The following is a 142443-nucleotide window of genomic DNA, read 5'->3' as shown; positions in this document are numbered from 1 at the left end:
GAGCTGGGCAGAAAGGTGGCAGATGGAATTCAATGTAGCTAAGTGTGAAGTCATTCACTTTGGTAGGAGTAACAAGAAGATGGATTACTGGGCTAATGGTAGGCTACTTGGTAGTGTGGATGAGCAGAGGGATCTTGGTGTCCATGTACACAGATCTCTGAAAGTTGCCACCCAGGTAAATAGTGCTGTGAGGAAGGCATATGGTGTACTGGGCTTTATTGGTAGAGGAATTGAGTTCCGGAGTCCTGAGGTCATGTTGCAGTTGTACAAGACTCTGGTGCGGCCTCATCTGGAGTATTGTGTGCAGTTTTGGTCGCCATACTATAGGAAGGATGTGGAGGCATTGGAACGAGTGCAGAGGAGGTTTACCAGGATGTTGCCTGGCATGGTAGGAAGATCGTATGAGGAAAGGCTGAGGCACTTGGGCCTGTTCTCATTGGAGAAAAGAAGGTTTAGGGGAGATTTGATCGAGGTGTATAAGATGATTAGGGGTTTAGATAGGGTAGACACTGAGAACGTTTTACCGCTAATGGAGTCAGCTGTTACTAGGGAACACAGCTTTAAATTAAGGGGTGGTAGGTATAGGACAGATGTTAGGGGTAGATTCTTTACACAGCGGGTTGTGAGTTCATGGAATGCCCTGCCAGTAGCAGTGGTGAACTCTCCCTCTTTATGGTCATTTAAGCAGGCATTGGATAGGCATATGGAGGTTATTGGGCTAGTGTAGGTTAGGTAGGATTTGGTCTGCGCAACATCGAGGGCCGAAGGGCCTGTACTGCGCTGTATTTTTCTATGTTCTAAAGTGGACAGGTTACACCTCAGCAGGACCGAGGCCCATGCCTTCGGGGGAGTATTTGCTGGAGTGGTTGAGGACGGTTTAAACTAAATTAGCTGAGGAAGGGGAACCTATACAAGAAGTCAGAGGAAGGCAAATCACGGACAAGAATGTGAAAGGGAATAAGAGAAGTGAAAAGTAGAGGAATCAAAGCCAAATACAAAAACTGCAAATGTGTTGCTGGTCAAAGCACAGCAGGTTAGGCAGCATCTCAGGAATAGAGAATTCGACGTTTCGAGCATAAGCCCTTCACCAAATACAAAAAGGCTACAGTAACCATTAGTGGGAATTGGACAAGGAACATTTTAAAGAAAAGCCTTAAGGCATTGTCCCTGAACACATGGTGCATTTGAAATAAAGTGGACGCAAATAGATGTAAATGACTTTGATATAATTGGGATTATGAGGACATGGCTGCAAGATGCCCATCAATAAGAACAGAACTTCAGGAGCATTTAGTAGTTAGGAAGGAGAGACAAAAACTGAAAGGGCAGTGAAGCTGTGTTACTGGTTAAAGAGGATATAACTACAATATTGAGGAAAGATATTTGCTCAGACAGTGTGGAATCTGTGTGGGTAAAATTGAGAAATACCATGGGGTAAGAACCATTAGTAGGGATGGTAATGTAGACCACCCAAGCTGTATTGGTGATGGTGGGGATGACATTAAACAGAAATCTGAGATGCTGTAAAGGAACATCTGTAATTATGGGTGACTTTAATCTACATATAGATTAAGTGAGTCAATTAGTCACAATATCATGAAGGAGGATTTCCTGGAGCGTCTTCAGGATGGTTTTCTGGATCAATACATTGAGGATTCAGCTAGAGATCAAGCCAACTTAGTGGGTATTATGCGATATGAAAGGAGTACTTGGAAATGTAATTGTGAGAGACCCCTTGGGGATGAGTAACCATAATTTGATAGATAGAGAGTGAGACACTTGATTTTGAGACTCAGACCCAAAATCTAAATAAGGGAAACAACGATGGCGTGAGGCATGAGCTGGCTATGATGGATTGGAAAATGTAACGGAAAAGAATGACAGTGGCTATGCAATGGCAAACTTTCACAGAGCAAGTTGGTGAATTACAAAAACTGTTTATTCCTGACAGACACAAGTGTGGAAAGTGAACAGTAGCCAAATCATCGCTTATGAAGAAAGTTAGAGATAGTATTAAATGCAAAGATGAGGCATACAAATTGGTAAGAAAAATACAATAGGTCTGAGGATTAGAACAGCTTAGAAGTCAGCAAAGGATTAAGAAGGTGAAAGAGAGTTATGCAAGTAAGCTTGGGAGAACATAAGAACTAACTGTAAAAGTTTCAACAGATCTCTAAAGAGGAAAGGTTTGGTGAAAATAAAATAAATCCCTTACAGTCAGAAACAAAATGGGGAACAATGAAATGACTGACAAACTAACTTCATACTTCACTCTGTCTTCACAAAGGGGAAGACAAGTAACGTCACAAAAACATTGAGGATTACAAAGTTTAATGTGAGGACAGAAACAAAAATGAAATGGTGTTGGAGAGAGTTATGGGATTAAAGGCTGATAAATCCCCAAAGACTGACAACCTACATCCCAGAGTACTTCAGGAAGGCGCCCTAGAAATAATGGATGCATTGGTGGTCATCATCTAAAGGCACAGCAGATGCATTATGTGGATAAATGGGAGATTATCCACTTTGGTGGCAAAAATAAGAAGGCAGATAAGTATTTGAATGGTTATAGATTGAGACGGGGAATAAATGTTCAATGAGCTCTGGGTGTCCTCTTACACCACTTGGTGAAAGTAAGCGTGCAGGTGCAGCAGGCAGTATGGGAAACAAACTGGATGTTGGCCGTGTCGAATGGCAGAGCAGCCTTAATGGGCCAAAGGGCCTCATTCGGCTCTTCTATCACATGGTTGTATGATCATAGCAAGAGGATTTGAATACAGGATGTCTTGCTGTCGTTATATGGGGCAGTGGTGAGGCCACATCTGGGATACAGCTGTCTTGGTCTGCTGGTCTGAACAAGGGTGTTCTTGCTATAGAGGCAGTGCAGGAATGTTTACCAAAACTGATTTCTGGAATAGTTGGACTGATGTATGAGGAGAAATTAAGTCAGTCAGGATGGAATTCACTACAGTATAGAAAAATGAGGGGGGAATCTCACAGAAACCTATAAAATTCTAACAGGACTAGACAGGGTAACACAGAAAGAATGTTCCAGATGGTGGTGGAGTCCAGAACTAGGGGTCATAGTTTAAGGATAAGGGATAAATATTTTAGGACTGAGAATGGGAGAAAGGTCCCAGAGTGTGACCTATGCCTACTTCTAAGACCTATTTTCCTAGGTTCCAATTCTTCCTCTCCCATCTGTTGAAAGAGAGGCTCTGTCCTTGGACGCCACTTCATTCAAAAGATTGGCAGCAATAGCTCCAGCTCTACAGACAAGGCAGCAAGTGTCTGATAACAAACACGTGGCTACACAAGGGCATGGACTGAGCCCTCCATTTTGAAGAATACAGGACATTTAGGAAGGACAGGAAAGTAGGAATATGAGAAAGTGGCTCTGTTAATTAATAATCGTACCAGGACAATAGAGATGGATAAAACCTAAGTTCGGGAAGCAAAGATGTGGAAATGGTTGAGGTCATGATGAGAAATAATAAAGGCAAGATGTCACTTGTGGGAGTGGGGTATAGGCCCCTTACAGTAACCCCATGGTACAGTGGAGCATTAAAGAAGAAATAACAGAGCATTAAAGAAGAAATCCCAGGCTGCTGATATCCCACACTGCTGATATTTGACAATGCAGATATCCCATGCTGCTGATATTGCACACTGCTGATATCCCATGCCTCTGATATCCCACACTGCTCTTATTGCACACTGATGATATCTCATGCCTCTGATATCCCACACTGCAGATATCCCTGACTGCTGGTATCCCAGGCAGCTGATATTGCACACTGCTGATATCCCATGCTATTGATATCTCACACTGCTGATTACCCATGCTGCTGATATCCCACACTGCTGATATCCCATGCCTCTGATATCCCACACTGCTGTTACTGCACACTGCTGATATCTCACACAGCTGATATCCCAGGCTGCTGATATCCCAGGAAGCTGATATCCTAGACTGCTGATATCCCAGGCTGCTGATATCCCACACTGCTGTTATCCCACACTTCTGATATCCCACACTGCTGATATCCCACACAGCTGATATCCCACACTGCTTATATCCCAATGCTTCTGATATTGCACATTGCTGATATCCCACACTGCAGATATCCCACACTGCTGATATCCCACACTGCAGATATCCCAGGCTGCTGATATCCCAACATTGCTGATACCGCACACTGCAGATATGCTAATGCTGCTGATATCCCAACTGCTGATATCCCTGACTGCAGATATCCCAAACTGCAGATATCCCACACAGCTGATATCCCACACTGCAGATATCCCACACTGCTGATATCCCAGGCTGCTGATATCCCAGTGTGCTGATATCCCACACTGCTGATATCCCAGTCTGCTGATATCCCAGGAAGCTGATATCCTAGACTGCTGATATCCCAGGCTGCTGATATCCCACACTGCTGATATCCCACACTTCTGATATCCCACACTGCTGATATCCCACTCTGCAGGTATCCCAGGCTGCTGATATCCCAACATTGCTGATACCGCACACTGTGTCAGAAAGGCAAGGTAATATTCCTGGGAGATCTTCATAAACATATAGACTCCAAATTCCAGCATGATAAATGTAGTCTTGATGTTTATAGAATTAACGTTGCTATAGTTTCATAGAACATCATATCCTGGAGCCAACCAGCAAGTAAGTTATACTCGACCTAGGTGTATGCAATGAGATCAAGTTAATGAGAAGCTGCCCCAAAGTTTCAGTGACCATAGTATAATTGAATTTTACTTTCAGTTTGAGGAAGAGAGGAGTGAGTGATAGGTAGTTTAAATTTGAATAAGGGGCATTAGGTGGGCACGGAAGCAAAGTTGGCTTAAATGAATTGGCAAAAGTGGTTAAAGGATGGGGAAATGTAATGACAGACATTTAAGGGGATATTACACAATACACAGAATGGATGCAGTCCAATAAGTAAGGAAAATTCCAAGGATGGAGCCACTCTTTGTGATTAACTAGAAATGTTAAAGATAACATCAAACTCAAAGGAAAAGCATATCATAATCATTGTCAGCGATCACTCGCTCTCTAGTATCTTGGCCACCTGGGGAATTCTAACTAACTGGCCCTGGGTTCCATTGGACCTTAAGTGGCTGATAGGCCTGATCCTCAAGCCAAATCTCCAGCTACACATTTAGCAGGAGTTCCCAGGAGATGGGAGTGGTTGACTTTGTTTTACAGGCCGTAGGTAGATGAGCTCACTGGATGTAGTTTCCCAGCCAGGTTGGTGATGGAACAGACTATTTTTAGAGCACCTTTTCTAGTCTCTACCCCATGCAGGAGTCTGCAGCAGCGTGGATCTTGAAGAGAACTGCTCAGATGTGAAAAAAGCTGCTGAAACACTCTCCTGTTCCTGTTGCAAGAGCAAAACGACTGAGTCAAACTCCATCATCTACATGCCAGTCTAAAACTAGGGACTGCCAGATCCACAATCCTGTTCTGACCACGTTTCGCTGCAGGGCTGGTGGTGTGGGTTGGAGGATGAATCGCTCTAGGTACACTTCTTGTGTGGGACCTCTTTTAATGGGAGAATGCTGTTGCACATCAGTGGACACAAGCTCCAGTGGCAAGGAAACCTTGACAACTGGAAGTCTCCGTACTGCTGCAGTCTGAATCCTCTGTCACAACCATTGATATCATGCAAATACTTTCTGCTTGGATCTCCATTGAGGACTTGTTTTGGATTGAACTTTGATTAGTTCCTCCCCTTACTCTAACCTTACTCGTAGGCTGGCAGATTCTGGAAAAATGCAGGGTTGTTGCTATGGGTGATTTCAACATCCCAATATTGATTGGAATCTCCTTAGTGCAGATGGTTTGGATGGAGCCGTTTTTGTTAGATGTGTTCAGGAGAATTTCCTTACTCGGTATGTAGACAGGCTGACAAGGGGAGCGGCCATTTTGGATTTGGTGCTCAGCAATGAGCCAGGACAGGTGTCAGATCTCACGGTGGGTGAACACTTTGGTGACAATGATCACAACTGCCTCACATTTACCATAGCCTTGGAGAGGGAAAGGAGCAGATATTTAATTGGGAAAAAGGAAATTATTACACTAGCAGACAGGAATGACAGACTGGGAGCAACTGTTCCACAGAAAGGGCACAGCAGACATGTGGAGGCGGGTTTAAGGAGCAGTTGTTGCGAGTAATGCACAAATTTGTTCCTCAGAGACAGGTAAGATTAAGGAACCTTGGATAACAAGAACAGAGGAGCTTCTCATCAAAAGGAAGACGACAGCTTACGTTAGGTGAAGGAAGCAAGGATCTAGCACAGCTTTAGAGGATTACAGGTTTGCTAGAAAGGAGCTAAGAAATGGTCTGAGGAGAGCCAGGAGAGGACACGAAAAAGGCTTGGCAAGAAGGATTAGGGAGAACCTAAAGGCATTTTACTCATACGTGAGGAATAAGAGAATGATCAGAGAGAAGGTAGGGCTGATCAGGGATAGCATTGGGAAATTGTGCGTGGAGTCTGAGCAGATGGGGGAAGCCCTAAATTAGTTTTTTGCTTCGCTTTTCACTAAGGAAAGGGACCTTGTTGTAAATAAGAACTTTGAAGAGCAGGGATACAGGCTTGGCCAGATCAAGATTGATGAAGTTGATGTGCTGGAAATTATGGAAAACATTAAGATTGATAAGTCCCCAAGGCCAGACCACGTTTATCCTATGCTGCTCCGGGAAGCGAGAAAGGAGGTTGCTGAGCCGCTGGCGAGGATATTTGCCTCCTCACTCTCCACGGGAGTCGTACCAGAGGATTGGAAGGAGGTGAATGTTGTTCCTCTTTTCAAGAAGGATAATAGTGAAATCCCTGGCAATTACAGACCAGTCAGTCTTACGTCTGAGGCCAGCAAAGTTTTGGAAAGGATTCTGAAGGATAGGATAAATGAGTATTTGGAAAAGTATAGCGTGATTAAAAGCAGTCAACATGGCTTTGTGAGGGACAGGTCATGCCTCACAAACCTTATTGAGTTCTTTGAGGAGGTGACAAGACAGGGTGACGAAGGTCAAGCAGTGGATGTGGTGTATATGGACTTCAACAAAGCATTTGATAAGGTTCCCCATGGTAGGCTCATTCATAAAGTCAGGAGGTATGGGATACAAGGAGATTTGGCTATCTGGATTCAGAATTGGTTGCCTGACAGAAGGCAGAGATAGTTGTAAATGGAAAGTATTCTGCCTGGAGGACAGTGGTGAGTGGTGTGCTGCAGGGATCTGTTCTTAGGCTTCTAGTCTTTGTAGTTTTTAGAAATTACTTGGACGAGATGGTTGAGGGGTGGGTTAGTAAATTTGCAGATGACACAAAGGTTGGAGGTGTCGTCGATTGTATCAAGGGCTATTGCAGGCTGCAGCGTGACATAGGCAGGATGCAGAGCTGGGCTGAGAAATGGCAGATGGAGTTCAACCTGGATAAATGTGAAGTGATGTATTTTGGAAGGTCGAACTCGAATGCTGAATATAGGATTAAAGACAGGAATCTTGGCAATGTGGAGGAACAGAGGGATTTTGGTGTGCCTCAAAGTTGCCACCAAAGTGGATAGGGTTGTTAAGAAAGCATTTGGTGTTTTGGCTTTCATTAACGGGGGGATCGATTTTAAGAGCCGTGAGGTTTTGCTACAGCTCTACAAGTCCCTGGTGAGACCACACTTGGAATATTGTGCCCGGTTCTGGTCGCCCTACTGTAGGAAAGATACAGAAGCTTTGGAGAGGGTGTAAAGATGGTTTACCAGGATGCTGCCTGGACTGGAGGGCTTGCCTTATGAAGAGAGGTTGACTCAGCTTGGACTTGTTTCTCTGGAGAGAAGGAGGAAGAGAGGAGACCTGATCGAGGTGTACAAGGTAATGAGAGGCATGGATAGAGTCAATAGCCAAAGACCTTTCCCCAGGGTATGATTGACTGATTACGAGGGGTCATAGTTTTAAGATATTAGGAGGAAGGTATAGAGGAGACGTCAGAGATAGGTTCTTTACGCAGAGAGTTGTGAATGCATGGAATGTATTGCCAACGGTGGTGGTGGAAGCAGAGTCATTAGGGATAGTTAAGTGACTGCTGGACATGCACATGGAGAGCAGTGAGTTGAGGGTTGCGTAGGTTAAGTTATTCTATCTTACAATAGGTTTAACCCTCGGCACAATACCACGGGCCAAAGGGCCTGTTCTGTGCCGTACCTTTCTGTGTTCTATGGACTGTCATGGGTGGCCCTGTCAGCAGCTGGGAAATTCTGACAGCCTCAGTCTTGCAATCAACAGGACACTCAAACCTCTCCATCACAGCGAGATGGCAATCCATGGAGAGGATGGACGACTGGACCGAATCGTGGAAACAGCAAAGAATAGCTGAAAAAAAATTTTAAAAAAGGGAAATGTACAAGAGTACAAGAGAAAGCTAACCAGAAATATAAGATCAGGTAGGAGTGGTTTCTATAAATATTTAAAGATAAGTTAACAATGTTAGCGTTTTCACAGAAGCAGCGATGAATCAGGAAATGGGAGAGAAGGGGGATCTCAGGAAAATCACAACAACAAAGAAATTGTATGGAGTAAATTGTTGGAGATGGACAGGTCTAAAAAGAAGTGGCTGGTTTTCATTTTCCCAAACTGCCCTGGTGTGGGGAATGAATTCCAGCAGGTTCCTTGGAGCTGCCCATGTTGCAGACACACTGCCACTTGCTGGCGATGGACAGAATTACAGACTCCATTACTTTATATTCCCTGCATTTGCTGAAGATTTCAACAGACAGCAAAGTGCAACTGAAGGGGATCCGAGTAAAATAAACAGATCTCTGTCAGATACTGAACAAAAATACCATTCATTTTTTCATCTCCCTCCACACTTCTCTCTCCCCATACTCCCTCTTTTGCTCTCTCTCACCACCCCTCCCTCTTCTCGCCCTCCTTCCTCTCTACCCCATTCTCTCTCTCTTCCCCCACCCTCTTTCTTCCTTTCTCTCTTTCTTCCCTCTCCCTCTCTTCAGCACACACTGCCTCTCCCTGGCTCCCACACTCTCTCCTCACCATCCCATTCTCCCTCTCCTGCTTTCTTCTTCTCTGCCCTCACCTCGCTCTCTCTCAATCTCTCTCTCCTCTCCCACTCCCTCTCCTTCCCCTCCCTCAATCTCATCATGGCCTCTTTCTGTATCTCCATCCCGCTACATCTCTCCCCTTCTTTCTCTCTGTCCATTCCTCTTCCTACATCTCTCCCACTTTCTCTCCTCCTCCCCCTGGTTCTCTCTCCCCAACTCCCTATCCCACTCAGCAATCCCTCTCACCCCCCCCCCCCCCCCCAGCAAAGTGTCTTTATCCCCCTTCCTCTCTCTTCACTCTCTATATTTCTCTTCAACTCCTTCTCCCCCTCTCTATCTCTCTTCCCCTCTCTCTCTCTCCCCGCACTCTCTTTTCCTCATTCTCTCGCTCTCTATCCCTGTTTATCTCTTCATCTCTTTCCCCCTCTTTATCTCATTCCCCACTCTCTCACTCTCCACCTCTTTATCTCCCTTCCTCACTCTCTCTCTCCCCCCTTTATCTCCCTGACTCACTCTCTCTCTCCCCCCTTTATCTCCCTTCCTCACTCTCTCTCTCCCCTCCTCTTTATCTCCTTTCCTCACACTCTCTCTCCTCCTCATCCCCCTTCCAGACTCTCTCTCCCCCTCTTTATCTCACTTCCTCACTCTCTCTCTCTCTCCCCCTCTTTATCTCCCTTTCTCATTCTCTCTCTCTCATTATCTCCCTTCCTCACACTCTTTCCCTCTTTATCTCCTTTCCTCACTCTCTCTCTCTCCCTCTTTATCTCTCTTCCTCACTCTCTCTCTCTCTCCCCCTCTTTATCTCCCTTTCTCATTCTCTCTCTCTCATTATCTCCCTTCCTCACACTCTTTCCCTCTTTATCTCCCTTCCTCACACTCTCTCTCCCCCTCTTTATCTCCCTTCCTCACACTCTCTCTCTCCCCCCCTCTTTATCTCCTTTCCTCACACTCTCTCTCCTCCTCTTTATCTCCCTTCCTCACACTCTCTCTCTCTCCCCCTCTTTATCTCCCTTCCTCACACTCTCTCTCTCCCCCCCCTCTTTATCTCCCTTCCTCACTCTCTCTCTCTCCCCCCTTATCTCCTTTCCTCACACTCTCTCCCCCTCTTTATCTCCCTTCCTCACTCTCTCTCTCCCCCTCTTTATCTCCCTTCCTCACACTCTCTCTCTCCCCCCCTCTTTATCTCCTTTCCTCACACTCTCTCTCCTCCTCTTTATCTCCCTTCCTCACACTCTCTCTCTCTCCCCCTCTTTATCTCCCTTCCTCACACTCTCTCTCTCCCCCCCCTCTTTATCTCCCTTCCTCACTCTCTCTCTCCCCCCCCTTTATCTCCTTTCCTCACACTCTCTCCCCCTCTTTATCTCCCTTCCTCACACTCTCTCTCTCCCCCCCTTTATCTCCTTTCCTCACACTCTCTCCCCCTCTTTATCTCCCTTCCTCACTCTCTCTCTCCCCTTCTTTATCTCCCTTCCTCACACTCTCTCTCTCCCCCCCTCTTTATCTCCTTTCCTCACACTCTCTCTCCTCCTCTTTATCTCCCTTCCTCACACTCTCTCTCTCTCCTCCTCTTTATCTCCCTTTCTCACTCTCTCTCTCCCCCCCCTTATCTCCTTTCCTCACACTCTCTCCCCCTCTTTATCTCCCTTCCTCACTCTCTCTCTCCCCCCCCTTATCTCCTTTCCTCACACTCTCTCCCCCTCTTTATCTCCCTTCCTCACACTCTCTCTCCCCCTCTTTATCTCCCTTCCTCACACTCTCTCTCTCCCCCCGTCTTTATCTCCTTTCCTCACACTCTCTCTCCTCCTCTTTATCTCCCTTCCTCACACTCTCTCTCTCTCCCCCTCTTTATCTCCCTTCCTCACTCTCTCTCTCCCCCCCCCTTTATCTCCTTTCCTCACACTCTCTCCCCCTCTTTATCTCCCTTCCTCACTCTCTCTCCCCCTCTTTATCTCCCTTCCTCACACTCTCTCTCTCCCCCCCCCTTTATCTCCTTTCCTCACACTCTCTCCCCCTCTTTATCTCCCTTCCTCACTCTCTCTCTCCCCCTCTTTATCTCCCTTCCTCACACTCTCTCTCTCCCCCCCTCTTTATCTCCTTTCCTCACACTCTCTCTCCTCCTCTTTATCTCCCTTCCTCACACTCTCTCTCTCTCCTCCTCTTTATCTCCCTTCCTGACTCTCTCTCCCCCTCTTTATCTCACTTCCTCACTCTCTCTCTCTCTCCCCCTCTTTATCTCCCTTTCTCATTCTCACTCTCTTTATCCCCCTTCCTCACTCTCTCTCCCTCCTTATCTCCCTTCCTCACTCTCTCTCTCCCCCTCTTTATCTCCCTTCCTCACTCTCTCTCCCTGTCTTTATCCATTTTTACAGAGCGGTGAGGAGAGTGCAGAGAGAATGAGGGTTTCCAGGCAGGGTAAGTTTTCCACTTAAGAATGGACTTACTTCCGGAGTCCAGCCTCCATTTTTACAGAGCGGCAAGGAGAGAGGACCGAGAGAAGTGAGGGCTGCTGGGAAGGGCGAGCAGCAGAGGGAGAGGCCACAGCAAGGCGTAGAGGACTGCTGCTGGGTATATATTTGAATCCAGAGGCACTGCACGTCTCCCACCTGCCCTCCTCCTCTAACCAAAACCAAAAGGACCTTCGTGTGTTGCTAAGGTAAGGCGTTTCAATTGATATTTCTTGTGCATCATGTGATTGATTAGAAGTTTACTGTTAGTTGGGTAATTGAATAAGACCATAGCCAAGTACTAGAAATTATTTAATTTATAAATTTGTATAAATTAATTAAGCAGAGATGGCTGGACAGGTGATGTGCTGTAGCTGTATGATGTGGGAGCTGGCTGATCCCATTGTGAATGGCAGTGACCACATCTGCAGCAAGTGTTGGTTGCTGGAAGAACTCCGGATCAGAATGGACGATCTGGAATCTGAGCTTCAAACACTGCGGCACATTCGGGAGGGGGAGAGTTACCTGGACGCTTTGTTTCAGGAGGCAGTCACACCCGCAAGATTAAGTAACTCAAACTCAGTTCATGATCAGGGACAACAGGATGTGACTGAAAATGAGGCAGCTAGGGGGATTCTGAGTACAGGAGTGGAGGTGCCTCAGCCCCGACCTTGTCCAACAGGTATGAGATTCTTGCCCCCTGTGAGGATGAGGAAAAGGACTGTGGACAAGATGAGCCAGCTGACCACGGCACCATGGTGCAGAAGGCCATTCAAGAGGGGAGGGGGAGCAAAAAGGAGTTGTTATGGGGGATTCTATAATTAGGGGGACAGATAGTATCCTTTGCAAACTGGATCGGGAGTCCCGCAAGATGTGTTGCCTGGCCGGTGCCAGGGTGCAGGACATCTCTGACCGGCTTTAAAGGATATTGAGTGGAAGGGGGAGGATCCAGTTGTTGTGGCCCATGTTGGTACTAACAACACAGGCAAGGTTAGGATGAAGGACCTGTTTGGGGGGTTATCAAGCACTAGGAAGGAAATTGAAGAACAGGTCCTCAAAGGTCATAATCTCTGGATTACTGCTCAAGTCACGTGCTAATTGGCATAGGAGTAAGAAAATTAGGGAAGTAAACACGTGGCTAAGGGATTGGTGTGGGAAAGAGGGATTCCAATTTCATGGGGCATTGGCATCAGTTTTGGACCCAGGGGGATCTGTACCGTTGGGACGGTCTCCACCTGAACCGATCTGGAACCAGTGTTCTGGCGAAAAGGGTAAATAGGGTGGTCACTGGGACTTTACACTTGTGAATCGGGGGGAAGGGAAAGTGACAAGGAGTATGGAATAAAGTAGAAAGATAAACAGCAGGTTACCACGTGTGCAGGGTTTATATTCAAGGCAGACTAGGAAAAAAGCAAATAGGAAAGATAACTTAGGACATATTACAAGAGATGCTGGAAATCATGAGGATAAGAAAAATAGCATTAATTCGCTTTACCCGAACGCTCATAGTATTCATAACAAAGTAGATGAATTAACGGCACAAATGATTATGATGTGGTAGGCATCACAGAGGTGTTGTTGCAGGGGGTTCAGGACTGGCAGTTAAACATCCAAGGATTTACAACTCATCGTAAAGACTGGGAAGTAAGCAGAGACGGGTGGGGTTGCCTTGTTAATTAAGAATGAAATTAAATCTATGGTACTAAATGACATCGGGTCAGATGATGTGGAATCTGTGCGGGTAGAGTTGAGGAACTACAAAGGAAAGAAAACCATAATGGGAATTATGTACAGACCTCCTAACAGTGGTCAGGACCAGAGGCACAAGATGTACCAGGAAATAGATAGGGCACGTCAGAAAGGTAAGGACACAGTGATCATGGGGGGACTTAAATATGCAGGTAGACTGGGTGAATAATGTTGCCGGTGGATCCAAAGAAAGGGAATTCATGGAATGCTTACAGGATGGCTTTTTGGAACAGCTTGTGATGGATCCCTCAACGGAGCAGGCTATTCTGAACTAAGTGTGATGTTATCAGCCAGACTTTATAAAAGATCTTAAAGTAAGGGAATAGTTAGGAGGCAACAATCATATGTGTTCAGGTTAGAGTGGTGCTGGAAAAGCACAGTAGGTCAGCGGGTTGTGAGTTCATGGAATGCCCTGCCAGTAGCAGTGGTGGACTCTCCCTCTTTATGGTCATTTAAGCGGGCATTGGATAAGCATTTGGAGGTTATTGGGCTAGTGTAGGTTAGGTAGGCTTCGGTCGGCGCAACATCGAGGGCCGAAGGGCCCGTACTGCGCTGTATTTTTCTATGTTCTATGTTCTATGTCAGGCAGCATCCGAGGAGCAGGAAAATTGACATTTCGGGCAAAAGCTGCAAATGTGTTGCTGGTCAAAGCACAGCAGGCCAGGCAGCATCTCAGGAATAGAGAATTCGACGTTTCGAGCATAAGCCCTTCATCAGGAATAGAGACAGGAAGCTCCCAGGTTGGAGAGATAATTTGGGTGGGGGGGAGAGAATGGGGCTGGGGAGAAGGTAGCAAAGAGTACAAGAGGTGAATGGGGGTGGGGGTGGAGGTGATTGGTCAGAGGGGAGGGTGGAGTGGATAGATGGGAAGGGAGATTGGCAGGTAGGACAGATCATGAGGACACTGCTGAGCTGGAAGGTTGGAACTGGGGTAAGGTGGGGGAGGGAAATGAGGAAACTGGTGAAGTCCACATTGATGCCATGGGGTTGAAGCGTTCTGAGGCGTTCTTCCTCCAGGCATCGGGTGGTGAGGGAGGGTGGTGGAGGAGGTCCAGGACCTCCATGTACTCGGCAGAGTGGGTGGGGAGTTGAAATGTTGGGCCATGGGGAGGTGGGGTTGATTGGTGCAGCGTCCCAGAGATGTTTCCTACAGCGCTCTGCGAGGAGGCGTCCAGTTTCCCCAATGTAGAGGAGACCGCATCAGGAGCAATAGATACAATAAATGACATTGGTGGATGTGCAGGTAAAACTTTGATGGATGTGGAAGGCTCCTTTAGGGCTTTGGATAGAGGTGAGGGAGGAGGTGTGGGTGCAGGTTTTGCAATTCCTGTGGTGGCAGGAGAAGGTGCCGGGAGGGGAGGGTGGGTTGTTGGGGGGCGTGGACCTGACTTGGTGGTCACGGAGGAAATGTTTTTTGTGGAAAGCGGAAATAGGTGGGGAGGGAAATATATCCCTGGTGGTGGGGTCTGTTTGGAGGTGGCAGAAATGTCAGTGAATGATGCAGCTTATGTGAAGGTATGTAGGGTGGAAGGTGAGCACCGGGGGGGTTCTGTCCTTGTTACGGTTGGAGGGTGCAGTTTGAGGGCGGAGGTGCGGGATGTGGATGAGGTGCGTTGGAGGGCATCTTTAACCACTTGGGAAGGGAAATTACGCTCTCTAAAGAAGGAGGCCATCTGGTGTGTTCTATGGTGGAACTGGTTCTCCTTGGCTGCAAATGTGTTGCTGGTCAAAGCACAGCAGGCCAGGCAGCATCTCAGGAATAGAGAATTCGACGTTTCGAGCATAAGCCCTTCATCAGGAATAAGAGAGAGAGAGCCAAGCAGGCTGAGATAAAAGGTAGGGAGGAGGGACTAGGGGGAGGGGCGATGGAGGTGGGATAGGTGGAAGGAGGTCAAGGTGAGGGTGATAGGCCGGAGTGGGGTGGGGGCGGAGAGGTCAGGAAGAGGATTGCAGGTTAGGAGGGCGGTGCTGAGTTGAGGGAACCGACTGAGACAAGGTGGGGGGAGGGGAAATGAGGAAACTGGAGAAATCTGAATTCATACCTTGTGGTTGGAGGGTTCCCAGGCGGAAGATGAGGCGCTCCTCCTCCAGCCGTCGTGTAGTTGTGTTCTGCCGGTGGAGGAGTCCAAGGACCTGCATGTCCTCGGTGGAGTGGGAGGGGGAGTTAAAGTGTTGAGCCACGGGGTGATTGGGTTGGTTGGTTCGGGCGGCCCAGAGGTGTTCTCTGAAGCGTTCCGCAAGTAAGCGGCCTGTCTCACCAATATAGAGGAGGCCACATCGGGTGCAGCGGATGCAATAGATGATGTGTGTGGAGGTACAGGTGAACTTGTGGCGGATATGGAAGGATCCCTTGGGGCCTTGGAGGGAAGTGAGTGTGGAGGTGTGGGCGCAAGTTTTACATTTCCTGCGGTTGCAGGGGAAGGTGCCGGGGGTGGAGGTTGGGTTGGTGGGGGGTGTGGATCTGACAAGGGAGTCACGAAGGGAGTGGTCCTTGCGGAACGCTGATAGGGGAGGGGAGGGAAATATATCCTTGGTGGTGGGGTCCGTTTGGAGGTGGCGGAAATGGCGGCGGATAATACGTTGTATGCGCAGGTTGGTGGGGTGGTAGGTGAGAACCAGTGGGGTTCTGTCTTGGTGGCGGTTGGAGGAGCGGGGCTCAAGGGCGGAGGAGCGGGAAGTGGAGGAGATGCGGTGGAGGGCATCGCAGATACAGCGGAGGTGGAGGAATTGGGATTACGGGATAGCATTTTTGCAGGAGGTAGGGTGGGAAGAGGTGTAATCCAGGTAGCTGTGGGAGTCGATGGGTTTGTAAAAAATGTCAGTGTCAAGTTGGTTGTCATTAATGGAGATGGAGAGGTCCAGGGAGGGGAGGGAGGTGTCAGATGGTCCAGGTGAATTTAAGATCGGGGTGGAATGCGTTGGTGAAGTTGATGAATTGCTCGACCTCCTCATGGGAGCATGAGGTGGCACCGATGCAGTCATCAATGTAGCGGAGGAAGAGGCTTCTGCCTCACGATCATAATTTGGTAGAGTTCAGTCTGCAGTTAGAAAGAGAGAAGGCAAAATCAGATGTAATGGTGTTACAGTTAAATAAATTACAGGGGCATGAGAGAGGAACTGATGAAAATCAACTGGAAGCAGAGTCTGGTGGGGAAAGCAGTAGAGCAACAATGGCAGGGAAGTGATTTCTGGGCCTCTTGTTGAGATATTTGTATCATTGATAGTCACAGGTGAGGTGTTGGAAGACTGGAGGTTGGCTAACGTGGTGCCACTGTTTAAGAAGGGTAGTAAGGACAAGCCAGGGTACTATAGACCAGTGAGCCTGACATCAGTGATGGGCAAGTTGTTGGAGGGAATCCAGAAGGACAGGATGTATATGTGTTTGGAAAGGCAGTCAACATGGCTTTGTATATGGGAAATTGTGTCTCACAAACTTGATTGAGTTTTGTGAAGAACAAAGAGGATTGATGAAGGTAGAGCGGTAGATGTGATCTATATGGACTTCAGTAAGGCATTCCACAAGGTTATGGGAGACTGGTTAGCAAGTTTAGAGCTCACAGAATACAGGGATAACTACCCATTTGGATACAGAACTGGCTCAAAGGTAGAAGACAGAGTTGTTTTTCAGACTGGAGGCCTGCGACCAGTAGAGTGCCACAAGGATCGGCGCTGGGTCCACTACTTTTCGTCATTTATATAAATGATTTGGATGTGAACATAGGAGGTATAGTTAGTAAGTTTGCAGATGACACCAAAATTGGAGGTGTAGTGGACAACGAAGAAGGTTACCACAGATTAACAAAGAGAGAAATAAGGAAGGAGAGCCTCACAGGTGGCTGCTGAGTAAGGTGAGGACCCATGGTGTTCGAGGTGAGCTACTAAGATGGATTGAAGATTGGCTGTCTAACAGAAGGGAGAGAGTTGGGATAAAAGATTCTTTTTTGGAATGGCAGCCAGTGACAAGTGGTGTCCCGCAGGGTTCAGTGTTGGGGCTGCAGCTGTTTACCTGAGATAATAATGATCTGGATGAAGGGACTGAGGCATTCTGGCGAAGTTTGCCAATTATACGAAGTTAGATGGACAGGCAGATAGCACTGATGAGGTGGGGAGGCTGCAGAAAGATTTAGACAGTTTAGGAGAGTAGTCCAGGAAACGGCTGATGAAATTCAATGTGAACAAATGCAAGATCTTGCACTTTGGAAATAAGAATACAGGCAAACGGTGAGAAAATTCATAAAGTCAAAATACAAAAGGATCTGGGAGTGCTAGTCCAGGATTGTTAAAGATTAACTTGCAGGTTGAGTCTGTGATTAAGAAAGCTAATGTAATGTTGTCATTTATCTCAAGAGGGTTGGAATGTAAAACCAGTGATGTGTTTCTGAGTCTTTACAAAGCTCTGGTTAGGCTCCTTTAGAATACTGTGTCTAATTTTGGGCCCTACACCTCAAGAAGGACATACTGGCACAGGGGCATGTCCAGGGAGATTCACACAGATGATCCCTGGAATGGTAGGTCTAATATACAATGAATGGCTGAGGATCCTGGGATTGTATTCATTAGAGTTTAGAAGTTTGATGGGGAGGTCTAATAGAAACTTACAAGATAATGCGTGGCTTACAAAGGGTGGATGCTGGCAAGTTGTTTCCATTAGGCAGGGAGACTCGGAACCATGGGCACGGTCTTAGAATTAGAGGTGGTCAATTTAGAATGGAAATAAGGAGACATTTCCTCAGCCAGAGAGTGGTGGGCCTGTGGAATTCATTGCCACAGAGCGCAGTGGAGGCCAGGACATTAAATGTCTTCAAGGCAGAGATTGATAAATTCTTGATCTTGCAAGGAATTAAGGGCTACTGGGAGAGTGTGGGGAAATGGAGTTGAAATGCCCATCAGCCACGATTAAATTGCAGAGTGGACTCGATGGGCCGAATGGCCTTACTTCCACTCTTATGGTCATATGACCTCTCAGTATTCTGTAAGTTTCAATCAGATCCTCTTTCATCCTTCTTAACTGCTTCGAATGCAGACACAGGGTCCTCAACTGCTCTTGATACAACTAAACCCTTTGTTCCTGGGATCATTCTTGTAAACTTCCTCTGGACTCCATCCAGTGTCAGCATTTCCTTCCTGAGATACAGGGCCCAAAACTGCTCACTATATTCTAAATACAGTCTGAGTAGAGCCTTGTACAGTCTCAGCATGACATCGCAGCAGTTGTATTCTAGCCCTTTCGAAATGAATGCTAATATCACATTTGCCTTCCTAACTGCCAAGTGAAACTGCATTTTAATCCTAAGAGAATCCAGAACTATGACTCCCAAGTCTCTGTGCTTCAAATATTTGAAGTCTTTCCCCATTTAGAAAATAGTCTACATCTCTATTGTTCCTACCAAAGTACATAATTTGCCACATCGTATTCCATTTGTCTTTTCTTTGTCCACTCTCTTAGCGTGCCCAAGACCTTCTGTAGCTTCCTCAACACTACCTGTCCCTCCACCTTTATTTGTCTCTCCCCTGCTCCCTCTCTCCTTCTCTGCCTCTCTCTACTTTTTCTCCAGTCTTTCTCCACCTCCCCTCTTCTCCTGTCTCCACCTTCTTTTTGTCAACCCCCCTCCCCCATTCAACCACCCTCTCTCTTTCATCTCTCTCTTGTCTTGTTCCTTTGCTCCCCCGCTCCAATCTGTCTATCGATCTCCATCTCCATGTCTCCATTACTCTATCTCTCTCAGTCTCTCTCTTCCCCACACTCTCTTCCTCTCGCGGTCTCTCTCATGCAGTGTCATAAAGTATGGAAACAGACTCTTTGGCCCAACTTGGTTTCCTAAACTGACCTAGTCCCATTTGTCCGCATTTGGCCCATATCCCTCTAAACCTTTTCTATCCATGTACCTGTACAAATATCTTTTTATAAGTGTTTATTTATACCTACCTCTACCACTTCCTTTGGCAGCTTGTTCCATTTACACACCACCTTCTGTATGAAAAAGGTGCCTCTCAGATCCCTTTTACATTAAACCTACTCCCTCCAATTTTGCCTCCTGTACCCTGGGAAGAAGACCTTAGCTGTTCACCTATTTTACAAATCTCGAAGGTCACCCCTCACCCTCCTAAGCTCTAGGGAAGAAGGTCCCAGCCTATTGGTGAGGCCACGTTTAGAATATTGCGTGCAATTCTGGCTGCCCTTCCATAGAAAGTATGTTGTTAAACTAGAAAGGGTACAGAAAAGATTTACAAGGATGTTGCAGGGACAAGAGAATTGAGATATAGGGAAAGGCTTTCACACAGAGTGTGATGCAGCTCTGGAACGAGCTGCCAGAGGAACTGGTGGAGGAGGGTACAATCACATTTAAAAGGCATCTGGATGGGGACATAAGTAGGAAGAGCTTAGAGGGATATGGGCCAAATGCTGGCAAATGTGACCAGGTCAGATAAAGTCCATCAATGCATTTTAAGACCTCCAGCATCTCCTCTTCTGTAATATAGTCTCTTTTAAAGACATCACTATTTATTTCCTAGAGTACTCTACTTCCATGTCTTTCTCCACAGTAAATACTAACACAAAACATTAGTTTAGGGTCTCACCCATCTCCACATAGTTGATCTTAAACGGGCCCTATTCTCTCCCTAGTTACTCTTTTGCCCTCATGTACTTCTACAATCTCTTTAACCTTATCTGCCAAATCCATCCCATTTCCCATTTTTACCTTCTCGGTTTCTCTCAAGTTCACTCCCACACCCCCTCCACCCTTCAAGGGATTCCCTTGATCCGAGCTGTCCGTGCCTGACAATATGCCCCCTTCGTTTCCTTGGGGAGAAAATGAGGTCTGCAGATGCTGGAGATCAGAGCTGAAAATGTGTTGCTGGAAAAGCGCAGCAGGTCAGGCAGCATCCAAGGAGCAGGAAATTCGACGTTTCGGGCATAAGCCCTTCATCAGGAATGAAGATTCCTGAAGAACGGCTTATGCCCGAAATGTCGAATTTCCTGCTCCTTGGATGCTGCCTGACTTGCTGTGCTTTTCTAGCAACACATTTTCATGCCTGACAATATGCCCCCTTCGTTTCCTTGACCACAGCCTCAATATTTTACTTCAGATCCTCATTGAATTCAGTTTTCACCATCTGTCATTTTGGGATTTAAACCTTTGGCTGCCAAACATTAGTCTGGAGATCTGAATTACTAGATTATTAGCATTAGCATCAGCAATATGCCACTGCCTCCTAAAATCCACTCCTTTTAAATAGCTAGGAAAATGATAGAGCCAGAAAATAGACATAGAGGTATGATAGTGCTCTTTGGGGGCCATCTGTCCATCCCTGGTCCCATGTTACTGCGGCTCCATAGATCACACGCCACTTATTAAAGGTGATTGAAACATAAATGTTCTCCCTGTCACTGCCTCCCTGATCCCTGACCCCTGACCCATTCATGGCGGTTGGGAACGGCGGGAACTACAACTCCCAGCGGCCCCCTCGGCACCGCTCGACGCCTGCGCAGTGTCTGCGCCCTCTGATCCCGGATGTGTGAGGGGACACGTTGGAGACCAGAGGAGGGAGGTGAGTAAGTGGCAGTGGGATAGAGAGAGTGTGGTAGTGATAGAGAAAGAAGGAAGGAAGGAAAAGAAGAAAGAAAAAGATGTGTGATAGAGAGAGTGTGTGAAATAGATAGAGGTAGTGATAGAGAGTGTGAAATAGAGACAGACAGATATAGCCACAGACAGACAGACAGAACGTGGCAGAAATACAGAGGAGGGTGGGGATGGGGATGTCTGACTGAGGGAGTGCTGCACTATTTGAGAGGAATCTGTATCCCACCTGTCCGAGGAGGGAGGGGGTCTGTATCCCACCTGTCCGAGGAGGGAGGGGGTCTGTATCCCACCTGTCTGAGGGGGGGGAGGGGTCATCTGTATCCTACCTGTCCAACGGGGGGAGGAGGGGGTAGTCTGTATCCCACCTGTCTGGGGTGGGAGGGGTCGTCTGTATCCCACCTGTCTGGGGTGGGAGGGGTCGTCTGTATCCCACCTGTCTGGGGTGGGAGGGGTCGTCTGTATCCCACCTGTCTGGGGTGGGAGGGGTCGTCTGTATCCCACCTGTCTGGGGTGGGAGGGGTCGTCTGTATCCCACCTGTCTGGGGTGGGAGGGGTCGTCTGTATCCCACCTGTCTGGGGTGGGAGGGGTCGTCTGTATCCCACCTGTCTGGGGTGGGAGGGGTCGTCTGTATCCCACCTGTCTGGGGTGGGAGGGGTCGTCTGTATCCCACCTGTCTGGGGTGGGAGGGGTCGTCTGTATCCCACCTGTCTGGGGTGGGAGGGGTCGTCTGTATCCCACCTGTCTGGGGTGGGAGGGGTCGTCTGTATCCCACCTGTCTGGGGTGGGAGGGGTCGTCTGTATCCCACCTGTCTGGGGTGGGAGGGGTCGTCTGTATCCCACCTGTCTGGGGTGGGAGGGGTCGTCTGTATCCCACCTGTCTGGGGTGGGAGGGGTCGTCTGTATCCCACCTGTCTGGGGTGGGAGGGGTCGTCTGTATCCCACCTGTCTGGGGTGGGAGGGGTCGTCTGTATCCCACCTGTCTGGGGTGGGAGGGGTCGTCTGTATCCCACCTGTCTGGGGTGGGAGGGGTCGTCTGTATCCCACCTGTCTGGGGTGGGAGGGGTCGTCTGTATCCCACCTGTCTGGGGTGGGAGGGGTCGTCTGTATCCCACCTGTCTGGGGTGGGAGGGGTCGTCTGTATCCCACCTGTCTGGGGTGGGAGGGGTCGTCTGTATCCCACCTGTCTGGGGTGGGAGGGGTCGTCTGTATCCCACCTGTCTGGGGTGGGAGGGGTCGTCTGTATCCCACCTGTCTGGGGTGGGAGGGGTCGTCTGTATCCCACCTGTCTGGGGTGGGAGGGGTCGTCTGTATCCCACCTGTCTGGGGTGGGAGGGGTCGTCTGTATCCCACCTGTCTGGGGTGGGAGGGGTCGTCTGTATCCCACCTGTCTGGGGTGGGAGGGGTCGTCTGTATCCCACCTGTCCGGGGTGGGAGGGGTCGTCTGTATCCCACCTGTCCGGGGTGGGAGGGGTCGTCTGTATCCCACCTGTCCGGGGTGGGAGGGGTCGTCTGTATCCCACCTGTCCGGGGTGGGAATGGTCGTCTGTATCCCACCTGTCCGGGGTGGGAATGGGGGGGGTCGTCTGTATCCCACCTGTCCGGGGTGGGAATGGGGGGGGTCGTCTGTATCCCACCTGTCCGGGGTGGGAATGGGGGGGGTCGTCTGTATCCCACCTGTCCGAGGAGGGAATGGGGGGTGTCGTCTGTATCCCACCTGTCCGAGGAGGGAATGGGGGGTGTCGTCTGTATCCCACCTGTCCGAGGAGGGAAGGGGGGGGGGGGGTCGTCTGTATCCCACCTGTCCGAGGAGGGAAGGGGGGGGGGGGGTCGTCTGTATCCCACCTGTCCGAGGAGGGAGGGGTCGTCTGTATCCCACCTGTCTGGGGTGGGAGGGGTCGTCTGTATCCCACCTGTCTGGGGTGGGAGGGGTCGTCTGTATCCCACCTGTCTGGGGTGGGAGGGGTCGTCTGTATCCCACCTGTCTGGGGTGGGAGGGGTCGTCTGTATCCCACCTGTCTGGGGTGGGAGGGGTCGTCTGTATCCCACCTGTCTGGGGTGGGAGGGGTCGTCTGTATCCCACCTGTCTGGGGTGGGAGGGGTCGTCTGTATCCCACCTGTCTGGGGTGGGAGGGGTCGTCTGTATCCCACCTGTCTGGGGTGGGAGGGGTCGTCTGTATCCCACCTGTCTGGGGTGGGAGGGGTCGTCTGTATCCCACCTGTCTGGGGTGGGAGGGGTCGTCTGTATCCCACCTGTCTGGGGTGGGAGGGGTCGTCTGTATCCCACCTGTCTGGGGTGGGAGGGGTCGTCTGTATCCCACCTGTCTGGGGTGGGAGGGGTCGTCTGTATCCCACCTGTCTGGGGTGGGAGGGGTCGTCTGTATCCCACCTGTCTGGGGTGGGAGGGGTCGTCTGTATCCCACCTGTCTGGGGTGGGAGGGGTCGTCTGTATCCCACCTGTCTGGGGTGGGAGGGGTCGTCTGTATCCCACCTGTCTGGGGTGGGAGGGGTCGTCTGTATCCCACCTGTCTGGGGTGGGAGGGGTCGTCTGTATCCCACCTGTCTGGGGTGGGAGGGGTCGTCTGTATCCCACCTGTCTGGGGTGGGAGGGGTCGTCTGTATCCCACCTGTCTGGGGTGGGAGGGGTCGTCTGTATCCCACCTGTCTGGGGTGGGAGGGGTCGTCTGTATCCCACCTGTCTGGGGTGGGAGGGGTCGTCTGTATCCCACCTGTCCGGGGTGGGAGGGGTCGTCTGTATCCCACCTGTCCGGGGTGGGAGGGGTCGTCTGTATCCCACCTGTCCGGGGTGGGAGGGGTCGTCTGTATCCCACCTGTCCGGGGTGGGAATGGTCGTCTGTATCCCACCTGTCCGGGGTGGGAATGGGGGGGGTCGTCTGTATCCCACCTGTCCGGGGTGGGAATGGGGGGGGTCGTCTGTATCCCACCTGTCCGGGGTGGGAATGGGGGGGGTCGTCTGTATCCCACCTGTCCGAGGAGGGAATGGGGGGTGTCGTCTGTATCCCACCTGTCCGAGGAGGGAATGGGGGGTGTCGTCTGTATCCCACCTGTCCGAGGAGGGAAGGGGGGGGGGGGGTCGTCTGTATCCCACCTGTCCGAGGAGGGAAGGGGGGGGGGGGGTCGTCTGTATCCCACCTGTCCGAGGAGGGAGGGGGGGGTCGTCTGTATCCCACCTGTCTGAGGGGGGGATCGTCTGTATCCCACCTGTCTGAGGGGGGGAGGGGTCGTCTGTATCCCACCTGTCTGAGGGGGGGAGGGGTCGTCTGTATCCCACCTGTCCAACGGGGGAGGAGGGGGTCGTCTGTATCCCACCTCTCCGAGGAGGGAGGGGTCTGTATCCCACCTGTCCGAGGAGGTGGTGGTGGTGGTGGTGATGGTGGTGGAGGTGGTGGGCGGGTTGGTCTGTATCCCACCTCTCCAAGGAACGTGTATTTTGACTGAGGTAGGGGTCTGTGTTTCACCTGTTGATGGGATTATATTTTTTGTGAGGCCTTTATTAAAATCTTAGACATGCTGCACAGAAACAGACCCTTGGGTCCAACTTGTCCATGCCAACCAGATAGCCTAAATGAATCTAGTCCCATTTGCCAACATTTAGCCGATATCCCTCTAATCCCTTCTTATTCATATACCGATACAGATGCCTTTTAAATGTTGTAATCATACCAGCCTCCACCATGTCTCCTGGCAGCTCATTCATACACTCACCACCCAATTCTTGAAAAAGATGCCCCTTGGATCCCTTTTAAATCTTTCCCCTCTCACCTTAAACCTATGCCCTCTAGGTTTGGATTTTCCTATGGAATAGACCTTGCCTATTCACCCTATCAATGCCCCTCAAGATTTAATAACTACTGTATGATCACTCCTCAATCTCCTACACTCCAGGGAAAATAACCCAGTCTACTCAGCCTCTTCCTATAGCTCAAACCCTCCAACCCTGGCAACATCTTTTCTGAACCCTGTCAAGTTTGGCAACTTTCTGCCCTTTGGTATGAATATGACTATTTTTCCCTGTTGGGGAGTAGAAAATGGGTGTGACTTGCTGTCCTGATTAACATTTATCCTCCAGCGAACAGCATGAAAATAAATTCTGATTGTCACATTGCTGCGTAGAGGTTGCCTGCTGCTTGTGTTACAATCTCAGGTGTTATTAACACCAGACAAATCCTGGCCTAATAGACTGTAGCTGTGTCTCTGCTGATTCTGGAAATTAGTTACTAAACACATGAATAAAGTAAAAGCATGAACAGTGTCACACTAGCCATAAGGTTGAAAATATTTCATCACAAACACCAGAAAGTTATCCAGAGTCTCATTATCTCTGTCACCCAACAAAATCTTGACAACACGAAAACCTGTGGAGTTCCCGCCTCAAGCAACTATCTGTGTGGAGTTTGCAGATTCTCCCCGTGTCTGCGTGGGTTTCCTCCGGGTGCTCCGGTTTCCTCCCACAATCCAAAGATGTGCAGGTTAGATGAATTGGCCATGCTAAATTGCCCGTAGTGTTAGGTGAAGGGGTAAATGTAGGGGAATAGGTCTGGGTGGGTTGTGCTTCGGTGGGTCGGTGTGGACTTGTTGGGCCAAAGGGCCTGTTTCCACACTGTAAGTAATCTAATCTAATCAATACCATGATCTCCAGACTGAGACTTCTTCTTCAGGCCAGCACAGCTGCAACCAGTGAACTTCTGCACATTCTCAAAATGCTTTTACTTCAGCTGGTATCTCGTTCCTGTAATGACCTAAAAGTAAACTCACTGTTACTTTAACTTCAGAGGAAACACAAGTTCCCTCAGCTGAGTTCCCTGCAGTTTTGTGGGATTTCTCACTGGAGTGCTTAACAGTCCTGCCTCCACCAACTGACACAGACATATACACCAACTGTATGTATGCATATACACTGACTGACTCCGGTCTGGGTATCTCTGTGTCTCTCTGAAGAGACATAGCAGAGTTTTCTACCTTTTCTGAACATACTAACTTGTTAAACCCCGTCCCTTCTCAGGTTGTTAAAAATTTTTAAAGATGTAAAAATTATTAAGAAGTCAAAAATGCATGTAAGGTATCCTGACACCAAGCCCACAAGAAGAACCCTTTTTTTTTTAACAAAAAAAAATTAAAACCAGGTCACTCCCTTCTTAACACTAACTAATAAATAAAGTTATGCATTGTTCCTGACACTAATTCAAACTATGACTAAACTTTGCCAGTAAAGATACTTAGGGTGTGCTGAGGTGCTGAGGTGTTATAGCAATGCACTGTCCTGGGTGGTGAATGTGTTCTAAGTGCAACTGAGATCAGGCCGTCTGTTTCTGAAATTCCAGAAATGGCAGATGGGGAAAGGATGGGAATGAAAAGCAAGAGGATCCTGGTGACCGGAGGCTCAGGGTTGGTTGGTAAAGCCATTGAGCAGCTGGTGACAGAGGGCGAAGGACAAGCAGACGAGGAGTGGATCTTCCTGTCTTCAAAGGATGCGGATTTAACGTGAGTGCATGTCACAGGGCGTGCTGATGATATCGGTCTGCACTCATCCATTTCCTTATCCCTACAGTGTGGAAGCAGGCCATTTGGTCCATCGGGTCCACACTAACCCTCTGAAGAGCATCCCACACAGACCCACCCTTCTGTTCCTGCGACCCAGCATTTCCCATGGCTAATCCACCTAGCCTGCACATCTTTAGCCTCTGCTTTGTTCCCCTCCCACCAGCTCTCTATATTACCTCTCACCATTTCATTTCTCCCTACTGGAGGACAGTTCATGCTTAGGCAGCCTTTTAAATTAATTTAAGGGATGTGAGCATTAGGGATATCGCTATCATCTGGAAGGACAAGGGCAGCAGATATATGGGAATACCAGCTCCTTCAAGATCCCCTTTAAGCCACTCACTGTCCTGACTTGGAAATATATCGCTGTTCCTTCAGTGTCAATGGAACAAAATCCCTCCTTAACTACACTAAATGCAGTGGTTCAAGAAGGCAGCTCTTGAGAGCAACTAGCGACTGGCAATAAATGCTGGGCGCAGCCAGTGATGCCCATGTCCTATGAAGAAAATCCAGGAATGGTGGGATTCATTCTAGAAATGTAAAGTCTTTTGTCTTTCCCTCAGAAATGCTGCAGAAACCAGTGCATTGTTCGCTAAATACCAGCCCACACATGTCATTCACCTGGCAGCCATGGTGGGTGGACTCTTCCGGAACATGAAATACAACCTGGATTTCTGGGTGAGTGGCAGTTTGTTCCAGCACTGTGTCTGACCAATGTAGTCGGGAGTGTGAGAGGAACATCCAATCCCCTGGGCATGAGTTATTTTTTGGCTCCAGCTGTTAAGAAGGATGTGAAAGCTTCAGCGAAGGTGGAGAGTGTATTGATTAGAATTCCAACTCCCAGGAGTAAAGCGCTATCATTACCTGGGAAAACTGGAGAGGCAAAGAGAAGGCTAAGGAGAGATGTAATAGAGGTGTTTAAAATTAGAAGGGGTTTGATAGAAACCATTTCACTTTATTGACACTAACTAGGCAGATAGGTTTTAGTATCATTGGCTAAAAAAGTAGACACAATATGGTTTCTTTGGGACTGTTTTTCGGCATCCATGGGCAGTTTTGTCCAGTGACAGACCTTTGACTAGTTTTTCAACCAGGACCAATAGTGTGTTTATTCAAGAGTATTCAGCACAGCAACAACTCCTTGGTTGGGTGAGTGGCTGCAATACTGTAGAAACATCCTTCCTATGAACAAGAAAACACCTCTCGCGCTGTCCCTCCATCCAAGGTCCCTTCTTGAAAGGGAAAAGCACCTTCAGTGACACTGAAAATGCAGGGAGTTCAGAGACAGTTGGGTCAGGATACCGTCGGAGGGAGACGTGGGTGTTCAGACAGTCAGATCAGGATACTGTCAGAGGAAGAGGCAGGATTCAGATACAGGGTAAAAACAATGACTGCAGATGCTGGAAACCAGATTTTGGATGAGTGGTGCTGGAAGAGCACAGCAGTTCAGGCAGCTGACGTTTCGGGCAAAAGCCCTTCATCAGGAATAAAGGCAGAGAGCCTGAACCGTGGAGAGATAACCTAGAGGAGGGTGGGGGTGGGAGAAAGTAGCATAGAGTACAATAGGTGAGTGGGGGAGGGGATGAAGGTGATAGGTCAGGGAGGAGGATGGAGTGGATAGGTGGAAAAGAAGATAGGCAGGTAGGACAAGTCACGGGGACAGTGCTGAGCTGGAAGTTTGGAACTAGGGTGAGGTGGGGGAAGGGGAAATGAGGAAACTGTTGAAGTCCACATTGATGCCCTGGGGTTGAAGTGTTCCGAGGCGGAAGATGAGGTGTTCTTCCTCCAGGCGTCTGGTGGTGAGGGAGCAGCGGTGAAGGAGGCCCAGGACCTCCATGTCCTCGGCAGAGTAGGAGGGGGAGTTGAAATGTTGGGCCAAGGGGTGGTGTGGTTGATTGGTACGGGTGTCCTGGAGATGTTCCCTAAAGCGCTCTGCTAGGAGGCAGCCAGTCTCCCCAATGTAGAGGAGACTGCATCGGGAGCAATGGATGCAATAAATGATATTAGTGGATGTGCAGGTAAAACTTTGGATGTGGAAGGCTCCTTTAGGGCCTTGGACAGAGGTGAGGGAGGAGGCGTGGGCACAGGTTTTACAGTTCCTGCGGTGGAAGGGGAAAGTGCCAGGATGGGAGGGTGGGTTGTAGGGGGACATGGACCTGACCAGGTAGTCACAGAGGGAACGGTCTTTGCGGAAGGCGGAAAGGGGTGGGGTGGGAAATATATCCCTGGTGGTGGGGTCTTTTTGGAGGTGGCGGAAATGTCGGTGGATGATTTGGTTTATGTGAAGGTTTGTAGGGTGGAAGGTGAGCACCAGGGGCGTTCTGTCCTTATTACGGTTGGAGGTGTGGATTCTGAGGGCGGAGGTGTGGGATGTGGACGAGATGCGTTGGAGGGCATCTTTAACCACGTGGGAAGGGAAATTGCTGTCTCTAAAGAAGGAGGCCATCTGGTGTGTTCTGTGGTGGAACCGGTCCTCCTGATACAGCAGAGGCGGTGGAATTGGGAATACGGGATGGCATTTTTGCAAGAGTTGGGTGGGAAGAGGTGTAATCCAGGTAGCTGTGGGAGTCGGTGGGTTTGTAAAAAATGTCAGTGTCAAGTCGGTCGTCATTAATAGGGTTCAGATACAGTTGGCCGGAGTGGCGGGTGTTCACAGGCGGTTCAGGGGTATGGTTGGATGGAGAGGGAGGGAGCTCAGAGACAGTCGCATAAGGATACAGTCGGACGGAGAGGCAGAGTTCGGATACAGTTGGTGGGAGAGCTGGGTGTACAGACAGTCGTTTCAAGATACAGTCAGAGAGAGAGAGACGGGGAGATCATCTGGTTGTTGACTGTTACCTGCCACTGATTTTTCCATTTTGCTTTTTTCCCAGAGGAACAATATTCACATGAACGACAATGTGCTGCATTCTGCTCACCTGCACGGAGTTACAAAGGTCGTCTCCTGCCTCTCGACCTGCATCTTCCCAGACAAGACCAGCTATCCTATTGATGAAACAATGGTGAGACCCCTTCTTCCCCCCACCCACCCCACACCCCACACTCCTCCAGCCTCCTCCATCCTCCACCCACCCACCCCTTCGAATGTCATGCCTGGGATAAAAGGCTCACCAATAAATATCAGTGGAAAGTGTGAAAAATAAAGGCTTGTGGTATAACATAGAAACATGGAATACAGGAGCAGGAGTAGGCCATTTGGCCCTTTGAGCCTGTTCTACCATACAGTCTGATCATGGCTGATCAACCAATTCAACAGCCTGTTCCTACTTTTCCCCTGTTTCCTTCGATCTCTTTAGCCTCAAGTACTATATCCAACTCCTTCCTGAAATTATACAATGTTTTTACCTTACCCACTTACTGTGGCAGAGGAGTCTGCAGGCTCACCATTCTCTGGGTGAAGAAATTTATCTTCTTTTCAGATCTAAATGTCCTTAGGCAGTAGCCCCTGGATCAGGACGGCTCCATTCAATGGGAGCACCCTTCCTGCCTCTCTACTGTCTAGTTCTGTGTTGAGGGTAGCGTTGGCATGGATTGGAGATTGGCTAACAAACAAGGCATCATTTGCCAGCCATTTTCATGTTAGTAACAAATGGTGTGCTACCAGTGCTGGAGCCTGAACTTTTTACAATTTGTGGAGATGACTTAGATGAAGGGACTGAATTTGCCAAATTTGCTGATGATCGAACGTTGGAAAGCAGGTGCAAAGAGAATGTAAGGAGACTGCATGTGATATCGATAGGTTCAGTGACCGGGCAGAGCTCTGAGGTGCAGAGGGATCTGGGTGTCCCAGGGAATGAATCACAAAAGGTTAGTCTGCAGAGGCTGCAAGTAATCAGGAAATTTATTGAAACATAGTTTATCATGAGGGGAATTGAATACAAGAGTAGGGAGGGAGGTTATGTGTCAGTTATACAGGACATTGTTGAGCCCAGTGTGGAATACTGTGTACAGGACAGTTCACCACTTGTGGAAGCACCTTAATGCATTGGAAGCATTCTAGACAAGGTTTACCAGGCTTATGCCTCGAACGAGCAAGTTGTCTGATGAGGAAAGGCTGGACAGGTTAGTCCTGTCTCCTCTGGAGTTTAGAGGAATGAGAAGCAACTTGGTTAAAATACAAGGTTTTGATGTGGCGGAGATGTTTTGAAGGAGAATCTAGAACTGGGGATCACTGTTTAAAGCATTGCCCACTGAAGGCAGCTGAGGTGATTCAGAAGGTCACATGAGCTGATGGGAATGTGGGGTAATCAGATCAGCGGTGATCCTGTTGAGTTCTGGAGCAGGCTCAGGGTCTGAGAGGCTGCTACCCCTCATTCATACACCGGTACCTGCCGTGATCCAGCTGAAAGGTGTTCTGCATGATTCCAAAACGCCCGTCTAACACTTGTCTAATTGTGGATTCATCTCAAATTGAACATAACCTCTTGCTACCTCCAATTAGAGATTGAATCCAATATTTATTTCCCTGGCACAGATTCCCCCCTGGGCTTTAAGTACAAGACTGCAGTTACATAGACCCAGGTAGAGATTAGATTAGATTACTTAGTTATAGTGTAGAAACAGGCCCTTCGGCCCAACAAGTCCACACCAACCCGCCGAAACGCAACCCACCCAGACCCGTTCCCCAAATTTACCCCTTCACCTAACACTACGGGCAATTTACCATGGCTAATTCACCTAACCTGCACATTTTTGGACTGTGGGAGGAAACCAGAGCACCCGGAGGAAACCCACACAGACACGGGGAGAATGTGCAAACTCCACACAGTCAGTTGCCCGAGGCAGGAATTGAACCTGGGTCTCTGACGCTGTGAGGCAGCAGTGCCACCCACTGAAGGCAGCTGAGGAAGCAGATTCTGTTGGGATATTGTGGGATCAGAGGTGTTTTTACAGCATTCCGACCGAAATGATTCGTGCATCTGCTAAAGGTCTGAGGAAGGTCCCCTGGATGGTCCCAGCTGGAGATGACCCCACTGCGTGAGGTCACAGTGATCTGCTGACAGCAATCAATCCAGACAAGAGCAGATAGAGACTCCAGGAAAGTAGACTAAAGGATAGGCAGTTCTGTCATTGTACAAACAAAATTGGAGCAGGTGGCTGTTTGGCCCATCGAACCTGCTCTGCTATTAAACACGATTATGGCTGATCTCCTCAACTCCAACCTCCTGCACGATTCTTGCATCTCTAAAATTCCTTTAGTAACAGGAAACCTTTCCTTTTCATTCTTAAATTTACTTAGCGATCAAACATCCACATCTGTCAGAGTTGGGAATTCCAGAGGTTCTTTGAGTGAAGAAATTTCTCCGGTAAACTGGGCAATGAAGAAGGCTTTTGGCACCCTGGCCTCCTTCATTCAGAAGTTGGGAAGTTATGTTGAAGTCGTACAGGATGTTGGTGAGGCTGCACTTGGAATATTGTGTTCAGTTTTGATCACTTCGTTATAGGGAGGATGATATTAAACTGGAAAGAGTGCAGAAGAAATTTACAATGATGTTGCCAGAACTCAATGGTCTGAGCTTTTGGGAGGGGTTGTACAAGTTGGGACTTTTTCTTTAGAAAATAGGAAACTGAGGTGGGGTGCATTGTAGAGGTTTTAGATTAGATCAGGTTGAGGTTCCCTACAGTATGGAAACAGGCCCTTCGGCCCAACTAATCCACACCGACCCTCCAAAGAATAACCCCCCCCCGACTCCCATTCCCCATATTTACCCCTGACTAATGCACCTAACTCTAGGGGCAATTTAGCATGACCAATTCACATAACCTGCACATCTTTGGACTGTGGGAGTATGTGTACTCCGGGGGAGAATGTACAAACTCCACACAGACAGTCGCCCGAGGCTGGAATCGAACCCAGGTCCCTGGTGCTGTGAGGCAGCAGTGCTAACCACTGAGCCACCATGCCGCCCATTTATAAGATCATGAGAGGCATGGATAGGGTGAATGCAGTCAAGTCTTTTTCCCAGAATTGGGGAATCAAGGATGAGAGAGCTTCGGTTTAAGGTTAGAGGGGAGAGAATAAAAGGGAACCTGAGGGGCAACGTTTTTTACACAGGGTGGTACACCTATGGAATGAGCTGCCAGCAGAAGTGGTTGAAGCGGGTACATTAACAACATTTTAAAGGGCATTTGGATAAAAAGGATGGATATGAAAGCATTAGAAAGATATGGACCAAGTGCAGGGAAATGGGGTTAGTGTGGACGGACATTTTAGTCGGCATGGACCAGTTTGGGTCAAAGAGCCTGTATCTGTGCTGTAGGACTCGATGACTCCTCATCTCAATCTGAAATAACTGACTCCCTTATCCTAAGGCCGTGATAGCTGGGTTCCAGCTGTACAAATCCTCTGGTTGTCTGTCCTGTCAGGAACTTGAATGATAATCTCAGGTAAAGAGCCATAGAAATGTACAGCACAGAAACAGACCCTTCGGTCCAACTCATCCATGCTGACCGGATATCCTAAATTAATTTAGTCCCATTTGCCAGCATTAGGCCCATATCCCTCTCACCTCTTCCTACTCATATACCCATCCAGATGCCTTTTTTTTTTAAAAGATATTTTTATTAGAAATTTAATATTTTGACAGATTTACAAAAATAAACAGAACTTTCAAGCACAAACATTAATATAAAAATAGATCTTAAATATATAATCATCAAAATTCAAAGGAATGATACTAAAGAAGAAAGAAAAACAATGAAACTCAGTTAACTACTAATCTAATCCACAATTATCCAGAGTGTATAGTTGAGTCACTTACATCCTTCAAACAAGAGAAAATGTTCTCTAATACACTCATAACAGTATAATAAAAAGGAAACTATTTCCAAACAATAAGAACAAAAAAAATAAAACATGTTTGAATGGAGATCCTCCCCCTTGTTCTCAGGGGGCCTTACTTCCTTTCTAAAGGTCCACCATATCCTCTCCCAAACAGTGTCCCACCCTTGACCCGGGCGCTCCTTAATAGGATTTAGATATAATACCGAGCTAGAGTTAACAGTGAGCGCCGCACCCCCACCCCTCCCCACCCATACCTGAGTATATCTGATAGCATCAATGCCACGTACAAACACACATAACTATAAAATTACAACTCCAACAAATTACAGTTAAGTATAATAACATAAAATAGCAAGGGAAGACAACCCTGCTCCCAGAAGCAAAAGTAAAGTAGAGTAAAGTATCCACTTCTCCCCACGGAGTGTGGAAGAGGCAAGCCAACATAAATTGTCTCTTACGATTTATTTAAACGAGTCTAAAAGTTCCTTAGCCTCTTCTGGTGATCTAAAATTATACTCGGATCCTTCGTGGGTAAAGCATAACGTCGCTGGGTAGCGTAAGGTGTATTGAATATTTAAGTTCCTTAGACATTTCTTCACCTCATCAAACGCCTTCCTCCTTCGTGCCAAAGCCGGGGACAAGTCCTAAAATAACATAATCTTGGATCCTTCATGGATTATGGCTTTAGGATCCTTTCCAAGATTTCTGGAGGCATCCAGGAGTATCTGCCTCTCCCTATAACTCTGCAGCTGGAACAGGACCGGGCGTGGGCGCTGGTTTGGGCCAGATCCGCGTGCTGCGACCCGGTAGGCCCACTCCACCCTTACCCGGTCAGTTACAGCCCCCAGGTTTAAAAGCTGGGGCAGCCATCGCTCCAGAAATACTGCTAACTGTCCCTTCTCTTCTTGTTCAGGGAGGCCCAGAAGACGGATATTCTTTCTCCGATTTCTATTATCCAGGTCATCCATGTAGATTTCAAAGGCCCGGACTCTCTGCTCCAGAGCTCGCACCTGTTCTGCAGCTGTTTGTGCTGCAGCCTCGGAGGTCGTGGCCTTTAGCTCCGCCCCCTTCACTCGGCCCTGGAATTCCTCGAGAGCCTGGCTGTGCTTTTGTAACTTTTCTTCGAATGCATTCCATCTCTGTCTGGATTCTGCGATGAAATTGACGAGTGTCGTTTCCAGCCTGGCAATCATCTCTTCAAGGCCTGTTTTTACATCAGCTGCAGCCGGAGGAGGAGAGGAGGGTGGGGGAGGGGTCTTTGTTTTCTGAGAGCTGCGGGATCCCTTTGGTTTACTCATTATCCACTTAATATTAAACTGCTTAAATATAATAGTAAACAGCTAATTAAGGTTAGAAACTTTTTTTGGGTGGTTTGGTAAGTGTGGTGGGGATGAGTAACTCACTTTACCCAGGTTTTGGGAAGAGCACTGTAAACTCAGACTTGCTGAGTCACCGCCATCTTGGATCTCCTCCCAGATGCCTTTTAAATGTTGTACTGGTCTCCTCCACTTCCTCTGGCAGCTCATTCCATACACACACCATCCTCTGCATAAAAAAACTTGCTCCTTAGGTCCCTTTTATATCTTTTCCCCTCTCACCTTTTTAAACCTATTCCAGTGGGGGGGTGGGTGGAGGATAACGTCTATTTACCCTATTCATGCCCCTCATGATTTTACAAATCTCTGTAAGGTCACCCCTCAGCCTCTGACGCTCCAGAGAGAATAGCCCTAGTCTTTTGTTTGGAGGGCCGAAGGGCCTGTTGCTGTGCTGTAATATTCTTTTGTTCTTATTCAGCCTCTCCCTATGTCTCAAACCTTGGCAACATCCTTGTAAATGTTTTGTGAAGTCTTTCAAGTTTCACAACATCCTTCCAAGATCAGGGAGACCCAGGATTGTCCGCAGTATTCCAACAGTGGCATAACCAATGTTAGTCAATCTCTCCTCCTAGGGCAGTCCTCACACTGAGGGAACAGTTGGCTTTCCGGAGTTGGAGGTTTATGGACTCGGACTGTGTCCCATGTTCTGGGTATCCCTGATGTGGGCTACTGGAGTTTCGATGAAGGACTGAGGTGATAGCTAGGAATAAGAGCTCCCTGGAGAGGAGCAGCGGTTTGCCCAAACAGGACATGCCATCACTCCAAAAAAAAAAGGCCATTCAGTCCATCCAACCAGCTGCAGTGATATCCCAGCAATTGGCCAATTGAATCAAACAGCACGTTCCTTTGTCGTTTGTAAGTTAACTGAGTGTTAACTGTGAAGGGCTAACGAAGGGCTTATACCAGAAACGTCAACTCTCCTGCTCCTCGGATGCGGCCTGAGCAGTTGTGCTTTACCAGCACCACACCCTCGACTCTGATCTCCAGCATCTGCAGTCCTCGCTTTCTCCTGAGTGGGAATTACACTGAACCAGCCAAAACAAAGCGTCCATAGTTAGATTCTTGATTGGGCAACAGTTGGTCCACATTCCCAAGAACACTCCGGGTATGGTAACAGCCAATTGAAGATCAGTCAAACTCTGACCTTGGCACATGGAGTGTTTGCTTGAAGTGAATACGTTCATACGGAGGGACCAGTTGTCTCTGAACAAAAGGAATACATTCAAGTCCTTTTCTTTCAGATTATCAAGGAGCTCAAAAAGTCTCATATCCCCATTACTTTCTCCATGGCAATGCCTTAGCCAATAGGAGTCAACTGAACAACCCTTTTTTCCAGTGGTGTAAACTGTTAAGATTATGTAAAAGGTGGTATTCTTGCAGTTATCCTGATAGTCAGAAGGTTTTTACTGCACTGAAACAGGCCGTTTGGGCCGTCACATCCATCATCAAACGTCCAGTTATACTAGTCCATTTCCCAGCACTTGGCACACAGCCTTGTATACTGTGGTGTTTCACGTGCTGATCGAAATGGTTCTTAAATGTCTTCAGGGCTCCTGGCTCTGCCAGCCTATTAGACATTTCTTTTTGAGTGCAAGATGTTAAGATTAGATAAATGGGGGTCCTGGCCAACAAAGGTCAAGTCCTGTTAAACCAAGTGACTGTTTAATAGACGTGTTGAAAATCACAAAGGATTTTGATAGACTCGCGAAGGAGAGGCTGTTTCAGTGCCCAGAGGGGATATAATTACAGACATTGGCACGAGAGACAGTGAGGAGCTGGGAAAATGTTCTGCGCCGTGATGTTTTGGAATGCTCTGCCTCAGAAAGAGATGGAAGTGGGTATGAATAATAAATTTCCAAAAGGATTTGGATAAATCTTTGCGGTGATGGTGTTACCTGGATAGTCCTTTCAAAAGCCAGGCTCAGATTCGATGGGCTGAAGGGCCTGCATCTGGGTCACCACGTGAGATTCTGTCATTCTAATCTGGCTCTTGGCTGTGTTCAAAGCCCCATTTGGATATGAGCTGGTGGCCGGTCACTGTTCTAGCTACCAGTAATGCAGTCTAAAACTCGCTGACGTCCAGTTACAGAGAATCCTGCTGAAACTACCATCTGGGATTTGGAATTGACTGGACAGTATAAATTAGCAATTTAATAAAACATTCTCTCTCCCTCGTAGATCCACAATGGGCCCCCACACCGTTCAAACTTTGGATATTCATATGCAAAGCGAATGATTGATGTGCAGAACCGGTAAGTCTCTGAAATGAAGTCTGTCCTCCAATTCGTACATTTTCTTCCGTTTCTCTGCCTTGTGGCACAGACGCTGTTTCCCCAGCAGGACTGGGGTTGCCTTATCTCGGGTGTGGTTAGCCGCTGACCCTGCTCTTTCTCTGTCGCAGTGCCTACTCTGAGCAACATAAGCGTATGTTCACATCCGTGATCCCCACCAACGTATTCGGAAAATATGACAATTTTAATATCGAGGACGGTCACGTTCTGCCTGGACTGATTCACAAGACATACCTGGCACAGAGTTGAGTCTCTGATTTCTTTGTTAGATTTTAACACATTCCTCCTAAGGTCTGTTTCTTGTGATCTCCTGAAACCATTTTTAATCAGACTTGGAATGCCATAAGTGACAACAAGCCACCTGGATATTATACAGTCACACAGCACTGAAACAGACCTTTCAGTCCAACCAGTCCATAACAACCATAATCCCAAAATAAACTAGTCCCACCTGTCTGCTCCTGGCCCATATCTCTCCAAACCTTTTCTATTCATTTACTTTATCCAAATGTCTGTTAAATGTTGTACCTGTACCCACATCCATCACTTCCTCTGGAAGTTCATGGCACACACTCTGTGTAAAATGTTGCCCCTCAGGTCTTTTTCAAATCTTTCTATAATTAGGATTTTGGGTAGTTTTGGTGAAAGAGATGGGTTTTAAGAGCATTTGAGGAAGAAGGTACATATATACCCAGAGACCTAACCTCTGGAGACAGAAGGAGCCTGTCCAGGCATTGCCCTTTTGAAATGACCAATGCCCCCATGAGGAACAACAGTTACCTCATACACTCTCCATGGCAATGCCTCGGCCACTCAGAGTTGACTTGCCAACTAATCAACAGCCTCTGATATTTGGCATTCTTGCATCTGTCCTGACAAGTGAAGAGTAAAAGGTCTGGACACCATGTCATTTTGTTGTGGGTTACCCCATTAGGAGCAAGGGGGAAACTCTCCTTTGAACATCTACTGTCAAGGTCCCTGCGCATCTCATTTCAATTTCATCACCTATTCCCTTAAACTCCAGTGAGTTTTTAAAAAATCATTAATGGGATGAAAGCATCGCTGGTTAAGCCACCATTTATTACCCAAATTTAATTACCCAGAGGGCAGTTAAGTGGTGAACCACATTGCTGTGCCTGGAGTCACACGTAGGTCAGAATGGCAGTTTCTTTCCCTGAAGGGTATTAGTGAACCAGATGGATTTTTGTTCCTTTAACAATTGATTCACGGTCATCATGAAACTGTTAATTCAAATTCCACCATCTACCGTGGCGGGATTTGAACCCTGGTCCCCAGAACATTACCTGGGTCTCTGGAATAACAGCACAATGGTAATACCACTACGCTGTTGCCTCCCCCCGGCAACCTACTCAACCTCCGACCATAAGACACCCACTGTCCCCACCATCAACATCCCAGAAATTAGCTGATTGGCTCTTCTCTGAGTGGCTTCCAATAAAAGTGAGTCCCTCTGAGTATTGTGGGGCTAGGGCTGGGCCAGGTTACAGAAAGTGTGGGGATGAGTGTGAAAGGTGAGTCTGCTCCCTGTCTGTTTGACCAGGAGGCACGCAACCCTAAGAATTGATGTGCCAACTAATTAACAGCCTCTGATATTTGACATTCTTGCGTCTGTCCTCATTAGATTACTTACTTACAGTGTGGAACAGGCCCTTCGGCCCAATACGTCTACGCCAACCCATCGAAGTGCAACCCATCCAGACCCATTCCCCTACATTTACCCTTTCACCTAACATTATGGGCAATTTAGCTTGGCCAATCCACCTAACCTGCACATTTTTGGACTGTGGGAGGAAACCAGAGCACCCGGAGGAAACCCACGCAGACACTGGGAGAATGTGCAAACTCCACACAGAGTCACCTGAGGCGGGAATTGAACCCAGGTCTCTGGCGCTGTGAGGCAGCAGTGCTAACCACTGAACCACCATGCCATCTTGACAAGTGAAGGGCAAAAGCTTATGACACCATGTCACTTTTGGCCACTATCTTAGAGACGTATAGGGAGGGGCCAAGGCAGCTGAAGGTGTGGAGGTTAGAGTGAAGTTACTGACCTCTTGTTGGTTCCTTCCTGCAGGAAATGGCACAGCGCTGGAGGTGTGGGGATCAGGCAAACCCAAGAGGCAGTTTATATACTCTTTGGTAGGTTGTCGTGCACAGCTGATCCTCTGAACAGATCCAGCAGGGGGATCCATGGAGAGAGCTGGAACCCAGCTACTGGTTAGCGAGGCCTCTCATGTCCATCTCCAGCCCAGACTGCTGACTGGGTACCTTCAGGTAACAGCTGGGCTGGACCTTTCATCTTCCTCCTTGCCCCTCCCTGACCATCAGAGCTAGGAGCAGGAGTAGGCCATTCATACCCTCAAGCCCGCTCTGCCATTTAATACGATCATGGCTGACCTCAACTCAGCCTCAACTCCACTTTCCCTCCTGCTGTCCTTAAGCCTTCAACACATTACTAATTAAAATTCTATCACCACCTTCAGTTTACTCAGAGTCCCAGCATCTGGCACCGTCCGGGCTAGTGAGTTCCACAGAGAAATGGATGAAAATGCTTGCGGAAAGTTCCTCACCAAGCCCAGAAACTGGATCCATAGATCACAGGAATCTTCTGTTTCTCTGTCCCCATCCACAACAGGTGCAGTAGGAGGAGATTACCACCAAAGAAAAGCTCCGCAACTTGATGCTGAGTTGTGTGGAGGTGCCCCTCTCTGAGGGGAGGAGATCAGTTACAGAGTGGGGTGGGATTGAATCAGGCTTTGTCTGCTCACTGGGATTGATGGGTCCCTCTAAGGGTCTAAATTGACACCGCATCTGCCTGGTCTTCTCTCCTGACCGGGAAGCAGTGGGGCCACGGATGTCCCCATCCCATCACCTGGGTGTCCTGAGTACATGGCACGTACATAAACAGAGAACTGCATTCAAACAAGACAGGGTAATTGAGCTTCATGAATCAATTTGATAACCAATGACTGCATATTCCAGGACTTGGCCCGTCTCTTCCTCTGGGTTTTGAGAGAGTATGAAGAGATTGAGCCCATCATTCTGTCAGGTATGAATGATTTGTTTGTACGTTTGAGCTTCTGTCAACTATTAGTCAGGGGTGCCATTCAAATGCAGATTTCTGTCTGGGGAAGATCAGACAGGTTGAGCCTGTATCCATTGCAGTTTAGAAAGGTGAGCGCTTTACTCTGTAACCCCATGCTGTTCCTGTCCTGGGAGCATTTGATGGGACAGTGTGTATGGAGCTTTACTCTGTAACCCCATGCTGTTCCTGTCCTGCGAGCATTTGATGGGACAGTGTAGAGGGAGCTTTACTCTGTAACCCTGTGCAGTCCCTGTTCTGGGAGTGTTTAATGGGACAGTGTAGAGGGACCCTTACTCTACCTAACCCCATGCTGTTTCTGTGCTGGGAGCATTTGATGGGACATTATAGAGAGAGTTTTATGCTGTATCTAGCCCTGCATTGTCCCTGTCCTCAGTATGTTTGATGGGGACAGTGTAGAGGAAGCTTTATTTTAAATCTACCCCCATGCTGTCCTGGAAGTATTTAATGGGGTACTGTTGAGTGAGCTTTACTTTCAGTTTGAAAGAGTAGAGAAAGATTTACTTTCCATTTACTTTTAGCTTAAAAGAGTTGAGGAAGTTTTACTTTGCGTCTAACCCCATGCTGTACCTGTCCTGAGAGTATTTGATGGGGACCGCTTGGAGGGAATTTTACTCTGTTTCTGACTCTGCCGGACTTGTCGTGGGAGTACTTAATGGGGCAATTTTCTAAAAACTGGAAACTGTTTCCTTCTGATTCTGTTGGGGACCATCTCTAAGTTCTCGTCCTGCTGCAGGGGGAGTTTGTGAAGAGGTTGCCTTCGGCTGAGAAGCAGGGTTTTGGATAGTGTTTCTGAGCCCCGTTTTGCTGTGTTTCTGTCTGCAGTGGGCGAGGAAGATGAAGTGTCCATAAAAGAGGCAGCGGAGAGCATCGTGACAGCGATGGGCTTCAAGGGGGAAGTCACTGTATCCTTCACATATACACCAACCTGTAATGTATTACATCCACTGGGAGCATCCCAGGTCCAGGAACCTCCTCACTGAATTAGTGTGGCCAGTGATACAACCCAACCAGCCATGAACTCTGGGTGGGTGGTGGTATGTGTGTTAGTGACTGTGCACGTGGGTGTGTCTATGGTGTGCATTATTGGGTGTGGGTGTGGGTGTGTGTCAGAGATTGTCCAGCGCTCCGTCCCCTCTTCTCTTTCCCCGCCCCCCCCCCCCCCCTCACTATTAACCAATGATACATTGACCCTTGTTGTACCACAGCTACAATCCATCAACTGGGAAATAAAGGGGGCGGCACGGTGGCTCAGTGGTCAGCACTGCTGCCTCACAGCGCCAGGGACCTGGGTTCGATTCCCAACTCAGCGACCATTTGTGTGGAGTTTCCACGTTCTCCCCGTGTCTGCTTGGGTTTCCTCCCACAATCCAAACAATCAGATGAATTGGCGATCCTAAATTGCCCATAGTGTTAGGTACATTAGTCGGAGGTAAATATAGGGTAGGGGAATGGGTCTGGGTGGGTGACTGTTCGGAGGGTCAGTGTGGACTTGTTGGGCGAAAGGACCTGTTTCGATACTGTAGTGAATCTAATCTAATCTAATCTGTCAGTCAAATAACCTGATCTGCCCCAGCCCTAATTCCAAAGTTTTTGTGTTTGGACAGAAAGCAACTTTTGTTTCGAGCCTTTGGTTGTTTCTACAAACGTTATTATTGGCAATTACTCGTTTTCATGTATGTTTAAAGATTCACACAGCACGGAACCAAATCCTTCAGTACGACTTGTCCAAGCTGACCAGGATTCCCAAACAGCTGCAAATGTGTTGCTGGTCAAAGCACAGCAGGTTAGGCAGCATCTCAGGAATAGAGAATTCGACGTTTCGAGCATAAGCCCTCCTGATGAAGGGCTTATGCTCGAAACGTCGAATTCTCTATTCCTGAGATGCTGCCTAACCTGCTGTGCTTTGACCAGCAACACATTTGCAGCTGTGATCTCCAGCATCTGCAGACCTCATTTTTTACTCCAGGATTCCCAAACATTAGAACATAGAAATGTACAGCACAGTACAGGCCCTTTGGTTCATAATATTGTGTCAAGGATTAATCCTAATCTAAAATAAAATAACCTAACCTACACTGTCCATGTGCATGTCCAGCAGTCGTTTAAGTGTCCCAAATGACTCTGCTTCCATCCCCACCGCAGGCAACATATTCCATGAGTTCACAATTGTCTGCATAAAGAACCTACCTCTGATGTCCCCTCTATACCTTCCTCCTAACTCCTTAAAACTACGACCCCTCATGGCAGTCAATCCTGCTCTGGGGAAATATCGCTGGCCATCGACTCTCTCCATGCCTCTCATTACCTTGATCAGGTCACGTCTCTTCCTCCTCTCCAGCAAGAAAGGTCTGAGTTCAGTCAACCTCTCCTCGTAAAACAAGCCCTCCAGTCCAGGCAGGATCCTGGTAAACCACCTTTGCACCCACTCCAAAGCCTCCACATCTTTCCTATAATAGGGTGACCAGAACTGGACACAATATTCCAAGTGTGGTCTCACCAGGGTTTTGTAGAGCTGCAGCAAAACCTCGCAGCTCTTAAACTTGATCCCCCCTGTTAATGAAAGCCAAAACACCAAATTCTTGCCACCCAAGTGGATAGGGTTGTTAACTTTGAGGGATCTACGCACTTGAACACCAAGCTCCTGCTGTTCCTCCACACTGCCAAGAATCCTGTCTTTAATCCTGTATTCAGCATTCAAGTTTGACCTTCCAAAATGCATCACTTCGCATTTATCCAGGTTGAACTCCGTCTGCCATTTCTCATCCCAGCTCTGCATCCTGTCTCTGTTGCGCTACAGCTGCAATAGCCCTCGATACTATCGACGACACCTCCAACCTTTGTGCCATCGGCAAACCTACTAACGCACCCCTCAACCTCCTCGTCCAAGTCATTTATAAAAATTACACAGCAGCGGCCCAAGAACAGAGCCCTACGGAACGCCACTCACTATTGCCCTCCAGGCAGAATACTTCCCATCTACAACCACTCTTTGCCTTCTGTCAGCCAACCAATTCTGAATCCAGATAACCAAATCTCCCTGTATCCCATTCCTCCTAAATTTATGAATAAGCCCACCGTGGGGAACCTTATCAAATGCCTTGCTGAAATCCACGTAACACTACATCCACTGCTCGATCTTTGTCAACCTGTGTCGTCACCTCCTCAAAGAACTCAAGAAGATTTGTGAGGCATGACCTATCCCTCACAAAGCCATGCTGACTGCCTTTAATCACATGTTTTTCCAAATAATCATAAAACCTATCCCTCAGAATTCTTTCCAAAACCTTGCTGCCCACAGACGTAAGACTGACAGTCTGTAATTGCCAGGGATTTCCCTATTCCCCTTCTTGAAAAGAGGAACAATTCACCTCCTCCCAATTCTCCTCCGGTGTGACTCCTGTGGAGGGTGAGTTAGCAAAGATCTTCACCAGTGGCTGAGCAACCTCCTTTCTCACTTCCCAGAGCAACCTAGAATAAATCTGGTCTGGCCCTGGGGATTTATCAATCTTAATGTTTGCCAAAATTTCCCGCACACCAACTTCAACAATCTCAGTCTGCTTAAGCCTGGTTCCCAGCTCCTCAAAGTTCTCCTTCACAACAAGGCCCCTTTCCTTAGTGAAAACCAAAACAAAGATCTCATTTAGGGCTTCCCCTACCTGCTCAGACCACAAGTTCCCTACGCTACACCTGACCGGCCCTACTTTCTCCCTGATCATGCTCTTATTCCTCACGTTTAAGTAAAATGCCTTTGGGTTTTTCCTAATGTTCCTGCCAAACCTTTTTTGTGCCCCTTCCTGGCTCTCCTCAGTCCATTTTTGAGCTCCTTCCTAGCAAGCCTGTAAAGCCTGTAATCCTCTAAAGCTGTGCTAGATTCTTGCTTCCTCCAGATTACGTAAGTTGCCTTCTTCCTTTTCACGAGAAGCTCCTCTGTTCTCATCATCCAAGGTTTCTTAATCTTACCCCTTCTTACCTGTCTCAGAGGAATGAATTTGTGCATCACTCACAACAACTGCTCCTTAAACATTCTCCACATGTCTGTTGTGCTCTTTCTGTAGAACAGTTGCTCCCAAACTGTATTTCCCAACTCCTGTCTGATAGCATAATAATTTCCTTTTCCCCAATTAAACATTTCCCATGATAACTACTCCTTTCCCCCTCCATGGCTATGGTAAATGTCAGGCAGTTGTGGTCACTGTCACCAGTGTTTTCCCATCGTGAGATCTGACACCTGTCCTGTCTCGTTGTTGAGCACCAAATCCAAAATGGCCTCTCCCCTTGTCGGTCTGTCTACATACTGAGTAAGGAAACTCTCCTGAACACACCTGGCAAAAACGGCTCCCGGATGATCCGCAGTTCATCCAGCTCCAGCTCCAGTTCTAGTTCCCTAACTCTGTTTTCGGGGAGCTGGTGTTGGGTGCACTTCCCGCAGATGTGGCCAGTATCTCTTTCCCTGCCGCATTCCGCAGGAGGAATATGCAACTGCCCTGACATCATACCCCACTGCTCTGAAAACCCACACAGTACTAAATGAGGAAGGGAAAAAAAGAGAAAACTTAGAGTCTACAGACTCTTATTAAGGTTAGAGGTGGTGGGTGGGAGGTCCTATGGTGTAGGGTCTCTGGTTTAGATCACACCCACTTCAGTGTGATCAGTTACCTTCCCAGCAGGCTCTGCTCTCTGCTCCTGCCACCCAAACCGGAAAAGGCCGCAGGCATAAGGAAGGTAGGTCCTTTTATAGAAACCCTTACTTTCCCAACAGACTCTTATTCTGCTCTCTGCTCCTGCCACCCGAACCTGAAAAGGAACTCAAAAATGTGTGCACTAGCCTCATTTGCCAGCATTTGGCCAATATCCCTCTAAACCTTTTCTATTCCTATACCCATCCAGATGCCTTTTAAATGTTGTAATTATACACACCTTCACCACCACCTCTGGCAGCTCATTCCACACACGCACCACCCTCTGCGTGAAAAAATTGCCCCTCATTTACAAACTTACTGATTTCCTATATTCACACCCGAGTCTTTTATATATATCTGAAAAAAAGCATGGACCCTGCACCGATCCTATGGCATACCGCTAGTCACAAGCCTCCAGTTCAAAAAACAACACTCCACTGCCGCTTCTGTCTCCTATCTTCAAACCAATTTTGTTTCCAAATGGCTAGCTCTCCCTGGATTCCATGTGATCGAACGTTGCTAACCAGTTTACTCTGCAGATCTGTTGAACACCTTGCTGAAGTCCACATAGACGATGTCAGTCAAAAAGTTCCAGACCAAAAACGTTTGGTTAAAACTGCAAAAGGTTTAGTTGAAGCTGAGAGATCTTAAGCTCTGCTGCATAAGGCTTCAGGAAGAGACTGTCAGATTCTTGAGATCAGACATTTAAACACAGCAAACTGAAGCCGTAAAAATGTGAATGGGAAGGGATTTCTTTCTGGTGTGAGTAAAGGTGCGTTTTGGGGGTTATTGGGTTGTATTTTGTTGGGCATTTCAAATTCTTTAAACTATGTAAATAGTTGGTCTATTCTATCTTATCTTCACTTCTTTTGTGCTATTAATTGCTAAACATGGAGCTGCAGCTTTGTGTCTTTACATTTCAGTGAAAGGCCACCTGTTTCAAGCCAAAAAAAAACACCGAATTTGTCCACCTCAGGGACTCCACGTCTCTGGTTCTGGGTTCTGGGGGTCCTTGTGTGGATGATGAGCCCAATCCTGGAGCCACATTTCCAGCCACACATTTGGCAGGTGTTTCCAGGAGGTGGAATGAGATTTTGTTTTTGATTGCTGGCATTCCTTTCTCCAGTTTCTTTTTCTATGCTTCCTCCTGCCAATGGGTGTTCTCAAAGTATTCTACCCCTCTAAAGGAGCTTTCTCCAAGTCGGTTTCTTCTGAACAAGGGTCTCCCGTGTGTTTACCTCAGTTGTATTTCTCAAGGGAGGCCTTCAGGGAATCTTTCAAACGCTCTCTTTGTCCTCCTCTCGCGAGTGCTTTCCTTGAGCTGGGTGGACACCTGTGCTCACCATACCCAAAGCAGATGCCTGCTGTCATATGTGATTCTGGAGTTGGGCAGCAGTTGAACAGTCCTGACTGCACAATAGATCCATGAACAACCCATTTCAGAAAGTCCGTTGAGCTGGTAATGTGCCTCATAACAGGAACCTGTTCTCTACAAATAAACAGAATACCTTGAAGTCTTGCAACGTTTTTGAATTGTTGTGGAAAGCTTATAGTTCCCTATTGTTTTCTCCAGGGCAATACCTCAGTCAATTCGAGTCAACTTGTGAATCAAGCACTGTCCTTTTTGTCCTGTAGTATCATTATGCTCATTTGATATTCCAGCTTTTATCCTATTGAGTCCAAGACTGAAATGCTTCAGTAACATGTTCTCTTCAACTACAGTGAAGTTCTCTACTACTTGAGACAATTTATGTTCCATTTAATGGTCTCTGTGGCTTTTTTCCTGGCTGTCCTAAGTATATTCAAGGCTGAGATAGATATTTTTAATAAGGAAATCAAGAATTGTTGAGGAAGAGGTAGGAAAGTGGAATTGAAAATTATCAGATCAGTCATGATCCCAATGAATGACGGAGCAATCAAAGAATCAAATGGCCAACTTCTATTCCTTTGAAGTGTAGAACAGTACAGCACAGGTACAGACTCTTCAGCCCACCCTGTCTGTGCTGACCATGATGCCTTTCTAAATTAACTTTAACTGCCTGTACATTGTCAATTTCCCTTTATTCTCTGCCTGTTCATGTGTCTGTCTAAATGCCTCTTAAACGTTGCTGCTTCCACCACCTCCCCTGCTAGTGTTCCACTCACCTACCACCCTCTGGGTAAAAATGCTTGCCTTGCATATCTCCTTTTAAACTCTTCCCCTCTCATCTTAAATCTATGTCCCCTAGTATTTGACATTCCACTGGGAAAAAGATTCTGATGATCCATCCTGTCCATGTCTCTCAATTTTATACACTTCTATCAGGTTGCCCCTCAGCCTCTGACATTCTAGCGAAAACAATCCAAGTTTGTCCAACCTCTCCTTTCGCTAATACACTCCAATCGGGTAACGTCCTGGTAAACCTCTTTTGCAACATCCCCAGACCCTCCACATCCTTCCTATAATGTGGCAACCAGAACTGCACACAATACTCTAAATGTGACGTACCTGAAGTTTTATACAGCTGCAACAGGACTGGCCAACTTTTTTCTACAAAAATCCCTGACCGATGAATGCAGACATCTGCTCTGCGCCTTTTGTTTGGGTATTGTTCACCACAGTTGTCCAGGAGTTTAACACTGAATTCTTATGGGGTTGGTCATCCAAGTGCAAGCCTACATGGGACTGAGCCTCACCTGTGACGTGCTTTCTACAGTGTAACAATTTACTTCATTCACGTGTGCCGGATTACAGGCAATGTATTCATGGGTGTATTGTGCTGAGTGATCTGTACTCCAGAAGAGTCTGTTAATCCGTGCTTGGGGAATATCCATCAGGTTGTGGCATGGCAGCCTTCAGGCAACCAAGGACATCCCAAATGCTTCTCTCTCTCTTCTTTAATTTTGAGTATCAAGTTTGACACCAGCAAGTCTGATGGGCAGTACAAGAAGACAGCGAGTAACAGCAAGTTGAGGAAATACCTGCCAGACTTCAAGTTTACCCCCTTCAGCCAAGGTGAGTCTCGATGTTTTCAGCACATTTATCTTGCATTGACATCTCTTCCACAAACTCGGATGTTACAGTAAAGCGCGGTGTTTACTGCCAGCACTCTTTTCTACATTTTGGTTTTTCAATTTGTAGAATGTGAGCTTTGCTAGCTATTTATTAGCCATCCCTAATTGCCCCTGAGAAGGTAGTGATAAGTTCCACCTTGAACTGCTGCAGTCTCTGGGATGTCAGTCGACTCCAGTTTGAGGACTTTGATCCAGCAACATTAGAGGAAAGGTGATATATTCCCAGAACAAGATGATAAGTAGCTTCGAGGTTGTGTTCCAATATTTCTACTGCCCTTGTCCTTCTGCATAGTACAGGTCATGGGTTTAAAATGTACTTTCAAAGGAGCTTGGGTGAGTTGCTGCAGTGCATTTTGTAGATAGTACACACTGTTACCATTGTACATTAATGGTGGTGAATCAGGTGTTGATCAAGTGATTCATTACTGACATATGCCTTGTAGGTAGAGGACAGGCATTGAGTTACATTCTTGTAGCCCCTGTATTTATATGGCTGGCCTATTTAGTTTCTGGCCCGTGGTGACCCCAATAATGGATATTGATGCTGTGGGAATCAGCAATAGTCATACTGTGGAATAGAGTTAGCTAGTATCTGGCTGGTGGCGTTGTTTGCATGTAATGTTTTTAATTGGCTTCACCTCCACTACAGGAAAGAAAAAACTGAGTTGATTTGCTAGCATCCTTCCATGTGATTTCAGACTCAGCTATGTGATTGATTGTTGTCACCCATTCTTCATTCCCCTTTAGCAGGCCATGATTAACCATCACTTTAAACAATGAGAAGCTTGAGTTCATTTGAGGGAATTTGCAGAGTGAAGCATATGGAATCTGACTCTGGAATCAGATGTAGGGAAGAAAACATCCTATCCTCACCCAAAGAATATTAGTGAACCAGATGGGTTTTACTGGTAACCTGATAGTTTCATGGTCAGCATTAGAGGCTGGCTTTCAATTCCAGAAGCTGTTCAGGAGCAGTATGTAGGATTCAAGCCTTGGTTTCCCCATTACTGCTGGATCAGTTCATTAATCCAGTCATGTCAGCCACAATTTCCCTCTTTTGTTGCGCATGTTTTGTTTTAAAAATGTTGTTTTACCAGTTGATAGATTACTGTAAAAAGTGCAAAAAACACACATTATAAAATGCTTTTTAAAACTAAGGGTGAGTTTTCATTTGTTTCAGCTATCAAGGAGACCTGTGATTGGTTTGTGGCCAATTATGAGTTGGCAAGGAAGTGAGGAGGTGAAGAGTGATCAAACGTCAGACCATGGAGCTGCTGCCACAGTCAACCATGCACACAATGATTATGGGGTTGGGTTGAAAGTAGATATCCTATCTTGGCTGAGGGTTGGCTGTTATCAGTCTCACTAATCAAAAACAAATCTTTCCCATTTCCAATTCAATGTTTTCCTCCCTCTAAGCTGCTGCTTACCCTGTGAAAGCCAGGGAATGATGGTGGATGTGCAAGTGGTATTGTAATTCAGCTCAATGTGGGAGCAAATTTTTTTTTGTGAAATGGGTCACTTTGTTACCATTTCTAATTGTCCTTGACTTAAGTAAATTATAGATATAGAGTTGTGTAGGTGCTAAGCACTGAGCCATTATGTTGCCTATGTAAAGATGGCAGATTTCCTTCCTGAGAAAACATTAGTGAAACAACCTTATAACAATTAGTTCCACTAGCTGCTGTGTTGGAATTCTAACCAGTTTCTCCAAAACAGTAGCTCAGACTTAGGAGCTACCAGGCCAGGGATGTTTCCACCCTCTCTCCCACTGGTGACACTGTTCTTTTTGTTTTATCATAAAATTGGTCTTTGAAAATAATTTGTGTATTCCCTCTTTAGGATATATTTATAGATTACGGAGATTGCTGCAAATTATTTTGGTCATGGTGACCAACTTTGTTAGCTATAATAAACATGAATTACACTAATAGTTACATAGTCTTAAAATAGCATTTTTACACTTGCAACTGGTACATGGACAACAGGCATGTTATGGACAGACCAAGTTTAAACAGGCTGTGTGCAGTTGCAGTCTCAGCAGGGGATCAAGTTTATGTGCTGTGGAGGGGTGACAAGGGGTTCTGAGAAACAGCTGCCAGTGAGTTTCTCCTGTGCTGTGCGTGAACTCCCATGGGTTAGGTCCACAATTCTTTTTAAAAGGTGACCTCAGGTACAAAGCAAGATTCTTCCATTCAGCCATTCCCCAGGGCACATGATAAAACCTGCTCTCTTATCCCAACACTTTGGAGCAGAAGGTGGGAAATGAGTTGTGTTGATCTAGGTACAGCCACACTTCAGTTTCAGATGAGTAATAGGGGAATGTGTAAATTAGGAATGAATAGGCCACTTGATGAGTCAAGTATGTTCCATAATAACATAATTGATCTGATTACTCAGCACTGACATTCCAAAGAGCATTCCTGATCCCAACCTGATAGCTTCATATTTACAAGGGCTAATCCACCCGACCTGCACATCTTTGGACTGTGGAAGGAAAGTAGAACATGCAGGAAAACCTATGTCCATGCAGACAGGGAAAACAGGCATCAGAGACTGGAATTGAACCTAAGTCTCTGGTGCTGTGCTCAGCACTGAGCTGCTGTGCTGCCCAACTTTAATGTTCAGACTGTCTGCTTCCATCTCCTTTGGAATTCTTCCTCAAAGATTCCACTTCTTATTGAGTTCTTTGTGAAGGTGACCAAGGAAGTGGATGAGGGTAAAGCAGTAGATGTGGTGTATATGGATTTTAGCAAGGCATTCGATCAGGTACCCCATGGTAGGCTACTGCAAAAATTATGGAGGTATGGCATTGATGCATTAGAGGTTTGGATTAGGAATTGGCTGGCTGGAAGGAGACAAAAGGTAGTAGTTGATGGTATAAATGACCTGGAGGAGGGGCTTGAAGGTTGGGTGAGCAAGTTTGCGGATGATACGAAAGTCGGTGGAGTTGTGGACAGCGTAGAAGGATGTGGCAGGTTACAGCGGGATATAGATAAGTTGCAGAGCTGGGCAGAAAGGTGGAAACGGAGTTCAATGTAGCTAAGTGTGAAGTCATTCACTTTGGTAGGAGTAACAAGAAGATGGATTACTGGGGTAATGGTAGGCTACTTGGTAGTGTGGATGAGCAGAGGGATCTTGGTGTCCATGTACACAGATCTCAAAGTTGCCACCCAGGTAAATAGTGCTGTAAAGAAGGCATATGGTGTACTGGCTTTTATTGGTAGAGGAATTGAGTTCCAGAGTACCGAGGTAATGTTGCAGTTGTATAAGACTCTGGTGTGGCCTCATCTTGAGTATTGTGTGCAGTTTTGGTCGCCATACTATAGGAAGGATGTGGAGGCACTGGAATGGGTGCAGAGGAGGTTTACCAGGATGTTGCCTGGCATGGTAGGAAGATCGTATGAGGAAAGGCTGAGGCACTTGGGGCTGTTCTCATTGGAGAAAAGGAGGTTTCGGGGAGATTTGATAGAGGTGTACAAGATGATTAGGGGTTTAGATAGGGTTGACAGTGAGAACCTTTTTCCGCTAATGAGGTCAGCTGTTACTAGGGGACACAGCTTTAAATTAAGGGGAGGTTGGTACAGGACAGATGTTAGGGGTAGATTCTTTACTCAGCAGGTTGTGAGTTCATGGAATGTCCTGCCAGTAGCAGTGGTGGACTCTCCTGCATGGTCATTTAAGCGGGCATTGGGCTAGTGTAGGTTAGGTAGGCTTCGGTCGGCGCAACAGAGGGCCGAAGGGCCTGTACTGCGCTGTATTTTTCTATGTTTTAAGACTTATTTTTTCTGAGAAAGGAGTGCTGCACACTCAACTTGGAGCAGCAGTGCAAGTTAGAAAGGGCAAGGTTAGAATTCAGTTGTGAAAGCAAAATTGGGGTTTTAAAAAGTGCAAAAATTACAAGCTGTGTTAGTTTCAGGTTTTTAAAAGACTTCTGGTTGAGAAATGGGAAAATGCATTTACAAATAATTTTAAACTCTACAATCAACCAGCCCCACAGAGAGGGACCGAACAAAAAGACTGAAAACAAAGTTGCTGGAGAAACTCAGCAGGTCTGATAGCAAAGTGGATAGAAAACAAAAAGTTATGTTTTAGGTCCAGTGATCCTTGATCAGAACCTCTAAGTTTTGAATAAGTTGGCACAAGTCTGACAGGATAAATGATCTCCACTGTTGGATCATTTTAATGATTGGACCTTTCCTCCTTTGCAAAATTGGTTTGCAAATTAACTGGAATAAAAGTTGGGCACCACCATCTGCTGATATTTGATTTAGCATCCTGTCTTAAACAATAGTAGCTCTATCAGTTTTACAATCCGTCATTAGTATAGTGAAATTAAAGGAGATGGAGTAAAGCAAATGCTTCAAATCCTTCAGTTAGAGGGGAGGCAATTGTAAAAATTAAACTTCAGTTTTAAAATATCAATTTATTTAATGTTGTTAAAAATACAATTAAAATGATAAATACATTATGACATATGACACCAGTGTGTGATTAATAGAAATATGACAGAAATGCTTAGTGTTCTAATCATAGGAAGTATTGATTTTTTGACTGAAGTAAGAAAATCTGTTGAGCGTAACTGAATGGAGATTGATCAGCGGATCCAAAAATATAATTTTGAACTCCAACTTAATTTTAAATCGTGGAAAAAAAAAATCAGTTAAGCTAAACAGTTCCATTATTTTGAACAGAAAAAAGGGATCTTACATGAAGCTTCAAAGATTTTGATATTTACCCTGATGGATTCCTTTAAATAGGAAGGTAAGCAAAACCTCAAGCCCAACCCGTCCAAATACTCGCTTTACTGTTAATCAAACAAGTTCAAAAACCTAGTCTAGGAACAGAGTATTTAACTGGTTCATTACCACCTGATCACAATCTTTTTATTTCTCCCGCAATCACTTCAGATAGTTATGCCTTAGAAAAGCAACCAGGGAAACCACACACAACAAAAGCCAATCGGAATTCTGATATCAAAATGATTTCTTCATGCAAATTCAAGTTCAGATTTAATACACAGAGGAAGATACTGCAATCCTAGCGTAATGGGGAGGCCCAAAAACCAAGTTACACTAAAGAGTACTTCCAGGCCAACCATACAGTCAATTGGTCAAAACTATCCATCCACCTCAATTCTTTGTATGAATATCTGCAACAGTGACACCACACTACAAATAGTAAAACATACAAAGGATACTTGCTGTCCTGAGCAATGCTGCAGACAGAACACATGACTGAGCAGCAAGCAAGAGACAGCAGAGTCAGGGCTACTGTTTTGTGCACCAACACTGCACAGAGTAAGAGGTCAGACTCAATCCATCTTAAGTAAAATATTGTACAAAAGTATCTGGTCAGCAGGAGGACCACTATTCTGCCAACCAGTTTAAATTTCAGTAACAAACATGAATGTGCAAATTAATACAAGGCTCCAGAGACTACATTGTAGTTTACCCTAATCCCGGACCTCTTTCAAAAGGTACGAGACAAAAAGGAGTACGTAATTCTGAAACTATTCTTTCTACACCCCCTCACTTGGACAATTTTCCTAGTTGCAACTGCTTTGCCATAACTCAAATTTTTGGGAGTTGTAAGCAGATATTGTGACAGCATTGCAGCACTATTCTCATTTTACTGAAAGCCAGAATCTAACTATTCTTGGCTTTCAGACATTCCAAAGAATAAAGGCATTGCACATTGGCAGTGGCTCACTTGCTGTTCGTAACCAGGGATAAGAAGTCAGTCAAGAACATTCAAATAACACCATTTTAAAAAAAGGGAAAAGTAACCACTTATTCACTTTCCAAGTAAAAAAGTGAATAAATCAACATTTGAGATCAAAAAGGGGGAAAAAAAAAGTGCTGAAAATCCATAGCAGGTCTTCTGACAGAGTGAAAAGATAGTCTAATGTCAAACTCAGAACTAGATAGGCAGAGTACAAGGTTTTTAAAATTAAATGACACAGTCAATCATGTTTCAGATGCCTAGTTCCAAATAGTCTTGCTGATTCTGCAGAGTTTTGACAGGAAAAGAGAGATTGTTGAACAATGAGACATTATTAATGAGTGTTTCTTATATATTCAGGAAGTCACTATTTAAAATGACACAGTAAATTAATCAAATTCAAAACTACTGTAAAATTCTAGAACTAAACAACAGTAATTTAATTGTATGAAGATTGCCCTGAACAGTGGACTCGACAAAATTCTTGCCCGGTAACTGCTTTATTTCGACACGGTTGACCAGTCTTCGTGATTGCACAACATGGTTGCCTCTGTGCTAGAGATCTGGCATTAGAGAGACAAGCAAGGGAAAAAAAAAAGTTAGCTGCATTGTGAACCATTTCTCAATAGCTCATTGTGGCTAGATTTGAACAGAGTAAAGTGCAGTGACCAGGATCCCTCAAGACTTAAAAATCATGTTTAAAGTTTAAGAAAGGTGGTAAGGACAAGCCAGGGAACTATAGACCAGTGAGCCTGATGTCAGTGGCAGGCAAGTTTTTGGAGAGAATCCTGAGGGACAGTGTACATGTATTTGGAAAGGCAAGGACTGATGAGGGATAACCAACATGGCTGTGCATGGGAAATCATGTTTCACAAACTTGATTGAGTTTTTTGAAGTAGTAACAAAGGATTGATGAGGGCAGAGCAGTAGATGTGATCTATATGGGCTTCAGTAAGGCATTCAACAAGGTTCCCCATGGAAGACTGATTAGCAAGTTTAGATCTCATGGAATACAGGGAGAACTAGCCATTTGGATACAGAACTGGCTTGAAGGTAGAAGACAGAGCGTGGTGGTAGAGGGTTGTTTTTCAGACTGGAGGCCTGTGACCAGTGGAGTGCCACAAGGATCGGTGCTGGGTCCACTACTTTTCCTCATTTATATAAATGATTTGGATGCAAGCAGGAGGTATTGTTAGTAAGTTTGGAGGTGTAGTGGACAGCAAAGAGGGTTACCTCAGATTACAACAGGATCTGGACCAGATGGGCCAATGGGCTGAGAAGTGGCAGATGGAGTTTAATTCAGATAAATGCGAGGTGCTGCATTTTGGGAAAGCAAATCTTAGCAGGACTTATACACTTAATGGTAAGGTCCAAGGGAGAGTTGCTGAACAAAGACCTTGGAGTGCAGGTTCACAGCTCCTTGAAAGTGGAGTCGCAGGTAGATAGGATAGTGAAGGCAGTGTTTAATATGCTTTCCTTTATTGGTCAGAATATGGAGTACAGGAGTTGGGATGTCATGTGTGGCTGTACAGGACATTGGTTAGGCCACTGTTGGAATATTGCGTACAATTCTGGTCTCCTTCCTATCTGAAAGATGTTGTGAAACTTGAAAGGGTTCAGAAAGGATTTACAAGGATGTTGCCAGGGTTGGAGGATTTGAGCTATAGGGAGAGGCTAAACAGGCTGGGGTTGTTTTCCCTGGAGCGTCGGAGGTTGAGGGGTGACCTCATAGGAGGTTTATAAAATCATGAGGGGCATGTATAGGATAAATAGACAGTCTTTTCCCTGGATTGGGGGAGTCCACAACTAGAGGGCATAGGTTTGGGGTGAGAAGGTAAAGATATAAAAGAGACCTAAGGGGCAACGTTTTCAGAGGGTGGTACGTGTATGGAATGAGCTGCCAGAGGATGTGGTGGAGGCTGGTACAATTGCAACATTTAAGAGGCATTTGGATGGGTATGTCAATAGGAAGGATTTGGAGGGATATGGGCCAGGTGCTGGCAGGTGGGACTAGATTGGGTTGGGATATCCGGTCGGCATGGACGAGTTGGACCGAAGGGTTTGTTCCCATGCTGTACATCTCTATGACTCTGGGCATGACATCAGGAATGGTCCTGAGAAAAGAAAAAAGTGGGAGAAAACCAAGAAAGAGGTGGAAATATACTCAGTCCTTATGGATTCTCATTTGCTTCCAGAAAACACAAGCATAGAATAGAATGACAGTTCCAGTCTTTCGTTCTGGCTCATCATTACCTGGATGCGGCAAAAGTGAGTACAGCAGATGCTGGAGATAGAGTGTGGTGCTGGAAAAACACAGCAGGCCAGGCAGTATGCAAGGAGCAGGGATGTTTCGGGCAAAGGCCCTTTATCAGAAGTGAGGCTGGGAGCCTTGGGCAGAGAGATAAATGGGAGGGGGTGGGGCTGAGGGGAAGGTAGCTGAGAGTGCAATTGGAAGATTGGGGTGGGGGTAAAGGTCAGAGGGGAAGGTGCTGTAGATAGGTGGGAAGGAAGAAGGAACAGGTCATGAGAACTGCACTGAGCTGGAAGGAGTTGGAACTGGGGTAAGGTGGTGGTGTTGGGCGGGGGGGGTGGTTGAATGGAGGGGAAGTGTGGAAACTGGTGAAATCCACATTGATGCCATGGGGTTGGAGGGTTTCGAGGCAGAGGATGAGGCGTTCTTCCTCCAGGCATTGGGTGTTAAGGGAGTGGCAATGGAGGCGGCTCAGGACCTGCATGTCCTCGGCAGAGTGGGAGGGGGAGTTAAAGTGTTCAGCCACGGGGCGGTGTTGGTTGGTTGGTTGTGTTTGTATGTACGTACGACCAACCATGATGGAGGGGAAATTGTAGAGACCTCCTCCCACCTTACCTCCTGCAAACATGCCACATCTGTTCGCAGGAAGACTAATTCCACCACAGAACACATGGTGGTTGATGCTCTCCAGTGCATCTTATCCACATCCTGCACCTCCACCCTCAAAACCCACCCCTCCAACTGCAACAAGGGCAGAACCTCCCCTGGTTCTCGCCTTCCACCCCACCAACCTCCATATACATCGCATCATCCTGCACCATTTCCGCCACCTGTAAACATCCACCAGAGATATATTTTCCTCCCCATCCCTATTCGTTTTCCATAAAGACCCTTTGCCTCCATGACTACCTCGTCAGGTCCACGCCCCTGACAACCCATCCTCCCCTCCCTGCACCTTCCCTGCCATCACAGGAATTGCAAACCTGCACCCACACCATTCCCCCTCACTTCCATCCAAGGCCCCAAAGGAGATATCCACATCCAGTTTCACATGCATTTCCACACATCACATTGGGAACAACTGATATAGTAAATGGTCTCCCCTACACTGGGGAGACAGGCTCTCCGAAGCGCTCTGCGAGTAGGTGTCATCTCCGGGACACCCTCACTACTCAGCCCCACTGCCCCATGGCAGAACACTAAATCCCCTCCCACTCTGCAGAGGACATCCAGGTCCTGCGCCTCCATCACCACCTGACGCCTCATCCTCCGCCTCAGAACACATCTACCCCAGGGCATCAATGTAGACTTCAACAGTTTCCTCATTTCCCTTTCCCCCACCTCACCCCAGCTCCAAACTTCCAGCTCAGCACTGTCCCCATGACTTGTCCAACCTACCTATCTTTTCCACCTATCCACTCCCCCCGACCTATCACCTTCATCCCCTCCCCCACTCACCTATTGTACTCTATGCTACTTTCTCCCCACCCCCACCCTCCTCTCATTTATGTCTCCACCCTTCATCAGGAATACAGGCAGAGTGCCTGAAGGGCTTTTGCCCAAAACGTCGATTTTCCTGCTCCTCGGATGCTGCCTGAACTGCTGTGCTTTTCCAGCACCACTAATCCGGAATCTGGTTTCCAGCATCTGCAGTCATTGTTTTTACCATCTGTCCATGTTCCTTCCTACCTATCTGCTCCATGCCCCTCCGACTTATCTTTACCCCCACTTCTATCCAGCTACTGCACTCTCAGCTACCAGCCCCACCCCCCTTCCATTTATCTCTCCACCCCCGAAGCGTCCAGCCTCATTCCTGATTAAGGGCTTTTGCCCGAAACGTCAATTTTCCTGCTCCTCGGATGCTGCCTGACCTGCCGTGCTTTTCCAACATCTGGATGAGAACAACCAGGTACTTCATATGAAAGTCAATTCTTTTGCCGATCACAATAAACCCAATCCATCCTTCTGTTTAAAAAGATCACCTTTCTTCTGGCAGTAGTTGAAGAATCAAGCAATCTAATCACCCTCAAATTTTCCCCAACTCAGATCATAAACCGATGTTTACATTGCATCCTCACTGACCAAAGGGAAACAGTGTGTCTTACAATTACACAAAGCTCATTCATGTCATCTCAGTTTTAGCTCAAATGGAAAAAAAGGAGCTTCTTAAATATTTCTACAGCTGGAGCATTTCACCCAGTGAGATCCCAGGAATTCTACAAAGCACATTTCACATCCTTCCCACAAGATTAGCCAAAAACTCCAAACACAGCTTAATGAAGATTGCCTGCTTGCTTCTGTTTAATCCCTCCTTAACAGCACTGAGCATACCTAAACCCAGAAGATTTTTAGTGGCTCAGGGTGGCAATTTACTACCATTATCAAAGGCCATTAAGGATAGGCAAAGCCCACATTCCGAAATAAAAATATACCCTTAGGTACAAAAGCAAGGATGATTTTTTTTTGATTTTTACTATTACAAAATGTAAAAAGATCTTGAAGGGAAGTATCAGATTGAACATTCCCAGATGGAGTTCAGAATTTGAAAGGTCAATGGACACAAATGATAGCTTCCTCAGAAGAAATACAAAAAAAGACAGCAAGAGGGGTCAAGGGGGGAGAAAGTTTGAAGGAAGTAAATAAAAAGCAGTTATATTGGGCCCTTCACAAACCCCATCAGCCCAAAATTTGTCACGGTCAGCTTTTGATCAGGTTGGACAAGTTCAGGAGGTGATAGACCTCAGCAAGGAGAACCTGCATAAAAAAGTGTATGAGGGAAACATTGTACAACAGAAGTGATATGTTCAAATATTTCCAATTCTAGGGCTGGCCAGATGAATTAGTGATTTTTCTCATTCTATACCCGCACACCAAGACCCCCTCCTTTCTTTACCATACTGTCACGCATAAATACCAGTACATCATGGTACAACATTCAATCTACTAAAAATCAGCTTCTAGCATTTCCTATTAGCTTTCTTCACTTCCTCTGTAGTTTCTGCACATCTACCTAATTTTCCTGGTTTCACCACCTGCCTTCTCAGAATATTGGTTTGAAACACCTTTTCCTCTATGGCACTCCAGCCTTACATTGCAGCACGTCAGGTACTCACCCACTACTGGCAGCAGAATTATTGAGATTGAAAGTTTCACTTTCAAGCATCCACACATGGTGACTCTGGGGTGCATCATCCCTTGCCTAAAACAACAAAAATGCATTACTTACGCAGAATGTAGACAATAAAAAAAAATCACAAGCCATGAATGCTCCAATTGCTCATCACTAAGCTGGTCCTATCCCACTGGTAATCAGCAGATCTTTTGATTGGAGGAGATCCTCAAATGGCGTTCAACTGAAACCCCAAAGTCAGATTTTTTAAAAAATTCACTTTTATTTTTCTTTAATTGTAGCTTTCTATAAAGCAAGCTCTCACTTTTCCTGCCTCAGTAGCATTGCTCTTTGGATTATTAATGCTGGATTCCCAAGTCCTCCACGCTAGAGTTTGAAATCTGGCCACGAGATCCAAGCCAAGGACATTGCTGTTTGAAGACCCTTTTTGTCCTGGACTCCACAGCACACCGCAAATTTTCTTTCATTCACCCCACTTTCTAACTAGAGCCTTCTTTTTAATTTCAAATTCAGTTAAAAATTCTGACCAGTCAGGGAATTTTCATATTTCAAATTTGACCAAACAGCTGATTAGACATTTTTTCTTAGCCTTTGTGATCTAGTTTCAGAGCTGAGAACCTCTTCCAAAGGATTTTTCTAGGCTTCTAAAAGACAAAATAAAAAAGTGACCAGTCAATGCAGCCTAATCATTTGATCTGATAGTACTAGTGTTTTGAGAAATTCATCACTCATGTGCATCTAATTAAAAAAAAGGGAATTAACTGTTTGAAACCTGATTCACTTCACCCAGTAACTTAGTCAACAATGGGCACTACAACACCTATATTTTATTTCTATAAAATTATTGTGCACAGTTCTGGTCGTCACACTGTAGGAGAGCTGCAAAAGACATTTACCAGGATATTGCCTGAATTGAATTGTTTTAGCTAGAAGGAGAGGTTGGACAAACTTGAATTGTTTGACTTCACTAGAGCAGAGAGAGTGAGGGCAATGTGATCAAAGCACAAAATTTTGAGAGGCATGGATAGTCAGAGTCTTTTTCCCCAGGATGGAAATGTTAAATACCAGGAGGCATAAGTTTAAAGGTGAGGAGGTAAAGTTTTAAGGAAACACACAAGGCAATTAATTTTTTTTGCAAAACACTGTTGGTGCCAAAAGCAGATCAATAGCAAAATTTAAGCAGCAATTAGGCACAGGAACAGCCAGGAAATTAAGGGATACAGACTGCACCAACACAGTGGGTAAAAAGACTACTTCTTGTGCTGCACTGTTCTATGACTGCAAACCCTTTAAAAGGGGAAACCTTGCTTCATCTCCTCACTTCCTTAGCTCAACTCTGGTGAAAACCAACTGTTAGGACAGGCATTCTACCTGAAGCTACGATGGCATGGTTTTCTGCCACAGTTTACTTGGTAAATGTCAAAATGGTAAGTTAGTTTGACAGTCGAGGTAAATAATCCTTTAGAGAGCTTAGTAGTTTCAAGATGAGCCACGAATAAAGGAATTGCACGAAGCAGAGAACTTTCTGCTGTCCAATAAGAAAAAAACTCCACCTATCAATAAGCATCAACAGTTATAACATCTGGTTGAGTTACATGAAAATTCTTGTCACTTGGTGTAATCTAATTTTCATGGGTAGAATGCAATCAATACAATCACCTTGGAGGGCTTTGCTGCAAGGAACTGTCGTCAAACCAGTTACATTGTCATGAACACAAACAGGAAGGAGAGAGATGGATTATCCAAACTCAAGAGCAAGTATTTCCATTGAATCGAAATGCATAAGCCAAATAAATACTTTGTTCCCAAAGGTCAGCTACATTTGTGGATTTTTTGTTTGAAAGGATGAACATACTTTTCTCTGAGTGGCCTCCCAATGGGCAGAGTTGGTCAATCCTAGCCTTTTCTTCAAGATGGGTATGGAGGTTACAGGAACTTTGGAGACATATTCCTTTTGTGTTGTAGTTTGTGATGATGCCTGGACAGGAGTCTTTATCAATGTATTGCTTCTTATGTTCCGCAAATCATAGTTGTCTGAATCAGAGTTTAAAAAAAAAAATTAGCTCAAGTTCCTTCCTTTTCCTGATGAGGTTTCTCAGGAATGGGACAATTCTGTATATTTATGATTTCCAAATCTACATAAGTTGTACTTTTCAAATGAACACTCCAGACTGAAAAGGTTAAGGCATCATGTAGTTCAAGCAACTTCTCAAAGCAAAGAAGTTTTACGAGCACAGTTCCAGAGAAAAGGGATTTCAGTTATGCTGGTAGGTTGCAGAAACTGTAGCTGTCCTCAACAGAAAAGTTAATAGGAGATTTTGATAATGGTGTGCAAAATCATGAAAATATAGAGAGCAAACAGCAAGAAACCACTCAGAATTTAAAAAACACCATAAAGGAAATGCAGATCCTGTAAATCAGAGACAGAGACAAAAACAAATTGCTGGAAAAGCTCAGCAGATCTGGCAGCATCAGAGGAGAAAAGAGAATTACTGTTTCAAGTTGAGTTGTAAGTAAGGGTCACTCAAAGATGCTGCCAGACCTGCTGAGCTTTTCCAGCAATTTCTGTTTTTGTTTCCAAAGAAACAATTCCATTTGACAAAAGAATTGAGAATCAGATTTAAATGAGACTTAAATCATTTGGCAAAAAACAGCAACATAAAAGAAAATTTTATTACAGAGCGAGAGAGAGCATGAATATGGTTCAAGGAAAACAGTCTTGCAGACAGGACATGATACATAGTGACCAAAACCTCACCTTCCCCTACCCCACACAATTTCTTGTCCAATATGTAGCACCTTTTTAGAGCACAAACTTCCAAGTTGCAGCCAGCAGTGTTATTAGTTTAATAAAATCTGGCAGTGTCAATCCCAAATATGTAGCTATGGAATATCCACTATTTAAATAGATTAACTACTTCAATACATCCTTTTTCTGGAGATTTGAAGGATGGGGAGTGAAATCCTTTATAAGTTCACTTTGAAAATTGCCTGCTGGCATAAGCATTAAACTCAAAAGCAACAGAGTAAATTTAAAATTGAAATGTTGCAAAGAGTCACTACTTTAACCAAATACCTCAAACACATTCACTGACTTATTTAATCAGAGGAAGAATATAATAATTGAATGGTGTTTCCTGCTTTCACTAGTTTAGGCTAATCTTAGCTTCCAGTGATAAAATATTGACAGAACCAACTAACTGATAATTATTTTTAGTACCCCATTTAAAATACACATACAAGTCCCTGTATATCCAAGAAATTTGGTTGGCTGATGCAGTGAAACTTGGAGGTAAAGGTGCTATATTAAAGCATCTGTCTCTCTCCCTAGTCTGACTTTTGTCCATCTGAGAAACAAACAGAGTTAACTGAAGTGTCAAACATCTCAACTGCAACTATCATACTTCCATAGGAGAATTAGGTCATTCAGCCTGTTGAGTCTGCTTCGCCATTTAAATGAGATCATGGCTGATCTGATCCACTTACCTGCCTCATTACCATAACTCAATCCCAATATTTACTAAAATTTTCAGTCTTCAAATTTACCCTTCTCATTCTTACACTATGACAATATGAAGTGACAATTACATTTTCCAATTAATACTTCCAAACCGCTATGCCATTTGTGACTTTTTTTTTTACCTTGCAGGCCATCACATTCCAGTTTCTCAAGTTCTTCCTCTAAGCTGAGGATGTCATACTTCCTGGGAAACCAAAGTAAAGAGGTTTATTTTTCACATTTTTATTATGTGCACTTCAGTTAAACAAAATAAAAAGAAAATATAAACCATGCCCCAATAGGGAGAATCACTGGATAACAACCAAAAGCATGAGCGTCTTGGCTCTCTATTTCCCCTAGCCCAAAAAAAGGAAAATTTTAAGCATTCCCACCATTGTCCAAGTCAGATCAATTGACATATACTAAATTAAAACTAGAGACTGCCCAAATTTGAATGATCATCAACTGATGAGCCATCGAGGGGAGTTTGTTATCCTTGCAAGTCAGTGGTACAGGAGGGAAATTAATGTCAAAAAGCCATAAAGTACAACCCATACCGCTCAGGTGTGGAGGTGCAAAATCCAGTCTTCACTGAGTCATAGATGGTTGAAGGTTCAATGACGGGCGTAGATGGATGACATTGTAGAGATTTCCTCTTCCAGGAACTAAAATATTTAATCAACACCCAGTTACCTAAACAAAAAGTCAAACAGAACTTGACAAAAAGCTACCTCTTTCAAAGAGCCAGTAAACACAATTCAATTTAAAAAGAAAATCTCACATTTACATACAAGTTCTCATGACCACCTAATGCCTCAAAACAGTTTATAATGAAGTATGCTTGAAGAGAGTAGTCACTGCCTCAGTATCACACTCACACGGTGATGTCTAGTCAGTCAGTTTTTGTGATGCTGATTGAGGAATAGATATTGGACAGGACACCAGCATAAAGCCATCAACAGCTGCAGCAGAAACTCACCTGGTTCACAAATGACCATTAGGAAATGAAATCTGCCCGATGTGTGATTCGAGACCCACAGCACCATGGTTGACAGGACTGTGGAGAGTACGTAAACCATGGTGTGGGTGTGGGTGTGGGATGGCTTTGGTTAGACAAGGGGAAATATATAAAATAAACCTTAAAAATCCAAAAAGGTATGACCGCATTGCAATGTAGCTGTGGCAGCCTCCCTTGCATTTGGCACATATGGGCAATGCACATTTACATGATAAATGTGAGTGATGACTGGGAGAACTTGACTCATCATTGGCACAAGATGAAAATGTTCATTTTTAAAATGAACAGTCAGGACTACTCACAAATACTAAAATCGGTGAGATATGTTAGCATGAGAATTCCAAAGGCTTGGTACCAATTTACCTTAATACAGTAAGGAATCTGTTATGATACCCAGAGCGAGACAAGAGGAGAGTATACAAACAGACATGAGAGTTGAAGGAGGAAAATAAAAAGTCAAAAAAGTTTTTAAAAGTTAAAAATTAAGTGCAATAGCAATCAAAATAAAATTGATATTATAAATGGGTATGATTGTACAGCCATTTATGGAGATAAGATTACAATATAATCAAAGCTGGTAAGGAGACATTCAGGTGTGAGATACTTTTCAAAAAAAAAGAGGAAAGAGAGAAAGGAAAGGTTGTTGAAAAATCTTTGGCTACCACAATATGGAATAGGTTCAATAGCAAATCCTCTTTGATCAGATGATGTAGAACCTATATGAGTGAAGTAAAGAAATAGGAGTACTCTATAGGCCCTGAACAATAACTATACAGTAGGACAGAATAAAATCAGGAGATAATTGGCAGAGGTAACTATGAGGGAGGATTCATGGAATATTTAGGACACTTCATTTCAATTTGTTATGATCAGACTATTTTGAATCTGGTGAGGTGTACTGAGACAGGTTTAATAAATGATATTAAAAGTATAAGATCAACTAGGAAACAGTGACCATAATATGGTAGAAGTTAGCATTCAGATTGCTTGTGAGCAAACAGTCAGAAACACCAAAGTTTATTAAGGATAATTACAAAGAAATGAGGGGAGATATAGCCAGAGAACTGAGAAAGGAATTTAGCAGAACAGATGAACAATGGCAGATGTTTAAGAAAATAGTTCATGACTTAACAAGGATATATTGCAGCGAGGAAAGAGGGTTCCAGCAAAGGGATAAGACAACCTTGTTAACCAAAGAGGTTAAGGTTAATAAATTCAAAAAACAAAAATCATACAATGTGGCAAAGACTAATTTAAGCCAAAAAGATTTTGAAAAGACTGGAGAAAAAGAAACAAAGTTAAACTAGTACACAATACCAAAAAACAGACAGTAAAGAAGTGTCTTTAAAGGAAAAGAAAGGTTAACATTGGTCCCATAGAGAAGGAGGCTAAAGAGAAAGGTGAACAACAAAATAGCAAAGGGGTTGACTCAATTCTTTGTACCAGTTCTCTTTGGTATCATCCCAAAAAAACCAAATAATCAACGGGCAAAATGGGAGGAAGAAATAAATACATAACTAACTAACTATCATAAAGGAAAATGCAAATAGGAAAAGTAAATGAGAGAATCTAATGGGGCTAAAGACTGTTAATGTCTCCTGAATCTGACAGATTGCATATTAGCTTCTGATATGGTGGATGTACTGGTGCTAATTGCCCAAGAATGCTTAGACTCTTAATATCCCAGCAGACTAGGAAACTTAACATCTTTTTCCAAAACAGGGAAGATCAAAAACAGTTAACAGTAGGCCAATTAGGTTAACATTTGTTATTGGGAAACAAAAATGGATGATGTAATAGCAGAGGATTTCAAAATACATAATATAATCAAGCAGAGTCACTATGGCTTCATGAAGGGTCAATCATGCCTGACACACTTATTAAAATACTTGGAGTTTTCAAGCAGAATACAGCAAGGGAAAAATCAATAGATGTAATATATTTCAACATCCCAAAGATTTTGAGAAAAGGTACTGCGATTTAATAAGACACGAGCCCATAGTATTGGGAGTAATATATTGGTATGGTCAGAGGATTGGCTGTCTAATAGAAGGCAGAGTTAGAAGAAGTGATGAAATTTCAGGATGGCAACCTGTATTGCTGGAGTGCCAGAGGGATTAGGGCTGGACCTCAATTATCTCTGATGTGAATTAGTGACTTGAATGATGGAAGTGAACGGATAAGCTAGTGGATGACAAAATAGGTGGGAAGGTAAGTGGCGAGGATGACAAAAGAGCCTACAGAGGAATATAGTTAAGTGAGTGAGAATTCAATGTCAGCAGTCACTGGGGAAGGCAGTTGGAATGTTGGCTCTCATTTCAATGGGAATGTACAAGAGTATAAACATAGGGTGGTCTTGCTATAACTCTGCAAGGCACTATTTAGACTACACCTAGAATATTCTTAAGAATTTTGATCCCCTTATTGAATAACATATACAGGCATTGGAGACAATCCAGAGAAGGTTGATACCAGGTATGGAGGGGTTCTCTTATAAGAAGAGATGGAATAGGTTGGGTTAGACTCATTGGAATTTAGAAGTGTGGGAGCACACTATTAAAACATACAATGGTGATGTCAGGGTAGATTCTGAAACTCATTTCCCTCCTTGAGACAGTGTGAGCGTGCCTCAGACCAGAGGACAATCTCAGAGTAAAAGGATTGCCCTTTTATGGCAGAGATAGAGGAATATTTTTTGCTTTTTTCAAAGAATAGCAAATCTTGAATTTTTTTTAAAGAAACAGCAAAGTGGGTGTTGAGGCTGGGTCATTAAATATATTCAGCTCGGAGATAGAGAGATTTTTGAACCAATAAGGGAATCAAGCATTATAGACAATGACAGGAAAGTGGAATTGAAAATCATTAGGTCACCCTTGAGCTCATTGCACAGCAGATTCAATACATTCAAGGGCATACAAGCACCATTTAAAAAACACTGAACAAGGCCTTTCAGTCCCTGCCAGCCCTTTGAACAGCAGAAAACATCAGTCCCATTCCAGTGCTCCATCCCCCGACAAAGTACCTCAAACTACTCATACTGTTTCTAGTTAAAAACAATTGTTCATATCTACTTCCACCATCCTTATAAACAGCAAATTTCAAGTCATTAGCAGAGTAACAAGGTTCTTCCAGACATCTCTGCTGCATCTTATTTCCATAATAGCTTAACTTTGGTGTCCCCAGTCTTCACGTAGCAGCTAAAGGGTAGCATTTCTGTATTTCCCTTTTCCAAAGTTGCCATAATCTTTACTTCTAGTCGACAACAATATCAACACTGAATTTCTCACCATCAACATTGACCCAAAAATGGAACTAAAGCAAACATACAAGCATTGTTGCAACTACAGCAGGGCAGAGGCAGGGAATTCAGCAATATGTAACTCACTGCCCAACTCCCCAAAGTCGGTCTACTATCTACAAAGAGTCAGTCAGGAATGTGATACAACTGCCTAGTTGGATGTAGCTCCAAAAACAAGCAGCTCAATACCATCGAGTCCATACAACTGGCCCTGCATCCACCACCTTAAAATATTTACACCTTCTAATACTGAGTGGTAGCATGTACCATCAACACAATACAACTTAAGATACCTTTGACAGCAACTTCCAGTAACTCTACCATCTTCAAGATGAAGAGCAGCAAATGCATAACAACATCACCACCCATAAATACTACTCTGAACCACACAACAGAATCTTGAAACTATAATTTCCTTCATTGTCACAGTATCAGTATCCTGGAAATATCTTAAACAGCATTTTTAGGTGTACCTACACCAGAGGGACTACATCAGTTCAAAGCAGTAGCTCACATTCAAGGGCATCAGGGATGGCCCAACCACCAAGATCCACGTGAATGAATAAAAGTTAATAAACCACTAAAGCAGGTCTCCTTTGCTTTAGGGAGAACAAACGTAATGTACCCACCTAATCTTGTGACTGAAGTCTCTCATTCATAGAGTCAGATGTACAGCACAGAAACAGACCCTTCGGTCCAACTCATCCACGCCAACTAGATATCCCAACCCAATCTAGACCCACCTGCCAGCACCCGGACAATATCCCTCCAAATCCTTCCTATTCATATACCCATCGGATGCCTTTTAAAATGTTGCAATTGTACCACCCTCCACAACTTCCTCTGGCAGCTCATTCCATACACATACCACCCTCGCCTATCCAGGCTCTCCCTATAGCTCAATTCTTCCAACCCTGACGACATCATTGTAAATCTTTTCTGAACAGTTTGAAGTTTCACAACATCTTTCCAACAGGAAGGAGACCAAAATTGCATGCAATATTCCAAAAGTGGCCTTATCAATGTCCTGTGCTGCTGCAATATGACCTCCCAAGTCCTGTACTCAATACTCTGACCAGTAAAGGAAAGCATACCAAACACTTTCACTATCCTATCTAAATTCAGCACCTCACATTTATCTAATTTAAACTCCATCTACCACTTCTCAGCCCATCTGATCAAGATTCCATTGTAATCTGAAGTAACCTCCTTTGCTGTTCACTACACCTCCAATTTTGATGACATTTGCAAACTTATTAACTATACATCTTATGCTCACATCCAAATCACTTATTTAAATAAGTAGTGGACCCAGCACCAATCCTTATGGCACTCCAGTGGTCACAGGCCTCCAGTCTGAAAAACAACCCTTTGTCTTCTACCTTTGAGCCAGTTCTGTATCCAAATAGCTAGTTCTCCCTGTATTCCATAAGATGTAACCTTGCTAAATCAGTATCCCATGGGGAACTTTGTCGAACGCCTTGCTGAAGTCCATACAGGTCACATCTACTGCTCTACCCTCAATCCTCTGTTACTTCTTCAAAAAACTCAAATCAAGCTTGAGAGATATGATTTCCCACGCACAAAGCCATGTTGACTATCCCTAATCAGTCCTTGCCTTTCTAAATACATGTACAGCCCTCAGGATTCCCTCCAACAACTTGCCCACCACTGACGTCAGGCTCTCTGGCCTATAGTTCCCTGGCTTATCCTTACCACCTTTCTTGAACAGTTAGCCAACCTCCAGTCTTCTGGCACCTCATCTGTGACTATTGATGATACAAATCTCAGCAAGAGGCCCAGCAATCACTTCCCTAGCTTCCCAGAGTTCTAGGGTGCACCTGGTCAGATTCTGGGGATTTATCCACTTTTAATGTGTTTCAAGACATCTAGCACTTCCTCCTCTGTAATATGGACATTTTTCAAGATGTTACCATCTATTTTCCTACATTCTCTATCTTTCATGTCCTTTTCCACAGTAATCTTTGAGGGTCCCTATTCTCTCCCTAACTATCCTTTCGTCCTTAATGTATTTGTAAAAAAAAACCCTTTGGATTCTCCTTAACCCTATTTGCCAAAGCTATCTCAATGTAACCAATCCCATAACTCATTGTCTGCATCAAGCTAGATTTCTTTCATCTACTTCAACATTGACCCACCTGTTGCGCAAGCCTCAAATTTTGTTACAATATCTTATGTCTGAGCTGATTATCCATAAGCCGTCATGTAACCAGAACATGCCCTTCATTCCTCCACTTACCAATTACCGTCATAGACAGGAAGAGACTGAGACACTTTAAGTCCATGGAAACACAATGGTTGAACTTGCAGACAGCATTCAATATCACCAGGATTAACAACACTGCTCGAGAGAAACCTGGCGTTTGCAAGAATGTCATGATGAAAGCTGCGACCAGAAAATAACTGACATGTACTGTACAGGTATAGATCACGTGAAGGTTGTTTCCTGAAAATATAAATTCAGTACAGAAAATTATATAAGTGGGTTAATTACTATTCTGTAATAACAAATCACTACAATCCAAAAGTCTGTGAAGGTCATTTCAAAAATATGGTAAATGTGTAAAAAAGCAAAAAGCAGAGTTTATAATCTAGACCTAGCATGGTCATAAATCACAACAGTTTACACACTCAACATTTTGAAAGACTAACAGCCAAATTATCTGGAGTATCTGTCATGACAGACAAGAGTACTTAAAAGAAAACAGCCATACAAAACAGGAAAGTCATTCAAACCTGGTCTTTGCTGAATTTTACAACCAACTGGTTAGAAGCTAGCAGACTAAATGCTAGTAAAGCAACCAGATTTTTCTGATGCAACACAATGCTCCAAAACATGTTTGGATAACAATAGGATATTCTGCTGTTTCACTGGGTGTTAGGTTTGCAGCATATTATACCTCACTGGATAGCTGACTCAGAGTTGCATCTGCAGGGGACTTCCAGAAATGTGGACTGGCAATATTCACAGCATTTTCTTTTTCCATGCCCCCCCCCAACCCCCACCCCACCCACAAAATTTACAACAGCTTTACAAAAATACATCAACAAAAATTTGTCAATGCTCAAATTCATATTTAATAAATAGAAGGTTCCAAAAGAAAAAGCTTCCCATGTAAGTTTCTCACTAGAACAGCACTTCAAATGGAGGTGCTTATTGTTACATTAAAAAGATAGAATTAATATTAGATTTTATTGTCAAATACAGAAGAGTATAGTGAAAAATGTACAGCGTAGTCCTTCCTGGTGCCATCTTAGGTACAGACTAGAAAAATAAAAGAAATAAAGTTAAATTTTAACAGCCTTTAAGTGCTGAGCCATGCTGGGCTCACACTCTTCAATCTCCTTTGCTTTGGGCCACTCTCAGACTACCTGCTCTTGCCACAATCACAGATGCTGGAGACCCTCCCTTACTACCTCAGCCATTCAGGTCCTGACAAAGTCGCAATGCCGTCACCACTGCTGCCTTCATGACCTCTCCAGAAGACAAGTAGAAAAAAAAACAAGCTAAAAATACAAGAAAAAAAAGAAAAAGCAGACAGAATGAACGAGCCTACTCAGTCACTGAAGATGCGAGTGCACACAAGTGTGAACAAGGGAATTTATATAAATAAGTCTCTAATTCAACTTTACTGTAAAACATTAGGTCTCAATACCCAACTACCACTATTTCAATAGAAACCATCATTTTTGAATAATACCATCACATCTTAAACAACTTGTGTAGGTGACTGTGGCAACCATTGTTTTGGAACAGATCCATCCCATAAACAGATTTTGAGCATTTGTTCATTCACAAAGACTTGATGAGAATGGACATTGTTCATACAAATACCAGAAAGTTTCACATGAACAGTTGCACCCATTGGGAATCTCTTCTCTAAGTATAGTTGGGACCCCAAGAACAGTTGTGAGCTCAAATTCTTGGGTCCTGAGGTCTAAAAAAGTTATGGGAACTGTGACTAAGTTTAACAATGTAACACCAACTAATAAACCCCTGCTCATAGATCCTTAATCTGTTCTCAGTTCTCACTAGAGGGGTACCAAAGGTTTTCAAGCCATGATATGGGATCACAGTGCTGAAGAATGTGTTGCCGGAAAAGCGCAGTAGGTCAGGCAGCATCAAAGGAGCAGGAGAATTGACGTTTCGGGCATACACCCTTCTTCAGGAATGAAGGGCTTATGCCCGAAACGTCAATTCTCCTGCTCCTTTGATGCTGCCTGACCTGCTGCGTTTTTCCAGCAACACATTTTTCAGCTCTGATCTCCAGCAACTGCAGTCCTCACTTTCTTCTAATGGGATCACAGTGTGGGAAGTCTGGGAAGCACTCCAGTCAGGAACATTGAAATCCACTTCTACTCAGTTCCTTACCTGTCCAGCTCAGGAAGTGCTGGATGCTGTTCAACCTCTGACTTACTCCAAGCTCAAGGTGGTCAATCATGTACATCACCATGCCCACAGTCTGGTTCATCTTCTGCAGCTTCTCCATTAACTGATCATAATAAATGGCAGTTTGGGATTGATGAGCAGAAAATAAAGCCAGGTTCGAATCTACAAAAACAGATCTTCAGCATCACACAATAATATAAATTTAAGTAAAAGGATAAGAACATTGCCAGATAGGAGTTATTTCACTTTGGACTTTATAAATGGAGGAAATCTAGAAAACAGTGGAGAGCCAAATGAGACCTGGTGGTGGTGGTGGGGGGTGGGGCTTTAAATAAATATAGGGATTATCAAAATGCCATATATTAGGTACAATGGTCCTCTTCACCTACAGGTGATAGAAGTAGAAGTAGAAGTAGAAGTAGAAGTAGAAGAAGAATTACTAAAACTAAAAATGCTTGTTTAACACCAACTTAAGCATCATGACCAATTCTGGAAACAGCCTTCTGCTTAAGGACGTAGAAGAGATAAACTAGAATGGTTCAGGACAAAGGGACTAAAATGAGAAAAACTGGGGTTGTATCCCCTAAAAGCAGAAACTGGGGACGTTAAAAAAAAAGCTTCTGAGCCTGATCAAAAACTAGAGGATATAGATTTAAAGACAAGTGACAAAAGAGCCAGAGGTGACAAGAAAAAAATAATTCTTAATGCAATTAGGAAGGATTTGTAATACATTATCTACCAGCTACCAGATTTAATAGCAACTTTCAATAAGAGAATTGGATAAATAGTTGCAGACAAAAGAAAAAAAAATTACCAGGTTTGGGGGGTGGAGTTATCCAGACTGGATTGCTCAAGGTGAGATTGGTGCAAATAAGTGATGTCTGTGACCATCACAAAATAACTAGAAGCAGAAATAGACAATTTCATCCCTTGCTCCTCTCCCCAATAACCTTTGACTCAGTCAAAAAAGTAATCTTTGCCTTAGAAACAAATACTCTAACTCTGCCTCTACTGTTCTCTGGGGAAGGGAATTCCACAGACTCTCAACCATCGAGGAGATGAAACTCTCATGGCAGTTTTAAAATGGGAAACTTTAAAATACTACACTGTCCTCTCATCCCATTCTCTCCTAAAAGGGGAAACACTCTTTTAGCACTGTGCTTTACTTAGATTGTATCACTGGAAGAGAAGTAGAGTCCCCTGAAGCATGATCCATTTTATAATGTTTTCCTGCAATCCTAATAGCTTTGGTATCCCTGAGGAATGGGATGCAGTAGGGAAAAGGAGAAAGTACTTTTTCTTTCTCTCCTCCATTCTGTATCCAATATCATCTCATACCAGAGGTTCTCATACAGCATTGTTGTGTCACCATAGTCTTACCAGACCATTGAGGCTGCCCTCTTATTAGACAGAGAAGCGACTGTTGGTGATTTAACCGGAGGGCCACCAGCCCTCAAGCAAAGGAACAGGTTGAGAAGGAGTCTTTCATGGTAACCTCAAACCGGTGATGGGAATTGAACCCATACTTTTAGTATCACATTGCTCTGTAAACCAAACGATCCTGCCAACTGTGCTAAACCAATTTCTGATACAGGGTGAAGACCCAATATTGAGCCAGTTTTCCCTCAGTTGCTGTTTAACTTTATCTAGGTTATTTGATGTTTCAATGGTCATTTTTCTTCTTTTGTACGCAGCCTAGTGATAAGAAGACACCCTGTAACTATGTAAACTACAATCCTGCCATTGTAAAAAGACAGCTCAAATGGTGAGCCAGATGTCAGACGCAACAGTCTACTGGAAAACAAGCAAGCTAGATACACAGAGCAAAGAGATGTTTTTACTGATAAGCTAACTCAATGACGCAAAGTCTCAAACTAGTCTATTGAAAATCTATAACTGCCCTCATTCAACGAGATCTTCACCACATACAATTGGAGAAAGATATTCAAGCACAACATTTACCACGCCAGACTTAATAGGTGATTTACCCAGCTTGGTGTAGACCTGATAAGCACGTGTCCTGACCTCCATCAAGTCTTTTAGAATTGCTCGATGACCTTCTTGTAGTTCAGAGTCCTGATGAGCCAATTGTTTAGTGACATTTTCTATAAAACAAACAAATTTTATGATATTATCACTTCTCTCACCCTATTCCTTCTATTCTCTTTATCTGCTTAAATCAGATTTCCCTTTATAAACGTTTATACAAACCTCTTCAACAAGTCCATATAGTAGAGTATGCCACATTCTCATCATCTGGGCAAGGTTTTACCAGAATGGTGATTGGCTTTATTAGCGACTCATATTGAGCCCTAGCTAGCGGTGAACACTTTCATCCACCCTCCTCTCTATGATAATTGAAAATAAATTCTCAGCAACTACCATAAAATTTTAACAGATGTTATTAGGCCCAGAGACTATGTATTTTCCAGAAGAAAAAAATGTTCCAACTACTAAATCTGCACTGATCCCACTTTCTATGCACAATAACCTTGACTGTTATCACATTTCAAGTACTCTTTTGTACTGTTATATTTTCAAAAATGCATCACCTCCCACTTTTCAGAGTTAAATTCTATCTGCTGCTGACATGCCCATCTGATCCACTCATCCCTAGCCTCCTATAAGAGGAGACATTCTTCCTTACAGTCAGTCAATCACCTGGCCAAGGTTTTTGTCATCTGCAAACATATCAGTGCCCCCACATCTTTCTACATGATTTATACATAAACACTAAATATCAAATTATTCCCCATGATGTCCTATAGGACACCATGCTCCAAGTAGACAAAGCCTTCTACCATCACCTTCCATCTCCTACAAAGTCAATTTGTGTTTTTACTTTGTTGAAATCCATGCAAGCTTATAACTGCAATACTCTCAACTAGAGAGCTGATCATCTTGAAAATTCAACCAGATTTTTTTTTAAGATTAGATTACTAGATTACTTAGTGTGGAAACAGGCCCTTCAGCCCAACAAGTCCACACCGACCCGCTGAAGCGCAACCTACCCAGACCCATTCCCCTATATTTACCCTTTCACCTAACACTACGGGCAATTTAGCATGGCCAATTCACCTAACCTGCACATTTTTTTTTGGATTGTGAGAGGAAACCCACACAGACACGGGGAGAATGTGCAAACTCCACACAGTCGCTTGAGGAGAGAATTGAACCCAGGTCTCTGGCGCTGTGAGGCAGCAGTGCTAACCACTGTGCCACCATGCTGCCCATAAACTTTGTTAAGTATTAATTCCCTCTGACAATGTCATGCTATTCCTGAATAAACCTTGTCTTTCCGGGTGATCAACTCTATCCTCCAGAATTTTCTGAAAAAAAAGTTCCCTACCAATGATGCCAGACTCACTGATCTATAATTCTCTGGTTTACCTCTACTACCCCACTTTAAAGTGGAACCACACTGGCTGTCCTCCAGTCTGCTGTGGCCAGAGAGGAATTAAAAAGTTGGGTCAGAGGCAGTGTAAATGCCTCCCTCATCTCCCACAGCTGCTTGGGATACAAGTTACCTGATCCTGGGGATTTATCCACTTTTAATTTTGCCAAAACCTCCAATATCTCCACACTTTATATCAAATTACTTAAGAACCTCAGTCCTTCTGCTGTATTCTGTACTTGCATCCTCCTCCAAAAAAGATGACAGATGTGAAGTACTCATTTGTCCTCCAGCTCCATGCTGAGATTGCCCCATTGGTCCATAAGAGAACCTACTCTTTCCTTAGTTATCATTTTCCCCTTGTTATACCTATAAAATACTTTAGAATTCTCCCAAATCTTACTTGCCACTTTTTTTTTTTTAAAATGCCCCATCTTTCCTCTCCTAATTGCTCAAGATACCCCTGCACTTTCCATACTCCCCTAGGACCTCCATTGATTTGCTCCCTTTTGACCTATTAAAATCCTCTTTTCTCTATTTTCATTGCTGGCATGTTTGCAATTGAAAAAGTGAATAAGTATTGAGACCAACACTGAAAAAAAAAATCAGTACCATAAAAAGACAAGCAATTTATAGCTTGCTGGATTTAGCATTTTTGTAGTGCTGATATGTTGCTTTGCAGTTAGAGTTCCCAGAGCTGGAATGTCACAAACAGATTTTCACAGGAAACAAAGTGCCATTTTCACTACTTATCAGCTTCGTTAGCTAGGCCATTCACTAGGTGATGTCCTAGTGATATCATCGCTAGACGATTTGGGTCGATTGGGCGAGGAATGGTGGATGGAATTTAATTTAGACAAATGTGAGGTGCTGCATTTTGGTAGGGCAAATCAGGGCAGGACTCATACAGTCAATGGTAAAGTCATAAGAAAGCATTGCCAGGTTCACAGTCACAGGATAGCAAAGGTGGCATTTGGTATGCTTATCTTTATTGGTCAGGCATTGAGTAAAGGAGTTGGGAGGCAATGTGGTGGCTGTACAGGATTTTGGTTAGGCCACTTTTGGAATACTGCATTCAATTCTGGTCTCCCTGTTAACAAAAAGACATTGTGAAACTTTGAAGGGTTCAGAAAAGATCTACAAAAGATGTTGCAAGGATTGGAGGTTTTGAGCTATGGGGAGAGTGACCCTATTCAAGTTTAAAATCATGAGGGTTATAGAGTCAGATGTACAGCATGGAAACAGACCCTTTTGTCTGATCTGTCCATGCCGACCAGATATTCCAACCTAATCTAGTCCCACCTGCCAGCACTCGACCCATATCCCTCCAAACCCTTCCTATTCATATACCCATCCAGATGTCGTTTCATTATTGAAATTGTACCAGCCTCCACCACTTCCTCTGGCAGCTCATTCCATACACGTATCACCCTCTGCGTGAAGTTGCCCCTTAGGTCTCATGTCTTACCCCTCTCACCCTAAACCTATGCCCTCTAGTTCTGGACTCCCCGGGAAAAGTTTTGCCTATTTACCCTATCCATGCTCCCCATAATTTTGTAAGGTCACCCCTCAGCCTCTGACACTCCAGAGAAAACAGCCCTAGCCTGTTCAGCCTCTCCCCATAGCACAAATCCTCCAACCCTGGCAACATCCATGTAAATCTTTTCTGAACCCTTTCAAGTTTTACAACATCTTTCCGATAGGAAGGAGAACAGAATTGCACGTTGCACGCAATATTCCAACAGTGGCCTGACCAATGTCCTGTACAGCCACAACATGACCTCCCAACTCCTGTACTCAATACTCTGACCAATAAAGGAAAGCATACCAAACACCTTCTTCACTATCCTATCTACCTGCGACTCCACTTTCAAGGAGCTATGAACCTGCACTCAAAAGGTCTCTGTCCCTAGGACCTTACCATTAAGTGTATACGTCCTGCTAAGATTTGCTTTCCCAAAATGCAGCACCTCACATTAATCTGAATTAAACTCCATCTGCCAATTCTCAGCCTATTGGCCCATGCTGTACCTCTCTAAGACTCATTAATGCAGAAGTTCAGCTAATGTTCTGGGGACCTGGGTTCAAATCCCACGGCAGATGGTGGAATTTAAAATGGTAAACAAATCTGGAATTAAGAATGTACTGAAAACCATAAAACTATCGCCAATTGTCAGAAAAGCCCATCTGGCTCACTTGTACCCTTTAGGTCATCCTCACTTGGTCAGGCCTGTGTGACTCCAGACCCATATCAATGTAGTTGACGCTCAACTGCCCTCTGAAATGGCCTAGCAAACCACTCAGTTCAAGTGCAGCTGGAGATGGGCAATAAATGTTGGCTGCCAGCACCATCCACGTCCCATGAGTCTCAGTCCTACAGCACGGAGACATGCCCTTGAGCCCAAACTGATCCATGATGACCAAATGTACACTTACGCTAACCCATTTCCCTGCACTTAAGTCTATATCTTTCTAAAAAGAACTTTTCCTATCCATTTGTCCAAATGCATTTTAATTGTTGTTAACTTACCTGACTCAACCACTTCCACTGGCAGCTCATTCCATATGTGCACAACCCTCGGTGTAAAACAAATTATCTCTCAGGATCCCATTTATTCCTTCCCCTCTTATTTTAAACTAGCCCTTCATTCTCCAACCCTGGGAAAAAGACTGCATTCACCTTACCCATGCCTCTCAAATCTTATACACTTCTGTAAAGACCCCTTCAGTCTCCAATGCTCCAATGAAAAAAGTCCTAGCTTGTTCAAACTCCCCCTTTAACTCAGTCCCTTGAGACTGGGTAACGTGCTTTAAATTTATTCCGCACTCTTTCCGGTTTAGTAATATCCTTCCTATAGCAAGGTGACCAAAATTGAATCCAATACTCTAAGTGTGGCCTCACCAACATCTTGCACAACTACAACATAACTTCCTAACTTCTATACTCAATGCATTGGCCTTCAGTCAGTGTGCCAGAAGCCTTCTCCACTGCCCAGTCCACCCTGTGACTCCACTTTCAGAGAATTGTGCCCCTGAACTCCAAGGTCCATCTGTTCCATTACACTTCTTAAGAACCTACCATTCACCATGAATCTCCTACCTTGATTTGTCTTTCCAAAATGCAAGACCTCACACTTCTCTGTATTAAACTCCATTTGCCACTTCCCCAGTTGATCAAGGCCCTGCTGCAACTTCTAATAAACTTCCTCACTGTCTATGATATTGCCTATTTTAGTGTCATCTGCAAACTTACTAATGATGCCTTGTACATTCTCATCCTATATCTACATTGATGTAGATACCAAACAACAATGAGACCAGGTGAATAAAAAAAAAATTCAATTATAGTTCCATTCGAGTCAGGAATGTTATGGTTTCAAGCCCCTCTACAAAGATTAAACATCTAGACTAACAATTAAAACGTTACATTGACACTTACTACTTCTACGTAACTAAGTCTAAGAAATTGAGATCTTGGCACCTGTTCTAGTGTTTCAATCAGTTATAAAGATCTCAAAGCTAGTCTTCCTGTCAGCGGATAAACACTATTTGTAGGTCCTGTAAATTAAAGAGGTTTTCTTGACATAATTAAGGGTACAAGACACTTTATATTTTGTGAAACACTTTGGAATACTGGAGACATAAGCACCAAGTACTAAAATTTCTTCCTATACAACCCAACTAGCCTGTCTAGCTGCAAAATAGTTTTTTAATATGACAAACATTTACTTGAGAGAGGTGGATGTCAGTGGATAGCCAGCATTCCCTCATTGCTCTTGCAGTCAAGATGATGTTGGTTGACCCACAAAGCTGTCAGATGGGGAGTTCCAGAATATTGACCCAGCAACAGCAAAACAACGGCAATAGATTATCAAATCAAGAAGTTGAGTGGCTTGGAGGAGAACTTGCAGGTGGTTGCGTTCCTATATATCAGCTACCTTTGTGCTTCTCGATGGAAATGGTCATGAGTTGTCTAAGGATCTTTGGTGAATTTCTTGCAGTGAATCTTGTAGATAGTACATACTATTACTATTGAAATGGAGGGAATAGATGCTGGTGGCGATGGTGCCAATTAAAGGAGCTGCTTTGGCCTGGATGGTGTGAAGCTTCTTGAGTTGCTGTTGGAGCTGCACTCATCCAGGCAGGTGCAGAATATTTCACGCTCCTAACTTGTGCTTTATAGATGGTGGCAGGGAAGTCAGGTGGAGAGTGTTACCCATGTCAGTATTCCTAGCACCTGACCTGCTCTTGTAGATACTGTGACGAATCTGATGCAGATTCTGATCAATGGTAATGCCCAGAATGTCATTAGTCAGGATTTCCTTGATAGTAACACCATTGAACATCAAGGGCCAGATGTTAGACTGCCTTTTATTGGAAGTGACTATTGCCAAGCATGTGTGTTGTTTTCCACTTGGCAGTCCAAGCCTGGTTATTGGCCAGGTCGTGTTGCATTTCAATGTTGACTGTTTCAGTAACTGAGGAGTCAGCAAATATCTCCACTTTTGATGGACAGAAGGTCATTTATGAAGCAGCTGAAAATAGCTTGCTTTGGATACCACCCTGAGGAACCCTTGCAGTATCCAGTGCCTTCACCCATTTCTTTACATCACAAGGAGTTCTTCAAATTGGCTGAAGGCTTGGGACCATTGGAGGAGACAGAGATAGACCATCCACAAAACACTATTGGCTGAAGAATAATGCGAATAACAATGCCTCATCTTTTGCACTGATGCATTGGATAGCTTCATTGTTGAGGAGAACATTTGAGAAGACACCTCCTCCAGCGAATTGTGCAACTGGATCTGACAGGACTGCAGACCTTTGTTCTAATCTTTTGGCTGTGAGATCACTTTGTTCTATCACTTGATGCTTAGGGTGTTTGGCATGTTCCAGTAGCTTCACAGGTTGACCCCTCGTTTTTAGGTATGCCTGTTGCTGCATCTGGCATGTCCTTCTGCACTCTCCATTGAGCCAGGGTTGATCTCCTGCCTTGATGGTAATGGTTGGGTGGGGGAACATGCCAGGCTCTGAGATTGCACAGTACATATTGCTGCTAATGACAGCTTAGTGTCTCATGGATGTCCAGTCTTGAATCGCTAGATATGTTCTAAAGTCTGTCTCCTTTGTCAGTGATAGCGACACACAATGCAATGGAGGTTATTCTCAATGTGAATGTATTTCCACAAAGACTATGCAGTATTCACTTAGTAATAATGTCAAGGACAGATGCATCTATAGCCAGCAGATGGGCAAGTAGGTTTTTCTCCTTTTGTTGGTTCCATTGCCACCTGTCACAGACCCAAACACCCATTTCCTTTAGGACTTGAACAGTTTGATCAGTCACCTGTTGACAAGCCACTCTTGGTGATGAGCATTGAAATTCCCACCCAGAGTACATTTTGCACCCTTGTCACCTGCACTGATTCCTCCAAAACGTTCAACATGGAGGAGTGAGGAAGTTTCCTTGCCGATGTTGAACCTGAAGTCATGAGATTTTATGTGGTGTGTAATTAATGTTGAGGACTCCCAGGGCAACTCCATCCTGACTGCATACACTGTGCTGCATCTCTGCTGGGTCTATCCTTTGGTAGGGCAGTGTATATTCAGGGGTGGTGATTGTGGTTTCTGCAAATTTTGCAAGTATGACTACTGCAGGCTGTTTGACTAATCAGTGAGACAGTTCTCCCAATTTTGGCACTAGCTCCAGACATTAGTAAGATGACTTTGCAGGGTCAACAGCGCAGTTTGTGCTGTTATCTTTTCTGGTCTCTAGGTCAATGCCAGATGGTCGCTCTGGTGTCATTTGTTTGATGAGACTTCATAGTGATTGCAGTAACTCATTGCTTGCTAAGCCTTTTCAGAGGGCAGTTGAAGTCAACCACATTGCAATGGGTCTGGTGTCACTTGTAGGCTGGACCTGATGAGGAGGCAGATTTCCTTCCTTGAAGGACGTTAGTGAGTGAGATGGATTTCAGTCATTAGTAGATTCTAAATTTCAGATTTTAAAATAAAATTCTAATTCCATCATCTGCTGTGCTGGGATTTGAACCCAGGCCTCCAGAACGTTAGCCAAGTTTTGAATTAATCATCTAGCGATTGTACATTTAGGCCATCTTCTCCCTCTCAAATGATTAATCAAAAGTCTGTATCAATTTTCCTGTCTCCTTTTGACACAAAAGGAGAGAGTAAAGTACAGTTGTTGGCTTCATTCAGTACATTTTCAAATACTTCCTACCATCTGGGCACATTCCACAAAATTGAACTTAAAAAGGAGAATACAGGCTTTCAAAGGATTTAATCAAAACCCCTCCCATGTGCTGATTTGAATGAGAAATATCCTGTATTGTGCGCAAAGGGGTCAACCTCATTTACTACAGTAACTCCAACAATTCGAAAGTAAATTATTTTTGTGAGGCAGCCGAGAATTGACAGGAATTTAAATTTAAGTGACACCCACATAAGAAAAAAAACAAAGCTATTTATAGTTAATGTTTCAGGGTTTAGATTAGTGACTGGTTCTTCATCCAGGTTCACTTTTTTACTCCCTTTTCCAGAAAGTGATACATCTAAGTGACTGGTTAAGCCATTTCAGAAGGTAATGAACAGCCAACCACATTGCTGTGGTTGTGAAGTCACATGCAAGCCAGACCAGGGAGTAATGGCATTTTCATTCCCTGAAGGACATTAATGAAACAGATATTTCCTATTTTTACAACAATTGGAAATAGTTTCATGGTTATCATTAGACTTAAATTTTAGATTTTTATTGAATCAAAATTTTAATTATCTGCTGTTTTGGAATTTAAGGGTGGTTGCCCAGAACGCCACCTGACATTACCACCAAGCCATTGCCTACCCCAGCAGTTAAGTGAACAAATGTTATAAGAGCTTGTTAGGAGTGTGCACATGTATAATTCACAAACTAAAAGTTTTTTTTTAAAAAGGGAAAGAGAGTTCAGAATACATTATTCACTTCACTCTTGGAAGATTTGCACAGTTAGATATTGAAACATTAACTATTTCTATCTCCATTCATGCTGTTGGATTGTAGTTTCTGCCTTTATATGCTATATATTTAAGATGATGGGAAAGAGACCATTGAGTTTGTTCCACTATTCCACTATTGGGCAGCACGGTGGCACAGTGGTTAGCACTGCTGCCTCACAGCAACAGAGACCTGGGTTCAATTCCCGACTCAGGCGACTGACTGTGTGGAGTTTGCACATTCTCCCCGTGTCTGCGTGGGTTTCCTCCGGGTGCTCCGGTTTCCTCCCACACTCCAAAGATGTGCGGGTTAGGTGAATTGGCCATGCTAAATTGCCCGTAGTGTTAGGTAAGGGGTAAATGTAGGGGTATGGGTGGGTTGCGCTTCGGCGTGGACTTGTTGGGCCGAAGGGCCTGTTTCCACACTGTAAGTAATCTAATCTATTCAATAAGATCAATCAGCCTGCATTTCACATTCCAATTTCCATAATCCCCCAGATTCAGAGTCCATTCTCAGTGTTTTGAATAAATTCAATGACTAAATACTTATAGCCCTCTGCAATAGTTGAAGTGAATTCAGTTGGAAGGATTCTCTTACCCATTGTTAACGTGATGCCCTCAATCAACTTGGCAACTTGCTGGTGTCCACCAGCAATTAGTTCTTTTTCCTTAGTCAGCTTCTCCAAGTTTCCATTGATTGAAGTCTCCAGCTCTTGCTGACCCCCCTGAAGCTGCTCCTGCTGTTCCAGCAACTCATTCTGACTCTTAACAACTTTTTCAAGTGACGAGGCAGTCAGCTCTCGTAGTTCCTTTTGTCCAACCTATGATAAATTACTATATAAGCCAAGTCACACTATCAAAATTCAACAGAGAACAAGCATTCCAATCAGGAGGAAGGCACAAGACAGTTTTTAAATAAAAGACAGCTAGAGGCTAAAAATCAGAGCCAGCTAGTGCTCTTCTATATAGGGTGGAGACTAGCTCCAGTTAATGGGTGGTTTACAGGGAGATTTGTTAACTGCAGGGAAACTAACAAACAGCATTTTAATCTATGTTGCTCTCCATAACCAAAAGCTAACAAGTTCAATTAAACAAGTGACTTAAAACACTGGTTTACACAGGATGTAATACATTTTTTTAGTTTGAACATACATACCATCAATTTTTATGCTGCCGTTAAGATAGAGAAAGCACTTCGGGCCCTTTTTCTGAGAAGTTGTTACACTGAGTGAACGAAGACAGCACAATTACCTTGAGCATTTTCATTGCTTCTAACTGACTGGAAGCTGAAGCTACTAGTGCATTCACCGTCATCTCAGTCTTCTGTTTGAAGTCCTGCTGTCGTGTGGCATAGCACACGGAACGCGCCCGATTACTGACTATATGGTATGCATTCCAGGTGTCAGGGTCCATAGCTTCTGTACATTCAGCCAACGTCTTGGAACAAAGAAGAATAATAAAAATTCAGTTTAAATACCAGACACACACGCCTTACCTTACAACAACTACTCCATCATCAACATTAATTTTATCTAATAGTTTTTAAAATAGCTATAGTGCACTGTGCCATCTCAAGAAGAAAGAAAGAAAGTGCACCAACTCCTAGCTATTCATAAAGGACTTCCCATAAAGTAGAGTGCTGAGGATTAATAAAACAGAATGGAGAAAACCTAGTTCTGCAGAGTAAATCACAAAAATAGCGTACAGTTGAGGGCCAAAAACACTCAGCTCAGTCTATTGGGTGAATGAAACAAAACAACAGGAAGAATTAACTTTCTCCAATGAATGGTTGAGAAAGGGCATCACATTCCCAAACAATTATTCAAAACATGAACCCATTGGGTGGCCAACATGTTTCACACAAGAGTTGAGAACAGGCTATTTCAATAGTACACAAATTCAACTGGTGCTTCATATGTTCAACATCTCTATTCTACACTGAAGATGCATCTGCTTCTGATTACATATTAATTGTAAACATGTAAGGGGCATTTATTGACAGTAAAAAGTGAGGTCTGCAGATGCTGGAGATCAGAGCTGAAAATGTGTTGCTGGTTAAAGCGCAGCAGGTGCTTTTGCCCATAACGTCGAATCTCCTGTTCCTTGGATGCTGCCTGACCTGCTGCACTTTAACCAGCAACACATTTCCAGCATTTATTGACAGAAAAGAGCAAAGACCCTTGTGGTAATATCCCCACTTTGAATCAGGAAACCTGGGGTTAAAACCCAGTAAAAAGCAGATGCTGGAAACCAGATTCTGGATTAGTGGTGCTGGAAGAGCACAGCAGTTCAGGCAGCATCCAACGAGCAGCGAAATCAACGTTTCGGGCAAAAGCTCTTCATCAGGAATAAAAGCAGAGAGACTGAAGCGTGGAGAGATAAGCTTGGGGAGGGTGGGGTGGAGAGAGCAGCAGAGTACAATGGGTGAGTAGGGGAGGAGATGAAGGTGATAGGTCAGGGAGGAGAGGGTGAAGTGAATAGGTGGAAAAGGAGCTAGGCAGGTCGGACAAGTCACGGGGACAGTGCTGAGCTGGAAGTTTGAATCTAGGATGACGTGGGGGAAGGGGAAATGAGGAAGCTGTTGAATTCCACATTGATGCCCTGGGATCGAAGTGTTCCGAGGCGGAAGATGAGGCGTTCTTCCTCCAGGCGTCTGGTGGTGAGGGAGCGGCAGCGAAGGAGGCCCAGGATCTCCAAGTCCTCGGCAGAGTGGGAGGGGGAGTTGAAATGTTGGGCCACGGGGCGGTGTGGTTGATTGGTGCGGGTGTCTCGGAGATGTTCCCTAAAGCGCTCTGCTAGGAGGCGTCCAGTCTCCCCAATGTAGAGGAAACCGCATCGGGAGCAACGGGTACAATAAATGATATTAGTGGATGTGCAGGTAAAACTTTGATGGATGTGGAAGGCTCCTTTAGGGCCTTGGATAGAGGTGAGGGAGGAGGTGTGGGCACAGGTTTTACTGTTCCTGCGGTGGCAAGGGCAAGTGCCATGATGGGAGGGTGGGTCGTAGGGGGTCGTGGACCTGACCAGGTAGTCACGGAGGGCATGGTCTTTGCGGAAGGCGAAAAGGGGTGGGGAGGGAAATATATCCCTGATGGTGGGGTCTTTTCGGAGGTGGCAGAAATGTCAGCGCTTGATTTGGTTTACGTGAAGGTATGTAGGGTGGAAGCTGAGCACCAGGGTGTTCTGTCCTTGTTACGGTTGGAGGGGTGTGATCTGAGGGCGGAGGTGCGGGGTGTGGACGAGATGCATTGGAGGGAATCTTTAACCACGTGGGGAGGGAAATTGCAGTCTCTAAAGAAGGAGGCCATCTGGTGTGTTCTATGGTGGAACGGTCCTCCTGGGAGCAGATACGGCGGAGGCAAAGGAATTGGGAATACGGGATGGCATTTGTGCAAGAGATAGGGTGGGAAAAGTTGTAATCCAGGTAGTTGTGGGAGTCAGTGGGTTTGTAAAAAATATCAGCGTCAAGTCGGTCGTCATTAATGGAGATGGAGAGGTCCAGGAAGAGGAGGGAGGTGTCAGAGATGGTCCACGTAAATTTAAGGTCAGGGTGGAATGTGTTGGTGAAGTTGATGAATTGCTGAACCTCCTCACAGGAGCACGAGGTGACGCCAATGCAGTCATCAATGTAGTGGAGGAAGAGGTAGGGAGTAGTGCTGGTGTAATTACAGAAGATCAACTGTTCTACATAGACAACAAAGAGACAGACATAGCTGGGGCCCATGGCTACCCCTTTGGTCTGGAGGAAGTGGGAAGATTCAAGGGAGAAATTGTTAAGGGTGAGGACCAGTTCAGCCAAACGAATGAGTGTTTCGGAAGAGGGATGCTGTTGGGGACATCTGGAGAGGAAAAAAGGGAGGGCTTGGAGGCCCTGGTCATGGCGGATGAAGGTGTAGAGGGATTGGATATCCATGGTGAAGATGAGGCCAGGGAAACAGAGGTCTTGGAGGAGGTGGAGGGCGTGGGTGGTGTCTCGAACATATGTGGGGAGTTCCTGGACAAGGGGGGATAGGACAGTGTCAAGGGAGGTAGAGATGAGTTCGGTGGGGCAGGAGCATGGTGAGACAATGGGTCAGCCAGGGTGGTCAGCCTTGTGGATCTTGGGAAGGATGTTGAACCGGGCAGTGCGGGGTTCCCGGACTATGAGGTTGGAAGCTGTGGGTGGAAGATCTCCTGAGGTGATGAGGTTCTGTATGGTCTGGGAGATGATGGTTTGGTGATGGGGGGTGGGGTCATGGTCGAGGGGGCAGTAGGAAGAGGTGTCCTCAAGTTGGCATTTGGCTTGAGCGGTGTAGAGGTCAGTGCGCCAGACTACCACTGCTCCCCCTTTATCCGCTGGCTTAATTGTGAGGTTGGGATTAGAACAGAGGGATTGGAGGACTGCGCGTTGTGAGGGTGAGGGGTTAGAGTGGGGGAGGGGGTAGACAGGTTGAGGCGGTTATTGTCCCGGCGGCAGTTGGAAATGAAGAGGTCAAGGTCAGGTAATAGGCCAGCGCGGGACGTCCAGGTGGATGCAGTGTGTTGGAGGTGGGCGAAGGGGTCCTCAGAAGGTGGGCGGGAGTCCTGATTGTGAAAGTAAACCCGGAGGCGGAGGCGATGGAAGAATTGTTTGACGTCACGGCGTGTATTAAATTCATTGATGCGTGGATGAAGGGAGATGAAGGTGAGTCCTTTGCTGAGGACTGATCGTTTTTCCTCAGTGAGGGAGAGATCTGGAGGGATAGTGAAAACTCGGCAGGGCTGGGAGCTGGGATCTGGTGTGGGTGTGGAGCTGGGAGTGGGGTCGGAGCCAGTAACTGGAGTGGGTGTGATGGTGGGGGTGGGGGGGGGGGGGGGGGGGGGGTGGGGGGAATGGGGATGGAGTCATGAGCAGGGGTAGTGTTCCCCTCAGGGTTCTGGGGGGTGGGGATAGTGACAGTGGGGTCTGTGGAGGGGCGTGTCAGCAGAATGCAGGTGAGTGGCGCTGGTGGGGGCGGAAGTGGTGGCAGACACAGCAGTAGGGGTGGCAGAAGTCACTGAGCATGTGGCATCAGCTATGATGTGAGGGGCGGAAGTGGCTGTGGGAGGGGCCATGATGGGGACAAAAGTGACATCATCAATCAGCATGGGGGTGGAAGCTGCATCAGCTGCATGGCTCATGGCATTTCCGAGGCCAGGGGAATCTTCTGGAATGTTTGAGGAGCGCTGGTTATGGAGGTGGGTGGATAAAAGTTTGTTGTACTTACAGTTTTTGATGTTTGAGATGGAATTGAAATACTGTTTGATGAGAGTATGAATTCTCCTGAGGATGTAGCACAGAGTGGGTCCTTTGCAATTCTGAGAGAGTGTGGCCCTCAGCTGAGGCAGGGCTGATTTCTCCTGCCACTGCAAGAACTGTAAAACCTGTGCCCACACCACCTCCCTCACCTCTATCCAAGGCCCTAAAGGAGCCTTCCACATCCATCAAAGTTTTACCTGCACATCCACTAATATCATTTATTGTATCCGTCGCTCCTGATGCGGTCTCCTCTACATTGGGGAGACTGGACACCTCCTAGCAGAGCGCTTTAGGGAACATCTCCGAGACACTCGCACCAATCAACCACACCGCCCCGTGGCCCAACATTTCAACTCCCCCTCCCACTCTGCTGAGGACATGGAGGTCCTGGGCCACCTTCACCGCCGCTCCCTCACCACCAGACGCCTGGAGGAAGAACGCCTCATCTTCCGCCTCGGAACACCAATCCCAGGGCATCAATGTGGAATTCAACAGCTTCCCCATTTCCCCTTCCCCCATCTCATCTTAGATTCAAACTTCCAGCTCAGCACTGTGTCCTCATGACTTGTCCGACCTGCCTAGCTCCTTTTCCACCTATCCACTCCACCCTCTCCTCCCTGACCTATCACCTTCATCTCCTCCCCGACTCACCCATTGTACTCTATGCTACTCTCTCCCCACCCCCACCCTCCAAGCTTATCTCTCCGTGCTTCAGTCTCTCTGCTTTTATTCCTGATGAAGAGCTTTTGCCTGAAATGTCGATTTCGCTGTTCATTGGATGCTGCCTGAACTGCTGTGCTCTTCCAGCACCACTGATCCAAAATGGGGTTAAAACCCACCTACTTGGGAGGGTGGTCAGTCTGTCTATCTTTGAACATGTTGATTAGAAAATATCTAGAGAGGTTTTTGTGGTGCAGTGGCATTACAAAGAACAGTACAGCACACCCTTTGGCCCACCAAACATATGCTAACATATTGTGCCTTTTAAACTAAAAGCCTTTTGCCTCAAGCCGTTCATATCTTTCCATTCCCTGCCTATTCATATATCTGCAAAGATGCCTCTTAAACATTCTTATTGTATCCATGTCCACCACCTTCTTTGTCACATATTCCAGGTACTTACTACCCTCTAACAAATAAAGTTGTATCTCATCTCCTTGGAACTTATCCCCTTCTGCCTATGCGCCTAGAAACTGACATTTTTATCCTGGGAAAAATACTCCAACTATCCATTCCTCTCAATGTTATAAGCTTCTAACTCTCCCTACCTCTGAGCCAAGAGGCTCAGGTTCAAGTCCCACCTACTCCAGTGGTGTATAACAACATTTGAACAGGTTGATTAGAAAATATCTAAGCACCCTAGAAGACGAACAAAATGATGGTTGCTGCATTAGCAGTGTACTGTTTATCAGTTGTGTGTACCCCTGTAAATAAGTGTGCAAAGACTGGCTCCTTCATAAATTAGCTTTCTGGAAACCACCCAATGTCACTCACGAAAGACTAAGCAGCACTTTAATAACAACCAGCTTTTCTGTGTTCAGTTTGCTACCGTTAGTCACCCAAACTATATTATTGAAAGAACAGCACACATCTAGTGCAAGAGTACTCATTCTTTGTTCAATTGCATATTTCAAAAGGGATTAAAATTTAGTCATATGAAAGTTACATTCCACTATTTAAAGAACACTTGACACTTAAATCACAGACTAATAGACTGAGTATTTTGATTGCAATTCTTCCCTCCCTGTTCTCAACCTCATTAGGGAAGAAATGCACCCAATGGAATTACCATATCTGCAGTGCACGGGTAAGTTAACCGATGTTCAGCAGCCGCTTGACAGTTGAATAAGGACACCCCAAGTTTGGCCAGCTCCTCTTCGGAAAGATCACTGCAGGAGGTTGTCAACTGAGCTATTACCTACCACGAGAGAAAACAAAATACAGAATTAAAAACAAATTTTCAGCTTTCAGTCTTCATCACGAACTGCAAGAACAGAAAGCAGCTTGCCAGTTTGCCTACTGAGAAAGACATTACCCAATCTCAGTAAAAGATTCACTTTTAGATATCATAGTTAAATATGGTACTAATGCAGCGATGAGGAGAAAAAAAAACTCATTCTGGTTCCCTACTGTTAACACTCAAAAAAGTGCTAAACCAAAGAACATTTACAGATTGCAGTTGACACTTAAGTCATTGACATTATCATAGTTAGTATCTTCACAGGAAAATAGTAAATAACACCTAACATCAATAGCAGTACTACTGCTACTGGATTAGTCAACACTTTTCAGAAGGGTAACTGAATCTGAACATGTTAACTGAGCAGGTCTGACATCTGTATAGAGAAAGCAGAGTCACTCTAGCAATTCCTGCTTTTGCTTCTGTAAGATTTAAAGGTAGTCTTAGAAAAGGGGGAAAAAAAGACCAGAAATCAAGTATGAGAATAACAGAAAAGGCCAATTTTAATGTGATCAGACAGAATAAAGTCATTGACTGGTAACATCCATGTTTGAATCATGAGTGTCTTTCAAAACTGAAATACTAAAAGTGAGGGTCAACATGTTCCTGTAAAAGGTGAAGAGTGAAACCAAATATCCCACAGAACACCTGATATCAAGGGACAAAGGATTGGATAAGGAAAAGGGAAGCTTATTGTAGATACCAAGGACTCAGAACACTAGAATCCCGAGAGGTGTACAGAAAGGGCAAGGGATTATTTAAAAAGTAAGTTAGGAAAGCAAAGGAGAGGACATGAAAAACACTAGTCGGTAAGTATGTTAGGGACAAATGGATAATTATGGAGAAGTAGGTCCACTGGGGATCCAAGCTAAACTGAGTGGAGCCAGAAGACAGGTTTTAAAGGAGTACTTTATATCTACATTCATGATAGAAGGAAGGATGATGCACTACATTAGCTGCATCCCACTTCCTACTGATGGAAGGGTAGCTAATGTAACACCGCTAATTAAGAGGAAAAAAAAAAGACAAAAATAGTCTCAGCCTATTCAGCCTCCCCCTACAACCCAAACCCTCCAACCCTGGCAACATCTGTGTAAATGTTTTCTGAACCTTTTCAATTTAACATCCTTCCTATAGCAGGTAGGCCTGAAAGTGGCCTAACCAATGTCCTGTACAGCTGCAACATGACACTCCAACTTACATACTCAACGCACAGACCAATAGACGCAACACCTTCCCCACTAAATACCAAGGGTTTAGATGGAGAGGAATTTGTTAAGTGTGTACAAGAAAATTTTCTGATTAAGTATGTGGATGTACCTACTAGAAAAGGTGCAAAACTTGACCTACTCTTGGGAAATAAGGCAGGGCAGGTGACTGAGGTGTCAGTGGGGGAGCACTTTGGGGCCAGCGACCATAATTCTATTAGATTTAAAATAATGATGGAAAAAGGATAGACCAGATCTAAAAGGTGAAGTTCTAAATTGGAGAAAGGCCAATTTTGACAATATTAGACTAGAACTTTCAAAAGCTGATTGGGGGCAGATGTTTGCAGGTAAAGGGACGGCTGGAAAATGGGAAGCCTTCAGAAATGAGATAAGAATCCAGAGACAGTATAGTCCTGTTAGGGTGAAAGGAAAGGCAGGTAGGTACAGGGAATGCCGGATGACTAAAGAAATTGAGGGTTTGGTTAAGAAAACATAAGCATGTGCAAGGTATACACAGGATAGATCAAGTGAATTCTTAGAGTATAAAGGCAATAGGAGTGTACTTAAGAGGGAAATCAGGAGGGCAAAAAAAAAAGGGGACATGAGAAATCTTTGGATTCTCCTTTATTCTATTTGCCAAAAAGTTTTTACAAACACATTAGGACAAATGGGTAACTAGGGAGAGAATAGGACCCCTCAAAGATCAGCAAGACAGCCTTTGTGTGGAGCTGCAGAAAATGGGGGAGATACTAAATGAGTATTTTGCATCAGTATTTCATGTGGAAAAGGATATGGAAGATATAGACTTTAGGGAAATAGATGGTGACATCTTGAAAAATGTCCAGATTACAAATGAGGAAGTGCTAGATGTCTTGAAATGCATAAAAATGGATAAATCCCCAGGATCTGATCAGGTGTACCCAACAACTCTGTGGGAAGCTAGAGAAGTGATTGCTGGGCCTCTTGCCAAGATATTTGCATCATTGATAGTCACAGGTGATGTGCCGGAAGACTGGAGGTTGGCTAATGTGGTGCCACTATTTAAGAAAGGTGGTAACGACAAGCCAGGGAACTATAGACCAGTGAGCCTGACGTCATTGGTGGGCAAGTTGTTGGAGGGGCAGGATGTATATGTATTTGGAAAGGTAAGGACTAGTTAGGGATAGTCAACATGGCTTTGTTTGAGAGAGAAATCATGTCTCACAAATTTGATTGAGTTTTTTGAAGTAACAAAGAAGATTGATGAGGGCAGAGCAGTAGATGTGATCTATATGGACGTCAGTAAGGCGTTTGACAAGGTTCCCCATGGGAGACTGATTAGCAAGGTTAGATGTCACAAAATACAGGGATAACTACCCATGCTGTACATCTCTATGACAAAGTCACATGAGATCCAGTAAGCTTGCAAGATGGATATAGAACTGGCTCAGTCATAGAAAACAGAATGGTGGTAGAAGAGTTTTTCAGATTAGAGATCTGTAACCTGTGGTGTTCCCACAGGGATTACTGCTGGGACTCTTGTTGTTTGCAATTTATGTAAATGATTTGAAGAATGTATTGGCCTGATTAGTAAATTTGCAGATGACAGTTTTGGGTAGCTACAAATCGTGAGGAGGATTACTAGAGGATACAGGAGGATATATGTAGGCTAGAGACTCAGGTGGAGATGTAGCAGGTGGAATTTAATCTGGACAAATACAAGGTAATGCATTTTGGGAGATTTAATCTTGGGGGCAGGAGAAGGGGCATGGAATGAGTGCGAGAAGTATACAGTATACTGCAGAACCCTTAGTAACATCAATATACAGAGAATCTAGGTCCATAGTTCCCTGAAAGTGGGAATAGAAGGCAGCATCTAGCACACTTACCTTCATAAGTCAGGGCATACAGTATAAAAATTTGCAAGTCATGTTGCAGCTGTATAGAACTTTAGGTTACGTTTGGAATATTGCACACAGTTCTGGTCACCACAACATCAGAAGGATACAGGGGCTTTGGAGGGATTACAGAAAAAAAAAAGTTTATTAGGATGATACCCGGTTTGAAGGGATTTAGCAATGAAGAGAGATTGGATCAACACAATTTTCTTCATTCGAATTTCAATAATATGAGGGGATACCTGATAGAAGTTTATAAAATTATGAGGCATGGATAAAATGAACTGTCAGTCTTTTCCCTCAGGGTAGAAATACCAATTACGAGGGGACACGTGTTTAGGTAAAAGGAGGCAAATTTGAAAGATGTGACTGGCTAGCTTTTTTTAAAAAAAACACTGGGGGTGGCAAGTGGCTGGAATGCACTGTCTGAAAACATGGAAGCAACATTAGGAAGCACCTTGACAGATATATGAAAATGCAGGTAATAGAGGGATATGGACCATGTGAAGGCAAAAGGTTTAGAACAGCATCATGTGCCAGCACAGTCTCACTGGGCCAAAGAGCCTGAACCTGTGTTGTACTGCTCTTTGTTCTTCACACTGATGGCCCATCCAATATATCTATCAATTTTAAACCCTTTACATTCCAGCTGACTTTCCCTTTCTTCTCCACTCTAGCTTATATCAGGTGATTTCTTATCTGGCTGAAATCAAGCAAGCAGAAAGGAAACCAAAGCCAGGATTTTCTTACTCATTAAAAGCTCGGTATGACATCTGGTAGTGCATTTATTTATTCAAGTACTGGACAATTTCTGCATTAAATACTGCAAAAGGGACCTTGAATCAACAGTCCACGGTGCAATTAGTGAACATAAGGGACTCTAGAATTAGAGTATCAAATTTAAGTTCAAAGTTTAGATCATGAGGGTTACAATAGATCAGGCTTCCGAGGGATAGGATTTATATGTATTTGGAAAGGCAAGGATGCATGAGGGATAGTTAGCTTGGCTTTGTGCATGGGAAATCATGTCTGGCTAACGGAACAGTTTTTTTTTGAAGAATTGACAGACAGGATTAATGAAGGCAGGGTGGTGAATTAATGTTCAGCAAGATTCCACATGGTAGAACTGATTAACAAGTTCAGATCACAGAATACAGGGAGAACCAGCCATTTGGATAGAAAATTTGTTTGAAGTAGACAGAAGGGTGGTGGTGGAAGGCTGCTTTGCAGACGGGAGGTCTGTTACCAGTGATGTGCCACACTGATTGATGCTGGGTCCACTGCTTTTTGTCATTTTACATAAATGATTTGGATATGAATATAAGAGATATGGTTAGTAAGTTTGCAAACATATGCCCTCAAAAGTTGTATCTCAAGATTTCTGCAAGACTATTCTGAACAAGGAGTTTTCACAATGTTCAAGTTATTTCAGTTTTACTTTGTGCTAGGCATTTCTACGAAGGCCTTGCATAGAGATGCTTGTATACAGCAGCGCTCCTAAGAAAATAGTAGAACCAATTATTTTAGAGCAAGGAGTTAGTAACAGTTCCAAATTTGAAGGATTGTGGTGAAACTCTGAAGAGTGTTATAGAGTCATTGAGCCTTAGGTCCAACTCATCCACGACAACCAGATATCCTAAATAATTCTAGTCCCATTTGCCATCGTTTGGCCCATATTCTAAATTGTTCTTATTCTTGTACCCATCCAGATGCCTTTTAAAAAGTGTTATAATTGTGCCAGCCTCCTTCACTTCCTCCGGCAGCTCATTCTATACATGCACCACCCTCTGAGAAAAAATTGTCCCTCGAGTATGTTTTAAATCTTGCCGCTCTCACTTTAAAACTATGCCCTCTAGTGTAGGGGAAAATGACCTCGTCTAATAACCCTATCCATGCTCCTCATGATTTTATAAAAGTGGTAAAAACAATGACTGCAGATGCTGGAAATCAGATTCTGGATCAGTGGTGCTGGAAAAGCACAGCAGTTCAGGTAGTATTCAAAGTGCAGCGAAATCGACATTCCGGGCAAAAGCCCTTCATCAGGAATAAAGGCATTGAGCCTGAAGCGTGGAGAGATAAGCTAGAGGAGGGTGGGGGTGGGGAGAAAGTAGCATAGATTATAATGGGTGAGTGGGGAGGGGATGAAGGTGATAGGTCAGGGAGGAGAGGATAGGTGGTAAAGGAGCTAGGCAGGTCGGACAAGTCCAGACAAGTCATGGGGACAGTGCTGAGCTGGAAGTTTGGAACTAGGGTGAGGTGCGGGAAGGGGAAATGAGGAAACTGTTGAAGTCCACATTGATGCCCTGGGGTTGAAGTGTTCCGAGGTGGAAGATGAGCTTTCTTCCTCCAGGCGTCTGATGGTGAGAGAGCAGCGGTGAAGGAGGCCCAGGACCTCCATGCCCTCAGCAGAGTGGGAGTTGAAATGTTGGGCCACGGTGCCGTTGCTCCCGATGCGGTCTCCTCTACACCGGGGAGACTGGAAACCTCCTATCAGAGCGCTTTAGGGAACATCTCCGAGATACCCGCACCAATCAACCACACCGCCCTGTGGCCCAACATTTCGACTCCCCCTCCCAAACTTCTCGGAGGTCACCCCTCAGCCTTTGACACTCCAAGGAAAATTGTCCCTGTTCAGCTTCTCCCGATAGCTCAAAGCCCACCAAAATCCTTGTACTTATTATTTGACATGCTGGTGTTGGACTGGGATGGACAAAGCAAAAAAAAATCACAACACCAGGTCATAGTCCAACATGTTTATTTAGAAGTACTAGCTTTAGAGGCATGCCCTGAAAGCTAGTGCTTCCAACCAAACCTGGTAGACTATAACAAAATCCTTGTAAATCTTTTCTGGACCCTTTCAAGTTTTGCAATATCCTTCCTCCAGCAGAGAGACCAGAATTGCACACCATATTTAGAAAGTGGCCAAAGTAATGTCCTGTATAGCCATAACATGACCTCCCAACTCCTAAACTCAGTTCACTGACCAATAAAGGAAAGCATGCTTCCTTCTTCACTATCCTATCTACCTACAACTCCACTTTCAAGGAACTATGAAACTGCACTCCAAGCTCTCTTTGTTGAGCAACACTCCCAGAACCTGACCATTAAGTGTACACGTCCTGCCTAGATTTGCCTTTCCAATAATGCAGCACCTCACATTTATCCAAAATTAAACTCCAGTTAATGTCCAGCACCATTCCTTCAGTCATACCAGACTCGAAACATTAAATCTGTATCTCTGTCCACAGATACTTTCAGACCTGCTGAGTTTCTCCAGCATTCTTTATACACTTTTCAGTGCACCAGCATACTTAGTATTTTACTTTTATGCACAATCTACGAGATGCAGTGCAGAAATTCACCAAGGCTCCTGAGACAACACCTTCAAATCACATACATCCAGAACACTTAGCTGCAAACACATGAGGACACCAACTCCTGCAAGCTTCCCTCCAAACCACTCGCCATCCTGACTTTGAAATATCCTTCACTCTCGCTGGGTCAAAAATCCTGGGAATTCCCTCCCTAATGGCACTGTGGGGTCTACCTACAGCAAGTGAACTACAGCAGCTCACCACCACTACCTCAACAGGTAACTTGGAGTGGGCAATAAATGCAACACAGACGTCCCTTGAGGGAATTGAAGAAGAAACGGCTAGCTCAGCAATATTATGCCGTCGCCAACATATCACAGCCTGTGGTATGTCTGCCTTTAGTCAGTGGTATGACAGCAATGACCACATCCCTTCAAATGAAGAATAAAAATAAATCTGAACATGAAAGCTTCACCACCACGTGGAAAAAGGCGAGCTGTTTAAATCCCAAAACTTGTTTTCCCACGAACCCGGCAGTGCCAGCCTTACCTGGTGGTGACAGCTGTCCAGCAGACTCAGCTCCAGGTGCCGGCCTTCCAGCACAAACTTCTCGTCCACCACGGTCATCTCGAACAGGGACTGCGGGGGCCCGGCAGCCGAGGGAGAGGGGGAGGGGGTCGGACTCCCTGCCTCTTCGTTACGGAGGAACCAGCCGAAAGCAGCCAAACAGCTGCTAGCGGCAAGGGTAGAGAGTGCGAGAAGGAAAAGGGCACGCAGGCCTGCCGCCATGATAGCTGACCGAGGGAGTGAAGGGGGAGGTATTCTCCAGGACGCGGGTGGTCCGCGAGCGAGCGGCCGTTAAACCGCCTCCGGGTTTGAATCCGCCGCGCGCTGCTGTCATTCAAGGGGCGGGCCCGCCCCAGCGGCCAATCATATCCGCTTATTCGCCAAGGCCCCGCCTACAACTGTAATATCCTGCAGCGGCTGGCAAACTGCAATCAAATCAGTGAGTGGGACCATCGCAGGCACACATCTATTGACTATCATATAGCAGACTGTCAGGAAATAGTAGAAACATCGCAGTTACATGTTAGAGAGAGATTGGAGCTACATATCAGAGATATAGTAGTTCAATATCAGAGAGATAGCAATTATAAATGAGAGATCCAGCAATTATAAATCAGAAATATAGTAGTTACATATCAGAGAGGGACAGGAAGTATATATCAGAGAGACATTAATTATACATCAGTGAATACAGTAGTTATATGTCAAAGATATAGCAGATACATATCAGACAAATGGTAGTTATATATGTGAGATACAGTAACTGTATTTCAGACAATTGTTATATATCAGAGAGCCAATCGTTATCTAGTAGAAAGACACAGTAATTGTATATGAGTGATGGTAATATATCTGAGATAAGTAGTTATATATAAGAGAGATAGCAGTATATCAGAGTAGTACACCAGAGAGGCAGTAGTTTTATAGCAAAGAGATACAGTAATTATTTATCAGAGATACAACATTGTATATCGGATATGGTAGAAACAAATCAGTCATTATATGTCAGAGACACATCAATTGGATATCAAACAAGTAGCAGAATTAGTATATCGAGAGAGATACAGTAGTTATATATCAAAGAGTAGTTATAGATCAGAAACATACAGTAATTATATATCAGATACTGCGATTGTATATCAGAGAGGTACAGTAATTATTATATCAGAGGTACAGCAATTGTATATCAGAGAGAGACTATGATTGCAAACCAGAGGGGCAGTAGTATATTGAAGAGATACAGTAATTTTATATTGGAGGGATGCAGTAATTTTATGTCAGAGAGAGACTGTAATTGTATATCAGAGACACGGTAATATATTGGAGAGATACAGTAATTATATATCTGAAAGGTACAGTAATTACATATCAGAAATACAGTTCACTGGTGACTGCACAATGTTCAACACCATTCACAACTTCCCAGATACTGAAGCAGTCCATGTCCAAATGCAGTAAACTAACTAAAACTGGATAACTAATGCTGAGAAATGACAATCAACATTTGCACCACACATGTCAGGCAATGACCATCTCGAACAAGAGAGAATCTAATCATTGCCCCTTTGATAGTCAATGATATTAACATTGCAGAATCACCCACTATCAGCAGCTTGGGAGTTACCACTGTCCAGAAACTGAGCTGTGCTCACCATATAAATACACTGGCTCCAGTGGTATCGGAAGCTAGAAATACTGCAGCAGGTAACTCACCTCCTGACTCCTAAAGCCTGTCCACCATCTACAAGGCACAAGTGAGGACTGTGATGGAATACCACCCACTTGCCTGGAAGACTGCAGCTCCAACAACACTCAAGATTCTTGACATCATCCAGGACAAAGCAGCTCATTTGATTGGCACCATATCGCAAACATCCACTACCACCTCCACCAACACTCAATAGCAGCAGTGGGTACAGTCTACAAGATGCAATGCAGAAATTCATCAAGGATCCTTAGATAGCACCTTTCAAACCTATAACCACTACCATCTAGAATGATACATGGGAACAACACCACATGGAAGTTCCTCTTCATTGTCACTGGGTCAGAGTCCTGAAATGGCATTGTGCATCTACCTACAGCACATGGATTGCAGCAGTTCCAGAAGGCAGATCACCATCACCTTCTCAAGGGCAACTAGTGATGGAAAATAAATGCTGGCGCAGCCAGTGAAGGACATATCCCGTGAACACAAAAACCCCAAGACAGTGCCTTCTAAACCTGAGACTGTTACCTAGAAGGGCAAAGGCAGATATATGGAAACACCACCATATGCAGGTATCTATCTATACCATCCACCATCCTGACTTGGAATTTACTTTGCCTTCCTTCAGTGTAGTAGAGGCAGATTAGAGTCATAGAGCTGTACAGCATGGAAACAGAGGCTTCAGTCCAACTGCTCCATGCCAACCAAATATCCTAAATAAATCCAGTCCCATTTGCCAGTATTGGGCCCATATCCTTCTAAGGAGAAAGTGAGGTCTGCAGATGCTGGAGATCAGAGCTGAAAATGTGTTGCTGGAAAAGTGCAGCAGGTCAGGCAGCATCTAAGGAACAGGAGATTTGACATTTCTGGCATAAGCCGAAGAAGGGCTTATGCCCGAAACGTCGAATCTCCTGTTCCTTGGATGCTGCCTGACCTGCTGCACTTTTCCAGCAACACATTTTCAGCCCGTAACCTTCTAAATCCTTCCTATTCATATAACCATCCAAATGTCTTTTAAATGTTGTAATTGTACCACCATTGCCTCTGGCAACTTATTCAATAAACGCACCATCCTCTGTGTGAAAAAGTTCCCCCTTAGGTCCCTTTTAAATCATTCCCTTCTCACCTTAAATCTATGCCCTCTAGTTTTGGACTCCCCCTCCTTAGCTGTTATTGGGTGGCATGGTGGCCCAGTGGTTAACGTTGCTGCCTCACAGTGCTAGGGACCCAGTTCAATTCCAGCCTTAGGCGACTGTCTGTATGAAGTTTGAATATGTCTGCGTGGGTTTCCTTTGGGTGCTCCAGTTTCCTCCCACCATCCAAAGCTGTGCAGATTAGGTAGATCGGCTAGGCTAAAGTTTCCCATCGTGTTCAAGGATGAGTAAGTTAGGTGAATTAGCCATGGGAAATGCAAGGTTACAATGGATAGTGGGGGTGGTGAGTCTGGGTGGAATGCTCTTCAGAGAGTCAGTATGGACCTTGTTGGGTTGAATGGCCTGTTTCTGCACTGTATGGATTCCATGAATTCACCCTATCCATGCCCCTTGTGATTTTATAAACCTCTATAGGGTCACCCCTCAGCCTCCGATGCTCCAGGGAAAATAACCCGAGCATATTCAACCTCTCCTTATAGCTCAAACCCTCCAGCTCTAGCAACACCCTAGTAAACCTTTTCTGAACCTGTTCAAATTTCACAACATCCTTTCTGAAGCCAGGAGACCAAAATTGCACACAGTATTCTAAAAGTGGCCTAACTAATGTCCTGTACAGCCACAACATGACCTCACAATTCTTATACTCAATGCACTGACCAATAAGGGCAAGCATATCATATGCCTTCTTCACTATCCTATCTACCTGTGACTCCACTTTCAAGGAACTGCACTCCAAGATCTTTTTGTTCAGCAACATTCCCCAGGACAGCCCTGATTTGCCTTTCCAAAAATGCAGCATCTCACATTTATCTAAATTAAACTCCATCTGTCAATCCTCAGCCCATTGGTCAGAATCCTGGAACTTTTATCATAACCGTGGGGTGTACTTACATTTGAAGAACTACATTGGTTCATCAAGGCTACTCATCACCACCTTCTCTAAGGCCAGACGACAATGGGAGCAGAACCAGGCCAAACAACCCATGAAGTCTGCTCTGCCATTTGTTTATGGCTGGTAAGTTTTTCAACCCTATTTTCCTGCCTTCTCATAACATTTGATCTCCTCACTAATCAAGAACCTATCTATCTCTGTCTCTATTACACTCAATAACTTTGCACCGATAGCCTTTTGCGGTAACGAGTTTTCCAGTTTCTCCACCTGCTGGCTGAAGAAATTCCTCCTTATCTCAGTTCTATACGGTCATCCCTTCATTCTGAGGCTGTGCCCTCGTAGTCCTCCATGTCCACTCTATTTAGGTCTCTCAGTATTCTGTAAGTTTCGATCAGATCCACCCGTCATTCTTTCAAACTCCTTTGAGTACAGACCCAGAGCCCTCAACTGCTTCTCATGTGATAAGCCTTTTGCCGCTTGGATCATTTTTATAACCCTCCCCCGGAACTCATCCGACACCAGCACATCCTTCCTTAGATGCAGCATCCAAATAATATTCAATATGCAGTCTGACCAGAGCCTTATCCAGCCTCAGCAATACACCTCTTGTATTCTTGTCCTTTTTGAAATGAATGCTAATGTTGCATTTGCTTTCCTAACTGCCAACTGAACCTGCATGTTAACCTTAAGGGAATCCTAGACCCTTTTGTGCTTCAGATTTCTGAAACCTTTTCCCATTAAGAAAATAGTTTTCGCCTCTATTATTCCTCCCAAAATGCTTGACCTCCTAATTTCCCATATTGTATTCTATCTTTCACTTCCTTGCCCACTCAAAATAATTATGGGCAATGAAGACATTGGCCAGTGACACCCCCATCTCATAAATGAATATAAATAACTACACTATTATCCCACTACATTAGTTTAATTCAGGTTCCCTATTAGTCACTTTGTCGTTCTTGTTCCTTGCTGTAATTTCCTGCTAAATTTGATCCTGCATACAGTACATACTTTTCTCAACAGTTTCTCCAGCAATTTCAGTTTTTGTTTCAGATTTCTGGCATCTGCAGTTCTTTGTTTTATTTATATGTTTTGTCCTCTCACCAGCACTAACACACTCTTTAATAAACACAGTTAAAAATCACACAACACCAGGTTATAGTCCAACAGGTTTAATTGGAAGCACACACCAGGTTGGACGACAACCTGGTGTTGTGTGATGTTTAACTTTGTATACCCCAGTCCAACACTGGCATCTCCAAATCTTTAATAAACACTGCCACCTTCTTCCTTTCTTTCTATCTTGTTTCCCGAGCATCTTGTATCCGCAAATATTTCATCCCCAGTCCTGCCTTGCATTGAGCTAAATCGCTGTTATTTCCACAATAATTAAGCAATAGTATCAAGGGATTGGGGCACAAGGCAGGCATATTGAGTTGTCCACAGGTCAACTACAATCTTATCGAATGTCAGCACAAGCTTGAAAGGCTGAATGGCCTAATCCTGTTCCTATGTTCCTGGCTGCTCAATCTGCATCAGTAGCACATCCAACATGGAACAAGTTTCACATGTTTTAATGATTTGAGTCTCTCATGGTGGATGTTAGAACATAGGTTTTGTGGATCTCGCTGGGCACTGGGTAATGTTGTACAGTAGGCAGTAGAGGATGGCCAGGATAGGGAGGTTATGGTTGGCCGGCTGCACTGGGTGAACTCCGGGTTGTTGGATTGTTGGGCGGTCGGCCAGCCGCAGTGGGTGAACCCCGGGCTGTCGGGCGGTCGGCCAGCCGCAGTGGGTGAACCCCGGGCTGTCAGTCGGTCTGAGTGCTGCTGGTGATGGCGGCGGCGGTGAGTGAGCTGATGGTGGGCTTCATCGGAGCCGGGAAAATGGCCTTCGGCATCGCCAGCGGCCTTCTGTTGTCAGGTACGGTCCTCAGGGAGCAACTCAGACATCGGCAACCTGTACGGCAACGCTCATCCCGGAGGGAGGGGGGAGAGGGAGTGAAGAGAGGGTGGGGGGGAGGGAGGAGAGGGGTGGGGGTGGAGGGAGGAGAGGGGTGGGGGCGAGTGAGGAGAGGGAGGGTGGGGGGGAGTGAGGGGAGAGAGGGTGGGGGGGAGGGAGTGGAGAGAGGGTGGGGGGGAGGGAGGAGAGGGGTGGGGGTGGAGGGAGGAGAGGGGTGGGGGTGGGGGCGAGTGAGGAGAGGGAGGGTGGGGGGGAGTGAGGGGAGAGAGGGTGGGGGGGAGGGAGTGGAGAGAGGGTGGGGGGGGAGGGAGTGGGGAGAGGGTGGGGGGGAGGGAGTGGGGAGAGGGTGGGGGGGGGAGGGAGTGGGGAGAGGGTGGGGGGGAGGGAGTGGGGAGAGGGTGGGGGGGGAGGGAGTGGGGAGAGGGTGGGGGGGAGGGAGGGGCGAGAGGGTGGGGGGGAGGGAGTGGAGAGAGGGTGGGGGGGAGGGAGTGGAGAGAGGGTGGGGGGGAGGGAGTGGAGAGAGGGTGGGGGGGAGGGAGTGGGGAGAGGGGGGGGGGGAGGGAGTGGGGAGAGGGTGGGGGGGAGGGAGGGGCGAGAGGGTGGGGGTGAGGGAGTGGGGAGGGGTGGGGGTGAGGGAGGGGTGAGAGGGTGGGGGTGAGGGAGGGGCGAGAGGGTGGGGGTGAGGGAGGAGAGGGTGGGGGGGAGGGAGTGGCGAGAGGGTGGGGGCGAGTGGAGAGAGGGAGGAGACGGTGGGGAGAGTGAGGGAGAGAGGGAGGGGGGAGGAGAGGATGTTGGGGAGTGAGTGAGAGGAAGGAGGGATGAAGGAGAGGGTGATGTGGGTGAGAGGAGGGAGAGAGGGAAGGTTGGCCATGCGAGAGGGGAGTGTGGAAAGGGAGAGGGGGAGAAGAATTGTTGGACGTAATTCTAAAAGGTAGGATTTACAAACATGCAGAGAGGCACAAATTGATTGGGGATAGTCAACATGGTTTTGTGTGAGGAATATCATACCTCACAAACTTGATTGAGTTTTATTTTCAGGAAGTTACCAAGAGCAGTTGATGTTGCTTAATTTGGACTTGTGAAAGCTTTTGAGAAGGTTCCACATGGTGGACTACTTAGTGTTGTTGCAAATGTGTTGCTGGTCAAAGCACAGCAGGTTAGGCAGCATCTCAGGAATAGAGAATTCGACGTTTCGAGCATAAGCCCTTCATCAGGAATAAGAGAGAGAGAGCCAAGCAGGCTAAGATAAAAGGTAGGGAGGAGGGACTAGGGGGAGGGGCGATGGAGGTGGGATAGGTGGAAGGAGGTCAAGGTGAGGGTGATAGGCCGGAGTGGGGTGGGGGCGGAGAGGTCAGGAAGAGGATTGCAGGTTAGGAGGGCGGTGCTGAGTTGAGGGAACCGACTGAGACAAGGTGGGGGGAGGGGAAATGAGGAAACTGGAGAAATCTGAATTCATACCTTGTGGTTGGAGGGTTCCCAGGCGGAAGATGAGGCGCTCCTCCTCCAGCCATCGTGCAGTTGTGTTCTGCCGGTGGAGGAGTCCAAGGACCTGCATGTCCTCGGTGGAGTGGGAGGGAGAGTTAAAGTGTTGAGCCACGGGGTGATTGGGTTGGTTGGTTCGGGCGGCCCGGAGGTGTTCTCTGAAGCGTTCCGCAAGTAAGCGGCCTGTCTCCCCAATATAGAGGAGGCCACATCGGGTGCAGCGGATGCAATAGATGATGTGTGTGGAGGTACAGGTGAACTTGTGGCGGATATGGAAGGATCCCTTGGGGCCTTGGAGGGAAGTGAGTGTGGAGGTGTGGGCGCAAGTTTTACACTTCCTGCGGTTGCAGGGGAAGGTGCCGGGGGTGGAGGTTGGGTTGGTGGGGGGTGTGGATCTGACGAGGGAGTCACGAAGGGAGTGGTCCTTGCGGAACGCTGATAGGGGAGGGGAGGGAAATATATCCTTGGTGGTGGGGTCCGTTTGGAGGTGGCGGAAATGGCGGCGGATGATACGTTGTATGCGGAGGTTGGTGGGGTGGTAGGTGAGAACCAGTGGGGTTCTGTCTTGGTGGCGGTTGGAGGAGCGGGGCTCAAGGGCGGAGGAGCGGGAAGTGGAGGAGATGCGGTGGAGGGCATCGTCGATCACGTCTGGGGGGAATCTGCGGTCCTTGAAGAAGGAGGCCATCTGGGCTGTGCGGTGTTGGAATTGGTCCTCCTGGGAGCAGATGCGGCGGAGACGAAGGAATTGGGAATATGGGATGGCGTTTTTACAGGGGGCAGGGTGGGAGGAGGTGTAGTCCAGGTAGCTGTGGGAGTCAGTCGGTTTATAATAGATGTCTGTGTTTATAAACCGACTGACTCCCACAGCTACCTGGACTACACCTCCTCCCACCCTGCCCCCTGTAAAAACGCCATCCCATATTCCCAATTCCTTCGTCTCCGCCGCATCTGCTCCCAGGAGGACCAATTCCAACACCGCACAGCCCAGATGGCCTCCTTCTTCAAGGACCGCAGATTCCCCCCAGACGTGATCGACGATGCCCTCCACCGCATCTCCTCCACTTCCCGCTCCTCCGCCCTTGAGCCCCGCTCCTCCAACCGCCACCAAGACAGAACCCCACTGGTTCTCACCTACCACCCCACCAACCTCCGCATACAACGTATCATCCGCCGCCATTTCCGCCACCTCCAAACGGACCCCACCACCAAGGATATATTTCCCTCCCCTCCCCTATCAGCGTTCCGCAAGGACCACTCCCTTCGTGACTCCCTCGTCAGATCCACACCCCCCACCAACCCAACCTCCACCCCCGGCACCTTCCCCTGCAACCGCAGGAAATGTAAAACTTGCGCCCACACCTCCACACTCACTTCCCTCCAAGGCCCCAAGGGATCCTTCCATATCCGCCACAAGTTCACCTGTACCTCCACACACATCATCTATTGCATCCGCTGCACCCGATGTGGCCTCCTCTATATTGGTGAGACAGGCCGCTTACTTGCGGAACGCTTCAGAGAACACCTCCGGGCCGCCCGAACCAACCAACCCAATCACCCCGTGGCTCAACACTTTAACTCTCCCTCCCACTCCACCGAGGACATGCAGGTCCTTGGACTCCTCCACCGGCAGAACACAACTGCACGATGGCTGGAGGAGGAGCGCCTCATCTTCCGCCTGGGAACCCTCCAACCACAAGGTATGAATTCAGATTTCTCCAGTTTCCTCATTTCCCCTCCCCCCACCTTGTCTCAGTCGGTTCCCTCAACTCAGCACCGCCCTCCTAACCTGCAATCCTCTTCCTGACCTCTCCGCCCCCACCCCACACCGGCCTATCACCCTCACCTTGACCTCCTTCCACCTATCCCACCTCCATCGCCCCTCCCCCTAGTCCCTCCTCCCTACCTTTTATCTTAGCCTGCTTGGCTCTCTCTGTCTTATTCCTGATGAAGGGCTTATACTCGAAACGTCGAATTCTCTATTCCTGAGATGCTGCCTGGCCTGCTGTGCTTTGACCAGCAACACATTTGCAGCTGTGATCTCCAGCATCTGCAGACCTCATTTTTTACTTAGTGTTGTTCCTGATTAAGGGCTTTTGCCCGAAACGTCGAATTCCCTGTTCCTTGGATGCTGCCTGACCTGCTGCGTTTTAACCAGCAACACATTTTCAGCTACTTAGTAAAGTTAGGTCACATGGTATTCAGGTCAAGCTTGCCAATTGGATTCCAAATTGGCTTAATGGCAGGAGACTGTGTATGGTGTTGGAGGGTCGTTTTGGACTGGCAGCCTGTCACCAGCGGTATTCCACAGGGACTGGTTCTGGGTCCTCTTTTGTTTGTCATTTCTATAAATGATTTGGATGAGAACATAGAACGCATGGTTAGTAAGTTTGCAGACAGTGCTAAAGTTGGTGGTACAGTTGACATTGAAGAAGATTTTCTAAGAATACAAAGAGATCTTAAGTGGATCAATGGGCTGAAAAATGGCAGATGGAGTTCAATTTGGATAAGTGTGAAGGTATTGCATTTTTGTACAATGGAGTAAGACTTAATACATTTAATTTCAAAAGTGTGGTGCTGGAAAAGCACAGGCAGCATCCGAGGAGCAGGAGAATTGACATTTCAGGCATGATGCGCTTAGGCCCGAAACATCGACTGTCCTGCTCCTCAGATGCTGTCGGACCTGCTGTGTTTTTTCAGGGCTATGCTTTTCACCCTTTGGGTAGTGTTGTAGAACAGAGGGACCTAGGGGTTCAGGTACATAATTCTTTGAATTTTGAGTCAGATGTAGACAGGGTGGTTAAAAAGAAATTTAGTACGCCTGCCTTCATTGCTCAGTCCTTTGAGTATAGGAGTTAGGAAGTCCCGTTGAGTTTGAACAGGGTCAAAAATGACATAACACCAGGTGATAGTCCAATGGGTTTATTTGAATACACTAACTTTCGGAGCATTGCTCCTACAGCACCTGATATTTTACCTTGTCCAACCTAGTCCAACACGGGCACCTCCAAGTCGAGGTTATACAGGACATTGGTGAGGCCTTTCTGGAGTGCTATGTCCAGTTCTGGTCAGCCTATATAGGGAGAATATTATTAAGCTGGAGTGGGTTCTATCTTCTATGGGAGGGGGAGAGAAGGAGGGCAGAGGAGAGAGAGTCTGAGTTTGGGGCGAGTGTGTCTGCAACTTGTGGGGAAGGATGTCTCCGGGTTTGGGTGGGGATTTTGGTGAGGTGACCATGTTTGGTTTTGTGTGTGTGTGTGTGTGTTTTCAGGTTTTGTATTTTTCTTAGTCTTGTGAGATTCCCAACTTGTTGACAAAGCAGCTAAGTTCCATCCAAAAGAAAAGTACAAAAACACTTGAATTTTTGTAATGCCTTACTTGATCACCAATGTCTTGAATGCTTCTCAAGTAATGGAATATTTTTGAGGAGTGAACTGTTGTAACATAGGAAATACTCAGCTAATGGCCCTCTAGCCTGTTGCAATTTTGATTGAGGTATAAATAACAGTCAGGACATTGGGTATAATTTTCCCACTGTTCTTAAAATAATACCCGGGGATCTTTTATACCTACCTAAATGAGCGGAAGCAGTCTCAATTTTATTGTTTTGTCTAAAAGCAGTTATATTGATAGCTGTGAAGATTCATGCTAAACGTTGAGGACAGAGTCTCTGGGTTTTGGAGAGGGACTTTAAGAATTGCAGTGAGACCATTCATAGAACATAGAACATTACAGTGCAGTATAGGCTCTTCGGCCCTCGATGTTGCGCCGCCCTGTCATACTAATCTGAAGCCAATCCCACCTACACTATACCATGTACGTCCATATGCCTGCCCAATGACTACTTAAATGCACTTAAAGTTGGCGAATCTACTACCGTTGCAGGCAAAGCATTCCATACCCTTACTGCTCTGAGTAAAGAAACCACCTCTGACATCTGTCTTATACCTATCTCCCCTCACTTTAAATTTGTGTTCCCATACATAGAAAAAGGTTCTCCCTGTCCACCCTATCTAACCCTCTGATTATCTTGTATGTCTCTATTAACCTTCTTCTCTCCAACAAGAACAGCCTCAAGGCCCTCAGCCTTTCCTTGTAAGACATTCCTTCCACACCAGGCAACATCCTAGTAAATCTCCTCTGCACCCTTTCCAAAGCTTCCAAATCCTTCTTATAATGCGGTGACCAGAACTGTACACAATACTCCAAGTGTGGCCATACCAGAGCTTTGTACAGCTGCAGCATAACCTCCTGGTTCCGGAACGCAATCCCTCTATTAATAAAGGCCAAAACACTGTATGCCTCCTTAACAACCCTGTCAACCTGGGTGGCAACTTTCAGGGATCTGTATACATGGACACCGAGATCTCTCTGCTCAACTGCGCTCCCAAGAATCCTACCATTTTCCCAATGCTTTGCATTCCGATTACTCCGGTCAGAGTGTATCACCTCACACTTGTCCACATTAAACTCCATTTGCCACCTCTCAGCTCAGCTCTGCATCCTATCTATGTCTCTCTGCAACCTACTGCATCCTTCATCACTATCCACAACTCCACCAACCTTTGTATCATCCGCAAATTTACTAACCTACCCTTCTAAGCCCTTATCCAGGTCATTTTTAAAAATGACAAACAGCAGTGGATCCAACACCGACCCTTGTGGTACGCCGCTAGTAACTGGACACCAAGATGAACATGTTCCATCAACTACAATCCTCTGTTTTCTTTCAGCAAGCCAATTACTGATCCAAACTGCTATTCCTCCGCATTTTGTATAATAGCCTACTGTGGGGAACCTTATCGAACGCCTTGCTGAAATCAATGTACATCACATCAACCGGTTTACTCTCATGCACCTGTTTGGTCACTTTGTCAAAAAACTCAAGATTCGTTAGGCACGACCTACCCTTCACAAAATCGTGCTGACTATCCCTGACCAGATTATTCTTTTCTAGATGGTTATAAATCCTATCTCTTATAACCTTTTCCAACACTTTACCAACAACTGAAGTGAGACTCACTGGTCTGTAATTACCAGGGTTGTCTCTACTACCCTTTTTGAACAAGGGAACCAACATTTGTTATCCTCCAGTCCTCAGGTACTATTCCTGTAGACAAAAGGCTCGGCAATCTCTTCCCTTGCTTCCCAGAGGATCCAAGGATAGATCCCATCTGGCTCAGGGGACTTGTCTATTTTCACACTCTGCAGTATTTCTAATACTTCTTCCTTGTGAATCTCAATCTCTTCTAGCCTAGATGCAAGTATCTCTGTACCTTCCTCGCCAACGTTTTCATTTTCTATAGTGGACACTGTCAAAAAATATTTATTTAGTGATTTCCCCTCTCTCCTCTGACTGCACACACAACTTCCCACTATTATCCTTGATTGGCCCTAATTTAACTCTCATCATTCTTTTATTCCTGACATACCTATGGAAAGCCTTAGGATTAACCCTGATCCTATCTGCCAACAACGTCTCATGTCCCCCTCCTGGCTCTTCTGAGCTCTCTTTTTAGGTCTTTCCTGACTTCCTTGTAACCCTCAAGCGCTCTGAGTTTTCACACTTTGTCCTAACATAAGCCTTCTTCTTCTTCTTGACCAGGGATTCCACTTCCTTAGCAAACCACGGCTCTCGCGTTCTATATCTTCCTCCCTGCCTGACAGGTACATACTTATCTAGGACACATAGGAGCTTTTCCTTGAATAAGCTCCAAATGTTTAATGTGCTCATCCCCTGCAGTTTCCTTCCCCATTCTATGCTTCCTAAATCTTTCCTAATTGCATCATAATTTCCCTTCCCCCAGCTGTAACTCTTGCTCGGTGGAGTACACCTGTCCCTTTCCTGATGAAGGGCTTATGCCCGAAACGTCGAATTTCCTATTCCTTGGATGCTGCCTAACCTGCTGTGCTTTAACCAGCAACACATTTTCAGCTGTGATCTCCAGCATCTGCAGACCTCATTTTTTATCCCTTTCTATCACTAAAGTAAACCTGACAGAATTGTGATCGCTGTCTCCAAAGTGCTCACCTATTTCCAAATCTAACACCTGGCCAGGCTCATTATCTAGTACTAAATCTAAAGTGGCTTCGCCCCTTGTAGGCCTGTCTACATACTGCGTCAAGAAGCCCTCCTGCACACACTGGACAAAAACTGACCCACCTATAGTACTCGTACTGTAGTGATCCCAGTCAATATTTGGATAGTTGAAGTCCCCCATGACAACTACCCTGCCTCTCTCACTCCTATCGAGAATCATCTTTGCTATCCTTTCCTCTACATCTCTGGGACTATTCGGAGGCCTATAGAAAATCCCTGCATGGTGACTTCTCCTTTCCTGTTTCTAACTTCAGCTCCTACTACCTCAGTTAGCGAGTCCCCAAACATCCTTTCTGCAATCGTAATATTGTCCCTGATCAACAATGCCACACCTTCCCCTCTTTTACGATCTTCTCTGTTCTTACTGAAACATCTGAATCCCGGAACCTGCAACAGCCATCCCTGTCCCTGCTCTATCCATGTCTCCGTAATGGCCACAACATCGAAGTCCCAGGTACCAACCCACACTGCCAGTTCATCCATTTTATTTCGGATGCTCCTCGCATTGAAGTACACACACTTCAAACCAGGTTCTCGCTTGCCAGTGTCAGATACTTGATTTGGGAACTCCCTAATCTCATCCTCTTCTGTACCTGTCCTACAGTTTTGTTTCCCATCCCCCTGCTGTACCAGTTTAAATCCACCTTAATAGCTTTAGTGAATTTCCCACTCAGGATATTGGTACCCCTCTGGTTTAGATGAAGACCATCCTGCTTGTAGAGGTGCCACCTACCCCAGAAAGAGCTCCAATTATCCAAAAACCTGAAACCCTCCCTCCTGCACCATCCCTGTAGCCACGTGTTCAACTTCTTTCTCTCCCTATTCCTCATCTCACTAGTACGTGGCAAGGACAACAAACCAGAGAAAACAACTCTGTTTGTCCTAGCTCTAAGCTTCCATCCTAGCTCCATGAATTTCTGCCTCAAGTCCCCATCTCTCTTTCGACCTATGTCGTTGGTACCAATATGGACCATGACTTGGGGCTGCTCTCCCTCCCCCTGAAGGATCCCAAAAACATGATCAGAGACATCACGAACCCTGGCATCCGGGAGGCAACGCACCAACCGTGAGTCTCTCTCATCCCCACAGAACCTCCTATCTGTCCCCCTAACTATCGAGTCCCCAGTGACTACAGCTCTGCTCCTCTTCCCCCTTCCCTTCTGCCCCACTGCTTTCCCCTGGTAAGTCATCCCCCCTCCCCTAACAGTATCCAAAATGATATACTTATTGTCGAGGGGAATGGCCACAGGGTATCCCTGCACTGCCTGCCGGTTCCCTTTCTGTCCCCTTACTGTCACCCATCTGTCTTTTTCTTTTATCTGCGGAGTGACTACCTCTCTGTAAGTCCTGTCAATAACCCCCTCTGCCTCCCGAATGATCCGAAGTTCATCCAACTCCAGCTCCATATGGCCTTGTACAACTGAAGAGTCACCAGTGGTCGGATCTCAATCATACTGATTGTACTGTAGTATTACTGATTTAACAAGGACACAGACTATATGGGATGTACAACCCATTTGGCCCACTCAGTCAATGTTGGTGATTATTTTTCAAACCAGCTTCCTGTTGTGTTACTGGGGTCTGGGGAGGTGAGGGAGCTATAAGGTACAAAGTGAATTTTTAAAGTAAATTTTTTTCTACTCCTTAGGAAATGTGAAACCTGAGAAGGTGATAGCTTCAGCTCCATCAAACAACAACTTGTATAAATTCAAGGTACTTGCTTTGGATTATAGCTCGGTGGTGGGGGAATGAAGGTTAGCAAGGATAGGCAGCTGGAACCACGGAACCTGTTCAACAGGTAGCTGAGCACCTACCACCCACCCCAATACACACACATGCTCTCTCGCGCGTGCGTGCTCTCTCTCTCACGTGCGCACTCTCTCTCACTCACACACACACACACACACACACACACACACATATTGGCTTCATCGGTTATTGAGCTGCTGCAGCTGGCCTCCTGCTTCAGTTGCTCAACAAATATTAGCTGGTGTGCCCACTGAGCTGAAGAAAAGGAACATGCTGCAGCTAATCGCGGTCCAGTACCGCCCTGCTCAGTCCTTCAAAGTCTACATGTGGGTCCTGATTGAGGACGGAATCATGCTTAGGTTGTGAAGTGTCCCACAGCTGAATAGCCGAGTGAAATTCACCGTACCTGAGCTTGAACGGCTATATCCGGAACAGAGTCAGAGAGAAAAAAGAATTCATGATTGAATTTTTAAAATTGTATTGTTTATTGCCCATCCCTAATTGCCCTTGAGAAGGTGGTTGTGAGCTGCCTTTTCAAACAACTGCAGTCCATTGGGGAGGCAAGAAGTCAAACAGACTTTCCCAATATAAACTTCAGGATGGGCCTTCATGAGATATGAGGTAAACTTGCTGCTGAAGTGGCCTTTTCTCAATCCAGGTTTCCTTCTGATCCTTGCTCTGCAGGAGGCTGGGATGCAGACAACACATTGCAATACCTCTGTGGTGGAAAAATGCCATGTGCTCTTTCTGAGTGTCAAACCTTCTCTCATGTCCAGCATCCTGAAAGAGATTTCTCCATTCGTCACACCAGCACACCTCATCGTCTCTATTGCTGCTGGGGTTACTATAGAAACTCTGGAAAAAGTAAGTGTATAGGCTGTTTGAGGTGAGTATTTTTCAACTGTTTTCATCTCTCTTCTGTTGTGAACTTTTCACTTGAAAATTGTGTCATATTGGCTAGTTGTCCTCCAATTCCATAACCATCTGCAAATGTTTCTGTCTTCCTCCTACATAAGAAACAGGAACAGGCCTTAGAATCATGACTGATCCTTGATCTTAACTCTACTTTCCCATCTGCTCACCATTTTTTTTAGATTTTTGGACTTCAATGAAATCCATAATTCTTTGTCTTCAATAAACTCAATGGCTGAGCATCCACAATCCTCTGGAGACAGGAATCCTAAAGATTGACCACCCTTTGAGTGAAGAAATCTCTCCTCATCTCAGATGAAAATGGCCACCTCTTTATTTGACACTATGAGCCCCAGTTCTAAATGTCTCAATCAGGAAAACCATTCAGCGTTTCTTTCTGTCAAATACCTATCTAATTCACTGAGAACAGTTCTCGTTCTTTTAAACCCCAGAGTGTAAATCTTCACTCATAGCACAATCTTCTTAGCCCAGGAATTAATCTAGTAAATTTAGTTGCACCCCTTCTAAAGCAAGTATATCCTTCCTTGGAACAGAAACCAAAATTGAGAACACAACCTGTGTGTAATCTCACCAAAATCCTGAACAATTGCAGGAAAGCTTCTTTGTACTTGAACTCCAACCCCTTACAATAAATTTTGGTAGGCACTGCTGCCTCAAAGGGCCAGGGACCCGGGTTCGATTCCAACCTCTGGCAACTGTGCGGAGTTTGCACATTCTCCGCGTGTCTGTGTGGGTTTCCTCCAGGTGCTCCAGTTTCCTCCCACAGTCCAAAGATGTGCAGGTTAGGTGAATTGGCCATGCTAAATTATCCATAGTGTTAGTCAAGCGTAATTGTAGGGAATGGCTCTGGGTGAGTTGCTCTTCGGAGAGTCGGTGTGGACTTGTTGGGCCGAAGGGCCTGTTTCTATACTGTGGGGAATCTAATCTAAAAAAATTGCATGCAGTGCCCGCACAAGAACTTTTAAATTTTTCTGGGACTTGGACAACATCCAAGCACCAACATTTTTTGATGTGGGCATTCTTGGGTGTACAGCATTTGTTGTCCATCACTGATTGCCCTTGAGAAGGTGGTGAGCTGCCTGCATGAACAGAGGGGGAGGTGGTAGCATGATGGTAATGTCATTGGACTGGTGACCCAGAACCACAAGTTAACATTCTCCGATCTCACTATGGCGAATGGTGAAATCTAAATTCAGTAAAAATCTAAAACAGAAATTTGTCTAATGGTGGCCATGTAACTAATATTAATTGTCATAAAAGCCCACCCGGTTCAATAATGTCCTTCTAATTAAAGAAATCTGTCCTTACCCAACTTGGCCTGCATGTAACTCTAAACCCACAGCAATGTGGTTACCTTATAATTGACCTCCTGACAATTAAAGATGGGCAGTAAATGCTGGCTTAGCCAGTGATGCCCTCATCCTATAAGCGAATAAATGAAACACCACAGCGCTGTTTGATAGGGAGCTCTAGGGTAATGACTCAGTGATGACGAAGGAACAGTGATATATTTCCAAGTCTGAATGGTTTGGAGGGGAATTTGTGAGTCAAGGTATTCCATTGTATTTGCTGTTCTTGTTCTTCTAAGGATAGAGGTCATGGATTTGGTGCTGTCAAAGGATCCTTGGCAATTTGGTACTGTGCATCTTATGTTGGTAACACTGCTGCCATTTTTCATTGATTTTAAAGATAATGAATATTGATAGTGGTGGGTGTGGTGTCAAACAAGGATTTAACTTAGATGGCAGCAAACTTCTTAAATGTTGGAGCTGCATGTGAGGAGTATGACATTACACTCCTGACTTATGCCTTGTAGATGGTGGAAGGCTATGGGGAGTCAAGAGATGTGTTACTCATTGCAGTATTCCTAGCCTCTGACTAGGTCTTGTAGGTGCAGTATTAATATGTCTATCCCATTTCAGGTTCTTGTCAATTGTAGCCTGCAGGATGTTGAGGAGATTCAATCATGATAATGCCATTGAATGTCAAGGGGGAAATGGTTAGATTCTCTGATGTTGGAGATGGTCATTGCCTGACTCTTATGTGGCATGAATATTACTTGCCACTTGCCGGCCCAAACCTAGCTACTGTCCAAGTCTTGCTATATTTGGACTTAAAGTGTTTAGTGTCTGTGACATTGCAAACATGTATGTTTCAATAAGATTGCTTTTTATTCTCCTTAACCTCAATGAGTAGCTCCTCCTCAGAAAACAGTCTCTCCATACTTAGTGAACCTTCTCTGGGCTGCCTCCAATGCTAGTATTTCTTTCCTTAGATAAAAATTGTTCACAATATTCTAGCTGAAGTCTTACTAGTTTCTTGTATAACCTTACCAAGACCTCCCTCCTTTTATACTTCCCTACTGTCTGGCGAACTGTTTTGTGATGTATGCACAAGGACTCCCAAACCCTTATATGCTGTATCTTTCTGAAGTGCATAGCCTCTCACTTTCTCACATTATATTCCATCTGTCAAATTTTTTACCAACTTGTGTCAGCTTTCTATGTCCATCTACAGACTCTTTGTGAGATCCTCATTACTTGTTGTCCCATCTATTTTTGTGTCATCCACAACATTACTGATAGTATGTTCACTTGCCTCATCCAAGTCATTCATGTGTATTGTGTTGCCTCAACATTGATCCGTTTGGCACACCATTAGTTAACATGTTGCCATACTAATAATGACCCCTTTATCCAAACCCTATTTTATATTATATAGCCAATTCTCTATCCATTCTGATATACTATGTCAACACCATGGGCTTTTCTCACGTAGCCTAATGTGTACGTAGTACCTTTTGTAAAATGTTGTCCTCTTGGAAATTCCTGATTTTTTTTTTTGCCCCACCATTGCTGGCCATGTCTTCAGCTGTACAGGCTCTAAGGTCTGGAATATATAGAGTCATACAGCACGGAAACAGCCCCTTCAGTCCAATTTGTCCATGCCAATCACATTTCTCAAACTAAACTAGTCCCACTATTTGTGTTTGGCTCATATCTGTTCAAATCTTTCCTATTCATGTACCTATCAAAATGTCTTTTAAATGTTGCAACTATACCTGCATCTACCACTTCCTCGTATATTCCACATACAAACCACCCGCTGTCTGAAAATGTTTCCCCTCGGGTCCATTTTAAATCTTTCTCCTCCCTCCTTAAAAATATGCCCCCTAATTTTGAATTCCCCCACCCTAGGGAGGCTATTCACCTTATTTATGCCTCTCCTGATTTTATAATCACATTAAGGGCACCCCTCAATCTCCCACGTTCCAGTGAAAACAGTCCTAGCCTATCTAGCCTCTCCTTATTACCTAAACCCTCCAGTCCTACAACATCCTGGTAAATCTTTTCAGAGCCCTCTCTGATTTACTAATATACTTCCTATAGTAGGGAGACCAGAACTGTGTACATTACTCCAAAAGTGGCCTCACCAATATCCTGCACAACGTCAACAATGACATCCCAACTTCTCTACTCAATGGTGTGAGCAATGAACGTCTTCAAAACCATACTGTCTGCTGTGATACAACTTTCAAAGAACTATGTACCTGAACCCCTTGATTTTCTATTCAACAACACTCCTCAGGCCCTACTATTAACTGTATAAGTCCTGCCCTTCTTCGTTTTACCAAAATGCAAAACTTCGCATTTATTCAAATTAAACTCCATCTGCCACACCTTAGCCCATTGGCCCAATTGATCAAGATCCCTTTGTAATCTTAAGTAACCTTTTGCACCGTCAACTATACCACCAATTTTGTGTCACTGCAGTCTTACTAACGATCCTTCTGAATTCTCATCCATATTGCTCATATAAATGACAAACAACAGTGAACCCAGCACTGATCACTGTGGAACACCGCTGGTCACAGGCCTTCAGTCTGAACAACAACCCTCCACCACCAAGTTCTGTTTTCTACCATCAAGCCATTTTGTATCCAATTGGCTATTTCTCCTTGAACACCATGTGATGTAACTTTACTAATTAGTCTAACAGATGGGCCCTTGTTAAAGGCTGTACTAAAGTCCATGTAGACAATGTCTACCACTCTGCCATCAATATTTTTGGTTGCGTCCTTAAAAACTCAATCAAGTTTGTGAGACACAGTAGTACTGTTGACTATCCCTAATCAGTCCTTGCCTTTGCAAATACATGTGAATCTGAATCTCAGAATCATTTCCTATAGCTCACCCACCACTGATATCAGCCTCACAAGTCTATAGCTCCCAGCTTCTCCTTACAGCCTCTCTTAAAATAATGTGGAGGTCCCGGTGTTAGACTGGGATGGTCAAGGTCAGAAGTCACACGACATCAGGTTATAGTCCAGCAGGTTTATTTGAAATCATAAGCTTTCGAAGCACTGCTCCTTCGATAGGGGAAATGAAGAAAAACCACACAGGCACAAAGTTTGTAGGCAGAGATCATGCACATTATATAAATCAAGTGTCGATGGGCTGAATAATAAGTCTCTGCGAGTGATCAAAAGTGTCAGATGGTGTGAGTAAAGTGTCAACAACTGAGTAGCAAGTGAAAGGACGACCTATAATCCAATAATTGAGGCAGAGAGATAATTTAAAAAAATAAAAAATAAGGTGGTGCTGGAGACAAACCAAATAACTTGAATAACATGACAGGTATAAGAGTCGCATGCTGAGGGTGTAACCAAAGTTATAAATAATCCAAAACTGTACAAACCAATTAAGGTACAGTAGCATTAACAAGTTATCGTGGTGAAAGTGTCAAAACAGGACAGTAAGGAAGAGTTTACAAATAAGACTGCTCAGAAGAGAAAGAATGCAATGGACACATAAAGATGCTGAAAGATGACCTCGTAAGAATGGGATACAATGCTCAACTCATCACCAGTTTTGACGTACCTCAGCAAACAATTGCAATGACCACCTCAGAAGATAGACAAAAGACACGACCAATAGATTATCTGTCGTCACCTTCCCCAGAGCGGAGAAACTATGCCATGTTCTTTGCTGCCTTCAACGTGTCATCAATGAAGACAAACCACCTTGTCAACGTCATCCCTACACCCCTACTTCTCACCTTCAAACAATTGCCAAATCTTAAACAGGCCATCTTTTGCAGCAAACATTAGAACAACATCGACCACACCACCACATAACCCTGTCACAACAAATTTTCCAGCATATTTCAGATCATCAACATGGATACTACCATCATGTGGGAGCACCCCCTATCATTGCACAGCAGATACTCATGTGAATCGGCCAGTGTTGTCTACCTCATATGCTGCAGGCAAGAATGCGTGAGCTATATTGGCAAGACCATGCAGTCGCTGCAAAAACAGATGAATGAACACAGTGCAACAATCGCCAGACAGGAATGTTCCCTCCCAGTCGGGGACACTTCAATAGTTGAGGACATTCGGCCTCTGATCTACAGGTAAGCATCCTACAAAGCGGCCCTCGAGATACTCAGCAACACAGACTGTCCGACCAGAAGCGTATAGCCAAGTCATATACCCATGAAGATGGCGTCAACCATGATCTTGGGTTCATGTTACGCTATATGTAACCCCACCATAATATTCAGTATTTGTAAAATCACCCTTACTGTCCTGTTTTGACACCATCACCTTGATAACTTATGATGTCTCTACCTTAATTATTTTCCATGACCTGGAGGTGTTGGACTGGAGTTGACAAAGTTAAAAATCTCACAACACCAGGTTATAGTCCAACAGGTTTATTTGGAGGTATCAGCTCCTTCATCAGGTGGTTGTGGAGAATATTCTCCATAATCTTATTCTCCACTAGCTAGACCAGCGGTTTGTTGCTCATCCCAGAAGATAGTTAAGAGTGAACCACATTGTTACGGATTTGGAGTCACATGTAGTCCTGACTAAGGATGGGCGTTCTTCTTAATAAAGAATATTTGTTGCTATGATGGAGTGTTTCCATCTGAAACTGAAGAATTGCAGACAAGTGGGAGCACATGGACTTTTCTCTTTCCTTCCCCACCCACCAACCATCCCACCTCCAAGGACAAGGACCCTCCACCAACAGAAGACTTTACAAACTCACCTCTTCCTGTATCACCAGTACTAACTTGATTATCAGTTAATGGCCTCCAGTCACCAGCCCCTACAGTTCCCTGTCAATAAATGACAAGCAAATTACCTCAGCCTCACTAAAGTCTCATTGCTGAGTACTAGGAAAACAGATTAGACCAATGCACTTCTCCCAAAAGTACTCCAATTGTGATCGCTTCATAAAGTGAATGTGTATGAAAGTAAACTCTTGGGTCTATTTAAATGAAATGCATGTGCTTCATGGGCTCCACCTCTGCTGCCATAACTCTCAAATTCTCTGAGGTAATTCTCATACCCTGTCCTGTGTGCCTCTCTCCTCAGCTGCTGCCTGTTGGCACCAAGGTGTTACGAATGATGCCAAACCTCCCATGTGTGGTGCAGCAGGGCACGATGGTATTTTGTCGTGGGAGCAATGCCAAGGAGCAGGAAAGTGCTGTCCTGAAGAGCCTGCTATCTTCCTGTGGACTGTGTGAAGAAATTCCAGAATCCTACATAGACATCCACACAGGGATCAGTGGGAGTGGAGTGGCATATGTAGGTATTATAGGAAACAAAGGACTCCAATATGTTAATATGCTGCTTGATGGACTTTAGTGAAGCACAATGCCATATGTGGCATTCCTGGTCAGTATCTCTAACGATACGACCAGACCTTCATTCCTGTCTTGAAACTATTGACCCCCATGCTGACTTATTCGATGCTGTCTAGTATTAGAAATAAGTGTCAATAATTCAACTTCAGTCAGCATCGTAACAATGCTAAATTTTTTTTTCCAAAATTTACATAGCTGTATCATGAATTGGAATGATACAGCATGGAAAGAGACCATTCAGCCCATCATGACTGCCAATTCTTTGCTAGAACTTATCTCCCTACTCTGATACTGTTTCAGCAAAGAGCAGCAAAGTTCTCTCAGATGCTTGACCATGATTTAATCTTTGACCAACGTCCTCAAAAGCCTAATTATCTCGTTGTTTTCACGTTGCTGTTCATAGGAGCTTGCTGAATGCAATTTGGTAGCTGTGTTCTCTGCGTTACAGCAATTTCTTCAGAACTACTTCCTTAGTTGTCAAGAATATTTGGAAAACATGATTTTGTGAGTGATATATATAAATGCAAGCTGTTCTTTCTCATTCCACAGGTTTACGTATTTGCTGCGGCACTAGCAGAGGGGGGTGTTAGGATGGGAATGCCGTATGAATTGTCAAAGAAAATGGTTGCTCAGACACTATTGGTAGGTGACACCTCTTTAGACATTTTTGAATTGAAGTTGTCTTCTCTTTTTGAATAAAACAATGCTCAATAACATTGATATGATGAAAGCATCACTGGCAAGATAAAAGCCTATTGTCCATCCCTAGTTGCCCGAGAGAAGGTGATGGTGTACCGTATTGTTGAACCACTATTGTCCTTGGTAGGGAAAGCAGGTTACAGGGTTTTAAATAAACACTAAGAAGCAATGGCAATATATTTCCAAATCAAGGAGGCGAGTTGCTTGGAAGGGAACTTTTAGATGGTTCCTATGTGTGTCTGATGCTGATGTCCTACTAGAAGGTAGAGGCTACAGGTTTGAATAGTGCTGTTGAAAGAGCATTGGTGAGTTATTGTGCAGCATCTTGTAGAAAGTACTACTACAGCAGTGTTGGTGAAATGAGTGAATATTGAATTACTAAAGTCCTTTAGGGAGGGTGACTGCCATCCTTTTCTGGTTTGGATTACATGTGACTCCAAATCCTTAGCAATGCACTTGAGCCTTAACTGTCCTGTGGCTGAGCCAGAGACGACGTCACCTTGTGAATGAATAAAAGTGGTAAATGCTGAATGTGGTGCCATTCAAATGGCTGCTTTGTCCTGGATGGTGTCGAACTTCTCAAGTGTTGTCGGCATTGCACCCATTCAAGTGACTGGAGACAATTCCATCACACTGCTGAAATGTGCCTTGTTGATCCTGAGCAGACTATGGGAAGACATCCCAATGAAGTGAGTTTCAGCAGATGAATAAGTTGCTGCCGAATTCCTAGCCTCTGACCTGCTCTTGTACCCACAATATTTATATGGCTGGTCTGGTTCAGTTTCTTGTCTGTGGCAATGCACAGGGATGTTGATAATGGGAAATACAGTGTTGGTAGTGCCGTTGAATGTCAGGCACAGATAGTTAGGGATGTTCCTGTTGGCAATAGTCATTGCCTGTTACCCTTGTGTCATCAATGTTAAATGCCAGTTATCACATGTTATGATGATACTACTGGCCAAGTCAGATCTTAGGCTGAAAGCTCGTTTGATAGATGATGTTTTGGTTTGCTTTTTAATGAGGTAGTCAAATGCTGCATCGATATCAGGTCCAGGTCGATGTTTGGCCTCAACAGTTTGTATGGTAGAGAATTCCAGAGATTCACCACTCTGAAGAAATTTCTCCTCATCTCTGTCCTAAAAGGCCTATCCCCTTATCCTTAGACTGTGCCCTCTGGTTCTGGGGCTCATCTGTCATTGACAACATTCTTTCTGCATCTACCCTGTCTAATCTTGTTAGAATTTTATAGGTTTGTATAAGATCCCTCCTCATTCTTCTAAACTTTAGTGAATATAATCCCAAATAATCCATTCTCACCCTGTGTGATAGTCCTGTTATTCAGGAATCTGGTAAACTTCTGGTAGAACATCTTGGCTAGGAGTGCTCCTAATTCTGAAGTACAGTTTTTCAGTGTTGTTGTTGGAATGTTGTCAGCACCTAGAGCCTTTGCAGTATCCAGTCTCTTCAGCTTTTTCTTGATATCAGCAAAATGGAACAAAATGAATTGGCCGAAGACAGGTATCTTTGCTGGAGACCTGGAAGGAGTCTATGATGGATCATCTTCTGGGCATTTCTAACTGAAGATTGATGCAAATACTTCAACGTTGTCTTTTGTACTGGATTCCCCTGTTGCTGAAGCAGGGGATGTTTGTAGAGCCTCCTCCAGTGATTTGTTTAATTCCTCCAGCATTCATGATTGGACTTCTGAACTGCAGGGCTCAGATCTGATCCATTGTGGTATCACTTGGTGTTGTCACATGCATGTAATTCTATGTTGTCACTTCACTAGCACGCTATTTTCACTTTCAGGTGTGCCTGATGCTGCTGCTGGCGTGAGCTCATGTAATGTTCATTGAACTAGGTTTGATAGTAAAGGTAAATTGTGGTTGTATTCAATTCTGCTGTTGATGGCCCATGGCATTTCATGGATGCCAAGCCTTAAATTGCTCAATATATTGAAAGTCTCTCCAATTTGCATGGTGGTAGTGCCATACAACACAGTGACGATTATCCCCATTATGGAAACAGGATTCCATCTCTGCCAGTACCTTGTGGTTGTCATTCCTACTAATACTGTCATAGACAGGTACAGAATCGAGTAGATTTTCGGTCTTGTTGGTTCCCTTAGCACCTGTTGTGGACTTGGTATCATAGTTATCTCCTTTAGGACTTAGTGAGCGTGGTCTGTGGTGGTGATAACTAGCCACCATTGCTGATGGATATTGAAGTTCTCCACCCAGAGATTTGTACCCTTGTGCTGTTTCCACTTCAGCATACTTCATCAGTCAAGGTGGGCTGACCGATAGTAATGTATCTAGTGTTGCTAGTGTCAGTTTTCCTTGCCTGTATTTGACCTGACCCCATGAGAATTCAAGGGGTCCAGAGTCCGGGTTGAGGACTCCCAGGGCAACTCCCTCCCAACAGTATACCACTGTTCTACCTAACCTCTATCTGGCCGGTGAGAAGGACATCCATCTCAGAGATGGAGATAGTGATGTCCAGGACATTATCTATATGGTATCTTTCCATGTGTACAACTATGTCATTCTGTTGCTTGACTAGGCTGTGGGGCAACTCCCTCCCAGATTTAATAAGGGTGATTTGTAGAGTCACCAGTGCTGTGTTTGTCACTGTTGGCTTCAGTCCCTCGATCAGTGCAGGGTGACCCATCCAGTTTCATTCCTTTTCTTAGACTTTGTACCAGATTGATTTAACTGAGTGGTTTGCTAGGGCTTTTTTTCAACATATTTATGGGGCATGAGCTTTGACATTTATTGCCTGTCTTTAATTACCCTAAAGCACATGGATTTAATGTTGAGGCCGTCCTCGAACTTCATTTACTGCATCCACTGCTCTCGATGTGGTCTCCTCTACATCAGAGAGAGTGAGTGCAAACTCTCAGAATGGTTCAGGGAACATCTCTAGCCCATACGCACCGACCATCCCCACTTTCCGCTACCCAAGCATTTCAACTCCCTCTCCAATTCCCCCAGTGATATGTCCAGTCTGGGCATCCTCCACTACCTAAACAAGGCTACATGCAAACTGGAGGAAGAACACCTCATCTTCTGCCTCGGAAGCCTACAACCACATGGCCTCAATGTCCACTTCATGGGTTTCTAAATCTCCCCACCCCATCCCAGATCCAACCTTCCAACTCGGCACTGCCTTCTTGACCTGACCTACCTGTCCATCTTCCTTCCCTCCTATCAACTCCACCCATCCTGCTGACCTATCACAATCACCTACCTGCATCTATCTATCACCATCCCACCTACCCAGTCCTGATGAAGGGTCCTGCCGAAATGTCGACCCTCTTGCTCCTCGGATGTTGCCTGACCTGCTGTGCTTTTCCAGCACCATGCTTTATTGACTCTGACTCTCCAGCATCTGCAGTCCTCTCTATCTCCAAGTCCATTGATAGGGACACTCAATATTGTTAGGAAGGAAATTCCTGGACTTTGACCTAGTAACACTGAGGGAATGACAATATATTTCTACTTCAGGATGGTGAGTGCCTTGGAGAGAAACTTGCAGGAGCTGGTGTTCCCTTATGTCAGCTGCTCTTGTTCTTCTGGGTTGAAGTGTGATGGGTTTGGAAAGTGCTATCACAGGAGCCTTGGTGATTTGTTGCAGTGAATCTTGTAGATGGTACATACTACTGTTACTACTGAGTGTTGGTGATGAAGGGAGAAAATGTTGAAGGTGCGGATGTGGTACCAATCATCCAGGCAAATAGATTCTATTCCTTCACATTCCAGACTTGTGTCTTGTAGATTGTAGAAAGGCTTTGGGGAACCTGAGTTGGTGAGTTTGGGAAAGAGAGTGAGAAAATCTGGGAGGGACAAATAAACTTGTGATGAATATCTTTGCTTGGAACTGCCAAATACGGCTGGTAGGAAAGGGACGAGAAAGGAGAACTGCAGCTCCTGATGAGGCAGAAAGAGATGATCCCTCTTTGCTGGTCGGAGCAGAGAAAGGAAGAGGTGTCCATTCACAGTGGGGAAGGCTCTGACCTTGAGTGCTTGAACTTGGACTCAGTGGTAACTCTTTCTGTTCAGATGCTGCCAGTCCTGCTGCGCTTCTCCTGAACCTTCGATGATATAGATAATAAAGTTAGAAGAACATTTATTTTTAACAATTTCTTTTCTGTGTATGTGAACTTCTCAGGGCGCTGCAAAGATGATCTTGGAGACTGAGGACCATCCAGAGAAACTGAAGAGTGATGTCTGCTCACCAGGTGGGACCACCGTCCAGGGCCTGTATGAGCTGGAGAAGGGGAACCTACGCTGCACTGTCATGAATGCGGTGGAAGCTGCAACAAAACGGGCCCGTGAGCTGGGTAAAAACTAATCCCAGCAAAGGAGGAAGCACAATGGGAGTAGGGCATGCTCCCAGAACCACTCTGTTTACAGTGTTTGCCATCAGTGTCTGGGGCTCAAGAGGGACTAAAGATAGAGACTAATTTATCTTTGGTGGGTAGGGGCAGGGTTTCAAAGGTTATCTGAAATCCAGCATTAAAATAGAACAATTTCAAATTGGGCATATTAGGTACTAAAACAGAAGTTGCTGGAGAAACTCAGCAGGCCTGATAGCATCTGTGAAAAGAAAGCAATGTCACTGTTTTGGGTCCAATAACCCTTCAAGCCAAACTGCATTTGTTAAACTTTGCCTTTTTTTTCTGCTTCCATACATGATGTTGAACAGGTTTACTGAGTTAAAGTAAAATTAAAATAATCCTTTTGCTTTGGGCAAACAGTATCATGGACCATGCAAACCGCAATCACCGGTCGCTAGCCACAGAGGAGAAGGCGTTATCTGTTTTACAGGAGTTGCTGAAGTTAATCTACCAATCAAATGCACAGGGTTTTCTTTGCTTACATCTGTACATTTATAACATTCTCCACCCAACCAACTTTGGCCTCTTCATCAGTGAAAATCATTGGAGAGAAATGGTCACATAGTGGTAATGTCATAGGACCAGTAATTTAGAATCCCAGTCTAATATTCTGGTGACAGGGGTGACCGTGTAACCCTTGTCAATTGTTGTAAACACCTACTGGTTTGTGAGTGTCCATTTGGGAAGGAAATCTTCCATCCTTGCCAATCTGGCCAACATGTGACTCCAAACCCACAGCAACAGGCTGACTGTAAAGTGCCTCTGGATAATTAGGAATGGGTAATGAATGCTGGCCTAGCCAGCTGGAATGCCCACATTCCATAAAGGAATAAAAAAGTGGGGGTGTTGGCTGATTGCCCACCATTCATAATTCGTGACTCCTGAGAAGCAGCCTATAACCAAACACAGAAATATCTGGAAAACGTCCAAACTTGGGCTGTTAAGTGGTACACAACAATTGTGTGAAGCAATGATCATTTCTGACAGGGACAATCACCTATTAATGTTCAACTGTATTGCCAGCACTGAATCTACAACATCAACATCATGGCGGTTGTCATCAACGGGCAAGTTAACTGAATTGACAATCTAAATATTGTGGCTACAAGGGTTGGTCAGAGGCTGGAAACTTTGCAATGTATTGCTCCCCAAATATGTGCCAAACCTATTCGCCAGCTACATGGCACAAGTCAGAAGTATAATGGAAAACATCAGTGGGGAGATGGTTCAACTTGTTTTGATTGTATCACAGGAATTGGGGGGTGGTTGTCATAGCCTGAAACAGCAGTTATTGTCCATCCAGAATTGCCCTTGAGATGGTGTTAGTAAACTGCCTTAATAAGCCACTGCAGTCCATGTGATATAGATAGACCCACAATATCATTAGAGAAGGGGTTTCAGGATTTTGACCCAGTGACCCTGAAGGAACAGATACATTTCTAAATTGGCATTGTGAGAGAACCCAAACCAGGGCCTCCTGGGGCAATGAGAACAGTATGTCATAGAGTAGAACAAAAAAGAAGATATTTGATAGAGTTAGTGAATGTCCAGTGAATTCGATACAATAGGTTGAAACAGAAGTAAAGCTGGCAAACAGACAGTATGAGAATACAATGGGAGTGACCATAAGGAAAGTAAGGAGTCATTTCCCAGTTTGTAAAGAGTAAGTGGTTGGGTGAGACCTATTGAGGGCATACGAGGTGATGCAGAGTAACATTGGAATATTTAGAGTTTGTCAGTTTGTTTTACAGAACTTGAAAATTGAGATATTGTTTCAATGTAGCAGAATATTTGGATCGTGGGCTTTAAGTATGTTGTGGTTCTGTTCGCCGAGCTGGAAGTTTTTGCTGCAAACGTTTCGTTCCCTGGCTAGGGAACATCATCAGTGCTGTTGGAGCCTCGTGTGAAGCGCTGCTTTGATGTTTCTTCTTGGAAGCGGCAAGAACAAACCAATACAAATACCGGAAGAAACATCAAAGCAGCGCTTCACACGAGGCTCCAACAGCACTGATGATGTTCCCTAGCCAGGGAACGAAACGTTTGCAGCAAAAACTTCCAGCTCGGCGAGCAGAACCACAACAACGGATACCCGAGCTACAAATCTTCAATCAGCTTTAAGTATTAATGGGTGGCACGCTGGTTCAGTGGTTAGTACTGGTACCTCACAGCCAGGGACCTGGGTTCAATTCCAGCCTCAGGCAACTGTCCATGTGGAGTTTGCACATTCTCCCCTTGTCTGAGCGGTTTTCCGTCGCGTGTTCCAGCTTCCTCCCACATTCCAAAAGATGTGCGGGTCAGGTGAATTGGCCAAGCTAAATTGCCCATAGTGTTAGGTACGTTAGTCAGGGGTAAATATAGGGAAATGGGTTTGGGTGGGTTATTCTTCGGAGGGTCGGTGTGGACTTGTTGGGCCAAAGGGCCTGTTTCCATACTGTAGGGAATCTAATCTAATATAAATTATCAAAGTGGAGAGATTATGCGAGATCTTTGTAAAGCTCTGATGAGGTCCAGCCAGAGTATTGTGTTCAGTTCTGGTTACCAAATCATGGGAATGATGTGAACTCCTAGAGAGGGTGCAGAGGAGGTTTGCCAAAATGATTCCATGATTACAAAATTAAATTGAAAAGCTTGGTGTTATTGTCCTTGGAGCAGAGAAGGTTGAGGGGAGATATGATCAAAGAGTACACGATGATGACAGGTCTGTATGTGGTATATGCAAACTTGACCTAATTAGTTAATAGTACAAGGACTGGACAACACAGCTTTGACATTTTGAGCAGGTGCAGTTGAAGTATGAAGAGGGCTCATGGAAGCACAAATAGTGATTTCAAAAGTTGGCCAGTGTATGTCAGACTGATGCTAACAACCAGGATTTGAAACCCATTCCAGCTGGAGTGAATTCAGGACTTGCCTCTGTCATAAAGCTATAAGACTTAACCCATCGAGTCTGCTCCACCATTCAATGAGATCATTGCTAATTTGATTATCTTCCCCTCCACTTTCCTGCCTTTTCCTAATGACTTTTGATTGCCTTCCTGATTAAAAATTCTGTCTCAGCCTTCACTGTACTTAGTGGCCTAGCTTCAACAGCCCTCTGCAGTAAAGAACATCACATCCAGTAGCTTCAGAGACAAAATTCCTCCTCATTTCCGTCTTAAAAGTGTGACCTCTTATGCTGAGATTATGCCGCCTGGTCCTAGTCTCGCCCATAGAGGAAACATCACCTCAGCATCTGTCAAGTCTCCTAAGAATCTTGTAAAAATTAGGTGTCTTCTTCTAAGCTCCAATGAATACACATCCAATCTCTTTGCAACACAGACACTCTATAGCTGGATCAACTAAGTGAACCTTCTTTGAACTGCCACCAATGCCAGTACATCTTTGCTTATATAGGGGTTCACAGCAATCAAGATGTGATCTGACTAGTAAAACCTCCCTATTTTGAGACTCCATTTCCTTTGAAAGGAAGGCAACATTCCATTTTCCTTGCCAATGGGAAGGGCGAGCCCAATGTGGCAGCAAGAGAGGTCCCCAGTGTCAATGGCAGTCATCCTGAGTTGGAGCAGATAACCCGAGGCGGCCAGTGGCAAGATCAGGCAGCTGCTGAATAGGCTGAGAAATGATATAATTGAGGCTTTTAAAATGCAAAAGGGGGACTCGGCAAGATGGCGACAATTCTGTAGAACTGCTGTGGACAGCTCTGCCTAACAGCCAAGGCATACTGGTGTTTTTTTTTGCCATCCCTGGCCAATTTATGTGGTGGAATTATTAGTTTTAAAACTTTACAGAACACATATTTGTTAATATTTGGGAGTGGGAAGGATGCCAAAGGGAAAAGGAGCACTCCCCTGCAGCACCTACAACACCAGAGACTGCAGCAGCTGCCTCTCCTGACCAAACCCTCCTCCCCCACCCCACCCCAGGACCTGACAGACTCTCAGGAATTGGCTGCAGTGATAGAGAGACTTACCTTGAAAGTTGCAGCTGCGATTGAGGAGATCCGTGGGAAGGTTCGTGCCCAGGTCCAACCTATCACACCCATGCTGCAGAAGCATGAGCAGGAGATCCACGGCCTCAGGGAGAGGCTGGGGAAGGTGAAGGGTCGAACTAAGGCCCCAGAAGCTGTGGTGGAGTACTCATTCAATCCAGGTGCTGGAGCGAGAGGTGCAGGCCTTGCAAAACCATATCGAGGTCGAAGGATAAATCTCCGAATTGTCGGGCTCACTGAAGGTGAGCAGCTAGTCAGCTTCTTTGAAAGCTGGTTGTCGAAGTGTTTGGGCTTTCCCATCAAGTCCAGCAGGCTGCAGATTGAAAGGGCTTATTGGATTACAGTGCACAGGTCAGGGCCGGTGCAGCACTCCCGCTCGGTCCTAGTGCACTCCCATTCATATAAGGACAAGCAAAAAGTCATAGAAGCTTCCAGATCCCTGGGAAAAGAACCGCAGGCACTGCTGTAGAAGGGGTCAAAAATCATGTTTTTCCAGGATTTTTCAGCAGCTGTAATTCGAAAGAGGAAGTCCTTCAATGAAGTTAAAAAGAGGCTGAGGAACCTGGACATCCAGTACTCCATGAGATACCCTGCAGTGCTCCGTTTCAGCCACGAGGACTCAGTTTATATATTTGACTCGGCGGATATGGTTAAAAACTTTGTGGACACCTTAAAATAGATGGATTGGCCTGAAGAATGTGGTTAATGTTTGTTCTCTTTTCTATCTTTCCCCATGTTTTCACTTTTTTTATTCATTTCTTTCTCCCTAACAGTTTCCTTTTTGGAAAGGGGGGAAAGGCTTTGGGATAAGTTGTTACTATTTTTTTTAAGAGCTGGATTTTCTGATGGGAAATTTTGTGGATGTTCTTTGTGGGAAATAGAACCCACTCTTTTTATACGTTCAATTGTTTCTGCAATTTTTCTGCAATCTGGTTACGAGCCTTGAACTCATCAGGTACCCCCTAGGGACTCCTATAGAATCGAGATAAATCCTGTCATCAAAAGAAGTGTCTCACAGTGATGTCTTACTTCTTCCCTTTTTCCCTACTATCTTTTCCTTCTCAAATGCCAGGGTAAATGGAATTGCCAATTGTACAATTGCACATATCTCTCTCCAATCTGGAGGGAGGGTGGGTCTCAATATTTTACCTCCACAATACCACCACAGATCCGCTCGGGGAACCTTTAGTGCTGAATAGTTCCCTCCCTTGTCCATTTCAGTGACATTCTTAATTTCTGTACATAATTTCAGCTCCCCCAAGTCTCTAGACCGATTTGTACCTCATCTACGCACACACAATGTGTGATTTCCAACTGCAGCTGAAAACGTAGAGGAGGGCATTTAAGTCTTTCTTCTCCTAGGGAGGGAACATTAGAGATAGGGAGGTACAGCTCCTATCATTCAATGCAGTCTTATCCTGATACAGGGCTATCATACATTTCATGCCATTCCTGTCTCGCTTCCACCCGAGCGGAAAGGGAACCACCTGGGCCACTGGTCTGTACCAATAAGCCCTGTTTCCTGAGGAAAGACAAAGAGGAGGACAAGCCCAGTATATACTTGTTTAAGAACAAATCTTTAGTTTCTGGGATTGGCAGTGGCCAGAGGATATGCCTCCACCCATCCGGATAAATGATCAACTATTACCAACGTATACCTCAAACTTCCCACTTGGGGCAATTCGGTATAATCTACCTGGATGACCTGGAAGGGTCTCAAACCTGGGTTTCTTCCTCCCGGGACTTGTTTCCTTAACACTTTCTTGTTTACTTTTTTACATGTTACGCATCCCTCACATATCTGTTTTGCTGTTGTATATATCGCTTTCCTTAAGACTAAATCACACATTTCTTGCACTCCCCAGTGGCTCCCCTGATGTAAGACAGCCATAATTTCTCGCACCATCATTTTATTCAACATTTCCCTCCCATTGGGTAACATCCAATGCCCATCCACTATCTTTGCAGCTCGTAAATCTTTTAGTTCCTTTTCCTCCTTTGCAGTAAACAACGGGGCACCCTGAAGATCTGGAATTGCAGGTATTGGGGAGTATATCACTGCTCCCTGTGGATTCAGGGCTGCTTCTTTAATTACCTCATCGGCCAGTAATATAGCTTTCCATTCTTTAATGAACAATGAATTAATGCAGTCATGTTTTAAATTCACCATGAATCAATATGACAGGTCACTGAGAATGTGTGAAGGAATTCTGCCAATTAATATTGATTCAGGCTAACACAATTGATTTATTTTAAATATTAATTATTAATTATATATTATATAAATTAATTATCTGTAATTCAGGGTGGAAACGCAACAAGTGACTAAAACATTTTTAAACCTGTAATTGTGCAGTTCTGTTTGTTTACCAGTCACTTGTGACTTCTCATTCTGTTTCTGTAATTGTTTTGCTCGAGCACATTCATTTTTAAGAACCTCAACAAATTTCATAGCACCATTTGCAGTTAATTCAATCCCCAATTTGGTGGCAGTATCTTGTAATGAGCTCAAGACTTACTCTTCGTGCCTCTCATCACAAAACGTTGCCATAATCCAATTAATTTTCGTTCCCGCTCCCTTGAGCTTAAAATTTAAGGATGACCTTGTTGCCCCGTATCGACTAGGAAAACTACGTCCTCTTTGTAAGGTCCCGTCTTTAAATTTATCAAGGGGTCCTAGTGGGTCTCCAGGGGCAGGAACCCCTGATACCCCTGTTCTTCATCAAAGTTCATAAGTGGTATCGCCCTCTCTTCTCTTTTTTAGTCCGGACACTCCCACTTAAAGTGACCTATCTTTCCACAATAGTAACATCCTGCCTATGGGGATTTCCACTTTGATTCACCAGACCCCTTAACATCTCCTCCCCGATCTCTTCTCCTCCCTTTATTTTCAACATGCTGCCCGCCACCATTCCAGTTTCCTTCTTTTAGTTTTGTCCTTTTCTTTATTACCTCATCAACCATGGCTGTCATTATTTTTGCCTTTTGTTTCTGCTTCTCATGTTACGTTGCCAGATCAATTGCTGAGCTGATTTAATCAATTGAACAGCTTTAGGGCCGCCTAATGGCCATTCTTCATCACCCAATGTTTTGTTTAGACCTTGAATATTTTTAAGAAATATTGCAATATTTCTTACTCCCTGTAACCTCAAATACCAATTCATCAATTATGCTTATCTAACTTTAAAGCCAGTTCCTAACAATACTTTTTGGAACCTTACTTGTAAATATATATTTATATATTATAAATTCATTTATTCAGTATTTAATATTTAAAATGTAAAATATATTCAGTTACCAACTTTGAAATCTACTATAATTATCCAGATTTAGTCCCTTAATTTGAATCCAAAATTAGTTTTCTTAAGTAGTCCTGACCAATCATTGCTCAATTACAATGCTATAGGTCGTGAAATACCTAGAGCTGTCTTAAAAGGATTTGTCTATTCAAGTAAGTTTTAAAAAAAATTTCTAATTCATGAATAATGGCAGAATCCAAGGTCACAGATATTAGGATTTTTTTTATTACAATCTAATGTTGAACTGAAACTTCGACTGTCCTCCATAAATCACTTTTATGTAAGGATAAAAGAGATGAGTTAGAAACTGATAGTAAGGCAGTCATGACCTGTAAAAAGAACAGGAGTTAACATTTTATTTCATAATCACTGTAAATCCTTAACCTTAAAAGAAATCATGTTAAATTTCCATAATCAAAATCAGATTCAAAAGAGTCCCAGATCTCAAGCTCCAGGGAACAAAGCACAAACACTCAATTGCCAACAAACAAATGTGCATTCAAACCGAATAACAAAGCGTTAAATTTTCTACCAGCTGTACAACCCTTTTCTCTCTCACATACACACACACACACACACACACACACCCCATATCTCTCACACTTTGAGCTTCCCGCAACAACTCCTCTAGAGGCTTCTCGCTTCACCCTCTATCATTTGAATATTTTTCTGGATGTCTGGCCGTGATTTAATTCCAAAATGTAACCTCTGTAGCCCTTCAGCTACTAGCTCTTCCAACACGAAGCATAATCTGATTCCTCCTGACTGTAAGGCTGTTTTCCATTGACATATAAATTCAAATATTTACAAACCCAGTCTTTGTCCGTCCCATACTTTGGCCAGAAGACAGCGGGACGAAGAATGGATTCCTTAGTCCATACAAAGCAATAATATTTAATCATATTTTTCCTATCTTTTCCCCTTGTTCAAGTATTATTTTTCCAATTCCACAACATCCTGCCCAACAGACTTTCTGAAGGTATGTTGTCAGGGACCCCACCTACTTTCCCATTTTTTTTCCCATAGGCTTTTTTATTACCCTCGGCTCAGCACAGCACATATTGAGTTTCTTCATTAGTCCCTTATTAATTACTGAAACTCAATCCAAGCCTCCAAGGCAGTAATTAAAAGTCAATTTTCCTTCCTTGGTCCGTGCACGGAGTTGCCTGGCCCTTCTCCGTGTTCAGAGCCGGCTTTACTCTCCCCACTGCATGCTTCAGATGTCTTCTTTCAAGGATTCTTACCAGTTGCCCAAAGGAGTGGACCAACCCAAGACACAAGACCGCTCCTCAACCAGGAATGGGACACGTCTTCTCAGTGTCCAGGGCTGACCACTCCCTCCCAGCCAGAGAAGATATCCCAGACGAGCCCCAAATTGTGGGAAATAAAACCCACTCACTTCAATAATTTCAGTCCGAGACAAGACCTGAAGCAGCAGTATCATTTATTACACTCTTGCAAGAATGGTGTCTACAAGGTAGGAACCCCAAGTTTAACGAGTACACGACTTTTATAGAGTACAGCATGGAAACAAATCCTTCAGTCCATGCTGACCAGATATCCCAACCCAATCTAGTCCCACCTACCAGCAGCCAGCCCATATCCCTCCAAACCCTTCCTATTCATATACCCATCCAAATGCCTCTTAAAAGTTGCAATTGTACCAGCCTCCACCACATCCTTAGGTCTCTTTTATATCTTTCCCCTCTCACCCTAAATCTATGCCCTCTAGTTCTGGACTCCCTGACCCCAGGAAAAACATATTGTCTATTTATCCTATCCATACCCCTCAAAATTTTGCAAACCTCCAGTAGGTCACCCCGCAGCCTCTGATGCTGCAGGGAAAACAGCACAGCCTGTTTAGCCTCTCCTTGTAGCTCAGATCCTCCAACCCTGGCAACATCCTTGTAATTCTTTTCTGAACCCTTCCAAGTTTCACAACATCTTTCCGATAGGAAGGAGACCAGAATTGCACACAATATTCCAACAGTGGCCTAACCAATGTCCTGTACAGCTGCAACATGACCTCCCAACTCCTGTACTCAATACTTTGACCAATAAAGGAAAGCATACCAAATGCCTGATTTACTGTCCTATCTACCTGCGACTCCACTTTCAAGGAGCTATGAACCTGCACTCCAAGGTCTCTTTGTTCAGCAACACTCCCTAGGACCTTACCATTAAGTGTATAAGTCCTGCTAAGATTTGCTTTCCCAAAATGCAGCACCTCGCATTTATCTGAATTAAAATCCATCTGTCACTTCTCAGCCCATTGGCCCATCTGGTCCAGATCCTGTTGTAATCTGAGGTAACCCTCTTCACTGTCCACTACACCTCCAATTTTGGCGTCATCTGCAAACTTACTAACTGTATCTCTTATGCTCGCATCCAAATCATTTCTGTAAATGACAAAAAGTAGAGAGCCCAGCACCGATCCTTGTGGCACTCCACTGGTCACAGGCCTCCAGTCTGAAAAACAACCCTCCACCACCACCTTTTTCTTCTACCTTTGAGCCAGTTCTGTATCCAAATGGCTAGTTCTCCCTGTATTCCATGAGCTCCAACCTTGCTAATCAGTCTCCCATGGGGAACCTTGTCATACGCCTTATTGAAGTCAATATAGATCACATCTTCTGCTCTGCCCTCCTCAATCAGCTTTGTTACTTCTTCAAAAAACCCAATCAAGTTTGTGAGACATGATTTCCCACTCACAAGGCTATGTTGGCTATCCCTAATCAGTCCTTGCCTTTCCAAATACATGTACATCTGTCCCTCAGGATCCCCTCCAACAACTTGACCACCACTGAGGTCAGGCTCACCGGTCTATAGTTCCCTGGCTTAAACAGTGGCACTATGTTAGCCAACCTCCAGTCTTCTGGTACCTCACCTGTGACTATCGATGATACAAATATCTCAGCAAGAGGCCCAGCAATCACTTCTCTAGCTTCCCACGGTGTTCTCGGGTACACCTGATCAGGTCCTGGGGATTTATCCACTTTTAACCATTTCAAGACATCCAGCACTTCCTCCTCTGTAATCTGGACATTTTGCAAGATGTCACCATCTATTTCCCTACAGTCTATATCTTCCATATCCTTTTCCACAGTCAATATTGATGCAAAATATTCATTTAGTATCTCCCCTATTTTCTGTGGCTCCACACAAAGTCTGCCTTGCCGATCTTTGAGGGGTCCTATTCTCTCCCTAATTACCCTTTTGTCCTTAATATATTTGTAAAAACTCTTTGGATTCTCCTCAATTCTATTTGCCAAAGCTATCTCATGTCTCCATTTTGCACTCCTGATTTCCCTCTTAAGTACACTCCTACTTTCTTTATACTCTTCTAAGGATTCACTTGATCTATCCTGTCTATACCTGACATATGCTTCCTTTTTCTTAACCAAACCCTCCATTTCTTTAGTCATCCAGCATTCCCTATACCTACCAGCCTTCCCTATCACCCTGACAGGAATATACTATCTCTGGATTCTTGTTATCTCATTTCTGAAAGCTTCCCATTTTCCAGCCGTCCCTTTACCTGCGAACATCTGCCTCCAATCAGCTTCTTGCCTAATCCCGTCAAAATTGGCCTTTCTCCAATTTAGAACTTCAACTTTTAAATCTGGTCTATCCTTTTCCACTATCTTAAAATGAGTAGAATTATGGTCGCTGGCCCCAAAGTGCTCCCCCACTGACACCTCAGTCACCTGCCCTGCCTTATTTCCCAAGAGTAGGTCAGGTTTTGCACGTTCTCTAGTTGGTACATCCACATACTGAATCAGAAAGTTGTCTTGTACACACTTAACAAATTCCTCTCCATCTAAACCTTTAACATTATGGCAGTCCCAGTCGATGTTTGGAAAGTTAAAATCCCCTACCATAACTACCCTATTATTCTTACAGATAGCTGAGATCTCCTTACAAGTTTGTTTCTCAATTTCCCTCTGACTATTGGGGGGGTCTATAATACAATCCCAATAAGGTAATCATCCCTTTCTTATTTCTCAGTTCCACCCAAATAACTTCCTTGGATGTATTTCCTCAGCACACTTATCAAAAATGCCACTCCCCCTCCTCTCTTGCCCCCCTTTCTATCCTTCCTGTAGCATTTGTATCCTGGAACATTAAGCTGCCAGTCCGGCCCATCCCTGAGCCATGTTTCTGTAATTGCTATGATATCCCAGTCCCATGTTCCTATCCATGCCCTGAGTTCATCTGCCTTCCCTGTTAGGCCCCTTACATTGAAATAAATGCAGTTTAATTTATTAGTCCTACCTTGTCCCTGCCTGCCCTGACTGTTTGACTCACTTCTGTTCTCAGCTGTACCTATCTTAGATCGATCTCTATCCTCACTATCTCCCTGGGTCCTACCCCACCCCCACCTTACTAATTTAAATCCTCCCAAGCAGTTCTAGCAAATTTCCCTGCCAGTATATTAGTCCCCTTCCAATTTAGGTGCAATCCGTACAGGTCCTGTAGAGGTCACTTCTACCCCAAAAGAGATTCCAATGATCCAAAAATGTGAATCCTTCTCCCATACACCAGCTCCTCAGCCATGCATTCATCTGCTCTATCCTCCTATTCCTGCCTTCACTAGCTCGTAGCACTGGGAGTAATCCAAATATTACTACCCTTGAGGACCTCCTTTTTAAATTTCTGCCTAACTCTCTGTAATCTCCCTTCAGAGTCTCAACCTTTTCCCTTCCTATGTCGTTAGTTCCAATGTGGACAATGACCTCCTGCTGGCCCCTCTCCCCTGTGAGAACATTCTGCACCCTCTCTGAGACATCCTTGATCCTGGCACCAGGGAAACAACACACCATTCTGCTTTTTCTCTGCTGGCCACAGAAACGTCTGTCTGTACCTCTGATTACAGAATCCCCTAACACAATTGATCTCTTGGAAGCCAATGTACCCATCATTGCATTAGAGCCAGTCTCAATACCAGAAACTTGGCTGTTTATGCTACGTTCCCCTGAGAATCCATCACCCCTACATTTTCCAAAACAGCATACCTGTTTGAAATGGGTATATCCACAAAAGACTCCTGCCCCAGGTGTCCACCTCTCTCACCCTTCCTGGAGTTAACCCATCTATGTGACTGTATCTGAGACTTTCCCCCCTTCCTATAACTGCCATCCATCACATACTGTTGCTGTTGCAAATTCCTTATCGCTTCTATCTGTCTCTCCAACCGATCCACTCGATCTGATAAGATTCGCATCCAACAGCATTTATAGCAGATATAATCCACAGTAACCATTAAACTCTCTTTAAACTCCCACATCTGACAAGAAGTACATATCACTGCAAAGGCCATTTTTGCTCCTTCACAATCTACAGTCCCAGAAAATAACATCGACTTATTCCTCTACAAATACTGCCCCAGGTTAAATTAATATCTATGGCTTATATTTTAAGTTTAATCAAGAGACTTATCTCCAAAAACATATAATCAAGATAGAATCCCCTATATTCACTACTGCAGCCTTTCTCTTGGACAGACTTAAAACAACAATTAACTTATCTGATTCTGTGCTATGAACTTCGCTGAACAGTTCCTCCAAGATTAGTTGTGAATTTCACTGTTTGTTAATTTTCCCAGATGCACTCCGATGTCCAGCGATACACAAATTTCTCTCTCTCTCTCTCTCTCTCCTGCACTGTCCTCACCATGTGCTTCCTTTATCTGCTCTTCTTCCTTTTAAACTGCTGTTGTTTTGACTTTTTTTTTCTAGTTCCAAAACAATGCAACAGCATATGAAACTGTCATTTCTGTTCCTGGAATTCAAGGAAATCACCTCCAACACCTAAAATACCTCAAACAAGGAGTAGCTCTTACAGCCAGAAATTTTTCACCTCCTCCATCTTGGATTATCCAGAATCCAATCTCATTATACAATTCATTTCTCCTTTCCTCCTCCCATTGCTCCTCCCCTGTTTACATCTCTCACTACTCTAAACCCGGCGCCCATTACTCTTGTTTATCTCTTGACTTTTCGACCTTGTGTGTGACAAAGTGCAGGTTTTGCTTGGCCTTTTCACCACATCCCTCTGTGGTCCTTTAGTGCCATCTTCTTCCTTGTTTTCTAAAGCAACATTTCCTCCCATTCTTCATCCACACTGAGCCTTATGACCACTTGATTGTGGGTTTTTTTTGTTTTTGCAGAAGCGGGAAACAGATGCTTATAACTGTTTGTACAAACATATCTACCTTAACCTACGCCCTACTTCCTCCTTCATGACTCAGCCTTGTGATTTTTGCAGACAACAACATTTGTAATTGCTCCTCACATTCTTTGTTGTCTCTCCCCTTTTTTTGTTTGTTCTGCTTCTCTTTTAGTCACAGGTAGGGGTGACATGAAGCCAGCATGGGTGGAGTGCTCATCATGACTTTGACTTTTTTTCTTTTGATTTAAGGGTCATCTCCTTGTTTTTTTTCTGGCCTAAGGCTGGGGCACAGTCCGGGTTTGCAGGAGCTGTGAAGGAGGGGATGGGTCAGGTGAGAGCCCTCTATGGGCAGGGGGAAGAGTTTTCCATTCAAGGTTCTATAATTGGTTTTCTTTGTAGGTTTTTGGTAGTAATAGTTGTTTATAGTTATGATAGAGTCATTTTTGTATATATAGTTTTTCAATTCTATGAGTCTTTATTTGCTTATGCTCGGTGCTTTGTAAGCAGGGTTTTCCCTCCGAGGTGTCTGATAGGGGATATGGCTAAGTGTCTTATTAAATGGTGCATCTGGAACATTAAGGGAAGTCAGTCACCTGTTAAAAGGAAAAAAGTGCTTTCTAACTTTAAGAGGGAAAGGGTTGATTTTGCTTTGTTGCAGGAAACCCATCTTGATGATGGGAAACACCTGAAATTACAACAGGGGGGTTATGACTGGGTATTCTTTTCATCCTTTACTACTAAAAGTAGGGGAGTGGCGGTGCTTATCCAGAAAAATCTTCCATTCACATTATTAGAGCACGTGAAATGTGAGCAGGGACGGTTTGTGATACTTAAACTCCTGATACATGGGAAGGAATATGGCATTTTAAACGTCTACTGCCCTCCGGCGCATCCCCTCAAATTTTTGATTAGTGCTTTCTCTAAGCTGAGTGCTTTTGGAACACGGCACATTATTATGGCGGGGGGAGGGGGTTTTAATTGTCTTTTGGATCCAACAGTGGACAGGACGCCATGTGGGCCCCCAACTATTTCTTCACAGGCCAAGCAGGTGGTTGACTTATGCGAGGAGTTGGGGCTGGAGGATATTTGGAGATGTCTTCACCCTACTGGCAAGGACTTCACCATTTTTTCAAACCCACATAAATATCAAATGAGGATTGACCTCTTTCTGGCTCCCTCGGCCCTTCTGGATTCGATGGTGGGTTGTAAAATTGGGAATATAGCTATCGCTGATCACGCACCAGTTTATTTGGAGATTAGGGCTAGGTTTACGGTGCTGGCGTTTGGACCCTTTTCTCCTTAAGGATTTCAAATTTGTGGAATACGTTTTGAAGGAGTTTCAGGAATTCTTGACTATCAACTCAGGCACGGCTAGTAGTCCGTCCATGCTATGGGAGACTGCTAAGGCCTTTTCTAGGGGATTAGCTATTTCCTATTCGGCAAGCCGGAAACGACAGAAGGAGGAATAGCAGCGTCTACTTGAGACGCAGTTGAAAGCCGCCGAGGCTACACATTTTTCATGGCCTTTGGTGACTAAGCTACAGCAGATCACGGCCCTCCGGGCTGCCTTGAATTCAATACTGACACAAAATGCAAAGAAAGAACTTGCTTTTGCTAGACAGAGGCTGTTTGAATATGGGGATAGGCCAGGGAAGTATTTAGCGTACCTGACTAGGAAAAAACGTGGTCCCCAATCCAATACTGCAATCAGAGACAGCACCGGGGTCCTTACATACAATGCTGAAAAGATTAATTAGACTTTTCAGAGCTTTTACTCTGAATTGTATCGGTCTGAAGGTTGCAAAGACAGGAGGGCTAAAATGGAGACGTTTTTTAAGAACCTGTATCTCCCAGGGGTAACCTTGGAACAGGCCTCTCTCCTCGACAGTTCAGGAAATACAGGAGGCAGCTAGCAACTTCAGAGTGCGAAAGCACCTGGCCCTGATGGTCTCCCGGGTGAGTTTTATAAGGCGTTTATAGGGATTCTGTCAGGCCGATGTTGGAGATATACAATCACTCCTAAATGCATGTATGCCTGCTACCATATTTGAGAGAAGCTGATATTTACTTAATTCTTAAGAAGGGGAAGGTTCCTGAGGATTGTGCCTCATACGGGCCCATCTCTCTATTAAATTCAGACTTCAAGGTTCTGTCCAAGATCCTGGCGCTGAGATTGGAAACTGAGGACCACAGATGCTGGAGATCAGGTCGAAAAGTGTGGAGCTGGAAAAGCACAATAGCTCAGGCAGCATCCAAGGAGCAGGAGAATAAGAAATTTTGGGCATGAACCTCTCCACGCCATTATTTAGAGATTTACACATGGTATCCCTTTGGACCTGCTCCATTTTGACCTTCAAATGAAGTGGAAGATGGCTCAGGTGACTAATGGTGCAGGCTCAGGGAATAGGCCAGACCTGTGCCACATGCAGCATAAGCAACAGTACCTCAAACCCGATGACCTAGTTTCGACCTGCAGTTGAGAAGGAGCAGTGCTCTCACCTGCCTAGTTTCTGCCTCGCCTTCCCTTCACCTACGTACCGATGAAGAGCTTATGCCCAAAACATTGACTCTCCTGCTCCTTGGAAGCTTCCTGACCTGCTGTGCTTTTCCAACACTGCACTCTTTGACTCTACAAAGCTCTGTTCAGACCGCATTTGGAGTATTGTGCACATTTTTGGGCCCCATACCTCAGGATGGATGTACTGGCGCTGGACTTTGTTGAGAGGTAATTCACAAGAATGGTCCCAGGAAGAAAAACTTAACGTATGAGGAACGTTTGAGGACCCCCGGTCTATACTCGATGGAGTTTAAAAGGATGAAGCATACAGAATAATGACTGGCCTGAACAAAGTAGATGTTGGGAAGATGTTCCCATTGGTAGAAGAGACTAGGACCCGAGAACACAAACTTAGAATCGAGGGAAGACCTTTTAAAATGGAGATAAGGAGAAACTTGTTCAGCCAAAGAGTGGTGAATCTCTGAAATTCATTGCCACTGAAGGCTGTGGAGGCCAGGTCATTGGGTATATTTAAGACTGGGATAGATGGGTTCTTGAGTATCAAGAGGATCAAGCGTTATGGGGAGAAATCAGAAGAATGGGGTTGAGAAACTTACCAGCCATGATTGAATGATGGAGCAGACTCAATGGGCTGAATGGACTAATTTATGCTCCTGTGTCTTATGGTCTTATTACCTGAAGGCAGTGGGTGTGTGCCAAAACTTGGGAGGAGTGTATTGCCAAAGTGAGGCAGATGGAAACACTGCTCCTTCTCCATTTCATGTAGCAACTTGGTCATCAGGTTTGAGGAGGAGAAAGTGAGGACAGCAGAAACTGGAGATCACAGTCGAAAAGTGTGGTGCTGGAAAAGCACAGCAGGTCATGCAACATCCAAGGAACAGGAGAAATGACATTTTGGGCATAAGCCCTTCATCAGCAATGTTGCTTAGGCTGTATGTGGTGCATGGCTGACCTATTCCCTGAGCCATCTTACACTTCATTTGGAGGTCAAAGATGGACCAGATCCAAAGGGATATCATGTATAAATTTCTAAATAATGAGATAGAGAGGAATGTGCCCAATGCTGCACCCATCCTGATGGCCATCTTTGTGGGTGGCTGCATCCAGCTGTGCACAGATTCTCAGTATACAAACACCAAGTGTCAATACATACTGAGGTTCTACCTATCTCCAGTGTTACAAAGGATGGTTCTGGCCTCGCTGCCACAGAACAGACCAAGCAGTTGGTCCATTCCGTCTCCCCTGTTGTGCGTGGAATAATCTGTGAAAGAAGACCATCTCTGACCACAAGTCCAACAGGAAGCGGTCAGCATGTAGCATCCTCAAGACTGAGGGAAAAGAGAGGGTGTATCCTGTTGGGTTATTCCCTGAGCAGGCTGTTAAAGGCATTTGCCAAAACGCCACATTACCGAAATTTACCAACAAACACCAAGACAATGCGTGGTTGCTGGTGAGAAAGGCACTACCTGTGAGATCATCGTGTCATAAGTTTTTTGATTTTAGGCTTGTTTTATAGTCAGTTGGGTTTTATAGTATGGGTTTTCCTTGATCCTTGGCCTGCTAATACGACCACAGAACTGATATGAGATGGCTGGTGGCCTGTGAAGATCAAACACCTAGTGGTGTCTCAAACAAAAAAGTGGTAGATAAGCCCAATGTCGGCAGTTCTCCTGACATCTGGGCAGGACAGAAAACTGGATGAACAACTGCCCTACAAGCTCAGTAGTGGTAGTGATTTGCATTAAACCATAGAATCCCGACAGCGTGGAAACAGGCCCTTTGGCCCAACAAGTCCAAATTGACCCTCCGAAGAGTAACCCACCCAGATCCATTCTCTTACCCTATTACTCTACATTTACCCATGACGAATGCACATAACCTACACATCTCTGAACACTATGGGCAATTCATCTAACGTGTACATATTTGGAATGTGGAAGGAAACCCACACCGACACGAGGGGAATGTGCAAACTCCACACAGACAGTCACCTCAGGCTGGAATCGAATCCAGGTCCCTGGTGCTGTAAGACAGCGGTACTAACCACTGAGCCACCACACCACTCCAATTGGCTTAGGAAGTCCATCTCTATACAAATTGACGAGATGAGACTCATAATTTCCCTCCCCCTCCTGATGTCCGATAACAAGCTAAAGGAATCAGGTTTTAGAGAGGTTGAGGATGAAAGGACTAATATGGAAAGAACTTGATGGAAATGCCGATCCATCAGAGGAATGTATTTTGAAGACTAGGACATAGTATAATAGCAAGCATAAAAGGGTGATTTTAGTCTAAAGTAGGAACACGAAGATAAAGGAGAGAGGGATGATCATTTACAAACATAGCCTAGAGTTATAACACCGTCTCAAGTGTATAATGAAGGGAAGGGATTTGTTATTCAGTATCCAGGAGATGTATTTGTATGTGATAAATGTCAATTATTGATGAGGAGTATTTAGATTACATATTAAGAAGTGTCGAGGCATTTGGTCGATTAGCACTAAATGTCGGAAATGTGATTAAGATGGTGAATATCGTGCCATACAACGTTATTATCCCAAGCGTAAAGGAAATAATATAGAGGTGTTAGAAAGGATATTTCAATGTCAGCACTGTGAGATGAAATTTACAGCAAGAATAAGATTGGGACAACATGAAAGACATAATTTGGAGATGCTGGTGTTGGACTTGAGTGTACAAAGTTAAAAATCACACAACTTTGATGTCCGTGCCTCGCTTAATCCAAGTTATTAATACATTTAGTGTATTTTCAGGCTATAAAATTAATTTCTCAAAATCGGAGGCTATGCCAATGGGTGGCCTTGCTAGTATATCCCACTCATTGGATGGATCCCACTTTCCCTTTCGGTGGTCCCTGGAGGGTTTCTTATATTTAGGCATTTTTATTACCCCAGTATTTGGTCAGTTGTATAGGGCTAACTTTGTGCATTTACTGGAAAGGATAAGGCAGGACCTCCAGCGATGCGGAGACCTTCCAATTTCCTGGCTGGGTAGAATACAACTAATTAAAATGAATGTCCTGCCCCGTCTCCTTATACCCTGTGAGAATGCTTCCGGTAATACTGCCAAGGCTGACACTACGTAAATTATATGGCTGGCTGGGTTCCT

General features: G+C 44.9%; 3 protein-coding genes across 4 annotated transcripts; 2 read left to right on the top strand and 1 right to left on the bottom strand.

Moving 5' to 3' along the window:
* The first annotated feature begins 20781 nt into the window (after positions 1–20781).
* On the top strand, positions 20782–49656 carry gfus.1 (GDP-L-fucose synthase, tandem duplicate 1). Its single transcript, XM_060825217.1, has 11 exons — positions 20782–20808; positions 26181–26340; positions 26964–27078; positions 29274–29402; positions 36739–36812; positions 36962–37095; positions 38944–39008; positions 39852–39918; positions 40798–40877; positions 47550–47649; positions 48889–49656. The coding sequence occupies exons 2-11, from the start codon at positions 26183–26185 to the stop codon at positions 48942–48944; spliced, it is 978 nt and encodes a 325-aa protein (XP_060681200.1). The 5' UTR covers positions 20782–20808; positions 26181–26182; the 3' UTR covers positions 48945–49656.
* Positions 49657–52195: 2539 nt separating this feature from the next.
* bmb (brambleberry) lies at positions 52196–95894 on the bottom strand. 2 transcript variants are annotated; one of them, XM_060825655.1, is made up of 12 exons: positions 95586–95894; positions 88467–88595; positions 82672–82857; positions 82019–82241; positions 73028–73144; positions 71022–71201; positions 68889–69095; positions 62870–63005; positions 62456–62517; positions 60669–60847; positions 58797–58882; positions 52196–53995 (listed from the first exon to the last, which is right to left on the bottom strand). In XM_060825655.1, exons 1-12 carry the CDS (start codon positions 95823–95825, stop codon positions 53872–53874), a joined length of 1869 nt encoding a protein of 622 aa, XP_060681638.1. In that variant the 5' UTR covers positions 95826–95894; the 3' UTR covers positions 52196–53871. The 2 variants fall into 2 exon arrangements, with proteins under 2 accessions (XP_060681638.1, XP_060681639.1); XM_060825656.1 differs by lacking the exon at positions 73028–73144.
* A 5205-nt stretch (positions 95895–101099) lies between these two features.
* On the top strand, positions 101100–123695 carry pycr3 (pyrroline-5-carboxylate reductase 3). The gene is made up of 6 exons (XM_060825216.1): positions 101100–101280; positions 110547–110611; positions 111332–111511; positions 117969–118181; positions 118790–118882; positions 123110–123695. The coding sequence occupies exons 1-6, from the start codon at positions 101193–101195 to the stop codon at positions 123290–123292; spliced, it is 822 nt and encodes a 273-aa protein (XP_060681199.1). The 5' UTR covers positions 101100–101192; the 3' UTR covers positions 123293–123695.
* Positions 123696–142443: the final 18748 nt, after the last annotated feature.

This window comes from Hemiscyllium ocellatum, chromosome 5 (genome assembly GCF_020745735.1).
Source record: "Hemiscyllium ocellatum isolate sHemOce1 chromosome 5, sHemOce1.pat.X.cur, whole genome shotgun sequence".
In the NCBI taxonomy this organism is placed as follows: domain Eukaryota; kingdom Metazoa; phylum Chordata; class Chondrichthyes; order Orectolobiformes; family Hemiscylliidae; genus Hemiscyllium; species Hemiscyllium ocellatum.
Note: the sequence above shows the minus strand (reverse complement) of the source record. Positions and strands in the feature narration are given on the sequence as shown.

Bases quoted from the DNA above. Each gene is read 5' to 3' on its own strand.
- gfus.1 (XM_060825217.1), top strand. From the start codon at position 26,183: ATGGCAGATGGGGAAAGGATGGGAATGAAAAGCAAGAGGATCCTGGTG. The intron at 36,813-36,961 runs GTAAGTCTCTGA...TCTCTGTCGCAG, and splicing joins ATGATTGATGTGCAGAACCG to TGCCTACTCTGAGCAACATA. The intron at 39,919-40,797 runs GTATGAATGATT...TTCTGTCTGCAG, and splicing joins TGAGCCCATCATTCTGTCAG to TGGGCGAGGAAGATGAAGTG.
- bmb (XM_060825655.1), bottom strand. From the start codon at position 95,825: ATGGCGGCAGGCCTGCGTGCCCTTTTCCTTCTCGCACTCTCTACCCTT. The intron at 82,858-88,466 runs GTAATTCCATTG...CTTTGTTCCAAG, and splicing joins ACCCGTGCACTGCAGATATG to ACGTTGGCTGAATGTACAGA. The intron at 58,883-60,668 runs GTATGTTCATCC...TTGTTGTTTTAG, and splicing joins GGGAGGCCACTCAGAGAAAA to GCAAGGGATGATGCACCCCA.
- pycr3 (XM_060825216.1), top strand. From the start codon at position 101,193: ATGGCGGCGGCGGTGAGTGAGCTGATGGTGGGCTTCATCGGAGCCGGG. The intron at 110,612-111,331 runs GTACTTGCTTTG...CTTGCTCTGCAG, and splicing joins ACAACTTGTATAAATTCAAG to GAGGCTGGGATGCAGACAAC. The intron at 118,883-123,109 runs GTAGGTGACACC...TGAACTTCTCAG, and splicing joins TGGTTGCTCAGACACTATTG to GGCGCTGCAAAGATGATCTT.